Here is a 144179-nt window from a genome sequence, read left to right as displayed (position 1 = left end):
CGAGGCCTGTGAGACCTCAACCAAACATACAACAAGTCCTAAAATATAATACGTACTTAGTCGAGCCCTCAAATCACATCAAATAACATCAAAAATACGAATTGCACTCCAATTCAAGCCTATTGAAACTAAAGAAACTCCAACTTCTACACACAATGTCGAAACCTATCAAATTACGTTTGATTAACCTCAATTTTGCACACAAGTCACATTTGACATTACAAACCTACACCAACTTCCGAAATCTGAATCCGACCCCGATATCAAAAAGTCCACTCCCGGTCAAACTTTCCAAAAATCCTCAAATTTCCAACTTTCGCCAAATAGCACCGAAATAACCTATGGACTTCTAAATCAACATCCGGACGCGCTCCTAAGATCAAAATTACCATACGGAGCTACTGGAACTGACGAAACTCCATTCCGGTTTCGTCTTCATGCAGGCCAAACTACGGTCAACTATTACAACTCAAACTTCACACTTAGGGACTATGTGTCTTATTCCACTCCGAAACTCTCCCGAACCCGACACCAAGCACCTCGACAAGTCGAGTAACCATAAAATGATACAGATGGAGTAGTAAATAGAGGATCGGGGCTAATATTCTCAAAACGACCGTTCGGATCGTTGCATTACCGCATTTGTTTGGACTTATGTTCTCGATAGAAGCAATAAGGGAATTATTTATGGGAAAAGTACGAAAATAGCCTAAATTTGCTCAAACTTACCAAAAATTAGCCGGCAAGCATTGATTACCAAAAATAGCACAAAAATTGCAAAATTTAAATAGCTTCCTGTAATCTCTCGATTGTTAAAAGTCTTATTGTCAATCCTGAACTTCCTTCAAGGTTCTCTTTTTTATGTCATTCTTTCTTGTTTGTTTAACCATGAAGAACTTCAAAAACTAAAATTGCCCATACTTTGATTATTAACAAAGATAACGTAGAAATTGCACGTTCCTCTCTTTCCTTAGCATTGCAAAAGGTGGTTAACAAGGTCGTTTTTCCCTTCGCTTTCTTAATCATCTAGCCTGCATCACAAATTTAAACTTTATGGGATATTATTGTTCGAGTTCAAGTACTTCCATGCACTAATAGTGAAAGTCACCTAAAAATAGTAAAAATAATTAATTTTCAATGGGTATGATTGAAATTCGTTAAAAACACATAGCTGAGGTAATATATAAAATTTGAGGAAGATTGAAGGTGATTTAGACTAGTTCGGAGTCAAATTTGTAGTTAAAATCGAGTTTAAAAGTTTCTTTGCGACACATATATCTAGCATGTATTTCACACACATATATATATGGATGCACATGAGATACATATGGGATACATAAATGATACATATGGATACACAAGAGGATACAAATCTCATCTTCTTCCATGTTCAAACTACCTCAAATCTCTTGCAAATTGTCCAAAAATCAAAATTCGAACTCCTTGAGATGTATCCAATTTATTCCAACAACATCCACTTGAAACATCAGAATTACGCTAGCAGTTTACTACTAAAAACTAACTAAGTATAAACATAAAGGAATTGGAATAATACGCTAGCAAATGACTACTAACACCTAACACAATTATAAACACAACAAAATGAAAAAATACGCTAGCAGTTGAATATCAAAAATTTCATAACTTAAATAAGCTAGGCCACACAATGGAGTTAGGCTTTTCCTTCATTGGGCTGTACTCAATTCTTCCTCTTAGAATTCCTCACTCCAACGTTCTATCTAATTAACTTTAAAAAGTGACACATTTAAATTTTTGGTTTTAATATTTATCACAAAAGAAAGATGATGTCATCTATGATTTTATTTTGTCCAACTGAAATTGATATTTAAGAGTTAACCATCAACTTGGTTAGCTTTTATTATTATTAAGATCGACTAGAATGAAACAGGACGAATAAGAGCTTAAATGTAATATAAAACAAAACAAAACAAAACAAAAAACAAAAAATTAATGAAAAGAAACGATTACAGAGTATAGGATTAACATAATCAATATACAAAAAGGGAAGACTTACAGTCACTGAAATGCTAAGAATCAATTGACTAATATTAGTAGCATTTGGCTATTATTAATAATATTTTATCAATTGGCTAATATTGGTAGCATTGTTGTTCTAAAAGGACAAACTTGGTAGTTTCCCATTATTTGTACCATAATTTAATGCGTAATATGGTTATCGTGTTATAATATATTTAAGGTGTAATACTAGTACTTGGATTAATAATCCCTGAGTAGATACATGAAAGACTCAAATAAATTGATTATATTCTTCCTTTTTCGTTGTGGTAAAAATATAATTAAAAAGTATTAGGTGATGAGAATTACAAATAATATTCATTAACCTTGAATATTTTCTAAAATATTACATATTTTTTATGTGGATGATAGAGATGCATTCAAAATAACTCAAATAGTACCGTTACAAAAAAGTTCACATAAAAACATATCGAAATCTTGTTTTATAAATCCCAACTATTAGTTTGGATTTTAGCTTGCCCATTTAAGTGATATTTTTGTTTTTATTAATTTTCTTGATCTTACACATCTAACCCCGTGGGATTACATTGGGTTTGTTGATGATGTAGTAGTCTGACTTCTAAGAATTTGTGCCTTGCTCCTTCTAAATTCATAAGGAAAGCTGTGTAGTTTCCTTTAGTAAAGAGGAAATGACAATTTGGCTATTTTTTGTGCTGTGTTTTATTGGTGTTAGAAGTCTCACCGCATCATTCATTTCGACATCAAGATTGACTTCCAATTCATTGTCAGATAGTACCTAAATTATTCACACAAAATTACACATAAAATAAATAAAAAATATTTAGAAAAAGATACAATTTAAAATCCAATTTTCAAGCAAGTGATGTCACATATCAAAAACAAATTTCAGAAATAAAATTCTCTCAATAAAGTACTATCAATCAATCAATTGAAATTAAAGATTCATACACGTACACTCATTGGGACCGTTCTTCTTTTCTTTCTTTCTTTCTTTCTTTCTTTTACCTTCAAGATTTGATATTCTTCTTCCAATGCTTGAATAATTTGAATACATGCCCTTTTATAGATATACCTTTTAACCGTTATGCTCCCTATTTACTTAAACTTCAAATGCCTAAAATCACAAATTCCAAAGTGTTTTTTCTTCTATTTCTTCTTAAGTGAACTTAGTAAACTTCAAATAATGTAAATTGAAAGTAGTGCTTATTTTTTGGATTTTTCCATAGTATAGCCACTTTTCAAAAATAATAATTGACAAATGTATATTATTTGTACATTAATTTGTAATATGCATATGTTTATGCATTATCTATAAAAGTTATTCCAATTTTAGTTAATTCTTTCAGCTAGAGGTGTACATGGACTGGGTTGGTTCGGTTTTTACCATAACCGAACCAAACCAACTATTTTGGTTTGCATTGGTTCGATTTTGTCGGATTTTTTAGATTTTTTTGTTACATGAATATTATTTCAATCTTAGTTTGTTAAATTTTTGACAAGTAAATATATGTTTAGTCAATATTGAAAAATTGACAAACATATGATCAATTAACATATTCTTATGGGAGAATTTTTTTAGTAACATATGATAGTTATTTTTTTACCCGTCTGACAATAATTTTTCATTGATGTACACTTTCATATTTAACTGAATTTAATAATTAAATGTAAAATCAATATGATACCTATATAATGATATGTTCTATTTAATTTTAAATTATAAAAATACCACTTCAAATTAGAAAAACATATAAGAATTTAATAGATCTTGACATATGAATATGGAAGAACATAGAAATTGACGCATTTCACTAACACTTGATAAGAAAGTGATCATGCAACCCATTATTTAAAGTTAATAAAAATAGAGCACTTCATATTGAACTAAATATTACATCCCATAAGAGAATCACAAATACTTTTAGATATTTTTTTACAGAAAATTTTATGAAAAGTCTTAAAAGTATATATAAAAATTATATGATTATATGTCGGTTTGGTTCGATTTTTTTATTCAATACCAAAACAAATCAAAACAAATCTGATCGGATTTTTAATCGGTTTGATTTGACTTTTCGGTTTGGTAAGATTTTCCGGTTAGGTTTGAACACCCCTACTTTCAGCTAATTTAGCTTCAAATTTTATACCGGAATAACTGAATAACCTTTTAATCTTCCAACGACCCCTAAATCTATTCTTTTATAGCCAAAAATCGAAAAATTGTTAGATTTAAAAGAAAAGGATGGAAATTGACTTGGTTTCGTCGGAAATTCACATTAAACAAAACCTAGTTTAATTTAATTATTTTAGGAGAGCACTGTTTGTTTGGTTTTCAAGACCAAATATTTAAAACTCACTTTAAACAAATTAATTCAAGTTCTATTCCTAATTCCTAATAATATGCTGAGATACATATATTATAATTTATACTAATGGCTATAAACGGTTTTCTTCGTCATGTCAAAACCTAATTAGCCCTCATCTGTCTATCTATTTATAGTGGTGGACCCTGAATTTTGTACAAGCGAATTCAGTCAAAATCAATTGCATGAGTGTACCGGTAAACAGAATTTGCGCACGACTCTTTTTTGTTCATCACATAACCTAAAAGTATTTTTTTAAGTTGGGGAAAATTAAAAGTAACAAAAAGTAAATTTACTTTTGTAAAAAAGAAATTGTCTACATAAATTAGCAAATTCAACAAGTTTAGCAATTTACCAAAAATATTAACCAACTTAAAATCTTACGGTAACTCTAAGAAATTTGACGGACAAAGTTGCTACAAACGAAACACAAAAAAAAAAAAAAAAAAAGGAGTTATAGACTAAACTAGTTAATACAAATAATTAAAGAAAAAGAATTATACGGCAAGCTTAAATTTTCGGTATAATACAAATTAACAATTTCAACATGAACTAAAGTAAACTAAATGAAATTAAAAGTTTACAAGTAACTTTGATAAAGCACTCTCATGTTTTATCTAAAATTTTGAAAGAGAAAACTAAAATTCACTTTGTAGAAAGATTTTTAAAAAATTAAAGTAAAATTGAGTTTAACAAAAGTAGCTTTTATTGGATTTAAGCAAAAGAAAATAAATCATAAAGAGAAGTAGGAAAACAAAGACAAAATAGAAAATAATTTGAGTTTGATGATTTTGCAAAAGTTCAAACTTGTGACCCAACGTATATTTTGAAACCGCTTGACCGTTGCTCTACACCTTCTGTTTTTATCAAGTGGGTTCAGATTCTTTCATATATATGTATTTTATGTTTTTATGATAAAATTAGCATGTAAAAATGTAACTTTTTTTATGAAGCGGGGTCAACTGAATCCCCTCTTATAAGGTAGGTCCACCCTATGATCTATATTTCTATTGTAACGATCTGGTCGGTCGTTTTAAGAATTAACACCATGATCCTCTATTAACTGCTTTCCTCGTGTTTGTTTCTGCTATTTTGATTCGCCGGGATGATTGGTTTCGAGTTTCGGAGTGTTTTGGGACACTTAGTCCCTAAATGAGGGCTTAAGCTTAAGAATTTTGACCGTAGTCGGAGCAGTGTAAAGACGGTCTCGTAATGGAATTTCGTTGGTTCTGTTAGCTCCGTTGGGTGATTTCGAGCTTAGGGGCATGTTCGGATTGTGTTTTGGAGGTCTGTAGCTAATTTAGGCTTGAAATGCAGAAAGTTAAATTTTTTAAAGTTTCCGGTTCGGTAGTGAGATTTTGATCTAAAGGTCGGAATGAAAATCCGGAGGTTGGAGTAGCTCCGTAGTGTTGAATGTGATGTGCTTGCAAAATTTCAGGTCATTCGAACGAGGTTTTATAGATTTTTTTATCGAAAGCGTAATTTGAGAGTTTTTGGAGCTCTTAGGCTTGAATCCGATGTTAAATTGATGTTTTGATGTTGTTTTGAGCATTTGGAAGATTGGAACAAGTTTGAATGATGTTTTTGGATTGGTTGACATGTTTGGTTGAGGTCCCGGGGGCCTTGGGTGTGTTTCGGATGCTCAACGGGTCATTTTGGAACTTAGAGAAATTGCAGAAAATTGCAGCAACCAGTTCTGGTTTCCTTCTTCGCATTCGCGAGTGGGGTCTTGCGTTCGCGAAGAGGAGCTGAGGCTGGGGGAGGTTTAATGCTTCGTGTTCGCAAAGGTGCTCATGCGTTCGTGAAGCTGGGAGGTCTTATACCTACGAGTTCGCAAGGGTAGTTCCGCGTTCGTATAGAATGAGGAAATTGTGCATCACGTTCGCGACCAGGACATCACGTTCGTGAAAGGAATCTGGACCTAAGCGAAGTTGTGCTTCGCGAACGCGAGGGTCCTTCCGCGTTCGCGAAGAAGGAAATACCTGGGCAGAATGTTTAAGTTCAAAATCGAGGGTTTAGCCATTTTTGTGAAAACTAGAGCTTGGGAGCTCGGATTTGAGCGAGTTTTTGAGGGATTTTCAGAGATATCGATTGGGTAACGATTTTTAACTCCTTTTTGCTTGTAACTCATTAATCTAAACAAGAATTCATCATTTAATTTCGGAATTTGTATGAAAATTGGGAGAAAGTTCTTAGACCAAAAATTCGAGTTTTGATTGTGGAATTGACATTGGATTTGGATAATTTTGGTATGGTTAGACTCGTGAGAGTATGAGGATTCTGATAATGTAAATTTTACCCCATTCCGAGACGTGGGCCTGAGGGGCGTTTTGGTCATTTTACCTAATTTCTCGTATTAGCTTAGAATTTATTTGTAGAATCAGTTACTGAAGTGTTATTTACATTATGCAATTGACTTAAATAGATTTGGGACATGTGGAGTAGAGTACTCGTGGCAAGAACGTGGTTTCGGGTTGATTTTGAGCCGGTTCGAGGTAAGTGGCTTGCCTAACCTTGTGTGGGGGAAACTCCCCTTAGGATTTGGTATTATTGATAATTGAAATGCCTTGTACGTGAGGTGACGAGTGCATACTTGTGCTAATTGTTGAAAAATACGGTTTTCATTAAGTAATTACAATTATGTTTATTTTCCCATTTATACTACTTACAATTTATGCATATTGTTAGCTTAGGGAAGCATGTCTAATTGACCTAATTGCTTTACTTGCTCAAATTGCCTTATTTGGATTACGTGCAACATGCTAGGCTAGAAATTCATGTTTACTTCGGTATGGAATTTGAATTGAACTGTGTATTTTTCTTGTTGTTGTTGTGTGTTCACTTTGGGACTACGAGACGGTATCCCAGGAGATCCCCCTGTATGTTTACTTTGGGACTACGAAATGGTATTCCGGGAGATCCCCCTGCACATTTACATTGGAACTACAGGACGGCACCCGGTAGATTCCCCCAGTACTGAGTATTTACAATTGGGACTACGGATCGTATTTTCGGAGATCCCTCGCATTATGAGTTGGACTACGGAACGATATCTCGGGAGATCCACTGGATATTTATATTTGGGACTACAAGACGGTATCTTGGGAGATCCTCGATTGTTATCTTTGAGTTAAGTTGTATTTCTTTCTGTGTTTACTTTGCCTCTATAGTAATTGTTGTTGTTCTTTCTATCCTGTGTTACTTTTACTGTGGTACTTATTTATATTTTTTGTTCTACACTGTTAAGCCTTATATTTTATTTAACCTCAGTAGGGCCCTGACTTTCCTCGTCACTACCCGACCGAGGTTAGACTTGACACTTACTGAGTACCGCTGTGGTGTATTCATGCCCTTTCTGCGCATGTTTTTCATGTGCAGATCAAGGTACTTCGACTCAATCCTATCACCCTTGAGGCGAGGCGGCCTTATTAGAGACTTCAAGGTATATCTGCCGCGTCCGCATACCGAGGAGTCCCTTTCTATTCTCTCTTTAAGTATTAGCCCTTCCGTACTTATTTTTGTTAGACATTCTGGAGCTAGATACTTGTAGACATTCAAAGGCTTGTGGTTTCATGAGATTCCGGGTTTTGGGAAATGTTGTTAGTTTCGAGAGTTATATTGTATATGCCGAGCGACATCTTAAACACTATTTTATTTTACTATTTTGGTTTTAATTATTTCTTCCGCAATTTTGTTTATTTTTTGCATTGTTAGGCTTACCTAGTCGTAGAGACTAGGTGCCGTCACGATAGTTCACGGAGGGCGAACCATGGTCGTGACAAGTTGGTATCAGAGCTCTAGGTTCATAGGAGTCATGAATCACAAGCCGGTTTATTAGAGTCTCGCGGATCGGTGCGGAGACGTATGTACTTATCTGCGAGAGGCTATATAACTGTTAGGAAAATTCCACTTCATTTGATTTCCTTGTCGTGCGAGATTTTTATGTCACAACTCTAAACTTCTGTCTTCTATTCTCTCACAGATGGTGAGGACACGTGTTACCCGAGATGATCAGGCACCCGCGCCCCCTACTGCAGTTGTCAGAGGCCGGGGCCGGGGTAGAGGCCGAGGACGCGCACGTGGTGCGGCTAGGGCATCCACGCGAGCTGCCACCGAGGTACCCCCAGCAAATCTAGCCAGAGTCCAGGCACCTGATACACTTACTGCTACTACTACTCCAGCTCTTCAGGAGACTCTTGCGCAGTTCATGAGCATGTACACCACTCTGGCTCAGGCAGGGTTGCTTTCCATTGTTGCAGCCACATCTCAGGCCGGGGGAGGAGCATAGACTCCCGCCGCCCGCACTCCTGAGCAGCAAGTGCATGTTGATCAGGTCCTATAGATTATTCCTGTACAACATGTAGTCCCAGGTCAGCCCGAGGACAGGGCAGCGGCTTTAGAGGATAAGCAGCGGAGACTTGAGAGGTTCAAGAAGTATGATCCTCCTGTATTCAGTGGGTTAGCATCAGATGATGCCTTGGGATTTCTGGAGGAGTGTCACCGTATCCTCCGCACTATGGGTATATCAGGATCGAGTGGGGTTTCTTTCACTGCCTTCCAGCTTCAGGGAGCCGCCTATGAGTGGTGGCATACCTATGAGTTAGACAGTCCGGATGAGGTAGCTTCACTGACTTGGACTCGATTTTCAGATATGTTCCTAAGGGAGTTTATTCCTTAGAGCCTCAGGGACGCATGGCATGCAGAGTTTGAGCATTTGCGCTAGGGTACTATGACTGTCTCGGAGTATGCTGTCCATTACACTAGCTTGGCTAGACATGCCCCAGCCTTGGTTTTTACTGTTCGCGAGAGGGTTCGCTGGTTTATTGAGGGGTTTATTCCCAGCATCAGGTCTAGCATGGCTCGTAAGTTGGAGATGGATATATCTTATCAGCAGGTGGTGAGCATTGCTAGGAGAATTGAGGGTATGCATGCTAGGGAGAGAGAGGAGAGGGAGGCCAAGAGGTCTCGAGAGTCGGGCCATTATTCTGGTGCCCGTGCCCCAACTGTAGGTCGTCATGGTAGGTATTATATGAGTCGCCCCCTTCATTCAGTTCTTCCAACAGCCAGTGGTATTCCAGCTCCTCCTAGGCCTTAGGAGCCTTATTATGCACCTCCAGTATCTAGTGCGCCTCTTGCACGGTGTGCTTTCAGTGGTCAGTCCAACAGACCTGGCCCGATCCAGTCAAAGCTGCCACATCCTCCCAGAGCTTGTTTTGAGTGTGGTGACACACGCCATATGGTGAGGGATTGGCCCAGACTTAAGAGGGATGCACCTCCACAGACTTCTCAGCCACAGCGTGCCTTGCTGAGTTCTCAAGCTATGGTTACAGCTCCAGTTGCTACCCTACCTGCTCAGCCAGCTAGAGGTGGAGGTCGAGGAGGTAGAGGTCGCCCTAGAGGGGGAGGTCAGGCCAGATACTATGCCCTTCCTTCCCATACCGAGACTGTTGCCTCCGATTCTATCATCATAGGTATTATACTAGTTTGTCACAGAGATGCATCGGTTCTATTCGATCCAGGCTCCACTTATTCTTATGTGTCTTCTTATTTTGCTCTGCATTTGGGTGTACCTCGGGATTCTTTGAGTTCCCCTGTTTATGTTTCTACTCATGTGGAAGATTCTCTTGTTGTGGACCGCGTTTATCGATCGTGTTTGGTTACTCTTAGTGGTTTTGAGACCAGAGCCGATTTATTGTTGCTCATCATGGTAGATTTTGATATTATCTTGGGCATGGACTGGTTTTTCACCCCATTATGCTATTCTTAATTATCACGCCAAAACTGTGATGCTGGCTATGCCAGGTGTACCGCGTGTTGAGTGGAGGGGTGCTTTAGATCACACTCCCAGTAGAGTTATTTCTTTCCTTAAGACTCATCGTATGGTTGAGAGGGGGTGTGATATGTATCTAGCTTATGTGAGAGATGTCAGTATTGATACCCCTTCAGTTGATTCAGTCCCAGTAGTACGGGATTTTCCTGATGTGTTTCCAGCTGATCTTCCGGGCATGCCGCCTGATAGAGATATTGATTTTGGCATTGATCTGTTGTCGGGAACTCAGCCCATTTCTATTCCTCCATATCATATGACTCCTCTTGAGTTGAAGGAGTTAAAGGATCAGTTACAGGAATTGCTTGATAAAGGTTTTATTAAGCCTAGTGTATCACCTTGGGGTGTTCTAATAACGAGGGATTTTGACGTGTTTCATGCTCCTTCTTGCTTACGCTTTGATTATAAATTCTTACAAAATAGTCCCAAAAGGCTCATAAGTTGTGATTGATTGCAGGTTTGATCGACAAAGTGACGAAATGTCAAATATCGGCTCAAAAGGAGTGAAACCTGCTCAAGTACCAAATACAAGGCAAACTAAGGACAAACAGGCCTAGTGCGGCCTCACTACACTTTGTGCGGTCCGCACTAGGGGATTCAGAGAACTGGAAAATCAAGCTTTAAGGCAGTGCGGCCACAATCGATCTTACGAGGTCCGCACTGAAGGCTCCACGGCCGCACTACCAATTTGTGCGGTCTACGAAGGAAAAGATCAGAGAGATGTCCAGTGCCAACTTCAAACCCATGCGGTCCACGATCATGTTTGTGCGGACCGCGCTAGTTGCCTCCACAGCCGCGGTCCATTCTGCACGGTCCGCGGAGCCCGAGTTCAGAGAGCCAAGACTTCAAGTCCTAGAGCCTAGTGCGGCCGCGGTCCATTCTGTGTGGCCCGCACTGACCCCGCTGGGGCATTTTTGTCCAGCTTAGTATAAATAGAACCTTTTTTCCATTTTTAGGGTATCAGCTATTTCTGAACAGAGCTGCGCTCGTGAGAAGACCATCTGTAGCCATTTTGGGCATTTTTATTTAGTTTTTATCATTGAATCTTTGTATCTACATTAGCAATTAATTAATATGTCTTTATTTTCATCTATTTCTCTATTTTCTTCTTCAAGCATGAGTAGTTAAACCCATTAGCTAGGGTTGTGGCACAATTCTAGTGTGGATAGTTGATGGGTATTGCCATCTAGGGTTAGATTGACTATGAGTGTTTGCTATTTGGGTCAATTTTATGGTTTAATCTATGAATCGGTGGTTGCAAACACTGGTTTGTGCTAAGTTGACTTGGATCTTCTTGAGAAAGAGAGCCTAAGTCTCCAAAGTTGACCCAACAAGGAATTGAGATGGACTCAAGAGAATTGATAGTCCCAATTAAAGGGTTAAATCTCGAGAGAGCAATTATCTAACTTGAACCCTAGTTGCTTGAGCAAAATTGCCTACCCATTTGGTCTTGAGAGAGTCAATTGGGCAAAATCACTCTCTACCGAGAGGTGTGAGAGTGGGAAAAATTGTGCAACGGTTATAGCATATTTCCCCAATCATGTCAATCAAACCTTAGAAGCATTTACCCATCAATTAGCCACCTAGGTGAAAGTCACTACCCTAGTGTCTTTCTACCCATTAGATACAACTCTAGCAATTTTCTCATTAGCATAATTTAGTTCTAATTAGTAGTTGATAATATTAGTTCATTAAAGGAAAATCAAAAGATGTTTGGAAGTGACAGTTTGAACAATTACACGACTCTAGTCTAGACAGATACTCAACTCCCTTCCTAGCTCCCTGAGGAATTCGATCCCGACCCTCATATCGGGTAAAAGCTATTGGGACCCTCTTTCCTACTTTGTAGTAGTGCGGAGTTGGCAGCGATCAACTTTTTAGTGCCGTTGCCGGGGAGCTAACGGTTTTGGCTATCTATTTAGTTAGTTTTGGGTATTGTTCTACTTTCCTTCTTTGTTACTTACTTGTTTGTGTCATTACTCATGTACCAACATGGCTTTAAACAACGCTAATGACCCTTTTGGAAACGTGATAGCGGGGGAGGAGGTAGATGATCTTGAGCAAGATAAGGTGCCTCTTGCACCTCAAGGTCAACGGAGAGGACAAAATGCCAATTCTAACCCAAATGACAATATTCCAGACCCTTCCTCGGTTCCTCCAAGAGTGGCTCCCAGAGTTTTACCGAATCAGGGCTACGCAAGTGCTATTGTACCACCTCGAATTCGGGCGGACAATTTTCAGATAACTAATGTGATGTTGACCTTACTTGAGCAGCGTGGGTACTTCACGCACGCTACAAATCAAAATACCTACAAACATCTCAAGGGGTTCGTAGATACATGTTGGGGGAGCAAGCAGACGAATGTATCCGAGGATGCGCTGAGATTGAGACTTTTCCCATTCTCACTTCGGGGGAAGGCATTAGACTAGCTCGAGAGACTCCCCAACCATTCTATCACAACTTGGGATGAGATGGCAGATAAGTTTATTTCCAAATTCTACTCTCATAGTAATATGGCGGCACTTTGAGATGAAATATTAGCCTTCAAGCAAGAGACAACAGAACCTTTGCATGAGATTTGGGAGTGGTATAGAACGATGGTGAAGGAGTGCCCAAATAATGATATGAACCAAGGCCATGGTCCAACAAACCTTCTACCGGGGCATAAATACTACAAATCAATGTATTGTGAACCAACTAGCTGAGGGCATTTTTATGAAGCTTTCTTATGAGGAGGCATGTAATGTACTTGATGAAATGGCGGACACTTCTTCAGCATGGCAGAATAGAGCAAATGTGTCTCAAGGTGACCCTACGGTTATCCATTTGCACAAGGAATTACATGATCACGAGCAAGCGATAGCTGAGCTTACTACTACGATGAATCAATTGGCTAAGGCATAGTTGCAACAAGTTCAGAATCCTCGCCAAATGAATGTCATGGAGGGTGTTAGTATGCTTGTCAACAAGAGAAGGCAAAGGAGACAACAAAATCAAGGAAATTCTGAGCAATTTGTTGATGAATATGATGGGTGTCAAAATGATGGTTATGATGACCAAAGTGAAGAGGTACAATATGTCAACAACTATCAAGGCAATAGAGGCAAATCTTCAAACCAACAATGGTAACCCCAAGGAAATTGGGGCAATCAACAACAAAGTGGTGGCAATTGGAACAACAATAACCAAAACAACAATTGGGGTAATCAAAACAACAACCAAGGCAATTGAAATGGAAATAACAACAACTGGGGGAACAACAACAATCAAGGAAGGTGGAACAACAATGGAAATCAAGGCAACCAGGGGCAAGGCTTTGAAAGGGCCCCAATGTACCAACAACCGAACAATCCACCCCCTTTCCCTTCTCAAGGTCCTAGTTCTTTTGTTAATGATATGAGCAAAATTGAAATGATGTTCGAGTAGATGATGAATAGGAATGCGGATTCAGATGCACAGTTTGCTTCTCACAACACCTCTATCCGAAACTTGGAGGTGCAATTAGGCCAAATCTCTCGGTCATTGAATACTCGCCCGAAAGGGTGCTCTACCAAGTGATACAGTAGTGAACCCAAAGGGTGGGAACAGTCATGTTATGGCAGTCACAACAAGAAGTGGGAGAGGCGGTGATGTGAATGCCTCCATGCAAAAGCAAGTCATAGATGATGATGTTGAGTTGCAAGATGATGAAGCCTCTTTGGTAGTTTAAGATGTGGTTGATGAAAATGTGAACAATGAAGTGAGGATTGATATTGAAGAAGTCAAGGTGGAAACCCAAAATGATGTGAACCCTTCTAGGGAACACATAATTAACATGCCGGAGCCGGTTGTGCCAAAAGCCAAGGCTCATTTGCCAAGACCACCTCCACCTTATCCTCAAAGGCTCGCGAAGCAGAAGAATGATAATCAGTTTAAAAAGTTCATTGACATGATGAAGAGTTTATCTATTAATGTACCTTTGGTGGAGGCACTTGAACAAATGTCGGGTTATGCAAAATTCATGAAAGACTTGGTTACAAAGAAGCGTTCTATGGATTGTGAAACTATAAAGATGACTCACCAAGTTAGTGCTATAGTACATTCAATGGCCCCGAAACTTGAAGATCCTGGTGCTTTCACCATTCCTTGCACCATTGGGAGTGTGGATTTTACCAAGGCTTTATGTGACTTAGGAGTTAGTATCAATTTAATGTCCTACTCGGTTTTTAAAACTTTGGGTATCGGGCAACCTAGGCCAACCTCAATGAGACTTCAAATGGTGGATCGATCGATGAAGCGACCATTGGGCATTATTGATGATGTGCTTGTCCGGGTGGACAAATTCATTTTGTCGACCAACTTTGTCATTTTGGATTATGAAATGGACTATAAGGTTCCTATTATCTTGGGCAGACCTTTTCTTGCAACGGGGAAGGCATTGGTTGATGTTGAAGCAGGTGAGCTCACTTTCCAAGTGGGTGGTGAAAAGGTTATTTTCCATGTTTGCAAATCCATGAAGCAACCCAATAGCACCGAGGTGTGCTCATTTGTAGACCTTGTCACAACTGTGATTGTGGATGATACAAGTGCTATGATCAATGTGGAGGATCCTCTTGATGTCGTGCTATTAAATCTTGATGTCAATGAGGATGCAAGTAGAGTGGAGTGCGTGAATGCATTACATGGGATGGGCTCTTATTCTTATGAGCCTAAGAAATTATCTTTGGATCTTGAAAACCGGAAAACTCCACCAACAAATCCATCAATTAAGGAGCCACCGGTGTTGGAGTTGAAACCACTTCCTCCATACCTCAGGTATGAATTCTTGGGCTCAAATTCTACTTTACCAGTTATTCTTTCTTCTTGCCTTACTAACATGCAGGTTGAGGCCACTTTGGCGGTTCTTCAAAAGCGGAAAAGGGCAATTAGATGGACTCTAGCTGACATTCGAGGAATAAGTCCCGCATTCTGTATGCACAAAATTATCTTGGAGGATGATGAAAAGCCTTCCTTGGAGCACCAAAGAAGATTAAATGAGGCAATGCAAGAAGTGGTTAAAAAATAGGTTATCAAGTGTTGGACGCCGGGGTGGTCTACCCTATTTCTGACAGCTCTTGGATTCCGAAAAAGGGTGGCATGACCGTGGTGATGAATACCCAAAATTAATTGATTCCGACAAGAACAGTCACAGGTTGGCGGGTTTGCATGGACTACACAAAATTGAACAAAGTGACCCGCAAGGATCACTTCCCTTTGCCATTCCTTGATCAGATATTGGACCGATTTGCTGGGTGTGATTTTTATTGCTTCCTGGATGGGTACTCAGGCTATAACCAAATATTGATTGCTCCGGAAGACCAAGAAAAGACCACATTCACTTGTCCGTATGACACCTTTGCTTTCTCTCGCATGCCCTTTGGGTTGTGCAATGCACCGGCTATATTTCAGCGATGTATGATGGCTATTTTCACCGACATGGTGGAAGATATCTTAGAGGTGTTCATGTATTATTTTAGTGTCGTGGGGGGATTCTTTTGATGCATGCTTGCAAAACCTTGATAGGGTGTTGGCCCGATGTGAAGAAATGAATATTGTTCTCAATTGGGAGAAATGCCACTTTATGGTGGAAGAAGGAATTGTACTTGGGCATAAAATTTCAAAGCATGGGATTGAGGTTGGTAAAGTTAAGATATATGTGATTTCAAGGCTCCCTCCCCTACCACCGTCAAGGGAGTCCAAAGTTTTCTTGGGCACGCGGGGTTCTACCGGAGGTTCATTAAAGATTTTTCTAAAGTAGTTAACCCCCTGTACAAGTTGCTAGAGAAAGATGCTAAGTTTGTTTTTGATGAAAAGTGCATCGAAGCTTTTGAACTTCTCAAGCATAAGTTGACCATTACTCCTATCATTACCGCGCCTAATTGGAGCTTGCATTTTGAGCTCATGTGTGATGCTAGCGATGTTGTGGTTGGAGCTGTGTTAGGTGAACGTGTGAACAAAATATTTCATCTGGTGTACTACGCAAGCAAGACCATGAATGAGGCTCAAATAAACTATACAGTCGCCGAGAAAGAGTTGTTGGCTATAGTGTTTGCAATGGAAAAGTTTTGACCATATCTTATGGGGGCCAAAGTTATAATGCACACCGATCATACCGCTCTTAGGTATTTGATGACAAAGAAAGACTCCAAGGCAATATTGATGAGATGGGTGTTACTACTTCAAGAGTTTGATCTAGAAATTGTGGACCAGAAAGGTAGTGAGAATCAAGTGGCGAACCACTTGTCCCATTTGGAGATCAATGATTCATTTCCCGACGAACAACTCCTTGCTGTGTCAATGAATGATATGCCATGGTTTACTGATGTTTCCAATTACCTTGTGACTGGAGTAATCCCATGTGAGCTCTCTTCTAACTAAAGGAAGAAGCTCAAGCGGGATAGTTTGGATTCTATTGGGATGAGTCATACTTGTTCAAGATTTGCACGGATGGTGTGATTCGTAGATGTGTCCCGAAGGAAGAACAATTAAGTATCTTGGAGGCTTATCATTCCTCTCCCTATGGTGTCCATCACGGTGGGGTGAGGACCACCTCGAAAGTTCTTAGCTGTGGATTCTATTGGCCAACCTTGTTCAAAGATGCGGGTGATTTTGTGAAGAGGTGGGATGAATGCCAAAGAGCGGGTGGAATTTCAAAAAGGGATGAGATGCCTCTCAATACCATTCTTGAAGTGGATATCTTTGATGTTTGGGGCATCGATTTCATGGGTCCATTTGTTAGCTCTTGTGGTAATACTTACATTCTTGTGGCAGTTGACTATGTCTCAAAATGGGTTGAAGTCGTGGCTCTTCCTAACAATGAAGCCCGTAGTGTTGTTGCATTTCTTAAGAACAGCATTTTCACAAGGTTTGACACTCCTCGTGCGATTATCAGTGATGGGGGGGTCTCACTTTTGCAATAAAGCTTTCGATAAGTTGCTTTCCAAGTACGGTGTCAATCATAAGGTTTCAACCCCTTATCATCCTCAAGCTTGTGGTCAAGTGGAAGTCTCCAATAGGGAAATAAAGAGTATCTTGTCGAAGATGGTCAATACTAATAGGACCGATTGGTCAAAAAAGTTGGATGATGCTCTATGGGCTTATCGAACCGCTTACAAGACTCTGATTGGTATGTCTCCATATCGGTTGGTGTTTGGGAAAGCTTGCTATCTTCCGGTCGAGTTAGAGCACAAGGCCATGTGCACTTTGAGGAAGTTGAATTTGTAATGGGATGTTGCGGCCAATCTTCGTGTTGAACAACTCAATGAGCTTGATGAGTTTAGATTCCATGCCTACTCCAGCTCGTCCTTGTATAAGGACAAGATGAAGTACCTTCATGACAAATATGCTCGTGGAAAGGAGTTCAAAGTTGGTGATTTGGTTCTCTTGTTCAATTCCCGGTTACGTCTGTTTTCGGGAAAGCTCAAATCCAAATGGAGTGGACCATTCGAAGTTGTATTTGTGAGCCCTTTTGGTGCTCTTGATTTGAAAAACAAAAATGGTGAAGTCTTTAGAGTTAATGGGCACCGGGTCAAGCATTATCTTAGAAAGTTTGATGACAGCCACATGGTGGCGCTTCTTCATCTCCAGTGATATGATAACATGCGTCGTGTCGCGACGTTAAATCAGGCGCTTCTTGGGAGGCAACCCATGTCTTTTTCTTCTTGTTTTCTTTTATTTTCTTTGTAGTGTAGGATTAATCTTTGTACTAATTGGGTGTGAGATATTGCAGGGCTATGTTGATGCTGTGTAAGACAAGATGGAAAAATTGAACAAGTCTCTGAAGTTGCCAGTGCGGCCGCACTACACTTTGTGCGGTTCGCACTGATGTGAGCCAATATGAGGAGTCTTTGAAGTTTTCCACTGCGGCCGCATTAGATTTTATGCAGACCGCGGTGGACATTTGCGGCTGCGGTCTATTTTGTGCGGACCGCAGAGGTTGCCTTCTCAAACTTCTTCTAAAAAAACCAGCGGGGACCGCGGTCCATTTTGTGCGGCCGCGCTGGTAGGTGAGAATGGGTCCCAGCGGTTGTTCTATAAATAAGACCTCAGGGACCCCTATTTACACTTTTCGCAAACCACTGTTCATACTTCTTCCTTGCTCGTAATTACTCGTGTGCTTTGTGTTAATTCTTTCCTGCTCAATATCTGGTAACATTTCACCTAACTCTTTTTAGTTTAATTGTTTAATTTCATTTTAGTTTTACTTCTATTAGCTGGTAGCTTTTCTCCTCCCGTATTTCTTCAGTTTTTAGGTTAGTTAGTTCAAATGTCAATGTCTGGGTGCTTGATGGGTACAATGCATTCGGTAATTGAGTAGGGACTTTAATTAGGTGAAATTTGAACTGAAAAATCAAAAATTAGGACCCCTAACTCAGGGCCATATTTGGGTACCCTCTGCGGACCGCGATCGTGTTTGTGCGTTCCGCAATACCACTTTGTGTGGACCGCGGTGATGAACTTATGCAAGGTGACCTTAAGCCCAGTGCGGCCGCACCACATTTTGTGCGGTCCGTATTGGCCCACCACTGTCACGGTACCAGTTTGTGCGGTCCGCGGTGGTCAGATTCAAAGGGAGGTAATCTGAGTCCTACCCCTGTGCGGACCGCGGTCATTTCTGTGCGGTCTGCGGTGACCCCAGTGCGGCCGCACGCCTTTTTGTGCGGTTCGCGCTGGCCTGTTTCTGCAACTGTGTCTGCAACTGTCTGTTTCTATTCTACAATTCTTATTGCACTAAATTCTCACTGTCTCTGCTAATACTAACAATGTTAGATGCTTGTGCTTGCAGACAATGGTTAAACAATGAGGTAAAGGCTCAAAACAACCCGACCAAGGTGATTCCTCCCGGGGAGGGAAGTAAAGGTTGGTAAATCTCACTCCCCAGGCTAGAAAAAGCATAAAGAACATGAGGAAAGCAATCAAGGTAGCTGACAGAACTTGTGATCAATCGGGGAGTTAATACATGCCTTCCCAAGACATCTCCTCCGACTCAGTTCCAACTCACTTCGTCTCCAACTTCGGATTGACTGTTGTTTCTACTCCACCATCACCCCCTGCCTAAGCAGCAGATCATATTCCCACTAAGTCGTCTAAGGGCTCAACAACCGGCAGCGGTGATTACTCCACCTCCCCCACAGCTTCATTATTGGGGAGAGTGTAGATGGAGGTGATGAGGAGGTCCAGGGGGATGAAGAGGTACCTGAAGGGGGTGAGCCTCAGGTTGGGGGGATTGCCCGTACTAGGAAACCCGAAGTGTGGGAAGACAGATTCGTGAGCCAGGTGGCGTAGCACAAATTTAGGGAGTGGTGGCCAGTGAGAAAATTGATACCAGAGCGGAGTTTCATTGATAGAGATCTTTTACCCCACAACCCTAATGTGCATAGACAGTTCAGAACGAGAGTGGGTTGGGAACACTTTTTATATGACTGTGTGGATGCCAATAAACACTTAGTCAAAGAGTTCTACTGTAATGTATCCCACATCGTAAAGGGTTCCAGAGTGACTAAGGTTCGGAACCTCAAGGTGTTGTTTGATGGGAAGTCGCTAAACGAATACCTAGGTTTCAATGAGGAAGATGAGTCTCTCTATATGGCAAAGATGGAGATGGGTGAGGAGGTCCGTACATGATTAGCTCAGTACTTGGCAATCCCAGGTACCATTCCGAAGTGGTTGACTGTTAGGGTCAAAATACTACGGAGGATACTAAACTTTGAGGCGAGGGGCTGGGAGACATTTCTGTGCAGCCGGTTAGACCCTACTACCCATGACCAGACACTTCCTCTCCACCGGGCTGTTTTTGTTGCTTCCATTATGGCGGGGTACCCCATCAACGTAGGGAATGTGATGTCCTAGATCAATTCTATAGTGAGTGCCGAGAGCGACTGGAACTATCCCTTCCCCAACACCCTTACTATGTACTTCCGGGACTTGCAGGTGGACAAGAGGCCATATGACATCAAGGTCAAAACGACAACCCCGTTCTCCTGGTATAGCTTGAAGGGGAATGACAACCCCAAGGATAAGAACTACAAAGCCCCTACTTCTACCTCAATTGGCCAGTCTGAAGAGCCAGTTGTGGTAGAAGCCCTCATTGAGCCTACCTCTACCTTTACTGAGATGCCCCCAGGACCCTCTACTTCTGATATTCCTCCAGGCCCTTCCACATCAGCAGGCCTAGAGATTCTTATCACTGCCCATCGGCTGAGCCAGACGCTTCTGAGTATAAAAAATTGTATGCAGACTGCCTCATCCAAGTTGTCCACATTTACTACCACAGTAGAGACTTAGTCGGCTCCTCCATCCCCACAGATGCCCCAGTCGATAGAGGATGTTTTGAAAGAGATACTTGAAAACTAGAAGAAAATCCTCGCTACTTAGGAGATATTGACCAAGGTAGTCGATTCACACAGCAAAGCTCTCAAGGAGCTTGCTCGGGAGCATAAAAAGCTTAGTAAGACACAGGCTTCCAAGGAGTCTGTGAAGGTGCTGAGGGCAAATGTAGATAGACTTAAGGCCGACCAGTTGCCTTTGGACTTGTTGCTCGATGACCTAGTCTCATCAGCTCATCCACAACCGGAGCAGCCCCAGAGGCCTCCGAAGAGGAGGAAGATCCCTAGAGCAGATGATGCCATCATCCAGTTGGCGGACCCACCAGAGGCTTCCTCCAGTCATCCACATGGTGTACCAAATCCAGAGCCTATCCAGGTTCAGGCCCAGGTCCCAGCAGCTGAGCAGTAGGACCCCGGGAACCAGTCTGAGGTTCCCGAGCACATAGAGGACCCAAAGACCATCCATGATCCTATGCAGACCGGCAGGGCTTAGGGAGTCTTCATATCCTTTTTCTATTCTTTTTTATGCTTATTTGGACTAGTTGGCATTGGGGACAGTGCCAGCTTTTATTTGAGGGGGTGCGCCCTACATTTTTGGATGACTGTATATATTGATTCATTTTATGCTTCCTTGATTTTCATATTTGGTCTGTATATAATTTGATAATTAGTTACTTTTATCGCATTTTTCATCTTTCCTTGGGTCTGTATATAAAGTTACATCATTGTATATATTCATTCCTGTTGTATATTCAATTCCCCTATTGTATATATTCTTTCTATTTTCGCAAAATTTTTCGTTTTTAGATCATAATTATATTTGTAGCTTTTTAGTTCATTTTTTATGCTTTCAATAAGTCTTTGGTTTTCTTAATGTCACGGTTATTTCCAAAGGTGGAGTATTGTGTGAACTGGGTGGCTCTTCCAAATAATGGATGGTATGACAACCTTCATAAGGGTTTGAGCCCGTTTTTGTTTTTGGTAGTTTATAGTTAAGGGTATCTCAAGCAAAGCTTCACTTGGGCATAGTACATTTGCCTTTGATCCCATGGTCAAAGACAAAATGTTGTGTTTAGGATGGTAAAAGGCGTGACCTTGAGACTCTTGTGTTGACCAACAATCATCAAGTGGTCTTTCGGGACCATTGTGTGCTCAAATCATATCTAAGGTTGTTTTGGGCCCCCAACTCTATGTCTTTAGCAATCCTTTAGCTTGTGTGGTGAGAAATCAAATTGCGAGTCCAAGTCCCGAGCCATTGGTCTAGAACTTTCCCTAAATGTTTGTTGAGGCGAAATCTTAAGTGAAATTTGACTTGAGAAGTGATTATAGGCTCTCCTTGATCCAAATGATAGTTGAACAACTTCATAGCCTACCAATGATATGATCCCTAGTTAACCTTTTTGAGCCTTAGACCTTTTTCTTTCAAGAACCATGATAGAAGCCCATACTCATTCTAAAAGATACCCTCTCTTGGCGCCCAATCTTTCCTTGAGCATATGGCAAAAGTATAAGTTTGGAGAGAGACGAGGAAGGGAACAAAGTGGTAAAAGGTACAAAAGTGAAGAAAAGGAAAGGCAATGAAAAAAAAACTCAATGTGAAAAAGAATAAAAAGGGATTCAAGAGAAGCAAAAGAAAGAAATGTGTGGAAAGTTTAAAAAGGAGAAACGTTTTGAATTGCATAAGAAAGAGCGACAATGTGTCTCTCTAACCCCTTATAAAGAAGTGAGAAGACTCAACGAGTCAAGAAAACTGTGTCAAATCAATTAAAAGAAGTTCTTAAGGGAAGATGAAACCCACTTGAACAAAACATTTCCTACCCCGAACCAAAAGCCTTCACAATGACTCCACAAAAGCCCTATATGATCTTGAATTAATTGAAGCTTACATTAGTGGATACTTACATAAAGGGTAAACATATGGTACTTAACGCCAGACTTGAGACCTTTCTTGAGAGAGATGAGTGAATTCCCATTAACCTCGGTTTGTGTACCAATACTCTAAAAGGTGAGGTTTGCTTAGAGAGAGTTGAAGATGTGTGAGTTTGGGTTCCACAATGACCAAAGTAATTGAGAGAGCTCTTTGATGTAATGAGTCAACTCTTGATGCTCTTGTATCACACTTGATCCATGGTTTTTTAAAGGTTAAATGTTGTTAACGATCCATTTGTATTGAGGGCAATTGTTAGTCCCAATTGATGCTTGTTGAGGCTAATTTAGGATAGCTGAAAATACTTGGATTTTCCCTTAAGGGGTGGGTCTTATTTTTTTTGCTTGTGGACAAGCAAAAGCTTAACTTTGGGGGAGTTGATAACGAGGGATTTTGACGTGTTTCATGCTCCTTCTTGCTTACGCTTTGATTATAAACTCTTACAAAATAGTCCCAAAAGGCTCATAAGTTATGCTTGATTGCAGGTTTGATCGATAAAGTGACAAAATGTCAAAGATCGGCTCAAAAGGAGTGAAACCTGCTCAAGTACCAAAGACAAGGAAAACTAAGGACAAACAGTCCTAGTGCGACCACACTACACTTTGTGCGGTCTGCACTAGGGGATTCAGAGAACTGGCAAATCAAGCTTCAAGGCAGTGCGGCCGCAATCAATCTTACGTGGTCCGCACTGAAGGATCTGTGGCCACACTACCATTTTGTGTGGTCTGCGGAGGAAAAGATCAGAGAGATGTCCAGTGCCAACTTCAAACCCATGTGGTTCGCGGTCATGTTTGTGCGGACCGCGCTAGTTGCCTTCGCGGCCGCGGTCCATTCTGCGCGGTCTGTGGAGCCCGAGTTCAGAGAGCCAAGACTTCAAGTCCTAGAGCCTAGTGCGGCCACAGTCCATTCTGTGTGGCCCGCACTAACCCCGTAGGGGCATTTTTGTCCAGCTTTTCCAGCTTAGTATAAATTGAACCTTTTTCCATTTTTAAGGTATCAGCTATTTTCTGAACAGAGTTGTGCTCATGAGAAGACCATCTGTAGCCATTTTAGGCATTTTTACTTAGCTTTTATCATTGAATCTTTGTATCTACATTAGCAATTAATTAATATGTCTTTATCTTCATCTATTTCTCTATTTTCTTCTTCAAGCATGAGTAGCTAAACCCATTAGCTAGGGTTGTGGCTCAACCCTAGTGTGGGTAGTTGATGGGTGTTGCCATCTAGGGTTAGATTGACTATGGGTGTTTGCTATTTGGGTCAATTTTATGGTTTAATCTATGAATCGGTGGTTGCAAACACTGGTTTGTGCTAAGTTGACTTGGCTCTTCTTGAGAAAGAGAGCCTAAGTCTCCAAAGTTGACCCAACAAAGAATTGGGATGGACTCAAGAGAATTGATAGTCCCAATTAAAGGGTTAAATCTCGAGAGATTAATTACCTGACTTGAACCCTAGTTGCTTGAGCAAAATTGCCTACCCATTTGGTCTTGAGAGAGTCAATTGGGCAAAATCACTCTCTCTACCGAGAGGTGTGAGAGTGGGTAAAATCGTGCAACGGTTATAGCATATTTCCCCAATCATATCAATCGAACCTTAGAAGCATTTACCCGTCAATTAGCCACCTACGTGAAAGTCACTACCTTAGTGCCTTTCTACCCATTAGATACAACTCTAGCAATTTTCTCATTAGCATAATTTAGTTCTAATTAGTAGTTGATAATATTAAGAACTCATACTTTTAATAGAGAACCTGCTAAACGCCTAGAAACATCATTAGTTTGGAATTTTTTTACTCAAGTAAGAGAACAAAATAAGGCTAAGTGTAAAACTTGTGGGAAATTAATGGTGCATAAATATACTGGAGACCGTAGCGGCACGGGTAGTTTGACTAGGCACATAAAAACACACCCTAGAGATAAGGCTAGATTTTTTCAAATGAAAGCGCAACTAGAGGGGACAAGTGTAGATTCTGCGGTTAACCCTAGTACAGGTTCAAATCTAGTTCAACCAGGAATTAACACTGTCACCGGAGGTATTTTATATTACGATCCAAATAGAGATCGTGAAGAATTAGCAAAGATGATTACTGTTATGTGCTTACCTTATACTTTTGCATCTAATCCTAATTGGGTTCATTATATTAGAAGAGTTTTTAATCCTACTTATAAAGGTTGGCCTCGCGCAACAGTTAAGAGTGATATTTATAAATTCAAACATGAATATGAACAATATTTGCGGTATTTATTTACTCATATACCTAATCGGATTTCTATTACTACTGATATTGGTAGAAGTGGTAATGATTGTGATTATCTAACTGTTACAAGTCATTGGATAGATGAGGAATGGATAATGCAAAAACGCATAATTGCATATAGAATAATTAATTCGCGTCACACAGGTAAGTTTATAGCTAACACTGTTGCAGATATTTGTAGATATTTTTGCTTTAGCGATAAAATAATGGCAATTTCAATGGATAATGCTTCTAGTAACACCAGTGCTATAGGCATGCTTACAACAACACTAAATCCTGCATTTACTAATATTTTCCATGTTAGATGTATTTGTCATATTTATCATTTAATTGTCGGTGATGGTATGCGAATATTAAACATAGAAATTGAAAAGGTTAGAATGGCTCTTAATTGGCTTTTTTATTCAAACCGTAGAAGTAGACTTAGAGAGTATTTTAAAAAATGTGATGAATATGGCCTTAGAGAAAGAAAGGTTCCTAAACCTTGCCCGACTAGATGGAATTGTATGTACGAAAGTTTAGTAGTAGCATATGAATATAGAAACCCAATTAATGCAACGTTTAATTCTCGGGTAGGTGGTGAGGATGATGATGAAATGCTTACCACTCAAGATTGGACTAATGTTAAAATTCTTTTAGATTTTTTAGAACATTTTCAAATTGCTACAAATGCATTTTCTGGGCAATATTATCCTACTATTTCAAACTGTTTAGTTTATATTGCAGCACTATCTGATTTGTTTGTTGAATTTAGTGAGGGTGGGGATATTTATGAACTTGCTATAAATGAAATGAAACAAAAGTTTAAAAAATATTTTTTTCCTATCCCTCCTATTTATGGTCTTGCTGCAATGCTAAATCCTACAATGAAATTGGGAGGTCCTCATTTTTGGTATTCAAATATTTATAAGGCTTTAGATCTTTCAAATGAGGAAATTGCGACACTTGCAGATGCAAAAGCTTCAATTAAGATTAACGCTCAAACAGTTTATAATGCTTATCAACTTGCCTTAGAGCATGCTAGGCCAACTATTCCAACCCCTACTTCGTCTAGCTCACAATCCTCTAAAAGAGTTGCGGGCTTAAAAGCTCTTAAATCTTGGACGGAGTTCAGGGGGTCTCAAGGTGAAAATTATGATGAAACTTCACATCTAAATGAGCTTCAAGTTTATTTGTCTCAGGGACTTGAAAAGGAGAATCCAGACGGCTCTTTTGATCTTTTGGAATGGTGGAAGGCAAGGGAAAAACATTTTCCTGTTCTTGCAAGGATGGCTCGGGATATTTTATCAATTCAAGCTTCAACTGTTGCATCAGAGAGCGCTTTCAGTCAAGCAAGACTGCAAATAGGTGATCATAGAGCGTCTATGAGGGATAGCTTGGAAAAATCAGTATTGTTTAGAGATTGGATCCGCTCGGAAAGAAGAAACTTTGGAATTGCAGAAGCACAACCGGCGATAGATGAAGCTTATGAAGAAATGATAGCGGAACTTGCGGAGGATTCGGCTTCGCCCGGAAGTGGTGATGAACAAGCTTCTTTTCCACCACCACCAACGCAACCTCCTCCGAACCTTGAAGGATTTATGAGATTTGTTAGAGATAATACATAGAATAATATGTAACTTGTATTTTGGCACATCTTCCTTAGTTTTTTTTCCTTCTAATGGTGGTATTAGTACCTTGTTGTGCTCATTCCATTGGGGGAAGGATGACTAAGAAAGATATGCCATTTTTGGTAATAAAATTTATTGCTTCTACCCATGAGCTTCTTTTCGCAATATTTCTTTGTCTATACTTAGAATTATATATAAGCTACAATATATACATAATATACAATATATATACTACAAGAAAATATATTATGCGAACATATATACATAAGATACAATATATACATAAGATACAATATATTATGCGAATATATATACATAAGATACAATATATATACTACAAGAAAATATATAAGAGAATATATATACATAAGATACAATATAATATACTACAAGAAAATATATTATGCGAAAATATATACATAATATACAATATATATACTACAAGAAAATATATTATGCGAACATATATACATAAGATACAATATATATACATAAGATACAATATATTATGCGAAAAATATATACATAATATACAATATATATACTACAAGAAAATATATTATGCGAACATATATACATAAGATACAATATATACATAAGATACAATATATTATGCGAATATATATACATAAGATACAATATATATACTACAAGAAAATATATAAGAGAATATATATACATAAGATATAATATAATATACTACAAGAAAATATATTATGCATGACAATTTAGTGTTTTACTATTGTTTTGTTATTTTCTTTTTCGTCAATCACTTTAATAATTAGATATACATATATACTACATATATATTTTTAATATAGCCATGATACTACAAGAAATTGCCTTTAAAAAAAAAAAAAACCCCGCTAGGCCCGCGAAGCCCACGAGCCCGGCCCGTTAAGCACATGACCATGTGGGCTTAGGCCCGTCACGGGCCGGTTCCACCCATTGAGCCCACGAAGCCCGGGACCGCCAGAGCCCAGGACCACGAAGCCCGGGACCGCGAGGCCCGACCCGTTAGGCCCACTAAGGCCCGGGCCAGAATACAGCATTAATTAGCCCTTCCGTATTTATTTTTGTTAGACATTCTGGAGTTAGATACTTGTAGACAATCAAAGGCTTGTGATTTTATGAGATTCCGAGTTTTGGAAAATGTTGTTAGTTTCGAGAGTTATATTATATATGTCGAGCGGTATCTTAAACACTATTTTATTTTACTATTTCGGTTTTTAATTATTTCTTCTGTAATTTTATTTATTTTCTGCATTGTTAGGCTTACCTAGTCGTAGAGACTAGGTGCTATCACGATGGTTCACGGAGGGCGAACCGGGGTCGTGACATCTATACTATAATACAATTATAAAGCCTCTTAGCAAAATATCGTTCGTCTTTTGTCCTTTAAAAATTAACTTTATATTAGATAAAATAGTCATTTAATTATTTTTTTAATATTTAAAGCTTTGAATTGATTAAAATTTGGTTATTAAATCTTTCTTTATTTAAAATAGGTAAGACGTTCTAAATTTTAGGAGTTCAAGATTAATTGTGATTTTGCCTTATAAAATTCTTTCCTTATTTGAATCAGTGTTGTTAAACGACAACACTAATGTGGCCCGACTATGGCCACACTAGTAAAATTACATCAACGACCGCATTCCTATTTGGCCCTACAATGTTTTCTCCAAAACAGAATATTAAAATATGGAGAGCTTCTCCCTATTCCCAAAAATTGAGCAATGTAAAATCATCCATATTCACATACGAAACTCTTCATGTTCACATACGGAGGAAGCTAAAAAGTCTTTATATTCATTGTATTTTATGTGTATAGAAAATTATTGTATTTAAAAGAATACGGTATACGATCACATTATCGACCATAATCCTTCCCTTTTTTCTTCCTTAATCTAAAAATAAATTCAAACCAAGAAAATTTTGCGGTGCAAAAAAATATAAATCCAAATGAACATAAGACAAATACAACAACTATGAATATGAACCAAGATAATATGTTTGATCGAGTTAGGGACGAGTTGTACAGCTCTTTAGAGATGACATCAGACTACAGTTTGATGAATGAATACAAATGGTTCGATGTTGATTCTCACTACAATTTCAACAATGGTGTGTACTTAGATGATGATGATGATGAAGAACCCAATGGAGAATATTATGGAAAAGCTGATAATGATGAGGATCAGTTTTTAGGAAATGAGTTAGAGTTCTATGATATTAATCGAGAAGTGGAGAATGATTTCACTGAAGAGGATGTGGTTGTAGGTCCAATATACGGAATGTGATATAGAGATAAAGATTCTTTGTTTGCATTTTACAAAGAACATGCACGATTGACAGGATTCTACGACGTCAAAAGAAGTTCCAGCAAGAAGGGTGGTGACACTGTTAGGTACGTAACTTACTGTTGTGATGGGTTAGAATTCGCATAACTAAGTTTTCCACCAAGAGTAACAATTGTAAAGCTAAGATCACTTGTGTTTTGGATGATTCTGGTTGTTGGTGCGTCTGTAAGGTCGTTCACAATCACAATAATGATTTACTCCCTTCCATATCGCATCTGATGGTTGGACATAGGTTCGTTTGTAATTTGAAGAGAGTACCTGTAGGTCACGATCGATCTGTCATTAGACCCTCCAAAAATATTAGACTTGCTGAGGTTCAACGTGGTAGACCGTAAAATTTGGGTTGCACTCCAAAATATTGTAGAAATTTTATTTTAAAGAGTAGGAATTTTGAAATGCAAGAAGGGTACGCATAGTCATTGCTCAACTTTGTTCGTGAAATGCGGGCAAAGGATATAGAGTTTTTCTATTCAATAAACGTTGATAATATTGGTAGGCAGCGAAATGTGGTATGGGTGCATTCACACTGTAAGGTGACATATGAGCAATTTCATGATGCGATATGCTTTGATACGACGTACTTCTTTTGTTTAGCTGAGCACGTGAAACCATCGTTTTTACTTTTTTGAGTAATCTTAGAGCTTGTTTAACAATTAATTTTAGGTTCTTATCTTGTAATTACATTTTATGGCTTCTATTTCATCTCAATTTATGATTTCTTCTTCAATTAAAAGTAGCTAAACCCATTAGCTAGGGTTGTGGCTCAACCCTAGTGTGGGTATTTAATGAGTCTTCAATTTTAGGGCTTAAACGTTTATGGGCAATTGATATTTGACCTGATTTATGCTTTAAATGTTAAATTGGTAGTTGCAAACACTGATTTGTGCCTTTTTGACTTAGACTATTTTTGAGAAAGAGAGACTAAGTCTAGGAAATTCATGTCAACAAGGAATTGGGGTGCATTCAAGAGAATGATAGCCTCAATTAAAGGGTTAAACCTAGAGATAGTAATACCTGACTTGAGCCAACTTTGCTTGCACAATTTGAACACCCAATTGGGCTTGAGAAAGCCAATTAGGGCAAAGTAACTCAAACAACTGAGAGGTATAGAGTGAGTAGCTACGTGCATTGGCTATATCATGATCCTAACTATAATAATATTGCCCTAAGTTTTAGATCCTGTTAGATACTCACCTAGGAGTAAGTCACTTCCCTAGTGCCTTTTTACCAATTTAGAAAACCCTACAAAATATCTACTTAGCTTAATTTTGTGCATCATTAGTATTAAATTAGAAATAGCAAACAAACAAAGAATAATTGGAAATGCAATCAAGAGCACTACATATTGCTAGATTAGATAGGAATCCAACTCCAAATATATCTTAGCTCCCTCTGGATTCGATCCCGACCTTCTCAGGTAAAAGTTGTATCGACCGCTCTTACCACTCTATAGTGGCGTAGGGTTGGCTCTGATCACTTTTTAGCGTCGTTGTCGGGGAGCTAAACGGTTTTGGCTATCTATCTGACTGGTTTTGTGTTTTGTTTTTCTTTCCTTCTGTGTTACTAACTTGTGTGTATCATCAATTCAGGTACAAAATGGCGAAAAACGATAATCTTGGAAATGTTATTCCGGGGGGGGGGGAGGTAGATGATAATGTTGAAGATGAGATACCACTAGTACCTCAAGCTCAAAGGAGAGTCCGCCATGCCAATGATAATGTTCCAGACCCTCCCCCGCCTCCTCCAAGAGTCGCTCCTTGGGTGCTTCCAAACGAAGGATATGCAAGTGCAATTGTCCCACCCCGGTTTTGGGCAGGCAATTTTCAAATTACAAATGTGATGTTGACTTTGTTGGAGCAGCGACTGTACTTCACAGGTGCTCCCCATCAGAAAGCATATAAACATCTCAAGGGCTTTGTGGATACCTGTTGGGGAAGCAAACAAACAAATGTGTCGGAGGATGCATTGAGATTGACATTATTCCGTTTCTCACTTAGAGGGAAAGCTTTGGACTGGCTCAAGAGACTTCCCAACCATTCTATCACTACATGGGATGAGTTGGCCGATAAGTTCATAGCCAAGTTTTTCTCACCGGGACATATGGCAACATTGAGGGATGAAATCTTAGCATTCAAACAGGAACCAAATGAGCTCCTTCATGAAATCTGGGATCGATATAGAACTATGGTCAAGGAATGCCCCAACAATGATATGACTGAAGCAATGATTCAACAGACATTTTATTGGGGTATAAACACTACCAATCAATGTGTGGTGAACCAGTTAGTAGGGGGTAATTTCATGAAGCTGCCTTATGTTGAGACCTATGATATTCTTGATGAGATGGCTGATACTTTCTCGGGTTGGCAAAGTCGAGCTAATGTGCCACAGGGTAACCCCACTGTCATTCACTTGCACAAAGAGATCCATGACCATGGCCAGGCAATAGTAGAGTTGACCATAACAATGAACCAGTTGGCTAAAGCTCAATTGCAACAAGTTCAAGCGCTGAGACAAGTAAATGTTATGGAAGGTGTAAACATGTTGGTCAACAAGAGGTGACAAAGAGGGAAACAAAGTCAAGGAAATCTGGATCAATATGAGCAAGGCAATAGTGGTTTCAATCAATATGATGGGTATGATGAGCAAAGTGAAGAAGTCCAGTACATGAACAATTATCAAGGACAAAGGGGCAATGCTCCTAACCAACAATAACAGTGAAGATCCCAAGGCAATTGGTGGAATCAAAACCAACAAGGAAATAGCAATTGGGGAACAACAATCAGAATTGGGGAAATACCAGGGCAACTGGAGTGGCAACAACAACAATTGGGGAGAAAATTAACAACCAAGGGGGTTGGAATAATGGTAATCAAGGAAATTGGAGGCAAGGCTTTCAAAGACCTCTGATGTATCAACAACCAAACAACTCGCCTCCATTTCTGCCCCAAGGTCCTAGCTCTTCAAATAATGAGATGGTAATGATCGAGATGATGTTTGAACAAATGATGAAAATGAATGCCGACTCTGATGCTCAGTTGGTATCCCATAATACTTCAATCTGAAACTTGGAGGTTTAACTTGGCCAGATTTCACAATCTTTGAATACTCACTCTAATGGGACTCTACCTAGTGATACATTAGTAAATCGAAAGGGTGGGAACAATATCGGGCATGCAATGGCGGTGATTACTAGAAGCGGTCGAGGTGGTAAAGTAAACACTTCCAAGCAAAAGGAAGTTGTAAATGATGAGGTTGAAGTACAAGATGATGATGTTCCTATAGTTGATGAGCAAGTGAGTGAAGAGAATTTGAATGTCAAAGTGAGGATTGATATTCATGATAATGAGGTGGAGACTCAAAATGACGTGAACCCGTCTAGGGAACATGTGATAGACATGCCGGAAACGGTAGTGCCCAAGGCTAAGGCTCCCTTTCCAAGTCCTCCTCCCCCTTACCCTTAAAGGTTTGCAAAGCAAAAGAATGAAAACCAATGTAAGAAGTTTGTTGAGAAGCTTGTCAATCAATGTTCCATTGGTGGAAGCTCTTAAGCAAATCACGGGTTACGCCAAGTTTATGAAAGACTTGATGACTAAAAAGAGATCCATGGATTGTGAGACCATCAAAATGACTCACCAAGTAAGTGAAATTGTGCACTCGATGGTTCTAAAGCTTGAAGATCTCGGCGCTTTCACCATTTCATGTATCATTGGGAGTGCGGATTTTGCAAAGGCATTGTGTGACTTGGGAGCGAGCATCAATTTGATGTCTTACTCCGTGTTCAAAACACTAGGTATTGGTCAACCGTGACCTACTTTAATGAGGTTGCAAATGATGGATAGAACAATGAAGAGACTGCTTGGTATTATTGATGATGTTCTTGTTCGGGTGGACAAGTTTATTTTACCAGCTGATTTTGTGATTCTTGACTGCGAAGTCGACTATGAGGTGCCTATAATATTGGGAAGTCCTTTTCTAGCAATTGGGAAGGCATTTGTTGATATGGAAGCAGGGTAACTTACCTTCCAAGTGGGTGACAAAAAAGTTGTCTTTCATGTGTGCAAATCAATGAAACAGTTGAACAATACTGAAGTTTTCTCTTTTGTGGATCTTGTCACGGAGGTGATAGTTGATGATACTAGCGCCATGATCAATGTGGAGGATCCTTTAGAGCGGTATTGTTAAACCTTGATGTCTATGAGGATGAAGGTCGGGTGGAGTGTGTCAATGCTTTACATGGAATGGACTCCTACTCTTATGAGCCTCGAAAGCTCTCTTTGGATCTTGAGAATAGAAAAACTCCCCCAACAAAGCCCTCAATTGAGGAACCTCCCGTTTTGGAGTTGAAGCCTTTGCCTTCACACCTCAAGTATGAATTCTTAGGCCTTAGTTCAATTTTACCTGTTATTCTTTCCTTTTGTCTTACTAACGTGCAGGTACATGCCACATTGGAGGTACTCCAAAGAAGAAAGAAGGCGATTGGATGGACTCTAGTTGATATTTGGGAAATAAGCCCCGCATTTTGCATGCACAAGATTATACTTGAGGATGATGCCAAGCCCTCCGTGAAACATCAAAGTAGGTTGAACAAGGCTATGCAAGAGGTTGTCAAAAAGGAGGTGATCAAGTGGCTAGATATAGGGGTTGTGTACCCTATCTCAGATAGTTCTTGGACTTCGCCGGTGTAATGTCTGCCGAAGAAGGGTGGTATGACTATGGTTACCAATGAGAAAATGAGTTGATTCCTACCAGGATCGTCACCGGATGGAGGGTGTGCATGGACTACTGCAAGCTAAATAAAGTGACCCGCAAGGATCACTTTCCATTACTCTTTCTTGACCAGATGCTAGATAGACTTGTTGGGCATGCCTTCTACTATTTCTTGGATGGGTACTCAGGTTACAATCATATTTTTGTTGCTCTGAAAGATCAGGATAAAACAACTTTCACGTGTCCGAATGGCACCTTCACATTTTGTAGGATGCCATTTGGTTTTTGTAATGCACCGGCTACCTTTCAGCGGTGTATGACGGCTATTTTTACCGACATGGTGGAAGACATTTTGGAAGTATTTATGGATGAATTCAGTGTTGTGGGTGACTCTTTTGATGAGTGTTTGAAGAATCTTGACAAAGTGTTGACCCGGTGTGAGGAGATAAATCTAGTGCTTAACTGGGAAAAATGTCACTTTATTATCGAGAAGGGCATTGTCCTCGGCTAAAAGATTTCAAAGAATGGTATTGAGGTGTACAAGGCGAAAATTGAAGTGATTTCAAAGCTTCCTCCCTCTACTTCAGTCAAGGGGGTTAGAAGTTTTCTTCGGCATGCGGGGTTCTACCGAAGATTCATCAAAGATTTTTCTAAGGTAGTGAATCCTTTGTTCATGCTATTGAAAAAGGATGTCAAGTTCGTGTTTAATGATGAATGCATGAAGGCTTTTGAACTTCTCAAGTACAAATTGACAACCACTCCCATTATTACCGCACCCAATTGGAGCTTACCTTTTGAGCTCATATGTGATACAAGTGATGTTGCAGTAGGAGCGGTTTTGGGTCAAAGAGTCAACAAGATGTTTCACCCGGTGTATTATGCAATCAAGATAATAAATGATGCTCAAGTTAATTACACGGTGACAGAAAAACAGTTGCTAGCAATTGTGTTTGCAATGGAAAAATTTAGGCCTTATCTTATGGGGGCCGAGGTGATAGTTCATACTAACCATGCAGCAATCCGCTACTTGATGACAAAGAACGATTCCAAGGCTAGGTTTATGAGATGGGTTCTATTGCTTCAAGAGTTTGACCTTGAGATTGTTGATTGGAAAGGGAGTGAAAACCAAGTGGCGGACACTTGTCCCGCTTGGAGGAGGAGGGGAGGCCTTGTGATGGCCTCGAAATTAATTATTCATTTCCTGATGAGCAAATCCTCTCCGTATCTGTGAATAGCATGCCTTTGTTTGCGGATGTTGCCAACTTTCTTGTGACCGGTATTGTTCCGTGTGAGCGTTCTTCTAACCAAAGGAAGAAGCTCAAACGGGATAGCTTGGACTACTACTGGGATGAGCCTTATTTGTTCAAAATTTGTAATGATGGTGTGATCCATAGATGTGTTCCGGAAGAGGAGCAAATGAGTATTCTTTATGCTTGTCATTCCTCTCCCTACGGTGGTCACCATGGTGGGGCGAGGACAGCTTCAAAGGTGCTTACCTGTGGATTTTATTAGCCTACATTGTACAAGGATGTGGGTGATCTTGTGAAGAGATGTGATGAGTGCCAGAGAGCTGGTGGAATTTCAAAGAAGGATGAACTACCTCTCACCACTATTTTTGAGGTTGACATATTTGATATGTGAGGCATCAACTTCATGGGACCTTTGTGAGTTCATGTGGCAACACGTACATTCTAGTGTCGGTTGATTATGTTTCAAAATGGATTGAGGCCGTGGCTTTACCCAACAACGAGGCCCAGAGTGTGGTGTCTTTTCTCAAGAAGAATATCTTTACTCGGTTTGGCACTCTTAGAGAAATCATCAGTGATGGAGGTTCTCATTTCTGAATTAAGGCATTTGATACTTTGCTTTCAAGGTATGGTGTCAATTAAAGGTTTCAACCCCTTACCATCCTCAGGCTAGTGGGTAAGTTAAGGTCTCCAATGGGGAGATTAAGAGCATATTGTCAACGATCGTCAATACAAATAGTACCTACTGGTCAAAGAAATTGGATGATGCTTTGTGGGCTTACAGGATTGCTTACAAGACTTCGATTGATATTTCTCCCTGGGAAAGTGTGACGACCCAAAGGGTCATCACCTGTTTTCTTATCCATTCCGAGCTTCTGAGCCCTTGAAAACCTCATTTACAGTTGCCTCAATTTGCGTGAACATTCCGGGCACGTAGTCGGAAGCTCAAATATGAAATTCTGTGAAAACTTTGCTAAGTTTTGATATTAAAATGAATAAATTTGACTTCGGTCAATATTTTAGGTAAACGGACCCGGACCCGTAATTTGACGGTTCTGGGAGGTCCGTAGGAAAATATGGGACTTGGGCGTATGCTTGCAATCAAATTCCAAGGTCCCAGGCCCGAGAAATGAATTTTTGAGTAAAATTGTTTTCTGAAAATATTTAAGGAAAATGGAAATGAAATTTGATTAGAAAGTGATGGTATCGGGCCCGGTACAGGTCTTATATATGGTTTAAGCACTTTCTGTAAAGTTTGGTTGAAAACGGACGTTGTTTGACGTGTTTCGGACTCAAAATGGAAAATTTGATGTTTTATGAAATTTGAAAGAATTCTTAGATTTTAAAGCTTAATTCGTGGTATATGACGTTATTTTGGCGATTTGATTGCACGGTTAAGTTCGTAGGATGTGTTGAGTTAGTGTATGTGTTTGGTTAGGAGCCCCGAGGGCTCGGGAGTGTTTCGTAGGTGTCTCGGAGTAATTTCGGACGTAGGAAAATTGCAGAAAATTGCAGAAACAGTACCCATGAATAGTATCCGGTGAACAGTACCCATGAAAAGTACTTTGTGTACAATATATATGAACAGTACCCCGTATACAGTACCCACTAACAGTAACGTGAACAGTTCCCGTGAACAGTAACCTCGGAAATTCTGGACAGAATGTTAAGTTTTGAAAATGGGACGAACCCATTTTCCATTTTTACCAATTTGGAGATCTGAGAGAGGCGATTTTCGGGAGATTTTAAGAAAAAAAAACAATGGGGTAAGTGTTCTTAACTCAATTTTGGTTAGATTACCCGAATCTATTACTAGTTTTGGCATTTAATTGGTGATTTTAGTTGGAAAAATCTTGAAAACTCTCTTAGTTTAATTTGAAGATTTGAGGGTTGAGTTGATGTCGGATTTTGGTAAAATTGGTATGGTTGGACTCGTGGTTGGATGAGGTTTCATATCCCGTAATTTTTGTCGGATTCCGAGATATGGGCCCCATGGGCTAATTTTTAGTGCAATTTCGAATTTTTAATGGAAAATGTAGAATTTCATATGGAATTAATTCCTATAATTTTTATTGACTGAATCGAATTGTTTATGACTAGATTTGAAGCTTCGGACGAATTCGCGAGGCGAAGGCTTGTTGAAATTTTGAATTGGTAGCAAAGCGAAGTAAGTGTTTGGTCTAACCTTAGCTTGAGGGAATAGGAGTTGAGTCTTAATTGCTACTTGCTATTTGTCGAGTACGACGTATAGGCATAGTGACGAGTATCTATACGTTGGTGTCTAGCATGACCGTGAGTCCTTATATCGCGAATATTCGAATTTTGTTATATCTTCCATGATTAAATGATGACTTCTATATGTTGTGAAGGGCATGTGAAAGAAATGGTGATATTTAATATTTGAGGAGCGTTGGCTCAAGTTATAAAATGAATTACTAAGTAAGAAATGAAAGAAAGAGAAAGAATTATTGAATTATTCCCTTGCCGAGATAATTGTGAAATTGTTGATATATTCCTTGCCAGGAGTTTTATTGTTAATTGTTGTGCCCTTATTGGAATCCCGATTATTATCCAGTTTACTTCCTTGCCCCTTATCTGTGATTGTTGTTTGGGTGAGGAAGAGTGATAAAGCACGAATGGTGATGCCGTGTATTGTTTGATATGGTGAGGAAAGAGTGTAAAACACGAAGGGTGATGTCGTGTCGTACGATGTGTCATTCCGTACTGATATCTATTGATTATATTGTGAGGAAAGAGAGTAAAAGCACGAAGGGTGATGCCGTGTACAGTTTTATTTTATATATTGCTTGGGTGAGGAAGAGAGTAAAAGCACGAAGGGTGATGCCGTGCAGTTTATATTGATTCTTATGGTGATGAAGAGAGTAAAAGCACAAAGGGTGATGCCGTGCACTTGTACTTGATTTTTCCTGATTCTAATTGAGTTATGTTGTCATGTACGTTTATTTACTAATTTTTTGTTATTACTTGATTTTATTTCGATTTTATAGATTCCCTTACCCTATTTGCCTTGTGTTTGTTGTTTGGGTGAGGAAGAGTGTAAAGCACGAAGGGTGATGCCGTGTATTATTTTGGTGAGAGAGTGTTAAAGCACGAAGGGTGATGTCGTGTATTGTTTTGGTGAGAGAGTGTTAAAGAACGAAGGGTGATGTCGTGCACTTTCTGTTTGCTGTGCTTACTTGTTATTAACAGTTCAAGTGTATTAACTGTTTAGATCCTTTTACTGTTGTGATCCTTTGTGTTGGAATCCATAGTGTTTACAATACCTCGCCTTATTTTTTTTAATATGTTCAATACTTCAAATTTGAAGAATTGTTACATTTTTAACTCAATTGATTTCTCAAATAAAGTTTCCTTAAACTGTTTGAGATTGTACTTTACTCAAAAAGGAATTTCTACTATGTTTTGATTTATTAATTTCTCGTATTAAAGGTAATGATTCCTTCGATATTGTACTTTAATTGAAAATGGTATTTTCTTTATCAAATGATTTCTAAAAATAACTTCATCTTTTCTTGTTGATTTCCTAATTGAGTTGGAAGTTGTACTCTACTTTATGTTAAGTGAATGAGGCTCATTGAACATTCTTAATTATATTGGGTTATGGAACCTATGAGCTGAGTAACATGAAAATATTGGTGTGCAATGTGAGACAGAAATATGTGGGCACAAGGTGCCGGGGAAAATATTATGGTTTTATTTAATGGCACGTGAGTTGTCCGTGCGATTGTGACATAAATATGGGCACGAGGTGCTAAGAAAATATGAAAATAGGCCGAGACCTATATTATTTATGATTATGAAATGAGGTGTCACAAGGTGACCTTTACTCGAAAGAAGTATATTCGAAAGATGCTTATCTGAAAGATATTTATTTGAAGGAAATATATTCAAAATATATTTATTGAAAAGAATACTATCTTAGAGATGATTACTTGAAGGAATTATAGGCGAAAGATTTATATTTGAAGGACTTGATTAATTGATTGCACTTGTAATTATTATTTGTTGAGAAACATTTATGGTGTTCTTGTTGCCTGCTATTTATATCACTGGTTGATTATTGTTTCCATCATTGTTATTTGCTTCCTATTATTTTTTGTACATTATATTGCACAGGATTATTTGGTAGTCTGGTCCTAGCCTCGTCACTACTTCGCCGAGGTTAGGCTAGGCACTTACCAGCACATGGGGTCGGTTGTGCTGATACTACACTCTGCACTCTTTTGTGCAAATCCCAGTGCGGTAGACTTTGGACCGCAGTGAGATTGTTGTTTCTTGTTCATCAGGCGATCCGAGGTAGTCCTGCAGGCGTCCGCAGGCCTTGGCGTCTCCTTATATCTACTATTACTGTTTCTTTCATGTATTTCTAGAGACAGTGTTGTATTTATTTCTTTCAGACCTTTATTTGTAGTACTCCTAGACAGTCTGTGAAGTTGTGACACCAGTCTTGGGTAGATTTGTTATGGATTGGTATTAGCAGTATTATTAAATCTTTACAATGCAGTCTTCTGCTTATTCAATTCTGTTGTTATCTAATTGTTGGCTCTTAACCGTTATCGGATTAAAAATTGAAATAAGGTATATAGTTCAATTGGTTGGCTTACCTAGCTTTCACTAGTAGGCGCCATTACGGCTTCCGAGGGTGAAAAATCCGGGTCGTGACAGAAAGCTTGCCATCTACCGATTGAGTTAGAGCACAAGGCCATGTGGGCTTTGAGGAAGTTAAATCTTGAATGGGATGTTGCAGCAAATCTTCAGGCGGAGCAACTTAATGAGCTTGATGAGTTCCGGTTTCATGCTTATTCCAGCTCGTCCTTGTATAAGGACAAGATGAAGTACTTACATGACAAGTATGCCCGCAGCAAGGAATTCAAGAAAGGTGATTTGGTTTTTTTGTTCAACTCCCGGTTACAACTATTTCCGAGAAAGCTCAAGTTAAAATGAAGTGGACCTTTTGAGGTGGTGCTTGTGACTCTGTTTTGTGCTCTTGATTTGAAAAACAAAAATGGTGAAATTTTCAAAGTTAATGGGCACAGAGTGAAGCATTACCTTGGCAAGTTTGATGATAGCCATGTGGTGGCAATGATCCATCTTAAGTGATTGATGGTAACCTGCGTCGTGTCGCGACGTTAAATCAGGCGCTTCTTGGGAGGCAACCCATGTGTTTTTATTCTTTTTTTATTTTCTTTGTAGTTAGGATTTGTTGGTTAACTAACTGGTTGTGAGATGTGTGTAGGTATGTTTGATACAATGCAGGTCAAGCTGGAAATATTTCACTCTCTGAAGATTGGACTGCGGCCGCGCTCCATTTTTCACGGTCAGCGGTGATAAAAATTCCAAAATGGGGGTTCTCTGAAGTTTCAACTGTTGCCGCAGTGCATTTTTCGCAATCAGGAGGCTTACTGCTATCGCGGAGCATTTTCCGCTCTTAGCGGTGGTCTCCGAATTGCAACCCTTCAGTTCTACACCAACGCGGATCACGGTGATTTACCGCGGCCACGCTAAATAAGTTTAGTGGGCCCCTGGGTATTTTCTATGAATAGGCGGTCATAAGGCTTTTTACACTTTTCGCTCATTTCACAATCAAACAAAAATCACATTGTTCATCCACGTCGTAGTCTGCACAAACACAAGAATTAGACTCCATTTTCATCACACATTACACATCGGGTAATTTTCCTCCTTAATTATTCTTTAATTGTGCATTTGTTTTTCTTTTAGATGTTAGTTTTTACTTCTTCTTCCCCTTTTCTTTTAATTTTGACATAGGGCTATTTAATGTTAATTAGGTTAGGTTTAAAATAGTTAAGAGTTGGTAATGAATACCTAGTGGGCTTTAAAAATATAGAGAATATTTCTAAATGCATGAATATCTGAAACCCTAGGTCCGCTGACTTCTGCGGTCGCGGTTGATTTTCCACGGTCCGCGGTGCTCTAGTTCAGAGAGGTATAAGTAAGGTTCCGCGGCCACGATCGATTTTTCGCGGATAGCGGTGCAACTACCACGGCCGTACTCAACCTATTGCACTTAGCGGTGCAATATAATTAGAGGGTGGGTAGTCTGATCCCCACACCTCCACGGCCGCGATGCCTTTTTCCATGGTCCGCGGTGCAGCCTCCGCAGCCGCGCTCCTTTTTTTGCGGTCCGCTGTCTGCTATTTTGTTCAAACACTGTCAATTGTTCTACTGCTTTTCAAAATTTAGTTTAGGTTTAATGTCTCTATTTTACATAGTTTTGATTCTTTTACTTTATTTTATCACAAAAAAATAAAAATTACAAAAATATTTTTTATCTTTAGTTTAAAGTCAATTAGTATATTTATATTTATAGTATTTTAATTTCACCATGACTTTAGCTTTTTCTTCCTACTTTTTACTTTATTATAACATTTGAAAATACAAAAAAATTAGTTTCACTTTTAGTATTTAGTTTTATATTAGTTTATTTTAATTAAGAGTGATTTTTACACTTTATAGATACATTGTATTATTTGGTCTTCTTGGCCTAAATTCAAACCCAAGAAAACATGCTTCAACCCAATTTCCTAAGTCCAAGCCCATTTACCCATTCCCCTCTTATATCCTAATTACAAAAAACCCTAGACAAAAACAAAAAAGGGAACCCATCATTCTTCTTCAGATTTCACTCTGAAGACCCCAACCTTAAGCCCCTCTTCTTCATCGCCAGACCCAAGAATCCAGCAGCCATCGGCAATGACCCCCCCCCCCCCCTCATCGTTGTTCTTCTTCTTAACCATCTGAACTTACACACACCCTAAGCATCATCTTCTTCAACCCTAGACCAAAAGAACACCCCTGATCTAATCCTCTACAGACCCAAAACCAAAAGCTTCATCCTAACGCCACTCCCTTCTTCTCCAACCAAACCGACGTCGTCCATATCTCCCTCACCATGTCAAACACCACCTGAAGCCACAACGAAACAGCTCCAAAACACCAAAAACCCGCCACCCACCTCCACCAGCTGCTAGAACAGCACCGCCGAACATACCAGCCAACGACCCCTGCTTCTGAACAACCCAAAACGAGCTAAAATTTCAGTTTCTTCTCTTGATTTTGGTCTCAAAGATGGAGTTTGTTCGAAGCTGATTTAATTTGCCGCCAGAGGTCCGAGTTCGTCGTTCCAGTTGGAGTACGTCTCGTATTGATGTTTTGGATTGGCTCACTACTGGAATTTGCATATCCAGATTCGTTTGTACCTTTTCTAATCATTTCAAACATCAATTGGAAGCTCATTTTAAGGTTCCCTCCTGATTCCCTTTCTTCCTAATGTTAGTGTTGGTTGAAATATCACGAGAATTGAAGCTTAATTGGTTGTTTGATGCTGGTTTAATATTAGAGGAAAGTATTGGTTCTTGAGATCAACAAATGGAAGTTGAACCGATTTTGTGACTGTTAACAGAAGTGCGGTCGTAATGTGATTATTGGCAATTTTCATGAATATTTCTGCTTGGTTTGGCTGAGTTTACATGTGAATTAAGTTTTGAAATTTTCCGTTCTGCAATTTTATACGAATTTATCTAGTTTCTTGTTCTGTTTTCCTCTCTGTTGACTTATAATCACATCTGAGAACTTTCTTCCCTTGACTTAAATTTGTCGGCATCTTTATTCGAGGTTCTAATTGCGTTATGTTTTCTGAATTGATGTCGAGAGGCTTGTAGAGGGTCGATATTGGCGTTTTAGTTTTATGTGGAATATTAGTTGCTTAGATATGACTTCCCCGTGTTTGAATGATTAATTCTCAAATCTAAAAATATGTTAGTGTTTCCTGTGTGAATTCAAGGCTAAAATGAAAGTTCGATGAAGTGTAACAAATGGTTTGCGATTTGAATTGAGTCTTCAACATAGTAATCTTCATGGTTGTTGGTCTTTTAGTTATTTTTAAAAGGTCATTTTGTCATTCGAGTTCCTTTGTTAATTAAGTTTGGTGCAAATCGCATTGTCGTGTTACTTTATTCGTATTGGTCATGATTGATTGAAATTGGAACTTATGGTTAAGTGTGTTCAAGTTAATGAGTTTGAGTCTTCTGTTGAGTATTCCCCATTCCACTGTCTTAAAGAATGAGATTAATAGCTATTTCCTTTTAGAATTGGTACCATGTTCTATTAAGATAGTTAAATGATGGGTTGTTTGTGTTTTAGTTTGATTCATTTCATTCCCTAACTAAATTATGGCTCCAGTGATACATGAAATTATCATACAGTTTGATCTGACTCAAGTTTTGGGTTTGTTTTTCTCTGGTTTGCACTATATTAGTGGGGAGTGACATGAGCTTTCACTCGAAGCATGAGTTATTACTACTATTTGGTGTATTCAAGTAGTTATGGAAATTTAATTCAAAGTAGGATATTGGATCAAGAGATTAAGTGTTTAAAAGAAGAGTGAGGTCATTGAAGCAATAGCAGGTCATATCATATCTGAAATCCACCTCACGTTATGTTGTTGCCTGTTGTTATTTGTATTATTTTTCCTATTAGTTTGGTTGTTAGTTTCATGTGCTTAGATATTTATCCGTTAAATCCTTTCCTGTTTGTGTGCTTTGTATGCCCTGTTTTATTTAGCTTGCATGAATTGTCGATATTGGGCCATGGGGGTTGAACTAAAAAGACTAAAGGCCATGTCATGAGTTATTTTATTTAGCTTTCTTTTATTCATGTCATTTCTATGACCGCTATTAGCATGCCAGACTGTCAACACGTAGGTGGGCAAACTTTTCGGTGCATAAATGAATCATCATGACTATGAGTACGGTTCCCGTGGCATAGTCATGATACGTAATTCCAAATTCGGGTGTGCATTTCATGTGACCCGACCATAACTTTGAATATTAATAAAATAAACATATTGTAGATCGTGGGTACGGTTACCGTGACGCGATTCGCAATGTGTACAAAAACAAACAAGTGTACGATGATCTTGATTTATTCTAAATATTAAAAGCGGTTAAAAGTTAAAAATGCACGTAGTTTTAAAATGTGTAATTAATAATAGTTGAGCGACCATGCTAAAATCATGAAATTCGGGAATGCCTAACACATTCTCCTGGGTTAACAGAATTCTTTACCCGGATTTCTATGTTCGCAGACTGTAAATAAAAGTCAACTTCCTCGATTTGGGATTTTAAACCGGTGACTTGGGACACCATAAATTATCCCAAGTGGCGACTCTGAATAAACAAAATAATCTTGTTTTGGTTATTGTCACTTTAATTGGAACAACTCCCCTTATACCCTTTCGGGTAGAAAAAGGAGGTGTGACAACCACTTACCATTGGAGCTACTATTACATGACCAGCCTCCAGTGGCTCAGACAGATCAGGATATTGAGAGAGAGCCCAAGAGTAGGAGAGTGATGCCCAGGGTTGATGATATAGAGATTGAGCTAGAGGAGCCGGAGGGAGGTGCATCTAGCTAGCTACAGGCCCTAGAGCAGACAGAGGATCCGGGGACCCAGCCACAGGACCCCATACAGACGGAGGACCCATATGGAGTTTTATTTACTCTCTACCTTTCTTTTTGAGCTTATTTTTGGTTAGTTAGCATTGAAGACAATGCTAGTTTTCATTTGAAAGAGTGGTCCTACTTTGATGATTTGATAGTTGATTTGTAATGGTGATACTATTTTTTCTTTATGCTTATTTTTTACTTTTGGTATGTATATAACTTTACCGTTTATTTTACCTTTCGTTATTTTTTCGATCTTGGTATGTATATAAATTTACTCTCTCATGTATATATTCTTTCTCTCTTATGTATATTCGTCTAAATCACCTATTGTACATATTTAGTTTACTTTCCGCATTTTACTTCACAACTTCTTTTGCAACTTTCCTTAATAGTATAGCTTCTTATTTCATTTAGTAGCTTTTTTTTGCGGTTAATAGCTTCTTGTTTTACAAGTTTTTTATGATCAATAAGCCTTTAGTTTTCTTAATGCCACGGTTCTTTACAAAGGTGGAGTTTGTGTGAACCGGGTGGTTCTTCCCGATGATGGATGGCATGACAACCTTCTTAAGGGTTTGAATATGTTTTTCTTTTAGTTTTTGTGTAAATAGTAGTTAGTGAGCAATGGTACCTCAGACAAATCTTCACTTGGGCCTAACACATTTACCTTTGACCTTATGGTTAAAAGCAAATTGTTGTATATAGGATGGTGATAGTTATGACCTTGAGACTCTTGTGTTGACTAAATAATCATCGAGTGGTTCCTTGGAACCATATGTGTGCTCAAATCTTAGCTAAGATTGTTGTGGTCCCTCAACTCTGTCTCTTTATCAATCCTATAGCTTGTGTGGTGAGTTTTTGATTTGAAAGTCCAAGTCTCATGCCAATAAGTCTAGAACTTGCCCTGAATGTTTGTCTAGGTGAAATTCTAAGTGTAGCTCGACTTGAGAAGTGATTATAGGCTCTCCTTGATACAAATTGAGACTTGAAAACATCCATATCCCACCAAGAATGATATCCATGGTCAGCCCCGTTGATCCATAGACCTTATTTTTTCAATAACCATGATACAAACCTTTATCCGTTCTAAAATGATCCTCTTTTGGCACCCGATCTTTCCTTAGTACAAGGCAAAAGCATAAGTTTGGGGGGAGATGAGGAATGAAAAAGTGATAAAAGGTACAAAATGAAAAAAAAAATGAAAGGCAAAAAGAAAAAGAAAGAAAAAGCCAAAAAAATCAAAAAGAAAGTGAACAATGTAGAAGAAATGAAGGGATTCAATAAAAGCAAAAGATGAAAGGCTTGGACATATTAAAAAGAAGAAAAAGGATTGAAATGAACAAGAAAGAATGATAGTGTGTCTCTCTAACCCCTAAGGAAGAAGTAAATGACTCAAAGAGTCAAGAAAATATTAGCCAAAATGAAGAAAATGAAGTGATTAAGAAAAGATGAAACCTTCATAGACCAATATATCCTACCTTGAACCAAAAGCCTTCATTACAGTCTCACAAAAGCCCTATATGATCTTGATTTGAGTGAGCTTACATTAGTGGTGACTCACATAAGGGGCAAGCTTATGGTACTTAGAGCCAGACCTGTGACTTTCTTTTTAGAGAGATGAGTGTGTTTTCCACAATCCTCGTTCTGAGTGCTACAATCTAAAAGTGAGGTTTACTTATAGAGAGTTGAGGAGTATGAATTTGGGTTCCACAACAACCAATGTAACAGAAAGAGTTTCCTTGATGAGTTGAGTCAACTCTTAATGCTTTTGTGTCGCACTATAGCCATGGTGCTAAAGGTTGTGTATTGTTGATAATGCATTTGAGTTGAGGGTAATTGTTAGTCTCAATTGATTCTTGATGAGGTTACTTTCGGACAGCTGAATTTTCCTTTCTTTTATCTTGAGGAGATGGGAATTACTTTATTTGCTTGAGGACAAGCAAAAGCTTAAGTTTGGGGGAGTTGATAACTAGGGGCTCTAGTCTATTTTATGCTCCTTTTTGCTTAAGTTTTGGATTAAAAGTGTGTACAAGTATTCCCAAAAGCTAACTTATTGTGATTGTTTGTAGTGTTTGGTCAAAAAGAGACAAGAAAGTCAAAACCAACTAAAAAAGGGAGTGAAACCAACACAAGTCAAAGCTGAGTCAAGCGCTGACAGTGAAAAATCAACCACGGACACGGAGGGTCCACCGCTAAGGCGGTCTTGATCTCGCGGTCCGTAGTGGCAAGGTTCAGAGACTGCATTTTTGGGATTGTAAGTTACCACTGCTGGCAGTGTTTTTGTGCGGCAGCGGTGTCTCTACCACGGCAGCGGTCCTTTTATCGCGGTCAGCGGAGGAGAGATTCAAAGAACTTATTCTGGAGCTAAAAGTTGAAGACCGCGGTCCGCGCTTGATTTTACGCAGTCGCAGCAAGTCCAATCGCTGCAGTGGTCCATTTTTCGCTGTTAGCGATACCTCCGTAGGGGCATTTTTGTCCGAAAAATTTAACTATGTATAAATACTTCTTTTTCAAATTTTTAGGTCATCTTTTGTTTAGCTGAGCACGTGAAACCGCTGTTTTTACTTTTTTGAGTAATCTTGGAGCTTGTTTAATAATTAATCTTAATTTCTTATCTTGTAATTACATTTCTCAATTTATGATTTCTTCTTCAATTAAAAGTAGCTAAACCTATTAGCTAGGGTTGTGGCTCAACCCTAGTGTGGGTATTTAATGGGTCTTCTATCTTAGGGCTTAAATATTTATGGGTGATTGATAGTTGGCCTGATTTATGCTTTAAATGTTAAATTGGTGTTTGCAAACACTGATTTGTGTCTTTTTGACTTAGACTCTTCTTAAGAAAGAGAGACTAAGTCTAGGAAATTCAGGCCAACGAGGAATTGGGGTGTATTCAAGAGATTGATAGCCCCAATTAAAGGGTTAAATCTAGAGATAGTAATACCCGACTTGAGCCAACTTTGCTTGCTCAATTTAAACACCCAATTGGGCTTGAGAAATCCAATTAGGGCAAAGTCACTCAAACTACCGAGAGGTATAGAGTGAGTAGTTACGTGCATTGGTTATATCATGATTCTAACTATAACAATATTGCCCTAAGTTTTAGATTCCGTTAGATACTCGCCTAGGAGTAAGTCACTTCCCTAGTGTCTTTTTACCAATTTAGGGATATAGTCTAATACAACGTCTAAGGAATAAGAACTGAAAATACAAATGATGATAATGAAGGAGAGTCAAGGTCTGCGAAAGACCACTATAGGTCCCACAGTACCAACATATAGCCTAAACATGATCTCTAGCATTATTGACAGCTTAATTACTTTATCACGTGATGAAAACACGGATATCAACAAGATAAATCCACTATACAGTGCTATGGGATCGACCAGGTCATAATTCTCACGGTGCACGCCCGCACGCCCGTCACTTGGCATGTGTGTCACCTCAACACCAATCATATAACACATAATTCAGGGTTTCGAACCCTCAGAGCCAAGTTTAGAAGTGTTACTTACCTCAATCCGAGCAAAATCTCTACCCCAACACACCTTTTCCTCGCAAATCGGCCTCCAAATGACTCGACCACAAACAATTCGATACAATCAGCACAAGCTAAAGGAATCAATTTCATAAGAAAATACTAAGCTTTAAGTCAAAAGTCAAAAGTCAACTAAAAAGTTGGGTCCATGTCTTGGAATGTAAAATTCACAAAATCCGAACACTCATTCAACCACGAGTCTACCCATACCAACATTACTCAAATCCGATATCAAAATCCCAATCAAAACCTCAAAAATCTAGCCTAAGAACTTTTCTTCATTTTCCCCAATTTCCACCCCAAATCACAAATTTAATGATGGAATCAAAGGCATAATCATGGAAATTAGCCAAAACTAAATAGGAATCACTTACCCCAAACACCCACATGAAAATCTCTCCAAAAATCTCCTCCTACCAAGCTCCCAAATCAAATTTTTGTTATGAACTCAAAACCCTCGTTTTTGAAACTTATAATTTGCCCAGTTAAGCCTTCATCTTAAACGCAACCCTTCTCACGCATTCGCATAGAAGAACCAGACTTCCCCTCAAACTTGCCTTACGTGAACACAGAAACATCCACGCGAATGTGTACCTTAGCCTTATCCAACCTACATGATCGTGTCTAACCTCATGTGATTGTGAAGCACAAACGCGTGACACCCAGTCCCCTCCTCATCTCTTCATGAAAGCAGCATTGCCCACGCATTCACAGCTCACAGCCTAGCCATACCTATGCAATCAGGGACCCTCACTAACAAACTCATAGGCAAAAATCATCAGTGCCCAAACCAAGCCTACGCGATCGCGGACCTTCTCATGCGATAGCATACAAGGAAACCAGTAACAGAAACCAGCAGTCTTCAGCTAAAATGCCAAGTCCAAAATTGATCTAATAACCATCTGAAATTCATCTGAGACCCCCGGAACCTCAACTAAACAAACCATCAAGTCCCAAAACACCATACGAACTTATTCGAGCCCTCAAATCACATCAAACAACATCAAAAACACTAATCGAACATAGATTCAAGCCTAATGAACTAAGGAGTTTCCAACTTCTACAAACGATGTTGAACCCTATCAAATCACGTCCAATTGACCTCAAATTTTGCACACAAGTCACAAATGATACCACGGACCTACTCCAACTTCCGTAACTCTAATCCGATCCTGATATCAAAAGGTCCACTTCCAGTTAAACTTTCCAAAAATTCAACTTTTTCCATTTCAAGCCTAATTCAGCTACGGACCCCCAAACCACAATTCGGACACGCACCTAAGTCCAAAATTACCCAACGAAGCTAACGAAATAATCAAAACTCCATTTCGAAGTCGTTTACATATAAGTCAACATCCGGTCAACCTTTACAACCTAAGCTTCCCAACTTTTAGACTAAGTGTTTCACTTCATTCCAAAATCCCTCGGGACCTGAACCGACTAACCCGGTAAGTTTCATAACAGCTATAAAGAACAAAAGGAGCAGTAAATGGGGGAACAAGGCTACAACTCTCAAAATGACCGGCCGGGTCATTACACCATCCCCCTCCTAAACAAACGTTCATCCTCGAATTGGTCTAGAACCATACATGGAGTCTCAAATAGGTGTGGATATCTGTTCTGCATCTCCCACTCAGTCTCCCAATTAGCCTCCTCAACTGGATGACCTCTCCATTGCACCTTTACTGAAAGTATGTCCTTTGACCTCAACTTTCGAACCTGCCGATCCAAAATAGCCACCGACTACACATCATAAGTCATATCACTATCTAACTAAACTGTGCTGAAATCCAAAACATGAGATCAATCACTGACATACTTCTGGAGCATAGAAATATGAAATACCGAATGCATACTCGACAAACTAGGTGGCAAGGAAAGTTTGTAAGCCACCTCTCTAATCCTCTGAAGCACCTCAAACGACCCAATATATCGAGGGCTCAACTTGCCCTTCTTCCTGAATCTCATAGCACCCTTCATGGGCGATACCTTGAGCAGAAACTTCTCCCCAACTACCTAAGCAACATTACGAACCTTCCGATCGGCGTAATTCTTCTATCTAGACTGTGACGTTTGAAGCCGATCCTAAATCAATTTAACCTTGTCCAATGCATCCTGAACCAAGTCAGTACCCAATAGCCTAGCCTTACCCGGCTCAAACCAACCCACCGTAGATCTACACTGTCTCTTATACAAAGTCTCATATGGAGCCATATGAATGCTCGACTAGTAGTTATTATTGTACGCAAACTCTGCAAGCGGCAGAAATCGATCCCATAAACCCCCGAAATTACTGACACAAGTATGTAGCATGTCTTCTAGTATCTAAATAGTGCACTCAGACTGTCCATCCATCTGAGGGTGAATATTGTGCTCAACTCAACTTGGGTGCTCAACTCTCGCTACACGGCTCTCCAAAACTACAATGTAAACTGCGTGCCTTAATCTGAAATGATGGACACTGGCACACCATGTAGGCAAACAATTCATCGGATGTAAATCTTAGCTGACCGCTCGGAAGAATAAGTAGTACCAACTGGAATGAAGTATACAGACTTGGTCAGTCGATCCACAATTACCCAAATAGCATCGAACTTCCTCAAAGTCCATGGGAGCCTAACTACAAAATCCATGGTGATCCGCTCCCATTTTCACTCTGGAATCTCTATCCTCTGAAGCAATCCACCCTATCTTTGATGCTCATACTTCACCTGCTGACAGTTAAGGCACCGAGCTACAAACCCCGATATATCCTTCTTCATTATCCTCCACCAATAGTGCTACCTCAAGTCCTGGTACATCTTCGCAGCACCCGGATGAATAGAATACCATGAATTGTGGGCCTCCTCAAGAATCAACTCATGTAGCCCATCCACATTAGGCACACAAATCTGACATTGCATCCTCAACACCCCATCATCTCCAATAGCAATATATTTGGTATCACCATGAAAAACCTTGTCCTTGAGGTCAAGCAAATGAGGATCATCATATTGACGCTCTCTAATGCGATCAAATAAGGAAGACCTAGAAACCACACAAGCTAGAACCCGATTGGGCTCCGAAACATCTAATCTCACAAACTGGTTGGCTAATGACTGAACATCAACTGCAAGCGGACTCTCACCAACATGAATGAATGCAAGGCTACCCATACTCACAGCCTTTCTACTCAAGGCATCGGCCATCACATTGGCCTTTCTGAGATGATATAGAATAGTAATATCATAGTCCTTTAGTAGCTCCAACCATATCCGCTGCCTCAAATTTAGATCCGTCTATTTGAACAAGTTCTGCAGACTCCGATGATCTGTAAGTACCTCACAAGACACACCATAGAGATAGTGTCTCCAAATCTTCAATGCATGAACAATGGCAGCTAACTCCAAATCATGAACAGGGTAGTTCTTCTCATGAGACTTCAATTGGCGCGAAGCATAAGAAATCACTCTACCCTCCTGCATCAAAACATACCCAATACCAATCCGAGAAGTATCACAATACATTATATAAGAGCCTGAAGATGAACGTAAAACTAGAACTAGAGTTGTGGTCAAGGTAGTCTTGAGCTTCTGAAAGCTCTCCTCATACTCCCCTGACCACCTAAAAGGAACACCCTTTTGGATCAATTTGGTCAATGGAGATGCAATAGATGAGAAACCCTGCACGAAGCGACGATAATATCCGGCCAACCCAAGAAAGCTCTAAATCTCCGTAGCTGAGGAGGGTCTGGGCCAACTCTGAGCCGCCTCTATCTTATTTGAATCCACCTTAATCCCCTCACTAGACACCACGTGACCCAAGAACGCCACTAAACTAAGCCAAAACTCACATTTGGAGAACTTAGAATAAAGCTTCTTCTCCCTCAACCGCAGCAACACAATCCTCAAATGTTGGGCATGCTCCTCCTGGCTACGAGAGTACACCAGTATATCTTTAATGAATACTATGACAAACGAGTCATAATAAGGCTGAACGATGCTGGGCTTTGGTCAGCCCAAAAGACATCACAAGGAACTCATAATGACCATAATGGGTCCTGAAGGCTGTCTTTAGAATATCTGAGTCCCGTATCCTCAACTGGTGATACCCAGACCTCAAATCAATCTTGGAGAACACTCTCGCTCCCTGAAGCTGGTCAAATAGATCATCAATGTGCGGTAAAGGATACTTGTTCTTGATTGTAACTTTGTTTAACTGCCTGTAACCGATCCGCATACACATGGTACCATCCTTCTTCTTTACAAATAGAACCGGGGCACCCCAAGGCGGAACACTAGGCCTAATAAATCCCTTATCAAGAAGTTCTTGAAACTGCTCTTTCAACTCCTTCAACTCAACCGGTGCCATACAGTACGGAGGAATAGAAATTGGTTGAGTGTCCGGCACCAAGTCAATACCAAAGTCAATATCCATGTCGGGCTGCATGCCCGGCAAGTCTGCGGGAAACACATCCAAAAAATCTCGCACTACTAGAACAAAATCAATAATAAGGGTATCAGCACCAACATCCCTCACAAAGACAAATAAGATAAACAACCCTTCCCAACCATCCGTTGGGCCTTCAAATATGAAATCACTCTACTAAGAACATAGTCTAGAGAACCTCTCCACTCGATCCTTGGCAACCCCGGTATCGCCAATGTCACAGTCTTAGCGTGATAATCCAAAATAGAATGACATGGAGACAACCAATCCATACCTAAGATCACATTAAAATCGACCATACTAAGCAACAAGAGATCAACTCTAGTCTCCAATCCCCCAATAGTCACTACACACGACCGGTATACACGGTCCACAATAATAGTAGTGTCCACTGCCGCAGACACATGAACATACAAAACTAAGGACTCATAGGGCATATCCAAATAATGAGCAAAATATGATAATACATATGAATAAGTGGAACCATGGTCAAATAATACAGAGGCATCCCTGTGGCATATTGAGACAATACCACTGATCATTGTATCTGAAGTAATGGCATCTGGTCTGAAAGGAAGATCATAGAATCGGGCCTGGCCTCCACCTGATCGGCCTCCCCTCTAGGGTGACCCCTAGCCACCTGAGCCCCACCCCGAGTTAGGTAGGTGGGTGGTGAAGTACCTGGTACTGAAGTCGTAATCTGACTCCTCTATTGAGCTGGACCTCCCAAGAGGCAGGGACAATGCCTCTTGATGTGAACCAAATCTCCACACTAAAAACAACCTCTCCCTGTGAATGGCGATGAGTACTAAGATGGACCGCGAGAACTAGAATAACTATTAGAAGGATCCAGTACAGATAAACTCTGAGATGATGGTGTGCGGGACGAACTGTGAGCTGGAAGGGCACTAAGAGATGAATGACCATGATGAGAATTGTATAAGCAATGGCCGGATGATGCCCCACGGCGAACTGGACGAGCTGTCTGGGTGTGCCTATATGAACGTCTCCTATCGTGGTAGAGCTAACCCCTAGAAGGAGCACCAGCAAAACCACCCGATCCACGAGGCCTCTTGGCCTCCCTCTCACCCCGCTCCTAGCTGTGGACCATCTCTATCTGCCGAGCAATATCAACAACCTCATCGAAAGTAGAACAGACACCCTCTCCCTAGTCATAAGCAATCGTAGCTAATATGTGAGGCCATCGATGAACCTCCTAATCCTCTCCCTATCAATGGGAACTAATAAAACTGCATGACGGGCCAACTCAAAAAACCTCATCTCGTACTGTGTCACAGAAATGCCATCCTCATGTAGCTGCTCAAACTATCTGCGCAGCTCCTCTTTATGAGACTGCGGCATGAACTTCTCTATGAAGAGAATAGAGAACTCCTGCCAGGAAATGGTGTTGCACCGACTGGCCTACGCCTCTCATAAGCCTCCCACCATCTGAAGGTAGCCCCAAAAAACTAAAAAGTAGTGAACGAACCCTACTGGTCTCAAGAATACCTGTTATACGGAGAATCTATTGACACTTGTCCAAGAAACCCTGGGCATCCTCTGACTCTGTCCCACTGAAAGATGGAGGCTGGAGCCTCCCAAATCTCTCGAGCCTCCTCTGCTCATCATCAGTTAGAACAGGAACCACATGGGCCTGAGCAGCTACAACCGGTTGGGCTGGTAGTACTCCCGGTATCTGAAGTCCCTACATCACCTGCTCTAGTGTACGAGCGACGGGGTATGAGTACCTCCTCCGACTTGAGAAGTGGTTGTTGTGGCCGAAACAGAGACCGCCTGAGTAAAGCTGGAGCACACAGTCAGAATCTAATCCAAAACCTCCTGAAGGCCTGGAATCACAATGGGCATAGCTCGTGCTTAAGCTGGCCCCACTGGCTCAACTCTATCTAGTACTTGTTCCTGAGTTGGAGCGACTGGTGGGTCTGCAGGTTCTGCCCTAACTGTTGTACGAGCTGTACCTCTGCCTTCCCGTGACCTCGGCCTCTCGCGGCCCTAACTGGTGGTACTGGTGGCTGTCCATCCTGTCCGATAATATGTGTCATCACTATCTATGAGAGAATAGAATAACATAAGTTTAGTTACTGATATCAACTTGTCACGACCCAAAACCAAATCATCGTAATGGTGCCTATCATAGAACTAGGCAAGCCAACTACTCAATCATTTCAACACAATAAAAGCTTTGGAAAAAAATACGGAAGTAGTTAATATTTAAGGAAAACCTTTTAAAAGCAAAAAAAAAATCGCAATTCAATACAAAATCTCTCCCAAAAACTGGGGTGTCACCGAGTACATGAACATCTATATAGGGATATAGTCAAATATAACCATCTAGGGAATAAGAACTGAAATATTAATGATGATAATGAAGGAGATTCAAGGTCTGCGAACGCCATATAGATACCTCGATAATCTCCGAACATCTTGACTCCACAACTCAACAGCCGCCGTGACCGGAAGCACCTGGATCTGCACACGAGGTAAAGGGTGTAGCGTGAGTACAACCAACTCAGTAAGTAACAAATCTAACCTTTAGACTGAAAGTAGTGACGGACTCAACCGGTACAGCTTAATATAGAAATAACAATGCAAAAATATAGGCATGCTTTCAAGTTCAACGGTTAAACTCAATACAATAGGATAGACCAGTTCTAAATACTATGAAGAACATTTCTCTACTTCTATATACCAATGCATATGTTGTATGTGATGCACCATGCTGAAAGCCTCGTATGCTCACACTCTCAAAATTGCTCCATCACTCAACACTGTATATGGCCAATCCAGCCTAGGGAAGATCCATCTTGGAATATATACATCAATTAACCATAAGCCGCTCAGTACTGGGTAGGGCCAATCCAGCCCGTGGAAAAGATCCATCCCCATGTATAAATGTTTCGGACAAGATCTATGTCTAGGGAAGATCTATCCCTCAATATAATCAACCGCGCTCACTAGGGTTGTGTGCAGACTTCGGAGGGGCTCTTTCAGCCCAAGCGCTATCATAAATCAATCAAACCCGTTGCGGCGTGAAGCCCGATTCCATAAATGTCACTCATAACAGGCTCTCGGCCTCACCCGGTCATCAATCTCTCCAGACTCTCTCTCATGGGCTCACAATGTCATGAACTAGCCCGAAAATGATTATGATGTATCAATAAATACCAATAGAGACTAAGATATGATATGTAATGAATGAATATGATTGAGTACGAAATTTCAATGAAATCAATAAGTCATCAGCAAGAAACGACCACTATAGGCCCCAACAGTACCAGCATACAACCTAAACATGATCTCTAGCATGATTAACAGCTTAATTACTTTATCACATGATGAAAACATGGATATCAACAAGATAAATCCACTATACAGTGTCATGGGATCGACCAGGTCATAATTCTCACGGTGCACGCCCGCACGCCCGTCACTTGGCATGTGCGTCACCTCAACACCAATCATATAACACATAATTCAGGGTTTCGAACCCTTAGAGCCAAGTTTAGAAGTGTTACTTACCTCAATCTGAGCAAAAGATCTACTCCAACATACCTTTGCCTCGAAAATCGGCATGCCTCGAATCTAGCCACAAACAATTCGATACAATCAGCACGAGCTAAAGGAATCAATTTCATAAGAAAATACTAAGCTTTAAGTCAAAAGTCAACTCAAAAGTCGACCCCCAAGCCTACGTCTCGGAAGTCACAAAATACGAATACCCATTCGACCACGAGTCTACCCATACCAACATTACTCAAATCCGATATCAAAATCCCAATCAAAACCTCAAAAATCTAGTTTAAGAATTTTTTTCATTTTTATCAATTTTTCACCCCAAATCACAAATTTAATGATGGAATCAAAGGTATAATCATGAAAATTAACCAAAACTAGATAGGAATCATTTAACCCAAACACCTACGTGAAAATCTCTCCAAAAATCGTCTTCTACCGAGCTCCCAAATCAAATTTGTATTATGAACTCAAAACCCTTGTTTTTGAAACTTATAATCTACCCAGTTAAGCCTTTATCGCGAACGCAACCCTTCTCACACGTTCGCATAGAATAAACCAGGTTGTCCCTCAAACTTGCCTTACGTGAATGCGTAAACATCCACGTGAACACGTACCTCATCCTTATCCAACCTACGCGATCGCGAAGCACAAACGCGTGACACCTAGTGCCCTCCTCATCTCTTCGCGAATGCGGAATTGCCTACGTTCGCGACTCACAGCCTAGACACACCTACGTGATCGCGGACCCTCACTCGCGAACGCATAGGCAAAAATTATCACTGCCCAAACCAAGCCTATGCGATCATGGTCCTTCTCGGGCGATCGCGTACAAGGCAACCAGTAACAGAAACTAGTAGTCTTCAGCTGAAATGCTAAGTCCAAAATTGATCTGATAACCATCCGAAACTCACCCGAGACCCCCGAGACCTCAACTAAACATACCATCAAGTCCCAAAACACCATACGAATTTAGTCAAGTCCTCAAATCACTTCAAAGAACATCAAAAATACGAATCGCACATAGATTCAAGCCTAATGAACTAAGGAGTTTTTAACTTCTACAAACAATGCCGAACCCTATCAAATTATGTCTGATGGACCCCAAATTTTGCACACAAGTGAAAAATGACACCACGGACCTTCTCCAGCTTCAGAAACTTCAATCCAACCCCGATATCAAAAAGTCCACTTTCAGTGAAACTTTCCAAAAATCCAACTTTCGCCATTTCAAGCCTAATTCAGCTACGGACTCCCAAATCACAATCCGGACACGCTCCTAAGTCCAAAATCACTCAACAGAGCTAACGAGACCATCAGAACTCCATTCTGGAGTCGTTTACACATAAGTCAATATCCAGTCAACCTTTACAACTTAAGTTTCCCAACTTTGAGAGTAAGTGTCTTAATTCATTCCGAAATCCCTCCGGACGCGAACCGACTAATCCAGTAAGTCACGTAACAGCTATAAAGTACAAAAGAAGCAGTACATAGGGGAGCGAAGCTATAACTCTCAAAAGGATCGGCCGGATCATTACACCTAGTTGCTCCTCTTCTTAATTCCTTCACTTTTTTCTTCTTTTTTGTATTTCCTCTCTCTTTTCCCAAGCTGGTGTATTTCTCCTTGTGGTCCAATCGTTCATCTTCTTAATTCCTTCTTTTTTCTTGTGTTATTGTATTTCCTCTCTCTTTGCACATACTTATTTTTATTATTTATTGAGAATTATATATTTATTTTCTTTTTCTCATTCTAGATCTTTTTTATTATGATTTTAACCATTTATTTATCCATCTAATGTCAAATTTTCCTTGATTTTCAATTTTTTTAAAGTGGCAGCATCAATAAATATAATATTAATCTAGCTATATATAAATTGAATAGGTGTATTTGCTAAATTAAATTTTAATTTTATTTTATATGTTATATTCATATTCAATAGAATTTAGATTGAGGGAATTGGATTGAATTGGAAAAAAATTGTTATGTTTGGTGATTACGTATGTATTTATGTACCAGAAATCTAGTAAATTGGATTGAGTTATTTCAAAATGGATCGGACCGAACTGAATTAATTCAAAATGAGTTGATCGGACAAAAGGTACACCCTAATTCAATCTCCTTCGCAAGTGGTAAGTTTGCATTAAAAATAGTGGCACCTGCAGTCATCAAATCCTAGATCCGGCTCTGCTCAAAACCTATACATAAATACACATATAAAGTGCATCTATATGCATATATATGTGAGGAGATTGAGAAACAAATAGAAGCAGAGTGAATAACAGAGAGAATGTGAGGGTTTATGGCGGGGTTTGTTCTATCCTTCAAAATATCATCTCAGTGTGAAATTTATATATTTGTTTGACTTATTTTCTTTTTCCCTTTTTCTTTTTTTTATTTTGTTTTTGTTTTTATTTCTCATTCAGTATGTATATGCTTATTTTATCAGAATCTTTTTTATTTGAGGGCTCGAAATCGAAAACTCTAACCAAGGGTAGAAGAATCCTATCAACTTTACCATAATTCTCGATTGTGAATTGTGATAAACAAGACTTTTATACTTTTGTATGTAGCCAATGTGATAAGGAATTTGAGTTTCTTATCAAAGCTTTTAAAGTTTGATTTTCCTTTTGAATCAATTTGTAATTTTTTTCCTAGATAGAAAAACCATAAATGCCAAGATTTTTCTATTTCTAGAAAAGTGCTTTTGGCTCCCAAAAACTTGAAACAAACACGATATTCGAAAATAGAAAGAGGTTACAAAATTTGCAACTTTGGGGAACTGGCAGAAAAAGGGGCAGTACCAGTAACAGTTTGTTTGGATGTATGGCATTTTATTATATTATATTATATTATACTGTATTATTTGATAAATATAATATTTGCATAAATTATATTATTTACGATTATTTTATGATATATGCACCATCAATATGAAGAATAAACTTGTAATATTATTAAAAAAATTATGATATGGGATAAATTTATTATATAAAAGGTAGGATAAATAATAAAATAAAATTAATTAACAATAATGAAGGGTGAGATGATAGAAAACGACAAATAACAATGCAATTACACTAAATCGATCGTTATATAAAGTGATATATTTTGTCTTTACGTAACAATAAATTTAACAATACGATAGAGTAAAATATAAATAATAACCAAAACAAATAGCAGTATATATTTAAAGTAACAATACACTGGTTAATAACCTTCAAAACAAACTGCAAGCGAATCGTCCCAATTCCCAACCCCAAAAGTTGCTATAACCAACTCGTCATCTCTATACTTCCCTTTCATTTCCATAATAATTGTTTCAATAGTTCTTCTTCGTAAAGCGCCCAAACAAAAGCAACTGCAAATTTCTCTTCTTTCTGTGTAAGAATTCATTACTAATCTTTAGTTTTTAATTGTTTATTTTTTCGTCGCTTTTACATGATGGATTTTCTGTTTTTTTTTTCCTTCCATTTGAAACGATGTGCTTTTGCAACTCTGGGTTTTGCTTCTCTTTAGAAGGTTTTAATGGGTGAATCTTGAACTACGTGGATTGATGAGGCTGTTGTACTCTTTTATGAAATTTTTCTATGGATGTATGCCTCTTGGGCTTTGATTCAATGTTGTGCTAGACACATCACTCATGCCATCAGGGGCGGAGCTAGAGGCCAAAGTTACTGGGTTCGAATTCTGGTCTAAATTGTGTATTTGTCTCCAGAAATTCATTTACTATGTACTCTCTCCGTTCCAATTTAGATGAACCTGTTTGATTGGGCACAGAGTTTAGGAAAAAATAAATACTTTTGGAATTTGTGGTCCTAAACAAGCTAAAAGGGGTTCAGATTATTTGTGTGGTTATAAAAGCTTCTCATTAACTGTACAACTGAAAGTTTAACCTAAATTGTTTCTAAATATAGAAAGGGATCATTCTTTTTGGAACGGACTAAAAAAGGAAATAGGTTCACATAAACTAGAACGGAGGAAGTATAAATTATTAATTTAGAATGCAGTAACTTAAAATGGCTACACTCCTAAACCCATAAGTATCGAATCCTGGTTCTGCCTCTGCATGTCATGAGTTTGAATCATGTAGGTAAACTAAGGTCCCATTTTGGAGTTAATTGAGGTCTTAATCTGGATGGTTCAGACTTCAGACCATTAAGTTCATTTTTTTTTTGAAAAATAGTAGAAATTCTTTATGTTGAATGTGTTTCTCTTTGAGTGAGAATTATAGCTTGAATCTACATACTTCATGGTGGACTTCATTAAGAAGCTTCGATAAGATAAAGATATAGTAAGAAAATAGAGAGCCGGGAAAATCTGCTAGGCTAGAATTATTTGCAATCCTATTGAGCGCATCGGAGAAGTTTTATCAGGTTTCATCCTAAGTTGGCCAAATCTAGAAATGAATTGATTTTAATTTTCTTTCAGTTCTTATGCATACGTTGTAGGAACAAGTATCTTGTTACACTTACTAATACCTGAAAATTAGAAAGGAAAACGAGAGCAATAAGAGGAAATAAAGCACAATCAATTATTGTGTTCTCTTTCCTTTTTAATTTGGAGGGATATTTGCTAAGAGATGTAATGCTTTATGATTGATATCATGTCAGCTGCTTTTCTTTTTGTTTTTAATTTTGTCCTTTCTTATAATTGTAAAAGCTGAAGTAGATGAAGTTGATCTCTCAAGGTGTAGTTTGATGTTGCTCAAATGTCATATATGTCTCAACTTCTAAATTTTTCAGTCTCATTGTCACAAAAGTTTCCAGCCTTCTCATAAAACTGTTGGAGGCAAGAAAATTTTAAATTAAATGAATACAAAAAAAGTATATAAATACTTTTCTTATCAAAACAAAGTATGTAACTACTTCGTATTATCATATATTAGTGGAGATCTGGACTTTCTTGAATTTTTTCCAAGTCAGCGTTCTCAAGAATTTAAAACTAAGAAGGGATCGGGCAGAAAAAATCATTATTGGCCATTTTATATGTTGGTGATACATGAAACCAATGGCAGCATTTTTTTTTTATTTTAGTTAGCTTGTAAGGTCTAAAAGACCTAGAATCTGGTAATAGTTACACTGAAGACTTAGGAATTCCAAAAGATCCCTTGAGGTAGAAACTGAATTTTCTGCTTGACTCGCTAGCTAAGTTATCCAGGCTGCTGCTGCTCAATTTGCTTAGCTCCAACCATGCTGTATTTTGCATTCCCAATCTCTTAGAGCAGACTCCCACTGTCTTCAAGTAAGCTCCTGTTTGAAGCCTCTCTTGAGCATGCTGGTTGGATGAATGGTGTCTCGATCATGCAAGATTCTTATTCCACAGTTAGATTAGTTCCTCTATCTTATTTGCAATTTACAGTTCTATATCTCGTTGTGAATGGTAGATGGTCTTAAGGCTGCTCCTTCTACTATCCACACGCTAAATAATCATATCAAATTGACTTGTTTCCTCTATAGTTGTTTTGGATAAATTTTACTTATCTATGATGCGACTCAGTTTGCTCTAGGCGGCATTATCTCTTCTGCATGCCTCTGGCCATTCACATGATTTTACAATATGATTCTGTTCCGTGCGCCCACAAAATATTTACAGCAGAATAAAAAGGGAAAATTGCAAGAGGATGTGGCTGATTTATTTTTGCTTTGTTTCTGTCCTAGTTATCTTATTTCGTGTTTGAAATGTAGGGACTCAATGCTGTGCGACCTTGAAATTCTCTTCTATGTGGTAGTTCCTATGAAAGATATAAAAGAAAGTGGACAAGTCCCGGGAAGTATTGTCATCAAGCATCTTTTGGACCACCTTGCTTGTGTGAGGATTACAGAAGATTGCGGATACTTTCTCAGAATAACAAAAGTGAAAAGCATAGGCAATGGAAAGATGTACCAAGAGAAATACCAAAAGATAACAACGTCCTCATTGAAGTTCTTCCGATATCATGCCATCAAGGGGACAATGTGACTGCTTCAGCAGAAAACAAAGCTTCGAGTGACATTGCATGTAGCAAAGCAAATGATGGGCTGAACTCCACGGACTCATTGTCTAGACTTAAAACCAGCATTGGTGAGGAAAACAATACCTGTCATTCATCTGAACGCGACACAGTTTATGGCACGCCTAACAAAAATCAGTCTCTTCATAGTCTGTGGATAACTAGATTCTCAAACAGGACTCCCGGGACTACTGTTCTGAGTGCAGATAATCCCAAGCCAACTGCACATGAAACACTAACAGTTTCCACGGAATGCAGAAGGCCTAATCCTCAAGCTCAAACGAGTATCAAGTTGTGATTGAACACCAAAATCTCAGGCGCAAGGGAGACTTCGTCTGAAAACAATGATGTTGCAGCTAGCTCACATCCTATTATACCTTCTGCCAAGTTCAAGATATCCGAGGTGCTGGTCTCTCTATTTTCCAGGAGATTAGATGCCCTTAAACACATAGTACCTTCTTCAACTAGAGGTGAGTACACAAGAACAACTTGTTTCTTCTGCGGCAGAAGTGGCCACGACTTACGCAACTGTTCAGAGGTGACAGTGTCTGAGTTAGAAGTTCTTATTAGAAACATCAGGCCTATAATGGGGCTGAGGAATCTACTTGTCTGTGCATTAGATGTTTTCAAATTGATCATTGGGCTATTTCCTGCCCAACTTCATCTCCAAACCGGAACAGGAATGATAATTTGCAGCTCTTCACAGGCAATGAATATTCATCTAGCCTTGTGGAAATAAAGCAAAGTCAGCGGATTGAACTTGCTAATCATGCTTATCACAGTATAAATCAGCTTGGATTTGCAAGAACTTCTGGTTCCAATCAAATTCAGAAAAAGAGAACTTCTGATCCTTTGGAGAACAGTTTTAAAGAAAGTAAAATTTCTTCCAATCTTGTTAGTAAGGAGATAACAGATGTCACGAAAGGAATTTTTTATGTCATCAGGGGTCTCCGATTGTCTTGTGTGGATATTCTCAATTAAGCAAAGCATGTTATGCAAATTAGTATATTAATGTCAAGTTTTTTATTTCTTTAGATGTAGATTTAGGTAAAGCTTCCACAAAATAGATAGGCTAGAGTTAAATGCGATGGCATACATAAGATTCTGCATGAGCATTATCGATCTATTATCACAACTCGGCTAATATATGATTTTTAGTTTGGGGCAATAGAGGTTCTAAAGCTTTACTTCATGTCCCAATTTAATTTATTTGGCATTATTTACTGCTAGTGTCGCTCTGTTACATATATACCTATTGATTTTTTTCAGTCTAATTACGTTTTGAATTTTGGTTTCCTCAGATGGATGAACTCCAACACCTCACTATCACATTTGGATGGGCTTTTCCTGCGTTTACGATTAGGGAAGGGGGAAGCAGCGCGAGGAGGTACAGGATACTATGTTGCATGCATAACTGGTAAGCTTTCATTATAGTTTTCGTTACAAACTTTTTCCCTGCCTTTCAATACCGAACGGATTGTTATCTTTGTTTTTTTACACTTGTCAATATTTTCCTTTTCTGGAATCCATAGGTATAAAAGGAGAAAAATCTGAGAGAGATTCTAGGAACTGCATATCTAGTTCTGTCTGCGGCTATCTTCTCCTATTGATTAAGCTCTTCAAAGGAATTTTTTCTATTTCTTCTTTCTAAAGGCAAGGCTAAGCCATCCGCCCTTACCATGTTATTAACCGATCGAAACTTTAATACAACCTTTTCTGATCCTGCTGGAGGGGGAGACCTTATATTATACCAGCATCTCTTTTGGTTCTTCGGTCATCCAGAGGTGTATATTCCCATTCTGCCTGGATTCGGTATCATAAGTCATATCGAATCAGTAAATGTCTGTGGAGTCAAATGTTTTTCCAATATGTCTCCAACCAAGAGTTTTTGGAGGTCATATACTTTATAGTTACGCGTTATACATAGTTTTATATGGAGCTGTCGACGATAGTTTTTGTTTTCTGGGCAATCAAATGATGGTTCCTAATTCAACTAGACATAGGAAAAGCTAAGGTTATTATCATGCTTAGTTAACATTTCTGTTCTATCGTTTTATTTGGAAAGGTGTACCCTGCATCAAACCGCCTCTTTCAGAAATGCAGGGTAAGACTACGTATAATAGACCCTTGTGAGGCTATTATCATGTTAAGTACTTCGTTTTTCTTCTTCTAATTACGAAATTAATCACTTTGACGTGTAAGCATTAGATAACATGTTAAAGGAAACAGCATATTCATTTGCTTACTCGGCTGCATGATTATGCTAATTTGATGTTGCATCTAATTGTCCTGGTGTTGTTTTCACTTGACTCTTGTATCTGCGCTAATAAATTGCAGACACTAGACACTTTGAATTCACTGACTCTAAATATGAAATTCGCTTCTAATTCTTTACAGGATGAACTAACTACTTGGTGGCGCAAAACGTTGGAGAGTGGTGGGAAGGTTCCTGCAGAAGAAGATTTGAGACAAAAACTCGAGGAACGCATGAAACTAGGGTTCTAAGAACTTGTCACAGCAACACATTAGTACCGAGTTTGGTTCGTCCAAAAGACCAAGTGTCAAACCAGACCAAGAAATGAGCTATTCCACCATCTTGTAAATAAGATTTTGGGTGCTATTTCACAAAATTCTTTGTTCTTTTCATTTGGTATTCTAGACATATGAGATTGAGAATTCTTTTTTGGTGTTCATCTTTTGTATATAGATGAATTTGTTTGTGATCATAAGGCAATGAAATGTTAAATAACATGAGACAAAAAAGTTTTTGCTGGCAAATAAAGAATATTTTCCATTAGGAGCATCATCTTCTTGTGTTTCTGATTAGGGCCTGTGGCAATTTGCTGGAATCATTCTTGGTCTTTTGGATTCAGATATTTCTGTGAGAATATACCAAGTAACTTGAAGGGGAGCCCTAGCATTATTGGTAAAGTTGTTGCCATGTTATCATGTGACCAGGAGGTCACTTGGTAAAGTTGTTGCTATGTGATCATGTGACCAAGAGGTCACGGGTTTGAGTCGTAAAAACAGTTTCTTGCAAAAATGTAGAGTAAGGCTGCGTACAATAGACCCTTGTGGACAGGTCCTCCGCCAAACCAAGCTTAGTACACACCGGAATGCCCTTTTTATACCAAGTAACGAAAAGTGTAAAAAAAATTGTCTTTCTTTGTCCTTTTCTGGCGTTAGATTTTTGGTGTGGGATGACAATATTATGCTAATCTTCTTTATATCGCTAGTATTGAGTATGTCGTGGTATATTAATTAGATATTTTTGTCATACTTCAATTTTTCCTTTCCCATGATTAAGTTGTTCATATTTCATCTCTTCTTATCTTTCTGCTATAATGGGCCGGCATCATGGAGTATTTCGTGAAAGATTACTTATTTTCACAAGCCTTTTTATTTTCCACGAATAATTTGGATCCATTTGGTTTGCGGTCTAGTTAATGTAGGGATTATTTACGCGATAAATGATAATGTAGGAATTGTTACGGCGTTAATGATATTAGAATGAATGGCATGTAGTTTTATACTTTAAGGGGTCATTGGGGTCGTTTGGTTACCGCATTTGCTTGGATATATGTTATCGATATAAGCAATATGAGGATTAATTTATACCATGATTTAAGGCGTAATATGGTTATCGTGTTACGGTGAATTTAAGGTGTAATACTAGTATTAGGATTAATAATCCCTGAGTAGTTACATGAAAGACCCAAATATATTGATTATATTCTTCCTTTTTCATTATGGTAAAAATTAAAAAATCAGAATTTTAAATAACATTCATTAACCTTGAATATTTTCTAAAATATTACATATTTTTTATGTGAATGGTAGAGATGCATTCAAAATGACTTGAATACTACCGTTATAAATAAGTTCACATAAAAACATATCGAAATCTTGTTTTATAAATCCAAACCATTAGTTTGGATTTTAGCTTGCCCGTTTAACTGTTATTTTTGTTTGTATTATTTTTCTAGTAATGAAAGACTACTTATATTAAAACAAATAGTAGTAATTCTTTTTGGATTTTGTATTGTACATCAATCAATATAAAATTATTATTTTTATCGGATGCAATTTATTATAGATAATTTTTTGATGTCAAGATGTCAAAAAGAAAGAAAATATATTATCCTATGAAAAAGTTAATTTATAAGGGGAAAAAATATTGATCAAAGAAAAGTACTCCAAAAGTATTCTTGATCAAAGAAAAGTCCAACCTATTAAATCTTCAATAAAGTGGTGCTCACAAATCTAAAACAAAATTCAGAAATTAAGAACTTGAAATATTGACCATGTCGACCAGAGCATAAAAATTCAACCCTATCACTTTTTTGAAATCAAAGATTCACTTATCGGAAGAGACTCCTAATAAAATACTCTCAAGAAAGAAACATTAGAAAGATAGAAAACTTGTGTTTTGAAATTAAAATCACATCTCATTGTGATTATTTTTTTTTTCTTTTCCTTCAAGATTTGTGATTGTTCTTCCAATGCTTGAACAATGAATTTGAATAAAGGCCCTTCTCTAAATACTCATTGTGAGCACGTAATTTTTGCCTCACAAATAATACTCCTATAAATCCACAAAAATAGATTTTTTTTATTGTTTTAATTTTTCATAGAATTTCTAGGAATTTCTTGTTAATTATTGTTTGCATTTAGTTGCATATTTAATATCTTACAATCATAAGAAAATACCAAAAAATATCCAAAAATTTTCATTGCGTAGCGTTTTAGGTTTTATTTGCATTTTAGGATTTAATCACATATTAATTGCATTATCAAAAGAAAATCACAAAAATACAATGGTCATTTTACATTTTAGCTTCTAATTTTAAATTAATAATTTCTTTTTATTAGTCTTAAGTTTAAATTAATTAGTTAAGTATTAGAAAATAGGTAAATAGATTAATTTGACAAATTAGATTTGAGTTAGGATTTAATTTGTTATGCTAATTATTTTATTTATAATTTAAAAAAAAAAAGAGAAAGAAAGAGGTCTTGTCCTAGTCCGATTTTGGGCCAAGCATTTTCAGTGGCCCAAATTTCCCAAAAACCTCACAATGCCCAGCCAAAACCAAGCCAAAACCAGTCCATCTCCACCGTAAATAAAAGGAATTTTTTCTTATCTATACCATATATGAAACCTTATTACCAAAAATGTTCATAATTTGTTAATTATCCGCCCAGTCCACACTTTTACTACAATTTATATACCAATCCATAATTAGGCAGATTCTGCCATTTAAAACGCGCTAAAAAGAAGGCACGAAATCTGCGTTTGATTCTTTCCACATTAAATTCGAATTTTGAAACGGAAAGAGATCTCATTGCTGCGTAATTCTCTCATTCATTACAATTCTAAAACAACGCAAGCTTCAGAAGCTCCAGTACTCAAATTGCTTTTACAAATTCTACAACGCAATACAAATTGTAGAATTCAAAATTGTTCTTCATCGACCTTAGTGCTCAAATTATCGAACCTATATTTGTTCTTCATCTTTTTTCTCTCAACTACACGAAATCATGTCAAAAATCCCAATAATGCTAAAATTGAATGGAAATTGGGATCACTATGGCAGATTTAGAGATTTTGAAGTTGATGCCATTGTGGTAGATGAGAATGCAAGCTACGGAATTCTGATTTCTATTGCAGAACAACTATCGATTGATACATCGGATAAAATTGTAGAAATCAAATACATTGTGAACGACAATTGTCCTCCAATGGAGATTAGGAATGATATGGGGGTTCGTATGTATATGGAGACCAAAAAGGAGAATAAGAACTTAGGTTCGTATCCTTTATGTATAAGCGTAAGAGATTTCAATATGGAATTGGCAATCACCAACGATAGCACAAGTGCAGGTATGTTTAATTCGACATTGCAGAGAGTTATTGTGTTAGTCTGTTATCTACAATATTACAACATTTATCTACTAATTAACTACAAAAAACAATGTATTGAAGCTCATAAAGCAATGTTGTTTTCAAAATTATCTACATAGTTACTACATTTATCTCTATGTTGTTGCAGGTTCGTCTGGATCCCTAAACTTACTTAAAATTCCATCCTCACCAGCTATAGAGGAATATCAAAGTGAAATAATAACTGAATCTACGCAAACATATATTGAAGAAGGACAAGTTTAGGAGGACAAGCAAACTGTAGCTGCTGCAATGAAGAATTTATCTGTGATGCACAAATTCCAGTTCAGAGTAAAAAGATCTAGTCATAGAAGGTATGGATTTATTTGTGGAGAATATATCAGTAAAAGCAGTGTTTTAGTGAAGATATGTGGTTTTTATAAATTGTAGTTTAATTGTAGTTAAACTGTAGTTAATTGTAGTTTTTAACGAATTTGTGTTAAAACAGTCCTTTTTGTTGCTTCTACATCTATAGCATGTATTAAATATTGTATTTTTTTGTAGCTACTGGCTTATATGCGTTGCTGAAAACTGTAAATGGTACTTCAAGGTAACGTCAATTAATGATTCGACAATGTTCAAGATAAGGAGTTTCAGCCGACAACACACATGCTCCTTATTGGACGACACATTCATACAACGCAAACGTACTGCAGTTGTAGTTGGTAGCATGGTCATTCCAAAGTATTGTGATCCTAAGACTGTTTACACACCAAAGGACATACAAACTGACATGTTATCCGAACATGGACTGAACCTAAGCTACATGCAAGCATGGAGAGCCAAGGAAAAAGCTTTACAGTTTTTGAGAGGGAATCCGTCTGACTCCTACAACAAATTACCCAAATATTTTATATTCTTGAGGAGACTTATCCTGGTTCTGTTGTTAAATTGAAGAAGGCAGCAGATGATTGCTTCTTATACGCATTTGTTGCTCTTTGTACATCAATAAGTGCTTGGCAACATTGTAGGCCAGTAGTAATGGTTGATGGGACATTCTTAAAGTCAGCCTATAGGGGGATTATGCTTACAGCAAGCACCATGGATGTAGCAGATAAATAATGTAATAATTTTGTAGTTATTTTGTAGGCATTCTATAAAATGTAGTTAAATTGTAGTTATTTTGTAGCTAAAGGAAAAAAGTGTAGATAAATTGTCTATATTCTGAATATATATTGTAGTTGTTATTTAATTATATTTTTATATACCTTTTCAGGGCTGCCAATTAATATTTTATGAATTAAAAATGTAGGTACTATATTTCCCTTGGCATATGTTGTGGTTGATTCTGAAAACGACGCGTCTTGGAAGTGGTTCTTTGAGTAATTCAAGGAGGCATATGGTGAAAGACCTTCAATGTGTGTTGTTTCAGATAGGAATGAGAGTATACTGAAGGCAACATCAATTGTCTATCCGGGCATGCCACACTACTCTTGCATGTGGCATATTTGGACAAATATAAGGTCCAAATTCAAGAAGGGACATTTACAATTACATGAATTGTACTTTGCTACAGTACGGTCATACACTCTGGATGAATTTAATGAAAGGATGTTGAAGATTGAAGAGGTAGACCCGCGTGTGAAACCTCACCTATATGATATTGGCTATCATAGATGGTCAAGAATACATGCAACGGTGAATATAACTTTTACTATAACATCAAACATTGCCGAGTCGTTGAATCTTGTAACAAAAGAGGCAAGAGAGCTGCCAATATTTGATCTATTAGAGTATATGAGGACGCTTCTTGAACGTTGGACGAAAGAGAAGTTATTGAAGGCAAAGGGTACTTTCACATACCTTGAGTACAAATTCAACAAAGAATTGGATGACAACAATACATTATCTCAAAAACTAAGGGTAAGATCTGTTTGTTTGGTGCAAAAAAATAAATTGCTTAATATGCATTGTTTCCGGATTGTAGATAAACTGTAGTCAAATTGTGGGTAATTATAGATTGTAGATAAGTTGTAATGTATTTGTAGCTGATTTGTAGGTAAGTTGTGGATAATCCTTTTTAATGATTGATATATTATTATTTCTGTTTGTTCTTCAATTGTAGGTGAGGGCTTCAACAGATCATATACATACTGTGTTAGATGGTGTGAAGCGGTACATTGTATGTCTAGAAAACAAGAAATGTAGCTGCGGACAATTCCAACTTGATGAACTTCCATGTGCGCATGTTTTGGCAGCATTAAGGGACAGGAAGGAAACATACGAAAATTATTGCTCTCCGTATTACACAAGGAAGAGCCTTCTGCTAACCTATGAAATGCCAGTAAATCCTCTTCCTGATGAAAGCAAATAGGATGTGCCACAACATATTTTGGATGAGGTAGTAAAGCCACCGGCGGGAGATAAAAGGCAGTCAGGGAGACCTCACAAGGAAAGATATAAAACATTTGATGAAATAAAGTCAAAGAAGTACAAGGTGTCATGTGGAAATTGTGGAGGTGAAGGGCATAACAAAAGAACTTGCAAGAATGCGCCCAAAAAGAAATGAATATCATGTAGTTAGAATGGTTATTCAAAATAAATGTTAGTGAGTTCAAATTATCTGATTTTTTTGTGTAATCGTTCAAGTTTTTGAAGATGATTATGAAGTATACTACAATTTGTGTATTTGCGTTTAACATGATTTTATGTATTCTGTCAGGCATCTCAATTTGTCTTTTTTTATAGCTTAGTTAAACTTTAATATTTACTATATACAAAACAACTAATATTAATGAAGAATTCATTCAATGTAAACTGTTTCCAGATTGTAGTTAAAATGTACTTTAAATGTAGTCTAATTGTAGTCCTGTTAATAATTTGTAGATAATTTGTAGTTAAAATGTAGTTTAAATGTAGTTTAAATGTATTTAAATTGTTGTCTTGTTAATAATTTGTAGATGATTTGTAGATTAATTGTGGATAATTTATTTATTTGATTCTTGTATTTATTTCATATTTTGGTTGTGTACCTTAATTACAAATGACAGTTATATATAGAAATTACCTAGAACTTGAAGGTATTTCATAAAAATTACTTGAAGATTAAAGGCAAATTGTATTCTAGCAAATCGGAGTACTCAAGTTTAATGTAATGAAGATAAAGTGTTGTAAACAACCAAAATGACATATTTCCTACAGTGTATTCCACTTCAACTACAAAATGACATCAAACTAAACTAGGAATACAAGACTCTATTTCTTCTTTCTTTGTACTCTAGTCCTCTCATTTTTAGCAGGAGCACCCTTCCTCCTTACTAGTCTGCCTGTAACCTCACTTTCACTGATTGACCCATCTTCTTGCTTCTTTGTAGCATAGTCCCATAGTAGAGCTCCATAGCGTCTACGGTGTTGGTCGATATCAGAAAGATCTTCTTTTGGGATTGCCGAATCTCCAAGGCTAACAAACTCCGCAAAAGCCGCCACAAATACACCACAATCGCTGCATAAGATCAATTTTTTTTATTATATAACAATTGATTAAAATAAAATAATTAAACATATAGAAAGGGAGAATAGTTTTTTTACAGTGATCCTTCCTTTTGTTGTGGAATCTCCGCAACCATCCACTGTATGTTGAGAGGGTCTGTAACTGGTTTCTCAATGTATGCCTTTGTGGTCTTGAAGTCAATGTTATTACGTTTCCCGTAGCAACCAGTGCAAGACAAATACATGGGGATAATGATTGAAAACTTATCAACCAATTATCAGTATTATGACGGTTTGAAGACACCATGGAATCATAAACATAAAGTTGCATGTCCGCTATGTCGAAAACGAGCAACAACCAATGGAAATTCTCTACAATGGTCACAAGCATGATGACATAGTCAACTACATCCCAGGCAACATTAGCAAGAAGTCTATACCCAAGGATATATTCTGCAACATCATCATCTGATTTAACAACCGAATACTTAAGTTCTGGTGGAGAACTTTTGAACTTGTCATAGATTCGTTCAATCTTGGTCCTGAACAAGCAATCGGTTGTTGTGAACCTAGCATCGATGTTGGGGCCATACTTGCCTCTTTTTCTCAAATAATACATAATAACATCAATGTGCTGCAAAATAAAATAAAGTCTACTATAAGATACAAAGTAACCACAATTATCTACATAACAACTACAACTTAAACTACAATTTGAACTAATCAAATAATCTAACAGATTACTACACTTTAGCTACTATACAGAGGAACAAATTCAACAGCTGAAGACAAAATATAGTAACCTATATATCTTGTCTACGATATAACTACAATTACACTGCACAGCTGAAGACAAAACTACAATATAACTACAATTACACTACACAGCTGAAGATAAAACACATATTGTGAAGGATTCTGTTCTTTATACTTACCGTGTTATTGATGACTTGCCCTGAGTGAGCAAGGGCATAAAACCAGTCCTTCTTATCCACTTTTTCACAACCAAAGTCTAACCAAGGCTTGATTTGGTTATCCTTTTTGGAAAAGTATTCTTTCCTCCTGTAATAACAAAAAAATATCAAATAAAAAAAATGACAGAATGAATTACATATTTAAAGTTTAAAATGGTGAAATGAAAGTGTAAAATTAAGTATTCATATCTCTTAGATACTTTGTCACTACGAAGGTATAACCAGTTGGTGAACTTTTCTATCAAATCAGCATCTACATTTTCACCTATAGCAATTGTGAAGGGGTGCTTGAGGGAAAAAATTAGGTCCAACAGAGGTGCTGCCTCCAGAACTATACAAAGGTGTGAAAGGTGATCGTGCATGTTTCCCCGGTTGCCTGGTTCTACCCGGATGAATAGGGGTTGCTTCATCTGGTATGGTCTCGCCATACATGACCAATTGTGTTAAGTTGTCTGGCAACTCAAAGTCATCCAATGTCGGACCTTTCTTGTCAATGCCTGAACCTTTAGGAACAACTTCATTCACAGTCACACCGTGAATTGGCGACTGTGGAACGTTATCTTCAATATCTGTTACATATAAAATAACACAATTAACAACATTGTATAATTGTATAAGCAAAAATTTACTACTTCAAAAGTATATTATGATACTATACCTGCTTTTTCTACCTCAGCTCCTTCCTGAAATCCTGGTTCTTCCTCAACCATTGTTGGCACACCCCCAGGAGAAACTTCAGCTTCTGAAGATAAATGTAGATGTATGTAGTTATGCATAATATTGTTGATATAAAGTGAATATAATGAGCTTCTGATATTATACCTGCTTGTTGTGCCTCAACTACTCCTTCAAATTCTGGTTCTTCCTCAACATGTGCTTGGAGATGTTCTGTTGAAACTTTAGCTTGAATGAATAAATTAAAAAATGAGAATTGTAGATATATGTGGGAATTTGTAGTTAAAGTGTGAATTATAAATTTTTTTCATTGTAACCTTATTGTAATGAAAGTATGATAGTATACCTGCTTTATATGCCCCAGCTGCTTCTTGAAAATCAGGATATAAGTCAACATGTGCTTGAACATGTTCCGGAGAAATAGCAGCTGTAAAACATAGTGAAAAAGGGGTTATAATAATTAGATAATGTTGTCTTGAAGTTTGTAGATATGTCTGAAGGAATTCTATAAATACATGTATTGTTTGTGCTTGCATGCACTTGATCACCAATATTGAACTGAAATTGCTGGTTGTTCTCTCCTTGTTGTTGGTCATTATTTTGGGTTGAACTACCAGCAAACTACAATTTTTGAGTATGTTTGAGTATATTTGATTCATATGTCATAATTAGTTTTACTACAAAAATATATGTCAATTCTTACCTTTGACTCGTCCACATCGTACCTCCTGTTTATCACCTTCATAACACTCTTCACAGAAACATCTATGAACTCTCGAAGGCTTGAGAGTTCCTCAAAAACAGCCTTCCTAAATTCAGCTAACTTTCCATCAACCTAAAAATTAAATATATAATTAGTTGGTAATCTTATTCAAAGTGCTACAGTTCCACTACAATGTAACAAAGATTTGTGCAATACCAACAGGGCTCAATATAGAATTATACCACAAATTAACTACAATGTATAACATACAATAATTGTTATGGAATGAAGTTAGCAAAAAATGTCTTTATATTGTAGTTATTTATATTACCTGCTCAATCCCCTTTTCCAACTTCATGAGCTTGCTAGTCACAGATCCAGTATCCTCTTGACAATCTGTATCTTTGTGTTCAAATGTTGGAGAAGCAACAATTGGAACCTGTGATGATTGAGCACCATGTGCATCTTCATACTGAATCTTGTCTGGCAGATTAAGCACTCCAATCTCTTCTCCAGATTCAGTGATGCTTGTGAACTGAATGATGGAAATAACAGTTAGTTCAAGTAAATAAAAAAATGTAGATTAATTGTAGTTATTATGAAGGTAAATGTAGCATCATACAAAAGTGAAAAAATATACCTTGAGCCACTCAGGCTTGATCATCTTCTCTTCAATTGCAATTAACCAAATCTGGCCCTTTATAGTTGACCATCTTAAAATGCGAGGTATAGATTCAGAACACCTCGTAGCAAGCTCCGTACTGACGGACGAGCAACACTCATATAGCCACACTTGCCAGGCTAATGAGCATCCCCGTATCAGATAAGAATGTACATGGGGATTAAGACGATGTCGGACAGATTCAATAACCTGCTTAAAGGATTTGATACCCCATGGGTATGACTCAAAATTACCAGACTCTATCAGAAAGAACATAAACTTGTCTATGAAAGACAAATGGTCTTTATCATAAGGACAAACAAAAAATTCCAACAGATAAAGAATGCACAACCTCACTGTATCCTCATCGTTTGCCCAAGCTTTATTTGTGACTACATTTTTCAAATGCCACTTTTCAACTCTTTGTTTGTTCGAAAAATAGGTAGTCATTAAATGGCTAACATAAGTGGAAGTGTAACCATAGTCTGAAAACTTATTCACACAATTTAGACCAGTAATCAACCCAAATTCTCTCAAGGAAAAATTCAATTTTTCACCCTTCAATAGTACTGAAAAATATGAGTCAGTAGACTTTGACAATTCATACTTCATCAGAAGATGAATCGCTTGGTTTTGCATACTGATTGTGGGGAGACCAAATAAGTAACCAAAACAAGTTTTTTGGAAAAGCTGTAAAGCATTTGGAGAGAGTAAAGCTTTTATCTGACTAGGTATACTCGGATCACACAAAATGTGGAATCTAAGCACACCATAATCAACATTTTATGGTGCAAAGTAATGGCCATTCTGCAGAAAATGAAAAATTATTGAACATTAGTAGTTAGCATAAAAAAGAAGCAGTAATCTACATATAACTACATGATAACTACAAAATATAACTAAAAGAAGAACAACCTACCCACACCTATAACTACAAAACAATACAAGACATCTACACATGTAAACATTATCTCAAAACAATAAGGAAGAAAATGGTAACCACAGCTCTATAACTACAAAAATATAACAGTTAGTTCAAGTAACTCACAAAATGTAGATTAATTGTAGTTAGTATGAAGGTAAATGTAGCAGCATACAAAAGTGAAAAATATACCTTATCTACAATTTATCCAGCAGACTACAAAACAACTACAAAATGACTACATTTATGCACTGTCTAAAAATTACAATTACAATTAACCTACAAAATTGAGACAAACAATCTACAAAATTTGGACAATTCCACATTTTACCAAAAAACACTTGAACAACAGATTTTTACAACCAAAATCACACTAAAAAACAGTAAAGAAAAATAATTAGTGTTTACCTTTACCAAAATCTTTTTGTGAACCAATTTTGGTACTTTTTTGGAGGGTTTCTTCTTTTTCGGTTTTGATGAAGAATGAGAGACCTTGGGTTTTTTCACAGATGGAATTTTAGGAGAATGTTCAACAAAATCATCATCTACACACAACTCTTTGCCCTTTCGTTTGAGTTGTTTCTCGATTGGTTTATCACCTCCACCAGCATCAACATCGTGCAAATACTTGATTCTCACCTCCGCACGGATTTGCCTAGGAGATGAAATACTAGTAGTAGGTTCACTTGCATGTGTCGATTTTGCGTTTTTGGGTGGTGATTTTGGTGTTAAAACACCCAAATCAAAGGATGGGATATCAGCTAATGTAGCTTTTGAAGCCTTTTTTTGGAGTGCTGATTTTTTTCATGATTTGGGACTTGAAAAAACAGATGCAACTTCAAAATAGGATTTTGTGAAATTAACTGGAAAAGAAAATTGTAGAATCGTGGGTAACTGATGGTAAACGTGAGTGAGAGGCGAGTATACGAAAATGGGAATTAACTGAAGGTAAAACATGGGGGTGGGGGAGTGGGAGGAGAGAGAGGCGGGTAAACGAAAATGAGAGAATATACGCTCCTAAATTAACGCCTAATATAAATAAAGCATTAATTATACCCTTAATTTGAATTATGGTATATAAATGATAATTTGGTATGCTGAAATGTAATTAACACAATCTTTAAACATTGAGGGTAATAAGGTTTGGTATAGGGTAAAAATTCCTAAATAAAAATGTCCCCAACCCCGTAAAAATGTCTGAAATCCCCCCTCCCCCAACCCCCAATCCCCAATCAAACCCTAAGGCTATTTCATTTCTTCTTCATCTCCAACATCTCCAAAATCTAGCCGCCCCCAACCCACCTCTGACCTCACTGGCGACTCACCACCAAACTACCCCAAATCCTTACCCTGTAATTCCCACTTCCTCCTTATCCTATATTCCTTTTTTATTTCTTCAAAAACCACCTAGATCTCCATTAATTCCAGATCTAACAACCCCCAGAAACCCTAGGTTCCTTCCGTTTTGATTTTTTCAAGCTTCAGGTTTCGATTCAAGCTGAAAATGACATTAATCGATTGTTCTCGTTGACATTAATTTCATTTCGTGTCGAAGATACCGGATTTCGGCCAACCAGTCCGAGTTCCAAGCTGCCATTCTCTTCAGGGTAATCATCCCCGTTTTCGTTAGTCTTAATAGCTACTGGTCTTGCATTTAGTATTAGATACTGTTTCAGTGGTTTATTGTTTAGTTTTTTAGTTAATTGCATGATTAAATTAGCATTTCAAATACATACCTTCCATGTGAGTTTGTGATTGTTTAGTTGTTGATTTTTGTTTGAAGCGGGTTAAATCAAGCATGCTTAGGTTAATAATTAAAATTATTTTGATTTTCTCTAAGTAACCGTTTGTCTTAGTTCAATCTGAAGTCTTTTTGATAATCGTTTTGTTGGTTCAAATTGTCCATTGGCCTAATTAACACGTTAATTAGTTATTAACTCTATTTAGTTTGTATTTTTTAGCCTATTGCTAGTTTAGCTTAGTCAATTATAGTTTAATTCTGCTAAGAGAGTGGCTGTAATTTTGGCTAGAAGAGGATAAGTTTTGAGGAGTCCGAAACTTTTTTGATGGTTTTTTGGACAAAAAGCACGTTTCTAATGCTAAAAAAAAGCTACATAACTAGGTAAAACTCATTACTATATTGCGTTTTACTTTAACGGAAAGTTAGCCATTAAAGTAAAACGCAGTAAAGTACTGCGTTTCACTTGTCCAAGGAAGAAGGGGCTTTATTTTATTAAAGCAATTCGCAGTACTATACTGCGTTTTAGTTATTCGCAGTACTATACTGCTTTTTAGTTAAACGCAGTATAGTACTGCGAATTGCTTTAATAAAATATAGATGGGCTCAAATTAATAAGTGAAACGCAGTACTGTATTGCGTTTAAGTAAAACGCAGTATAGTACTGCGAATTAGTTTTAAAAAAATAATTTTTAAATAAAACGCAGTATAGTACTGTGTTTTACCTAGTAACTTTTTTTTAGCATTAGAAACGTGTTTTTTGTCCAAAAAAGCATCAAAAAAGTTTCGGACTCAAGTTTTTAGGTAAAAGATAGAGTGAAAAATAGAATTTTAAGGGGGGTTAATTAGAAAGCAAAGATAGGGATTCTTAGGTGGCTATTTGAAAATTTCTAGAAGAGGGAAAGCTGTACAAATTGATTTAGGAAAAGATGCCAATTCCCTGATTTTTAGGAAAGCTGGCGGAGGACTCTCACACACCTCCCTACACTTTATAAAGCACACTGATTCTCTGTAGAAAGGACACCTTCTTTCCCTCATTCTGATACTGATCTCTCACATAGAAAATATTCTAGAAAAAGTTCAAATTTAGACCTAAAAAAACAAAAAACAAAAAAAAAAGTGGAATTCTGTAAAAAGAAAAAAAAACAAATCAAAGTTGTAGTTTATTTGCTGATTGATTTTGAGGGGATTTCCATCATTTCTCTAGGTACCAAGCTGTTATTCGTCTAATTCCGGGGCTGTTTTTGTTGATTTATCACTACTGAACTTCATTTGGATTTTTTAATTACTGCTTTCTGCTTTTCAGGTACGGTCAAGCTCACTTGTATCACTCTATTGCCTCTATGAATGGAAACTTGTATTGTCTGGTGTTGTGTTTGTGTTTAATTTCCTTACTAGGTTCAACTGCAATTGCTTCCATGTAAATTTCTGGTTTTGATTGTTTGTTTGACTAAATATTGTGGTTGAAGTTATCTTCTGACTAGTTTACACAACTACTCAATGTCATTGTGTAGGTTTAATATCACAGATTCATCATTATTTTGGTTTACAAGTTTTTATATGTTAAAATCATCTCATAATTAGTTTATTGTATAGTGTATGATGGTTTATTCTCTGAAAATGAAAATTAGATCATACTCAAAAATGATATCTATAGTAATAGATTAATCAGACATGCTGCCTAGCCATTTAGTTGTTGTGCATGACAGCCGATTCATAAGGGTAGCCCCGTGGCTATTTTTCTTATAAATCAAAGATCTGTCCGAAGAAACGAGAGGCGTGTGATTCGAGGATAGCTATGATCATGCAAGATAGTGTGATGGAATCATAGAATGCATTGAATTAGCTTTAGATTGGTGAAATTTGTAATTTGAATCATAAGTTCAGTTACACTACATGATTGCTAAATTCTTAGCCCTGTGTTTTCATGAAATGCACATAGTCGTCGATAATGATTGTACTTGTTTTCTTGAATTTTTTTTTTTTTTATTATTGACAAAATCAGTGTATAGATCCATACGTCTTCGAGTCCATATAATTGGGTTTCGATTTACTGGAGAAATCAATTAGCTGAATTTATGCTCTCTTACTCAGTTCATTCAGGAGGAAATTACACTAACTACCCACTAAACCTAAAATAATAACCCGGTTTTACCCATTTCAATAATAATTACTATACCTACCTAACCCAACCAAAATAATTACCCGTCTACCCATTTCTCAATTGCCTTACTAACCTCTCTCCTCCTTAAAGCTTCCCTTTCCCTTCTTCCCGTTTCTTCTTCCAGCAACAAAATACTATCTCCGTCTTACATATCTCATGTTTTCTCGTAGTGTTTGTCTTTGTTCGAGTCATTGCCCAATTTTTATTGTGATTTTGATGAGTGAGATTTGATATGGTTTAATGATAAGCTAAATAACTAATATCTTTTGAGAAGTTCATAGTGATTTATTGTAAGAAAAATTAGATCAACCACTGAAAGACCTTGAAACTTGAAAATCATAAATTGCATTTGTCGAGTTTGTAATTGTTTGATTAGATTTTGAGTGGCGTGTGATTAAAATATCGATTGGCAACTGTAACTAAATGTTGAGTCAATTTGGTCGAGATTTGGAGTAATTTTTTGAATTTTGAGTCGAAATTGAGTTGACGTAGCAAAAAAGACAATTTATATATTGTTACTAAATTTTTAGTCAATTTGCTAGATTTTTAAAGTTTGGGTTGTTATTGAGTTGATGTGTAGATTATACTTTTGATGCTGGTTTTTGGAGATTTATTGTACAAAAATTTAAATCCATCACTGAATATCCTTGAAGCTTGAAACTCATAACTTGGTTTGTTTGAGTTTTTAATTGTTTTGATCCGATCTTGTACGAGTTTGTTTGGAAAGTTGATTGGAGCTAGGTTGTAGCTAAAGTTTTAGTCAATTTGGTGGAGATTTTATCGTAGATTTTAGAAATTTGGGTTGAAATATAGTTGAACCAGAGAAGCAGACAAATTTGTATTGTATATCCGTATAGAATACAAATATACCATTTTGGTATACAATTCATTCCAACTATATACCCTATTAGTATAGCTGTATATTATATTGGTATCATATGATAGTTGAATTATTTTTTGGTTGTATTAGTTGTATTTAATTGGTACAATATTTGATTTTCTTTTAATAATAGTAATATAGTACAATATCTTGAAATACTTTATTATATTAATATGTGGTACACGATTTTTTTATTTTTCTCTTTATACATGTGTGTTATGTAATAGTAGTACAATCACATAGTTGCCGGAAATTAACCAGTAAAACTGTATATCGTGTTGGTATAGTTATATGTCATATTGGTATCATATGGTAGTTTGAACATTGTTTTGGTTGTTTTAGTTGCATTTTAAGTGAATTCTATTATGAAATTATTTATATGAACATGATTTGCAGTGCTGGAATTTTTGTGTGCCAATGAACATAAATTATGTGTATTATGTAATAGTTTTTATAGTTATAGGCAATTATTGGAACGACCCCTTACTATACCCTGTTAGTATACAGAATGAGCAAGTTATTTTGCGAATATTTAGCTTGCAATACGATCATGTAATTTTCTCATACTTTTATTGTGTCCTTTAATGTTTTGGTACAGTAGTATAGTCGCAGATAGTTATAACAATATTCTAGAGCAATCATACGATCTGTTGGTATACATGTATACCGTATTTGTATCACATGGTACTAGAAGTCTTTTTTGCTACTTATACTTTTATTGAATTTTTTAATATTTTATTATCATTTTTATTCTAACTAGTATGGAGATTTGGTTGACGTAGATTATGTTTTCTTGCTCTATAACTGGTTGTATTACCGTTAATGACAGAGTGTGTACTGATATTTGTAGGGAAGGAGATCAAGGTTTGCATGGCAATCACGTGTTGATTCTTAGAATTTGATTACGTAATTTATGATGCTCAGCAGCAGTCAGTATGATATTCAGTTAATTAGATCAAGTGACAACTGATATTATTTTAATTTAATAATTGAATTTAAAAAAATGAGAAAAAAACAAAAACAAAAGGTATATTGTACTAGTTATATTAAAAAAAGGTGAACAAATATTTACTATATTAGTTATTTTTTCTTATTGTATAAAAAATAATTAAAAAAATAGTAAAAACAGTAAATGAAATTAGATTATGAAGAGAAAAAGAAAATAAAAAAAAAGTTAAATGAAATTAGAAAAGAAAAAAAAACAAGAAAAAAGAAAAGGAGAAAAGAAAGAAATAAAGGAAAAAAAGAAAAGAAGCATAAAAATAAAAAAGAATTGTAGATGAAAGAAAAAATTCTCCACAAAAATTATTATGGGTAGGAAATGTATTTAGTTTGATGAGTAGGAAAACAAATGAATAAACAAGGGTAAATAGTTTTGTTTTTTGGGAATTTATGCCATTCTCCCTTAATTTAGAGACCATGGGTTGTATTCATATATGACTAGATTGTGAATTTATGGGAACAAAGGCTAACATCTGAAACGTGTTTGGCCCAAATGATGAAAACTCTCCTTAAACCAATCTTAGTAAATACATGCAGCTGGCTCCAATTCCTTTTTAGCAGAATGCCTAACCATTGTCAAACATTTCCAAACAACTTAGATTCAGTTAATACTACTCATATCCATTAGTAAATTTACACCATTTTCCACCAATCCAATCTGTAACTCATACACCCCACAATGCATCTCAAATATTTGAGTGATTTAATAATCGTAATTTGCTTTAGACTCGTTTACTAAATTATCATGATTATGGGTACGGTTCTCGTGGCATAGACATGATACGTAATCCACAATCCGAGTGTGCGTTTCACGTAACTCAACCATAACTTCAAAAAATAATAATAAAAATAAACAAATTGTAAATCGCGGGTACGTTTCACGTGGCGCGATTCGCAATATGTACAAAAACAAACGAGTGCGTGACGTCGTGACTTGTTTAAATAAATTCCACAAATACTAAAAGCGGTTAAATACATAATTAAAAGCTGTTAGAAGGTAAAAAGCACAATAGATTTAAAACATGTAATAAATCAGAAAATTAAGCCAAATATTAATAGTTGAGCGACCGTGCTAAAATCATGTGATGACCTAAACTTGTTTTGGAAATAAATTCTATGTTCTGAGGCCTTAAAACCTTCCTTTTTGTCTCACCTCGATTCACGTGCACAGTTCGGGTGTATATCCGAAAAGTCATTATGTGGAAATCTGTGAAAAATGATAAATTTTGCTTTTAAGATGAATTTAAGTTGACTTCGATCAATATTTTGGGTAAACGGATCCGGAGCCGTAATTTGACGGTCCCGGAGGGTTCGTAGGAAAATATGGGACTTGGGCATATGCCAGGAATCGAATTTCGAGGTCCCAAGCCCGAGAAATGAATTTTTTAAAAAAATGTTTAGCTGAAATTTTAAGAGTTTTGGAAAGTTAAATATGTTTGAATTTGATGGTATCGGTCCCGTATTTTGGTTCCAGAGCCCGATACATGTCTTATATGGTATTTCAGTTGAGCATGTAAAACTTGGTAAGAAACGGACTTGAAATGACATGAATCGGACCCTCGGTTGTTAGAAATGGAACTTAAGAGTTCATGAGATTTTCTTTGATTTTAATGCTAAATCTGTTGTTAAAGGTGTTAATGTGGCGATTTGGTCGCACGAGTAAGTTCATATGATGTTTTTGAGTTAGTATGCACGTTTGATTTGGAGCCCCGAGGGCTCGGTTGAGTTTCGAATAGGTTTCGGGATGTTTTTACACTTAGGAAAAAGTTGCAGGTTCAGAGGAGTTGCAGGTCTCTGAAGCTAGGTCTCGCGGTCCGCGGTGGAACCTTCGCGACCGCGGTGGGGTCTTCGCGACCTCGGTGGGATTTGTGCGGTCCACGGTGAGCAAGGTCAAGTCTTCGCGGCCGCGCTCGATTTCTTGCGGTCTGCAGTGGAGCTCCGCGGTCGCGGTCCATTTTTATATGGTCCGCGGAGAGGGTATGAGAGGAGTATAATTAAACGGGACTTTTCAGTTATTTCTCATTTTTCAAAACCCTAAAACATAAGAGACGATTTTGTAAGGCATTTTTTCTTCTCCAAAACACTACTAAGTGATTTTAAACTCATTTCTTTCACTCTTTAACTTCTCTTTACAAGATTTCATCCTAAAATCTAGGGTTTTCATTGTGGAATTGGAAATTTTGGATAAAATCTAAGAATATTGAAATTTGGGGATTTAGACCTCAAATTGAGGTCGGATTCCAAAACCAATTATATATCCGGGCTCAGGGGTGAATGGGTAATCGGGTTTTGGTTCGAATTTTGGGTTTGGACCAAGCGGGCCCAGGGTCGATTTTTGACTTTTTGGGGAAAACTTTATAAAACCTATTTTCATACATTAGAATTGATTCATTTAGCATTTATTGATATCGTTAAGTAAATTGTGGCTAGATACAAGCGAGTTGGTGATGGAAACAAGAGGTAAAGCGGTAGTTGAAGCTTGGATTGTGTTCGTGGCATCGAGGTAAGTGTTTGGTCTAAGCTTAGCTTGGGGGATTAGGAATCGTGTCTTATTTGTTATGTGTTAATTATTGAGTACGACATATAGGCATGGTGACGAGTATCTATACGTTGGTGTCAAGCATGCCCGTGAGTCTTATAATATGATTAATGTGACTTTGTTTCATATTATTCATGCTTTATATAATGATTTCCATTGATGAACAAGACTTGTGAAAGTATTATTGATAATTGAACATCGAAGAGCGTTAGCTCAAGTTGTAAAATGATTTGTAGAAGTATTATTACCAATTGAACATTTTAGAGCATTGACTCAAGTTGTGAAGTAAATGTGGAAAAGAGAAGAGATTTATGATATTATCTCGCTTGCCGGGACGTTATTATTCATGATATTGTGTTCCCTTGCCGGGATATTGTTATTATGTTGTTGTTCCCTTGCCGGAATTTTATTTAAATATTATTGGTTCTCTTGCCCAAATTATTTGTGATTGTTGCTTGGGTGAGGATGAGTGTAAAGCACGAAGGGTGATGTCGTGCATGATATTTTGTGAAAGAGTATAAAGCACGAAGGGTAATGCCATGTATGATTTTGAGAGTGTTAATGCACGAAGGGTGATGTCGTGCCAATATTGTGAGGTAAAAGCACGAAGGGTGATACCGTGTCGCACGACGTACAATTCTGTGCCGATTATACTGATTTCATGGTGAGGACGAGAGTAAAAGCACGAAGGGTGATGTCATGCAGATTTTTATTGATTATTATGGTGAGGACGAGAGTAAAGGCACGAAAGGTGATGCCGTGTACTTGCCTTTTATTTCTGATTTCTTGTTGGTAATTGAACCTTGGTGATCCTTATATTTATCTGTTATTTTTCTGCAATTATTTGATGTTCCCCGTAGTATGTTTTCCCCTCCCATCCTTAACTGTACATTTTTTCTTTTATTTTCCGTTGTATATGATTTAACTGCACAGGTTTATTTGGTAGTCTGGTCCTAGCCTCGTCACTACTTTGTCGAGGTTAGGTTAGACACTTACCAACACATGGGGTCGGTTGTGCTGATACTACATTCCGCACTGTGTGCAGATCCCGGTACAGGAGCTTACGGACCTTAGCTTTAGGTTGTTGCCTTCAGTCCATTCGGAGATCTGAGGTAGTCCTGCAGGCGTCCGCAGGCCTTGGCGTCCCCTTCTATCCTTTCATCATGTTTCATTTATGCATTTCAGAGACAACGTTGTATTTATTTTTTGGACCCTTATTTGTAGCATTTCTAGACCGTCTGTGAAATTGTGACACCAATTCTGGGTAGTTTATGTTTAAGGATTTGTATTAGTAATATTTAAGTGGTTATATTATGTTCTGCCGTTTATTAAATTCTACTGTTTACATAATGTTGGTTCTTAATTGTTAAGAGATTAAAATGGGAAAAAGGTAAATAATGCAAATGGTTGCCTTGCCTAGCTTTCACTAGTATGCGCCATCACGACTCCCGAGGGTGGGAAATCCAGGTCGTGACAAGTTGGTATCAGAGCTTTAGGTTGTTTAGGTCTCACAATTCACAGACAAGCTTAGTAGAGTCTGAGGGATCGGTACGGAGACGTTTGTATTTACCCCTCAGGGGCTACAGAGTTAGGAAAAACTTCATATCTATTCTTTCCTGTCGTGCAGTTTGGTTTCCTAATGCTGATTGAATTTTTACTTTATTCTTTCGCAAATAGCGAGAACACGCGCTTCCTCATCCACCGATCAACAGCCTGAGCGCCTAGCAGCAGCTCTCACGAGGGGCAAAGGGCGAGGCTGAGGCTGTGCTAGAGGCTGAGGCAGGGGCAGAGCTCAACCTAGAGCAGCAGCGCCAACGACGAAGCCTTAGGTTGAGTTTGATGATGAGGTTCCGACCCAGGCAGTTCCGGTGGGCCCAGCTTAGGTCCCAGAGGGGTTCATTGCTACCCAGTATTCCAGGATGTTCTAGTCCGTCTAGTGGGCCTTATGGAGAGTGTCACCCGGGCAGACTTACTTTCAGTAGCACCAGTCGTCTCTCAGGTCGGGAGAGGAGCACAAACTCCTTCTACCCGCACTCCAGAGTAGATGGCTCCCTAGTTTCAGACTCCAACAGCTCAGCCAGTTGGAGCAGTTCAGTCGGGTGCGGTAGCTCAGACCGGTGATGGAGCAGCTATGTTTGTTGATACCTTATGGAGATTAGACAGGTTTATCAAGCTCTTCACTACCACTTTCAGTGGTGCATCTTATGAGGATCCCCAGGATTATTTAGATTGTTGTTATGAGGTTCTCAAGAACATGGGGATAGTGGAGACCAATAGGGTCGACTTTGCTGCTTATCGCTTATCTGGATCCGCCAAGATTTGGTGGAGAGATTATTGTTTGGCTAGACCAGTTGGGTTACCAGCTTTAACTTGGGAGCAGTTTTCTCAGCTATTTCTGGAGAAGTTTCTTCCTATCACTCAAATGGAGGACTATTGGAGGCAGTTTGAGCATCTCTAGTAGGGTTCTATGACTGTTACTCAGTACATAGACTAGATTTATTGACTTGGCCCGTCATGCTCTTCTTATACTTCCCACTGAGAGAGAGATAGAGTTAGGAGGTTCATTGAGGGACTCGTTCAGCCTATTCGACTGTAGATGGACAAAGAGACGGGGAGCGAGATTTCTTTTCAGGAGGCGGCCAATGTGGCTAGGAGAGTTGAGATGGTTCTATCGCAGGGGAGTGGTTAGGGGTCTGACAAGAGGCCTCGTCATTCGGGTAGATTCAGTGGTGCCTCATCTGGAAGCATGGATTCTTTTGGGAGGGGCCATCCTCCCAGGCCGTTTCATTCAGCACTTCAGGCTTCTCACGGTGCTCCGGGTGGTCGTGGTTCGCGTATGTAGTATTCCGATCAGTTGCCGTACAGTGCACTGCCAGCCCCTATCAGTGCACCTTCGCTCCAGAGTTTTCATAGTGGTTATTCAGGATAACAGGGTCAGCAGTCTCAGCCGCCGAGGGTTTGTTGTACATGTGGCGATACGGGGCACATTGTTAGATTTTGCCCTCGAACACCGAGCAGTTCTCAGTATTATGGTTCCTTTGCCATGGTTCAGGCACTAAGTGTTCCACGCCTGCTCATCCAGCTAGAGGTGGAGGTAGAGGTGCTAGAAGTGGAGGTCAGGACGCTAGAGGTGGAGGCCAGACAGTAGGAGGCCGTCCCAGAGATGTAGTTTGGAGTAGTGGGGCCCAGCCCCGATGTTATACTCTTCCAGCCAGGCCTGAGGTTGAGTCTTCTGATGCAGTTATCACAGGTATTGTTCTGGTTTGTAGTAGAGATGCTTCAGTTCTATTTGATCCAGGGTCTACATACTCATATGTGTCATCTTATTTTGCACCGTATCTGGTCATGCCTAATGATTCTTTGAGTGCTCCTGTATACGTGTCTACACCGGCGGGTGATTCTACTGTGGTAGATTGTGTTCATCGTTCATGTATAGTTGTGATTGGGGGTCTTGAAACTCGAGTAGATTTGTTACTTTTTGTTACTTTTGGACATGGTTGATTTTGATGTCATATTGAAGATGGACTGGTTATCACCTTACCATGCTATCTTGGACTGTCATGCCAAGAATGTGACCTTAGCCTTGTCGGATTTACCTTATTTAGAGTGGAGAGGGACTCCTGGTCATTCTACCCGTAGTGTTATCTCATATATGAAGGCTCGACTTATGGTCGAGAAGGGGTGTTTGGCCTATCTGGCCTATGTTCGTGATTTTAGTGCTGAGGTTCCTTCCATGGATTCTGTGCCTGTAGTTCGTGAGTTTCCCGAGGTGTTTCCTTCAGACCTGCCTAGTATGCCACCCGATAGGAATATTGACTTCTGCATTGATTTGGCTCCGGGCACTCAGCCCATTTCTATTCCGCCATATCGTATGGTCCCGCCAGAGTTAAAAGAATTGAAGGAGCAACTGCAAGACTTGCTTGATAAAGGTTTCATTAGACCTAGTTTCTTGCCTTGAGGTGCGCCAGTATTGTTTGTGAAAAAAAGGACGGATCGATGAAGATGTGTATAGATTACCGGGAGTTGAACAAGGTTACGATCAAGAATAAGTATCCATTGCCAAGGATTGATAATTTGTTTGATCAGCTTCAGGGTGCCAAGGTATTTTCGAAGATTGACTTAAGATTTGGCTACCATTAGTTGAGGATTATGGCATCCGATATCCCTAAGATAGCTTTCCGTACTCGGTACAGGTATTATGAGTTCCTGGTGATGTCATTTGGGTTGACCAATGCCTTAGTAGCTTTTTATGAATTTGATGAACCGAGTGTTCAAGCCTTACTTCGATTCGTTCGTGATAGTCTTCATTGATGATATTTTGATCTATTCACGTAGCCGGGAGGAACATGAGCAGTATCTGAGAGTTGTTCTTCACACTCTAAGAGATAGTCAGTTGTATGCTAAGTTTTCGAAGTGCGAGTTCTGGGTGAGTTCAGTTGCATTCTTGGGTCACGTTGTTTCAACATAGGGTATTCATATAGATCCAAAGAAGATAGAGGCAGTCAAGAACTGGCCTAGACCCGCATCAGCTATAGAGATCCAGAGTTTCTTGGGTTTGGCAGGCTATTACCGTCGGTTTGTGGAGGGGTTTTCATATATTGCTGCCCCGATGACCAGGTTGACCCAGAAGGGTGCCACGTTCAGGTGGTCGGACGAGTGTGAGCCGAGCTTTCAGAAGCTCAAGATAACTTTGACTACGACGCTGGTGTTGGTTTTGCCCACAGGTTCAGAGCCATATACAGTTTATTGCGATGCATCTCGTATTGGACTTGGTGCGTGTTGATGTAGGATGGCAAGCTCATTGCTTATGCTTCACGACAGTTGAAGATTCATGAGAAGAACTATCCAGTTCATGATATAGAGTTAGCATCCATTGTTCACGCATTGAAGATTTGGAGGCACTACCTGTATGGCGTGTCATGTGAGGTGTTCACGGATCACAAGAGCCTGCCGTATTTGTTCAAGCAAAATAAGCTAAATTTGAGGCAGAGAAGGTGGTTGGAGCTATTGAAAGACTATGATATCACCATCTTATATCATCCGGGGAAGGTCAATGTGGTGGCCGATGCTTTGAGTAGGAAGTCAGCCAGTATGAGAAGTCTTGCGTATATTCCGGTCGGTGAGAGACCGCTTGCTTTGGATGTTCAGACTTTGGCCAATCAGTTCGTGAGGTTGGATGTTTCTGAGCCTAGCCGGGTGTTAGCTTGCATAGCCGCTCGTTCTTCTTTATTGGAGCGTATCCGAGACCGGCAGTATGATGATCCTCATTTGTGTGTCCTTAGGGACATGGTGCAGCACGGAGGTGCCAAGAACATTACATTAGGAGATGATGGAATTTTGATGCTGCAGGGTCGAGTTTGTGTGCCTAATGTGGATGAACTGCGAGAGTTGATTTTAGAAGAGGCCCATAGTTCCCGGTACTGTATTCATCCGGGCGCCGCTAAGATGTATCAGGATTTGCAGCAACATTATTGGTGGAGGAGGATGAAGAAGGATATTGTTGCATATGTGGCTCGATGTTTGAATTGTCAGCAGATTAAGTACGAGCATCAGAGACCTGATGATTTGTTTCAGAAGATTGAGATTCCTGAGTAGAAGTGGGAGTGTATCACGATGAACTTTATTGTTGGACTCCCACAGCCTCAGAGGAAGTTCGATATAGTGTGGGTTATTGTTGATAGGATGACCAAGTCAGCACATTTCATTCATGTGGCAGTCTCATATTCTTCCGAGAGGTTAGCTGAGATCTATATCGGGAAGGTTGTTCGTCTTTATGGTGTGCCCGTGTCTATCATTCCGGACTGAGGTACGCAGTTTACCTCACATTTCTGGAGAGCAGTTCAGCGTGAGTTGGGCATGGGGGGGGGGGGTCGAGTTGAGCACAACATTTCATCCTCAGACGGACGAGGCAGTCCGAGTGTACTATTCAAATTTTGGAGGATATGCTCCGAGCTTGTGTTATTGACTTTGGAGGCTCGTGAGATCAGTTCTTGCCCTTAGCAGAGTTTGCCTACAACAACAGCTACCAGTCGAGTATCCAGATGGCTCCTTATGAGGCTTTATATGGTAGGCGGTGTCGGTCGCCGGTTGGGTGGTTTGAGCCGGAAGAGGCTCGGTTGTTGGGTGCGGATCTAGTACAAGATGCCTTGGAAAAGATCAGGATCATTCAGGATAGGCTTCGTACAGCTCAGCCCAGGCAAAAGAGTTATGCCGACCGTAAGGTTCGTTATGTGGCATTCATGGTCGACGAGCGGGTGTTGCTTCGAGTATCGCCTATGAAGGGCGTGATGAGATTTGGGAAAAGGGGCAAGCTTAGCCCTAGATTCATTAGTCCGCGGTGGGATTTGTGCATTTTGCGGTGAGCAAGGCCAAGTCTTCGCGGTCGCGCTCGATTTCTTGCGGTCCGCGGTGGAGCTTCGCGGTCGCGGTCCCTTTTTATGCGGTCCGCGGAGAGGGTCTGAGAGGAGTATATTTAAATGGGACTTTTTAGTTATTTCTCATTTTTCAAACCCTAAAACATAAGTGACGATTTTACAAGGTACTCTTTCTTCTCCAAAACACTAGTAAGTGATTTTAAACTCATTTCTTTCACTCCTTAACTTTTTTTTGCAATATTTCATCCTAGAATATAGGGTTTTCATGGTGGAATTGAGAATTTTGGGTAAAACCTAAGAATATTGAAATTTGGGGATTTAGGCCTCAAATTGAGGTCAAATTCCAAAATCAATTATATATCCGGGCTCGGGGGTGAATGGGTAATCGGGTTTGGTCCGAATTTCGAATTTGGACCAAGCGGGCTCGGGGTCAATTTTTGACTTTTTGGGAAAAACTTTATAATACCTATTTTCATACATTTGAATTGATTCATTTAGCATTTCCCATCTCCACCAACCGCGACCACCCCACCACCACCCTTACCCCCAGGCCGTACCCACCCCCATCCCCATCTCCCTCCCCTCCTACTCTCATCCATGCACCACCCAAACCCTACCCCTGATCCTTGACCCCCACCATAAATATATGAAAATATTAATTAGAGTACTCTCTGTTCATGATGTAGAAAAAATATTTTCTTTCATTTAAACAAATATAAGTATTTTCTTTTTATAATGTCAAATGATTTATTTAACCAATTGTTATAGACAAAAATAATCATCATGCATGAAAAAAATCTAAAAATAATCAGAAACACATTATCACAACAGAAAAATAACAAATAATTTCGCTACTTTTTATTATTTTGATCTTTGTTATTGACCTTTCAATCAAACGCATCTTATTGACACTTCGTATAATGAAACAAGTACTATAATTAATTAAAGAAAGAACCACCAGAGTAGATCAAACTCTTAAACATGATTAATATTTATTATTTTGGAAGTTGTAATATTTTTAATTTTACTATTATAGTGCAAACACATCTTTTGAATCATATTTATGTTATTTATAAAAGTTATTCTTATTAATATGGGGAAAACGAGCAAAGCGGGTACACTAAGTAGGGCTATGCACGGATCAGATCGGATCGAATTTAGCGCATTTCGAATTTGAATTTCGAATTCTAGAAAATGCAATCCGAATCTGATCCGAATTATATCGGATTGGATCGAATTTTAATGTTTGGATTGGATCGGATTTCGGATCGTATTATTATGCCTCAAAGTTGCAAACCGATATATATATTTTCTTTGTAAAAGAGGCAATACATAAAAAAAATCATGTTTAGCAATTATGAGAGTATTATGATGCCAATATAGCTAAATACAACAATTGTAAAGGTAATAACTTGGAGGAAGATGTAAAGAAAGTATTGACTATCCGAAATCAAAGTGTAGTATTTATACAGTGCGTAATAATTTCGGATTTCGGATCAGATTAAAATATACCAATCTGAATCCGATCCGAAACCCGAAATTTTAATAAACACAATCCGAAATCCTAAATCCGAAGTTGAATGGATCGGATCGGATTTCGGATATCCGATCCGAATGAACAACCCTATCACTAAGTAGACGTTTGGACATAATTTATATATATATACATTTAAAAAAAATAGTATTTGGGTTAAGCTGAAAAATAATATTTGAAATTTGAAATTATGTTTGGACATGCATTTCACTTGATAAAAATATTACAGTTTTGTGAGTGAAATTTTTTTTTATGGACAAGCATATTTTTGAATTTCTTTTTTGATTTTTTTTAATGGCAAATGGGGCCTAAGACTAGTATATTTAATTAACAGAAACGTAAATTAAGTCCTTTTTTTTAATAAAGATTCAAACCTCATCAAAATCCAAAAACAATAATTCAAATTATTTAACCTCCAATTCCTTTCCAAAAACACACCAAAACCCCTACTTCTCTTTCGTGGGATACAAAGTAAAAAAACAAAAAACATAATCTTTCGATCCGCGCGACAGACCTCAGAACTCATATCAGCCGTTGATTAATTTAATAATCCACCGCTCATAGTAAAGATTTCCTCATTTTTATATCGATCCGCGTCACTCTCTTTTAAACCAATAAGATCTCTCCATTTTCCTTTATATTGCATTCGAAGTTTTCAGCAAAATTCATCATTCTCTCATAGCAATTAGCACATAGCATTCAGTGATCTTCAATTAAGCTTTTTGTTTTGTTCTACAATGGCGTCTACAGCTGCAAAGAAAACTTCTGCTCCTAAGAAATCCAGATCTCACCCTCCTTATGCTGAGGTAATTTTATAACCGATTTTTTATTTTATTTTTATATATAGGAGAATTATAATTAAACAGATAATTAATTCTATTTTTTAATTTGCAGATGATATCAGAAGCAATTGTGGCGTTAAAGGAGAGAACTGGTTCAAGTCAATTTGCGATAGCGAAATTCATTGAGGAAAAGCAAAAGGATTTGCCTTCAAATTTCAGGAAATTACTTTTAGTTCAGTTGAAGAAGCTTGTTGCTTCTGGAAAGCTCTCTAAAATCAAGGGCTCTTTCAAGCTTGCTCCAGCCGCCGCTAAACCCGCCGCCGCAAAGCCCGCTGCTCCAGCGAAGCCGAAGAAGGCCGCTGCCGGTGCTGCGAAGACTAAAGCTGTGGCTCCGAAGAAGAAGGTTGTGGTGAAGAAGGCTAAAGCAGCAACGCCGGCGAAGAAAGCGAAGAAGCCAGTTGCTGCGAAAGTTAAGAAAACTCCGGTGAAGAAGCCGGCGGTTGCTAAAGTGAAGAAAACCCCGGCGAAGAAGGTTGTGAAGAAGCCGAAGAGTATTAAGTCACCGGCGAAGAAAGCCAAGAAATGAAGAGGTGTTAGGGGTATTTTAGTAATTGTAGGTTAAAGGGGTGTTGAATCGCTGTACATTTTTTTTTTTTAATCTAGTGTTATCAATTTCAATTTGTTTTTTTTTTTGGGCACTTTTGGTGTTGCTTGTTAGGATTGCTATTTAGTGTTAGGGTTTGTTTTAGGAGTATGACTTGTGCTCATTGTCATATATCAGTTTGAATAGTAACATATATGTTTTTTTAGCAATAGAAAACTCTCTATCTGTGTCAATGTTATTGCTTCAACTGTTGTCACACATCACTTAATGAAAGCATATCTTGTTTCAATGATTACTGATAAAAAATCTTGTATAATTTCACATTTGGGGTTTTGGGAAATAAATGAATATCGCAATAATCGCATGAATTTTGTTGAAATGATTACTGACAATCTAAAAAACTCAATATTAACATTTCAAATACGTGCAAAATTCAGTTGAGGAAAATGAAAGCATATCTTGCCATTTGCGGTGTTGTTTTTCATTTTTTTTAATCAGCCAGAAACTTTCAGTTTTTTTTTTTAGCAAAAAGAAAATCCTAAACTACGTATATAGATTCTTTACAAAATTGAAAAATTGCTCCTATGGTATATGGTTAAAAAAGAGATTTGGAAAATCTGTAAAGGCTCTTTGTAAATCAGTTGGGTGTCAAGTAGCAATCTTTGAAGAATTAACGTTGTCCAATCACCTGAGCTAAAAATAGTAATTTCTAAAATTTTAATTATTACTTGACCTTATATTGGTATTAAGAAATTCATTAAATGTACAACTATTTTTATCTTTGAAGTCAGAAGTAAAATCAATTGTTGGTTATGTGGCAAGGGAGGAACCAATTTAAACTATGATCCTAAATATTGTTGTTGTTTTTTTTTTACTCAAATTACGTTAATAGGTGTTAAAAAAAAATACATATCTATATGTAGCGTGCAATTACAAAACGCTATACCTTAACGGTAACTTTTGCGAGTCCGGAACCTAAATATTATTTTTTTGACTCAAATTACGTTAATAAGTGTTAAAAAAAATACATATCTATATATAACGTGCAATTACAAAACGCTATACCTTAACGACAAAAGTATAGCGTTAAGGTATAGCATGTTGTAATTGCACGCAATATCGCCTGACGATTTGGCTTCCATATATAGTGTCTTGTTATTGTACGCTATATAAAGCGTTTTTTTTCATACGCTATGCCCCCATTTAAATACTGCCCTTCGTCTTCTTCCCCGACCAGAACCCTTTCCCCCATTTTTTTAAAAACCCCCTGCTTTTGGTCCCCTCCACTGCTTGATCTTAAAAATAAATAAATTGTGGGCCCCCCTCGCACAAAAAGTTAAGAACGTAGGTCTCACATCGTAGTAGAACATTGTATTATTGTGGTTTAACTCCTTCGTCTTCAAATTTTCACACAAAACACTCACTACATCGAGTTTTTTCTGTCATGACCGAATCCCCGAACCCGGTTGTGATGGCGCCTTTCGTGAAGACAAGGCCAGCCAGACCAAAACGGAATACCTTTTTTAAATAGTTAATCATCATAACAGTAATAACATATAATATAATACTCATAAATTGCAGAATTTAACGATAATAACAGCAGGAACCATCCCGACACAGCCCAAACAGGGGTGTCACAAGTCATGAGCTACTACAGAATCTACTATAGGTCTACAAAGTACGGAATCCGATACAACAGTTTGAAGAAAACATAAATGATAGAGGATAAGAGAGTCAAGGGGTTGCGGACGTCAACATCTACCTCGTAACTCCGAATCACTGCCTAGCCTGGAAAGAATCAACGCTCAGGTGCGGACTCTGCTATACCTGAATCTGCACACATGGTGCAGGGAGTAATGTGAGTACTCCGACTCAGTGAGTAATAATTACAAATAATGGTTGAAAGTATGAAAACACGTAAAGGCACAAAGCAATTCCATATCAAGCAGTAAAATCACTTAAAGCAGTAAATCAGTGAAGAAATCAAATGATATTCCTTTTTAAAACAAGTAAAACAGGTAATTTAACAGGTAATTAACAAGTAGAAATCTGCCCCTCGGGCACAGTATCAATCGCTCAGCATAGTATCAGCCCCTCGGGCTCACTCTCAGTACAGTATCAGCCCCGCGGGCTACCTCACAATCACTCAGCATAATGGTCAGCCATTGTTACCTGACCAACTTTCATCAAACAGTGTCATTGTTACCACTGTTTCAAATCACATGGGTACCCGCGCTCACTGTGGGTGTGCAGGCTCCGGAGGGGCCCCTTACGGCCCAAGCGCTATATCAAGCCACTTCGTGGCATCATCACTCAGCATATCATCACACCACTCAAGCCACCGCATGACATAAATAGTATCTCAGGCCCTCGACCTCATATCACTCCGCATATCCTCACATATGGCCCTCGGCCTCACTCAGTCCAGAAATCATCATAAGCCCCTTGGGCATTAGTAAAACGGTAGTCCTCAGCCCAAAACATGATGTAGAAATATCATTTTAGTTTCAAAACTGAGTAAAAGTGGTTGAGTTTGTAAAGCAGTAGATAGCAACAGGGCTGAGTTCAAATAATAAGTCAAGTAGTGAGGAAACAGTGATAAAAATCCCCGAAGGGTCCAAATAGTTGGCACGAAGCCCAAATAGGCAATCAACCCAAATCATGATGGTAACAAATGAATTTCAGTCAAATATTCGGTAAAATCATCAATCGAGATGGACCAAGTCACAATCCCCAGTAGTGAAGAACCCACGCTCATCATCCAACGCGTATCTTGCCTCAATATAGCACTACGATGTGCAATCCGGGATTTCAAACCCTCAGAACATCATTTACAACCATTACTCACCTCGAACTGGTTAATTTTCTAGCTCACGACGCCTTTGCCCCTTGAATTGGGCTCCACACACGTCGAATCTATCCAAAATCAGAACGAATACGTCACAACATGCTAAGGGGACAAAGCCCAAGCGAAAACATTCAAAAAATATCAAAAATCTCGAAATTAGCAAAATCCGAGCCCCGGGCCTACATCTCGGAATCGGGTAAAATTTATATTTTCAGAATCCTCATACCCTCACGAGTCTAACCATATCAAAATTATCAAATTCCGATACCATTTGGTCCTTCAAATTATCATTTTACATTTTTGAAAGGTTCCACAATTTTCTTCCCAAATTCCATCTCAAATCACGAATTAAATGATGAATTCAGTGATAGATTCATGTACTCTAACTAAATCTGAGTTAGAATCACTTACCCCGACCAATTTCTTGAAAAACCTTCGAAAAATCGCCAAAATTCGAGCTCTCTAGGTCAAAATATCAAATAAAACCCAAAACCTCGTATTTATAGAGTACCCCTCGGATTCCGACACCGCTAACCAAATTCTCAAGAACTTCCAAATTCCATTTTTGATCAAAAACCCAACCAAACCACGTCCGAATGACCTCAAATTTTGCAGACAAGTCCAAAATGACATAACGAAGCTACAGAAACTCTCGGAATTCCATTCCGACCCTCGGATCAAAATCTCACCTATCAACCGGAATTCGCCAAAATACTAACTTCGCCAATTCAAGCCTAATTCTATACCGTACCTCCAAAACCACTTCCGATCACTCTCCTAAGTCACAAATCACCTCCCGAAGCTAACCGAACCATCAGAACTCACATCCGAACCCTCTAACACATAAGTCAACATCCGGTTGAATTTTCCAACTTAAGCCTTCTTAAAAGAGACTAAGTGTCTCATTTCTTACCAAATCCTCTCTGAACTCGAACTAATTATCTCGATCCCATAAAACACGGATAACGAAGCATAAAGAAGCTGAAATGGAGCGGTAACTCATGAGACGACTGGCCGGGTCGTCACATCCTCCCCAACTTAAATAAACGTTCGTCCTCGAACGAGTCAAGAAACATACCTGAAGCCTCAAACAGATGAGGGTATCTGTTCCGTATCTCCCGCTCGGTCTCCCAGGTAGCCTCCTCCACGGGCCGACCTCTCCACTGCACCTTCACTGAAGCTATATCCTTTGATCTCAACTTCCGAACCTGGCGACCCAAAATAGCTACTAGCTCCACATCAAAGGTCAAATCATCATCCAACTGAACCGTGCTGTAGTCCAAAACATGAGACGGATCCCCACTATACTTTCGGAACACAGAAACATGAAATACCGGATGCATACTCGACAGGCTGGGTGGCAAAGCAAGCTCATAAGCCATCTCTCCAATCCTCCGAAGAACCTCAAAAGGCTCAATGAACTGAGGACTCAACTTGACTTGCTTCCCAAATCTCATAACATCCTTCATGGGCAAAACCTTCTCACCGACCATGTAGGACACATCTCGAACCTTCCGGTCCGCATAACTCTTCTGACGTGACTGCGCTGTATGAAGCCTCTCCTGAATCACCTTCACCTTCTCTAAGGCATCCTGAACCAAATCTGTCCCCAATAGTCTAGCCTCGCCGGGCTCGAACCAACCAACCGGAGATCTACACCGCCTCCCGTACAAAGCCTCATATGGAGCCATCTGAATACTCGACTGGTAGTTGTTGTTGTAAGCAAACTCTGCAAGTGGTATAAACTTATTCGATGAACCTCCAAAGTCAATAACACAAGCACGCAACATGTCCTCCAATATTTGAATAGTACGCTCGGACTGTCCGTCCGTCTGAGGATGAAACACTGTGCTCAACTCTACCTGAGTACCCAACTCTCTCTGCACGGCTCTCCAGAACTGCGAAGTAAACTGAGTACCTCTATCTGAGATGATGGAAAAAGGAACGCCATACAACTGAACAATCTCCCGGATATAAATCCCAGCCAACCGCTCTGAAGAATAGGTAGTACACACAGGAATGAAGTGCGCAGACTTGGTCAGCCGATCCACAATCACCCAAATAGCATCGAACTTCTTCAAAGTCCGAGGAAGTCCAACCACAAAGTCCATCGTGATTCTCTCCCACTTCCACTCGGGAATAACCATCTGCTGAAATAAACCACCCGGTCTCTGATGCTCATACTTCACCTGCTGACAGTTGAGACACCGAGCTACACATCCCACAATATCTTTCTTTATTCTTCTCCACTAATAGTGCTGCCTCAAATCCTGATACATCTTCGCGGCACCCGGATGAATAGAATACCGCGAGCTATGGGCCTCCTCCAGAATCAGCTCTCTAAGCCCATCCATATTGGGCACGCAGATCCGGCCCTGCATCCTCAACACACCATCATCACCGACGGTCACATCTCTGGAATCATCATGCTGAACTCTATCCCTAAGGACAAGCAAATGCGGATTATCATACTGGCGCTCTCTGATGCGATCATATAAAGAAGACCGAGAAACCACACAAGCCAACACCCGACTAGGCTCCGAAATATCCAATCTCACGAACCGATTGGCCAAGGCCTAAACATCAACCGCAAGAGGTCTCTCACCAACTGGAATATATGCCAAACTCCCCATACTCACTGCCTTTCGGCTCAAAGCATCGGCCACCACATTGGTCTTTCCCGGATGGTACAATATAGTGATATCATAATCCTTAAGCAACTCCAACCATCTCCGCTGCCTCAAATTAAGATCCTTTTACTTGAACAAATGCTGAAGACTGCGATGATCAGTGAACACCTCACAAGATACGCCATACAAGTAATGCCTCCAAATCTTCAATGCGTGAACTATGACAGCCAACTCCAAATCATGAATGGGGTAGTTCTTCTCATGGGGCTTCAACTACCGAGAAACATAAGCAATAACTCTACCCTCCTGCATCAACACACAACCAATCCCAACTCTTGAAGCATCACAATACACAGTATATGAACCTGAAGCTGATGGTAAAACCAGCACTGGAGCTGTGGTCAAGGCTGTCTTGAGCTTCTGAAAGCTCTCCTCACACTCGTCCGACCATACGAATGGAACACCCTTCTGAGTCAACTTGGTCAAGGGCGATGCAATGGAGGAAAATCCCTAAACAAACCGGCGATAATAGCCTGCTAACCCAAGAAAGCTATGAATCTCTGCGGCTGAGGACGGTCTGGGCCAACTCTGAACTACCTCTATCTTCTTCGGATCAACCTGTATACCCTCGCTGGACACCACGTGCCCCAAGAAAGCCACTGAACTGATCCAAAACTCACACTTGGAGAATTTTGCATAAAGCTTCTCCTCCCTCAGTCTCTGTAACACAACTTTCAAATGCTCCGCGTGCTCCTCCTGACTACGCGAGTACACCAGGATATCATCAATGAATACAATAACGAACGAATTCAGATAAGGCCGAAATACACTGTTCATCAAATGCATAAATGCTGCTGGGGCATTGGTTAGCCCGAAGGACATAACAAGAAACTCATAATGACCATATCTGGTCCTGAAAGCAATGTTAAGAATATCTGAATCCCTGATCTTCAACTGGTGATAACCCGAACGGAGATCAATCTTGGAGAACACCCTCGCTCCCTGAAGCTGATCAAATAAATCATCAATGCGAGGTAAAGGATACTTGTTCTTAATTGTTACTTTGTTCAATTGCCTATAATCAATGCACATTCTCATCGTGCCATCCTTCTTCTTCACAAACAAAACCGGTGCACCCCAAGGGGACACACTAGGCCGAATGAACCCCTTATCTAGGAGTTCCTGAAGCTGTTCTTTCAATTCCTTCAACTCTGCTGGTGCCATACGATATGGCGGAATAGAAATGGGCTGAGTGCCCGGCACCAGGTCAATACCAAAATCAATATCCCTGTCCGGTGGCATGCCCGACAGGTCTATAGGAAAAACATCGGGAAAATCCCTCACAACTGGGACAGAATCAATACTAGGAGTCTCAGCTCCAACATCCCTCACAAATGCTAGATATGAAAGGCAACCCTTCCCAACCATACGCTGGGCCTTCAAGAATGAGATCACTCTACTAGGGATATAATCAGTCACACCACGCCACTCGATCCGCGGTACACCCGGCATAGCCAAAGTGACTGTCTTAGCATGACAATCTAGAATAGCACGATACGGAGATAGCCAATCCATGCCCAAAATAACATCAAATTCCACCATGCTCAATAGCAATAAATCAACTCGGGTCTCCAGACCCCTAATAATCACAATACATGAACGGTACACACGGTCCACAACAACAGTATCTCATACTGGGGTAGATACATGAATAGGTAAATAAAAAAACTCTCGGGGCGTACCCAAATAATGAGCAAAATATGAGGACACACAAGAATAGGTGGAACCGGGATCGAATAATACCGAGGCATCTCTGTGGCAGACTGGAACAATATAGCTCTTAACCGTGCAATCAACTTAATTAATAGCAAACTCCCCAACTTGGATCAAATCCATATAACAAAACACACTAAATAAATCATAACGCACATACTCTATTGTTGCTATAATACCATAGTGAGATTGAACTCACTCCTTCATACGCTTGTGGAAACACAAATCATCTGGAATTTTTAACTCTTCTGCAATTCTTGTATTCACTCACACAACAATTAAGCTCACTCTCTAGGCATCACAATTTAGATTTCAACGCATATTCTTCACTTGTAAATGAGATCTTCTAATAGACAACATAAGGATCACACCACCTTAGAACACTCCGCAGGAGATAACCCACCTGTTTTGCCTCTAATTAACATTTTGTATACCTTCCACTGCCATACATATTACACAGTCACTTAATCTTCCTGAGTCCAAACTCATACCGTAACATGAAATTTACTTCACTCCAGATAGGAGACATGAAAAGATTATTCACGCACCCATAACTCAGGGCTACACATCCAATTACAATGGAAATCAAACACTTAATGGTTCATCTATCATCCAGCAGACCTTCCTCGCCACATCCGAGTCATATAGATACATCTTGCAGTACTGACATACTCATCACGTAGCTATCCAGCCGTCATTCAAACTAATAGGGGCAATACCGAACATATAAGTTCAAAACACTTGCTCACACAATCAACACCTCGGTGCTCAAGCCATAGGCAAAGATCCGACCTCAAGTCCTCCAGACCGGCCCAACATCAACTCATAGAGATCACATCTCGCCCCTCGATCGGGGAATCACAAGCCGTTGATGAACATCTGATACTGAGTGCTCATACGCGCATATGAACACGTGGAAGGAATTTCAAGAGTTACTTGTCAAGCTGAATCAAGGACGCACGATAAGAGTTTCAAGAATATGAAATTTTTCCTAAAGGTTCTGCAGCCTCTCGAGGATAAATACAGACGTCTCCGTACCGATTCGTGAGACTCTACTAAACCTGCTCATGACTCGTGAGACCTACGTAACCTAGGCTCTGATACCAACTTGTCACGACCCAATCCTCGAACTCGGTCGTGATGACGCCTCTCGTGAAGACAAGGCCAGCCAGACCAAAACGGAATACCTTTTTTAAATAGTTAATCATCATAACAGTAATAACATATAATATAATACTCATAAATTGCAGAATTTAACGATAATAACAGCAGGAACCATCCCGACACAGCCCAAACAGGGGTGTCACAAGTCATGAGCTACTACAGAATCTACTATAGGTCTACAAAGTACGGAATCCGATACAACAGTTTGAAGAAAACATAAATGATAGAGGATAAGAGAGTCAAGGGGTTGCGGACGTCAACAACTACCTCGTAACTCCGAATCACTACCTAGCCTGGAAAGAATCAACGCTCAGGTGCGGACTCTGCTATACGTGAATCTGCACACATGGTGCAGGGAGTAATGTGAGTACTCCGACTCAGTGAGTAATAATTACAAATAATGGTTGAAAGTATGAAAACACGTAAAGGCACAAAGCAATTCCATATCAAGCAGTAAAATCACTTAAAGCAGTAAATCAGTGAAGAAATCAAATGATATTCCTTTTTAAAACAAGTAAAACAGGTAATTTAACAGGTAATTAACAAGTAGAAATCTGCCCCTCGGGCACAGTATCAATCGCTCAGCATAGTATCAGCCCCTCGGGCTCACTCTCAGTACAGTATCAGCCCCGCGGGCTACCTCACAATCACTCAGCATAATGGTCAGCCATTGTTACCTGACCAACTTTCATCAAACAGTGTCATTGTTACCACTGTTTCAAATCACATGGGTACCCGCGCTCACTGTGGGTGTGCAGACTCCGGAGGGGCCCCTTACGGCCTAAGCGCTATATCAAGCCACCTCGTGACATCATCACTCAGCATATCCTCACACCACTCAAGCCACCGCATGACATAAATAGTATCTCACGCCCTCGGCCTCATATCACTCCGCATATCCTCACATATGGCCCTCGGCCTCACTTAGTCCAGAAATCATCATAAGCCCCTTGGGCATTAGTAAAACGGTAGTCCTCAGCCCAAAACATGATATAGAAATATCATTTTAGTTTCAAAACTGAGTAAAAGTGGCTGAGTTTGTAAAGCAGTAGATAGCAACAGGGCTGAGTTCAAATAATAAGTCAAGTCGTGAGGAAACAGTGATAAAAATCCCCGAAGGGTCCAAATAGTTGGCAATCAGCCCAAATATGGCAATCAGCCCAAATCATGATGGTAACAAATGAATTTCAGTCAAATATTCAGTAAAATCATCAATCGGGATGGACCAAGTCACAATCCCCAGTAGTGAAGACCCCACGCTCATCATCCAGCGCGTATCTTGCCTCAATATAGCACTACGATGTGCAATCCGGGGTTTCAAACCCTCAGAACATCATTTACAACCATTACTCACCTCGAACTGGCTAATTCTCTAGCTCACGACGCCTTTGCCCCTTGAATTGGCCTCCACGCGCGTCGAATCTATCCAAAATCAGAACGAATACGTCACAATATGCTAAGGGAACAAAGCCCAAGCGAAAACATTCGAAAAATATCAAAAATCTCGAAATTAGCAAAATTCGAGCCCCGGGCCCACGTCTCAGAATCGGGTAAAATTTACATTTTCAGAATCCTCATACCCTCACGAGTCTAACCATACCAAAATTATCCAATTCCGATACCATTTGGTCCTTCAAATCATCATTTTACATTTTTGAAAGGTTCCACAATTTTCTTCCCAAATTCCATCTCAAATCACGAATTAAATGATGAATTCAGTGATAGATTCATGTACTCTAACCAAATCTGAGTTAGAATCACTTACCCCGACCAATTTCTTGAAAAACCTTCGAAAAATCGCCAAAATCCGAGCTCTCTAGGTCAAAATATCAAATAAAACCCAAAACCTCGTATTTATAGAGTACCCCTCGGATTCCGACACCGCTGACCGCACAAAAATGACCGCGGTCCGCGCAAAAACGACCGCGGCCACGTAGGTCTTGCTCTGCAGGGACAGACTTTAGTATTTTGGCTATAACTTTCGCTATAGATGTCCAAATTGCGATCTCTATACCTTTCTGGAAACTAGACACGAAGGGATACAACTTTCGTTTTTGAATCACCTCAAAATTCCTTGTGGATCAAAAGATATGAGCTTCCAAAGTAGGACCAGCAACCTGCAGTCTTCACGACCGCGGCCGTGGCCACTTTGACGCGGTCAGCACTAGGCCAGCCCGCCCAGCGCGAAAAGGAGCGCGTTCCGCGCCAAAACTGCTGCTCCCTCCATTTTTCTAAGTTTCGGGGTGTTCGTACTCGCTCAAAACTCACCCGAAACACACCCGAGGCCCCCGGGACCTCAACCAAAAGCACCAACGCATCCTAAACATTATTCAACCTCGTTCCAATCATCAAAATACCTTGACTAACACCAAAATCATCAAATCACATCGAATTCAAGCCTATGAATCTCAAGAACTTCCAAATTCCATTTTTGATCAAAAACCCAACCAAACCACGTCCGAATGACCTCAAATTTTGCAGACAAGTCCAAAATGACATAACGAAGCTACAGAAACTCTCGGAATTCCATTCCGACTCTCAGATCAAAATCTCACCTATCAACCGAAATTCGCCAAAATACTAACTTTGCCAATTCAAACCTAATTCTACACTGTACCTCCAAAACCACTTCCGATCACTCTCCTAAGTCACAAATCACCTCCCGAAGCTAACCGAACCATCGGAACTCACATCCGAACCCTCTAACACATAAGTCAACATCCTGTTGACTTTTCCAACTTAAGCCTTCTTAAAAGAGACTAAGTGTCTCATTTCTTACCAAATCCTCTCCGAACTCGAACTAATCATCTCGATCCCATAAAACACGGATAACAAAGCGTAAAGAAGCTGAAATGGGGGAAATGGAGCGGTAACTCATGAGACGACTGACCGGGTTGTCACAATTTCGATTTATTTTATGTCCAAACTTGTATAATAATGTATATCACTGCCTATTGAGTGTGTTTCCATGTCGTTTTGTGTTTTATTTGCGAAACTAGTATGTTATATTTATCCGGACTTAAATATTAGTGTTCTAAAAAAATGTAAAATTGAGATTTAATTTTTTATGTTGATATCCGAATTTAGATATTAGTGTTTCCATGTCGTTTTGTGTTTTTTTACAAAACTAGTATATTATATGTATTTTTGTGAATGTTATGTGATTAAAATATATTTGTTGTTTATATTTAGTTTATTTATTAGCGTAGTAAAATGTAGAAACTTTTAGCGTAGTAAAATGTAGAAACTTTTGGCATAGTAAATTGTATAGTATTTTAGCGTAGAATCCCTGTAGTTTAAGTATTTTTTTGTACTGATAGATGAAAATATATACTTTGTATAATTAAATAATTAAAATATTGAATTTAACACACATAATTATTCGTGATTGTCACACCTCCTTTTTCCGGCACCGCGAGGTGCGTAGGGAGTTTTTTTTCCAATTAAAGGACAGTCGAAACGGGATTGGTTTAATTATTTCAGAGTCGCCACTTGGGAGATTTAAGGTGTCCCAAGTCACCAATTTAATCCCGAATCGAGGAAAAGAATGACTCTATATTACAGTCTGCGTACCAGAAATCCGGATAAGGAATTCTGTTAACCCGGGAGAAGGTGTTAGGCATTCCCGAGTTCCGTGGTTCTAGCACGGTCGCTCAACTGTTATATTCGGCTTATTTATCTGATTTTTAATACAATTATGAACCATGTGCAAATTTTATCTTTTACCGCTTTATTATTATAATTATTATTTTTTAGGAATGTGAACATCGCTTAAAACATATCTTTGGATTGTGTCACATGAAATGCACCCACAATACGAAACATATTTTATTTGATGTTTTAGGATTTAGATTTGGGTCGCATGAAATGCGCATCCGAGTTTAAGAAGGTAAAATTAATTAAATCGCGCCTAAAGAGTCTAACGCGTCGTTATCTTTGGGGAAGGAAGTGAAATTCACTAAAACAATCCATCCCAAATTCTAAGTAATTTTTTTTTAAATAAATAAATGAGATTGGAGAATCCTATACATTTGTATTATTTACATCTATCTATTTTTTAGCGAAATCCTTTAATAATATCCTTTAATGACTACCTTTTTATTATTACTAAATTTTTATAAATATAAAATCAATATCTACATTCTTGAAAATGACATATTAAATAGAAGAGAAAAACAAATATTAGCAGAAAAATAATAAAATTATAATCATAGATACAACATGGAATTATCGAAAAGTAAAAAATAAAAATAAAAAAAAACTAATTATCCCATAGTTGGATTAAAATTCAAATTGTTAGTAAGACTATCTATTTATTTTTATCGAAATCCTTTAAGAATATCCTTTAATGATAACCTTTTTATTATTACTAAGTTTTTTTATAAATATAAAATCAATATCTACATTCTTGAAAATGACATATTAAATAGAAGAGAAAAACAAATATTAACAGAAAGTAATAAAATTATAATCATAAATACAACATGGAATTATCGAAAAGTAAAAAAAATAAAAAAACTAATTATCCCATAGTTGGATTAAAATTCAAATTATTAGTAAGACTTAAGCTTATTGAAACTAATTATTTACAAATACTGAAAATTGAAAGAAATAAAAATAAAAACTTGAGTACTAAATCATATTTCTAAAAATTTAAACAATTTAACATTAACTAACTTTGTTTTAATTCATCATGTCCTAATACTTGTTTGCAAACTAATTCATGTTATAACTGAAATTGACTACATGATTCGGATTAACTTATCGTTGACGAAAAACCTTATGAATAAGGAACTTAGTTAATTTTTGCCAAACTGATTCAATAACGCCATTTTTACGTTATTTCTTCTATTTTTTTTATTTAAACAATTTTAATTAATAATCAGGTTTAAATATATTTCCTAATAATCTGGTAAAGACGTTATTTAATATGTCGCTATAATATGCCTAGTTATGCCGATGACAGTGATTTACGGAATAATAATACATGAATAACCTAAATACAATACAAAAAATTAAATTAAACTAAATTAAAAATTTAACACTCCATTCTTCATTTCAGCTTACAAAATGCCAAAATTACAGTTGTGTACCTGATATTGTCAATATAAGAAGAAGAAAGTCAGCAACGTAATACGTAACACAGCAACAGCAACAATAACCAGCAATAACCAGTCAACGAAAATCCCAGTGACAGCTTTGAAAAATTCAAAATAAAATCCAGGAATGCCGAAAATAATGGACAGAAACCAAGGGAAATTTTCAGATTTTTGAAAGGCTAGTTAATCTTCAACCCTTAATTTCTACACCTGTATACCAGAATATTTATCAGGTGTGTACTACTTTCTCTTCTAATTTTCAATTTTTTTCTTTGTATGTTTTTCTTTTCTTCAGAGTTTCAATTTTTTTTTCGGAATAAATGTTCAGCTTTTTTTCAATCTCTTTTTTTTTTCTGTCTGTATTTCTTCCCCTTCTATCATTTTTCAGACCTCTATATATAATCTCCACCCTTTAATCAATTAAAATCAATCCCTTTCTCTACCAAACCCATTATCTTCCCACTCATCCCCATTACATTAAATAAATATATCACACCACCCCATTATATTTTGTCCCCCATGCTTTATTTAAAATAATGCAAGATTCCCCTTTAATTTAAATCTTGTCCCCCCTTTATATTAAATAATCATATCACAACCCACCCCATTTCATTTTGTCCCCCATGCTTCAAATAAACAATTACAAAATGTACAATTCCTAAACTACCCCTTCCGACCTTACTGAAATTACCAAACTACCCCTGAACGTATTACAAATTTACCAAACTAACCATCAGCTATAACACATTAATTAATCAAACTTAACCAAAATATAGACAATATGATCAATTTCTAACAATGTTCAAACAACAATATGAACATGGATGAACATCATAACAACAATATCACATGAACACGATTTTAACAATATTTCAACAACAAATCACATGAACACGAATTGAACAACAAAGAACAACTAAAATTTGATTGAACAATATTTTAGCAACAAACAATCCTATTTTTGGATTCAACAACAACAACAAACAAAGTATGAAGATTTCTAAATTCAATCATATTGAACTTAAAATCAACTCTAACAACATTACAACAAACAATTCTTATATTAAACTTTAAACAAGATTATGAGAACAATTCAAGCAATAATCATAAATGGTAAACAAGAAATCAAACTATACAAAATTCGGATTCAAGATCATCCAAACAAAGTATGAACATGAATGAATCTATTTTAAGACAACAAACATGACGGATTAAACGATTAAAACAATATATTCCTTTAATACAACTAAATTCTTTAAACAAATAACAAGATCGACGAAGAAACAATTATGAACTTAAACTTGAACTTAACAATATTAACAATTTCTAACAATACATAAACACATGAAACAAATTGAAGAAATAGTTGATTAAATTTCAATTTGAATCTAACAAACATCAAACTAACAAATATTCACTTAAACAACAATACAAACATGAAATAAACATGAAAAATAACTAATTAATCTTTCATTTTGAAATCTGAAAATTAATTTTAATAAAACACATGAACATGAATAAAACCAAAAATCAAATATCCAACCATAGACATGAACAAAACAAACATTTGCCGATTTTAGATTCGAAAAATATCCAAACGAAATACGAACAAAAATAAAACTCAAAAACTACTAACCGGATCGAAACGAATATGTACGGACTGTTTTGACGAGCCTCGACCAAAACTCGACCAAACGACGACGACCAAACCTGAAACAAAGCTCGAACACGAAATATAGCGATACACAGTCGAAAGCAGAAGCCGAAGCAGTAGCAGCTGGATTTGGTTTTGTTTGGACGGAGCTTCTGCTTCAGCAGTAGCGGCAAATGATGGAGAAGGTCGATGCACTGGATGTAGCGAAGAAGAAATAACTGGGGGGTGTGTTTGGTGCTTGCGCGAAGAAGCTTGCAAGCAGGAGCAGCTGGCCATGGTGAGCTCAAGCAGCAACGACGCAGCAGGAGTAGTGCTCGACGAGCAAAACGCAACCAAGGCAGCGGCGAAGCAGTCGGGGAGGTCGACGTGGATGGCGGTGACGTTGGTTGTTCCGAGCTGGACGTAGCGAGCAGCAGAACGCTCATGATAATATGAGGTGAAGAAGAAGAACCAACCATGATCAGTTGGAGCTCAACAAAGACGCAACAATGGGGCTTTCTTCGGAAACCAACCATGGTTGCTCCAATTGTCAAGTTTTCCGGCGATTGGAGGGGTCATTTGGAGACGAGGAAGAAGATGGAGACGTGATGTGAAGAGTTGGTTGTCGATGGGGCTGGTGAAGGGCAGCCATGGACGTTGGGTTGGAGCTTTGGAGGAAGAAGGAAGAAAAATGGGGGGGGGGGGGCGGATGCTTAGGTATTTTTAGGGTTTTTCTTTCTTTTTTTTTTGTTTTGTTTTTTTTTTTGTTTTGTAAAATGTAAGACAAAAAGGGTTTGGGTCTTTTGGGTTATGGACTGGGTCGACCCAGTTCAAAATGGACTGGGTCGTAGGGAAGATTGGGCCATTTTTTGGGCCTATGGCTTGAAGTTGAAGAAGAGGCCTAATTCCGACTTTCTTTATATTTTCGCTCTCTTTTCTTCTTTTATTTTTCTAAAACTAAATTATAAAAATACTTAAACTATTATTAAGAACTAAATTAAGTTATAAAAGCGCAAATTAACTCCCAATAACAATTAACGCACAATTAAGTAATAATTAAGCATAAAATTGTATATTTGGACATTAAATGCTAAAAATGCAAACGATGCCTATTTTTGTAATTTTTATTTTTTTGTAAAACAAATTTAATTACTAACAATTGTAGAATTAAATCCTACATGCGAAAGGCGACATATTTTTGTATTTTTTATTAATTTAGCAAATAAACATGCACAAACAAATACAAATAATTATTCAAAATGTCACAAAATATCACAAAAATGGCACACCAAGAAAAATTATTTTATTTTTGAATTTTTTGGGAGTAATTCTCATATAGGGCAAAAATCACGTGCTTACAGTGATAGTTTGGTGCTATTGAGCCTCAAATATCGAGCCTGGAACCCAATAGTTATATATACTTTGTACAATCAAATATTAAAAATTAATAATTTAAATTATAAAACAAACACACACAAAATAATCAAAAAATTGAATTTGACACGCATAAATATTAATGATAGTTTGGTGCTACTGGCCTCAAATATCGAGTCTGGATCTCAATAGTTATATATACTTTGTACAATCAAATAATTAAAAATTAAGAATTTAAATTATAAAACAAACACACACAAAATTATAAAAAAATTGAATTTGACATGCATAAATATTAATGATAGTTTGGTGCTAATGAGCCTCAAATATCGAGTCTGAAACCCAATAGTTATGTATACTTTGTACAATTAAATAATTAAAAATTAAGAATTTAAATTATAAAACAAACACACACAAAATTATCAAAAAATTGAATTTGACACGCATAAATATTAATGATAGTTTGGTACTACTGAGCCTCAAATATCGAGCTTGGAACCCAATAGTGATATATACTTTGTACAATCAAATAATTAAAAATTAAGAATTTAAATTATAAAACAAACACTACATCGAGGTATTGAGTGAGTGTTTGTGTGAAAATTTGAAAATGAAGGAGTTAAACCACAATAATACAATACTCTACTACGATGTGAGACATACATTCTTAACCTTTTGTGTGGGAAGGGGGGGGGGCACACAATTTTTTTTAAGATCGAGCAGGGGGGCAGAAGCAGGGGGATTTTAAAAAAAATGGGGGAAAGGGTTCTGGTCGGGGAAGAAGACGAAGGGCAATATTTAAATGGGGTATAGCGTATGAAAAGAAAACGCTACATATAGCGTATAATAACAAGACGCTATATATGACAGTCAAATCGTTAGGCGATATAGCGTGCAATTACAACACGCTATACCTTAACGACAAAAGTTACCGTTAAAGTATAGCGTTTTGTAATTGCACGCTATATATAGATATGTATTTTTTTTTAACACCTATTAACGTAATTTGAGTAAAAAAATCCGGACTCGAATAAGTTATATGAGAGTTGGAATTCCATGGTGCACTTTTTAGCTTCACTTTTGTTTTCCCCCCAAAACAACATCGATACTTTCTTTTAAATACAGACCAACCAAATAAAATTTACTAGCTGAAAGTATCACTTATGTCCAAATTAGTTCTGTTTTTTTATCAGGTTATTATTGCATATTAATTGGAGACCGCTAGGAAGTCATAAGGTTCAAATTCTAAATCCTCTTTTGAATTTATGTATAGTACAATCAAACGTCTCTATAATGAAGTTATTTGTCCGAATTTGTTTTGGGTGATGTAGCGAACTGATGTTATAGAGAACATAATAACATGAAAATCAATTCACAAGTAAACTTAACCCTTATAGTGAATGTTGTTTTACATAATAGTTGTTATAAAAAAAGCCTGACTATAGGTATATAATCACGTAAAATCAATATATGGCTAGAAAAAATAAACTGTAAATTCGGCAGACTATTTGTGTAAAGATCCCACAATCTTTCCCCATTGATTTGCTATAGAAATTACACCAGATAGCTACCTAAGGGAGTGCGTCATGAATTTTAATTTTTTAATTTAAAATTTTAAGATAAAATAAGTACTAGATAATATTTAAATAGTATTTCGAAGAATGATTATAGGTGCACTTGCTCCATTGATGTTGGACGAGTGGCTCAGGCCCAGACCCACCAAACAGCCCATTTAGCACAAAACCCATAAACCTAGCTCAAATCCTCTTCATACTCCCACAAAAAACCCTATTCCCCTACCGACCCCATCTCCGCCGCCCGTGAAGGTCGCTGATTTCCATATCTACAACCATGGTAGCCATCTCCGCCGCCACAAAATTTTACTTTTTTCGCTTTTTCAACGTCTATTATGATGTTTTTCTTTTCTTTCCTCTCAATTTTGCTTTGTTTTGTGTTGTGTTGTGTTTCAACAGGCGGACGTTAATGCCGATGTGACGAGTGGACAGCCAAAGAAGAGAACGTTTAAGAAGTTTAGCTACAGAGGAGTGGATCTCGATGCTCTTCTCGATATGTCCACTGATGAGCTCGTTAAGCTCTTCAATGCTCGTCCTCGTAGAAGGTATTTTTTTCCTCATTTTCATCTTCCTTAATTTTCGTTTTATTTATGAATACTACTTATATTATTTGTTTGTGATTTACAGTTCGATTACTATACCTAAGTACTATAAAAATGTTATTTTTGCAATTAATAGCCTTTTAAAATTTTTAGAATATCCTAGTTAAGAACTATCTAAAGATAGAGAGTTTAAGTGTTAAAAACATTTAAGCTAGTAATAATTTTCAGTTTATTATTGATAGTACTTGGCAAAAAAAGGGCAATCTAGATAAAAAGTATTACAAAATGCTTTTCCTTACGATTTGAAGTCTTTCATAAATGTTTGACAAAATCGTGGTTTAAGGAATAATTGTTTGAATCTCGGAATAGTATTGGTGTTATATAAATGGGATAAAGAGACTAAGAGAGTGCATTATCTTTTATGGATTGGAGCTATATTTTATTGTAGTACTTAGCATGTTACGTACACTGAGTTAATTACCTGTAGTTGCATTATACAGTAATTCGTGCTTAGGCATAAGATTATTTTGAGTGTTGATACATCTTAACATTTGTATGTCAATGCTGAGCATAATTCTGTTGGATTTGTGGCAGTTTTTGTTAGAACTTCTGATCTGATTTGCTACATCTTATTTATTGCAGGTTTCAGAGAGGTTTGAAGAGGAAGCCGATGGCACTGATCAAGAAGCTGCGGAAGGCGGTATGCAATTTTGCTGCTTTTACTTTTTTGTGCCCTCGCTATCATTGGTCTTATTTATTTATTTATTTAAAAAAACCCATCAGTTTTGTAGTATGAATGCATCACTCTGTTAAGAATATTCTATTTGCCTTGTGATGCACATTGCTTCTGTAACATTTGCTACATGACTTAATATTTTATGAGGCATCTTTTACAATGCTGAATTCAGTCTATTTGAAGTCATTGTAGTATATTGACAACCATTGACACCTTGCTTATTTAACTTGATCTGTCATAGTAGGTTTGTATATTTTGTGTCACTTGAGTGACACACTGACACTGTATACGAACATCATCTATTGAGAAGATAAGGTTTTTGCCTATATAGTATTAGCTGATTCATGCATATTGCATTGTTTAGTTCTTGTTGCAATCTTGTCCGTTTACATGTTATTTGGCTTTTATCAATTTTGGTATCCATATCAAAAACCCCTGCTGCACCAATTTTGAGCTGTGTAGTTAATGACAGTGAAATTTCTCATTTTGGTATTCTAAGTATATGATGAATGCTTTACTCAGGGTGAATTGATACAATGCTGAATTTACTAAACAAATTAGTTTAGATCTTCATCAGCCTTACTGGTTAAGTGTTAAAATATCTTAAGGTCTATCCCTTGTTTCTAGTTTGAGGATTGAGGCAATGTAGGGGTGTAATAGTAAATTCAATTTGGCTGACTTTATAGTGGAATAGCTAATTTAGCTCTGAACTCTGTTGGCATTGTTGACTGTTAATTGAGTTGAACATTACATGACTAGGATGAAAGGCACCCAACAGATCTTTTTGATTGAAAACCTGACCTGGATTTGTTAGTGTTATGATTGATTGCTTATGTAGACAAAGATTGTCTTGTCTTGGGGAAATATGAGCTTTTATTTCCAGAGTTATTCTGTGTTTTCTGATGATAGCTCATTTATGGCGCGCTTAAGCCTTGAAGCTCCAAAAAACTTTGGGGAGGGCACTTCACCTTGCTTAAGGTGCGCTGCAGTGTAGGCAAGGCACTAAGGCATGCTCACTCATTGCCCATGAGTTCTATCTTAAATTGTGCTTTACGCTTAAAGCTCCAATAGACCTGCAGCGCTTTTTAGAGCTTTTCGCCTTTGGCAACACTTGATCTGGCATGAAATAAAGTTCACATTTTGCTGATCACTCCTGAAATAAGATGTAGTGGTAATCTTGGGGTGGATACTACTGAATGATGGTGTGTATTATTTGGTTTTAGAGGATTCAGAGTCTAATATGCTGCTCCAACTTACTTGAAATGTATAGTTTCTTGGTTTATTGAGCTAACTTTTTTGTTGATATGCCTCTATGTTTCTGTTGGTGTTCGTTTCCTTTCAGCAGATACTCGTATTGCCTTTATTCTTTTTCACCTGCACCTACTCATAGCAGCATCTTTATGCAGAAACGCGAGGCTCCACCAGGTGAAAAGCCAGAGCCTGTCAAGACCCACCTGAGGAACATGATTATCGTTCCTGAAATGATTGGAAGTGTTATTGGAATTTATAATGGAAAGACTTTCAATCAGATTGAAGTCAAGCCTGAGATGATTGGCCACTATTTGGCTGAGTTCTCTATCTCATATAAGCCTGTCAAGCACGGTAGACCTGGTATTGGTGCTACTCACTCGTCAAGGTTTATACCACTCAAGTGATCTGGTCGAGTTCTCTATCTCATATAAGCCTGTCAAGCTCGGTAGACCTGGTATTGGTGCTACTCACTCATCAAGGTTCATACAACTCAAGTGATTTGGGTGCCAATGTCTACTTTTGCTTCTGTTCTAGCCTTGTCTGAACTGTTTCGTACAACAATTTTGATGTGAGACCAAGTGTTATTACTGTTTAGTTTGTAAGACTAGTGTTTTCCTGAAACATCAAAATGGATTTGGCATTTTTTTAATCATGAATATCGTCATATTTGACTTGCAACCTCAACTGCTTGATTTGCGGAGTATGGGCCCATCCTAATGATGTCCCAGAGTTTTCGACAAGTAATATAGTCCAAGTAACTGAAATATGTGCATTGAGTGCTGTAGATATGTGATAATATAGTCGAAGTAACTGAAATATGTGCATCGAGTGCTGTAAATATGTCTATCTTGATGTTGAATCCAAATCTCCTTGCAGCTTATGAGTGACAGAATACTCTATTGTGATGCTCGAGACTCGATTTATCGCTGCTAAAATTTCAGCAGTTTATTTAACCTAGAATGGCTTGACGAGGAAGATCAAACAAAAGAAAGGGGAAGAAAAAAAGGCGATTCTTTCCCAGTTCATTTGCAAAGTTGCACTTGTGGTTGTGGTATTGAATAAATTGCTAGATTGGTCTACTCGACTAATATTAGTAACAAGGCTAATACGACGAGGAATTGGAAATGGTATATTTATTTCACTAGAGTTCTGCATTATATACTTTATCCTTAATGAGAAGCTTTTATAGCTACATCGTTCGTGATCTTTCTTTGTTAAAGTCCATGTAATCAATGAATTGATATAGTGCAATAGAGACAACAGGATTGAAAAGTAAACGAAAAAGGAAGAAGAGACGAAGGTGCTTTTTCCAGATTACAAGATTTTGTATATATATGAACTGGTCAACCTCAGACATCAAAATTTTCTTTCACATCACAAGTTGCATCATTCTGTGGCTGAAGTTAACCAAGTCATTGGCAACTGGTGTGCACGAAAGTTCCTTTCAGTTTCAAATAGAGTATTTTGCACTGCTTTTTCCACCTCTGCTGCTCCGATCTATCAGAAATTGACCATAATTAGCCACATGATTAAATCAATGAAAGAGACAACTTAACCAACATTTAAAAGATATGGAAAAGAAACAAGAGTGGGTGGAACTAGCGCAAGGTAGTAGGAGAGTATCATAAGACACATAGTCATAATGTTGAGTTTATGCGTTCTAAATTCAAGAAAAAGTAGCTTACTGAATTTCATATAATTATTTAAACATATTAAATAGATATCTTAAAACAAATACATATTCTAGACCAAAGCTAGCGAATTCTGCTGATCTCGTAAGTTGAACGGTAACTCCATCCATGAGTATCACAAACTTCCTCTTCTAAAGTTATTTTTTCCTTGTAAATATATGATATCCGAAACTTACTAATCTGACTAAGTTCGAATTCGAATAATGTAGCTCCACAAAAAAGCCTAAGGTTCTCTACTACAAAGTTATTTGCAATAAGATTTGACAAGAATTAAAGGATATACCTCTAATATGTAAGATAAACACTTTTATATTAAGCTATCACTCAAATTAATGGTCACTAACCTTAGTTTCTATTTCTAGAATGGAGGAGAATTCTTGCTGAGAAAAACTTGATTGTATGGCATTTGCTTTGGTTCCACAGTTCTTCAAACACTTGAGAACCTCTAGCATTGAATCTATCCCATAAATGGGATAATTAATTTTTACTTTGATTTTAGCCTTCTCAAATTCCTCCTTTTTACTCTCTGCTAAAATCATCTGAAGTTCATCATTTCTCTTCTTTAAACTTTCCTTGTATTTTTGCAGCTCTTGAATTCTGCTTGCTGCTGTTTGGACTATAGCATTCTTCTCACCCTGCAATCACATGTTCATCATATTTTAAAATGTACTTTTCCATCTTATATGAAAAAAAAGAACCAGTTATAATTTAGTTTATTAATAACTAAAATTCTAATTTTTTGTGTAAAAAAAAAAGAATTAATCCAGCCCAATGTAATTTTGAGAACTTGTCAACTTGATCCTCAAACAAAAATTTGAACAAATTACAACAAAATATGCTTGCATCGAGTTAGACTTCCTACGTCACACTCCCTTGGGTGCGGCCCTTCCCGAATCCTGCGTGAACACGAGATGCTTCGTGTATCGGGCTTTCCTTTTTTATTTTTCAGCAAAAATTACTAATTAGAACTACAACTTCAAGAAGAGAAATACACAGAGGTCTCCGGTTTGAGCACTGGAATTGAGTTAGGGAGCATTAAAACTCTTATGGTAGGCTTCCCAAAATATTAGATGCTTGAATAAAAGGAAGAAATTAAAATATTGGAACCAAGATATATGTAATATATATATTACAAGACCAAAAAATTTTAAAGGACAATTCGGTCCGGGAAAGGGCCGAACCCCAAAGATGTGATGTAAACAGTCTACCCTAATACAAGTATTATGACTGCTTCCACAACTCGAACCCGTGAGCTGTAGGTATGGAAATGTACTAACCTTGGTTCCCATTGGGAGCAATTTATGCAAATCCAAATAACTCTGCTTCTGCTTTTCTCTTCTAATCCTCTCTTTAATCATATGTTTATGCACTTTCTCTCTTTCCATTTTCACTTCTCCAATTTTAGGAATCCCACTCTTTTTCAAAAACTCCATCATCCTCTTGTTCATGTTCCGATGATTCGCCGATACATTTCCATAGCCAGAAACTCCAAATCCTTCAATGGATTGGTTTCTGAAACTCGCAAAAGCACTTTGATTCATCAAAAAAGCTTCATTTTCAAACCATAAAACCTCTCCATTATTGGTTTGTGAAGATTGAATTTGAAAGAACTCTTCCATGGCTTGCTGGGAAATTTAAAAGTTAGTTATTCTAACGGTTATATATTTGACAGAGTTTGAGAGGGTGTAGAGGAATTTTAGCATAATATAAATGAAATTCACATTTAACATATGGTCAAATGTTTTGGTACCTTGGACTTTGACTTGAAGAGTTCCTTCAATTGGTCAAAACTAGTCTTCTAGCTACTTGTATATTTTTATTTATTGGTGGGAAGATTTATTTTATAGCATTTTCTTTGTATTCGAGTTCTATGAGATACTGACACCTCCCACCACCAACACGTACCAGGTAATTCTATATACTAAGGTTTGGATAGATGAGAAAAAATCATCTAATTTTGTTTTTTTGCCCGCAGGTTTAGTTTATAGTACTAATAGTCACATCTTTACAAATAAAATATATACTAGTATTTTCAAGAATGTAGAATTTAAACTCCTACCAAGTTAACTTTTGCATATTACTTTAGTAATATTTAGAGATAATACATATAGTACTTCTCTTTAGCTAAGGGTATATGGGAAACAAACTTTTTAAATTCTAGCGAGTAACATATTTTTCTTATGGTTTAAAATATACAAAAAAATACTTCATGTACTGTTTAGACTTGTCTTTCCCAGTTTATTTTGTTTTAAATACTTTATTTTGTAAATGAAATTAGTTGAAAGTTTTGAATTGTATAACACCAGAACAAAGAATATGTTTTGTTAAGTGTATAAGGTGAAAATTCGTCCACTTTTAGGTTAAAAGTATAGTAAAAAATCGAAGTACGTTTAATGGAGAAGACTTGTCCCTTTAGTAGGTTATTTACTACCGAAGCGAAGAAAAAACCGGATCAATCAAAGGAGGTATTATTGCGAGCCCTCTACCCCACACACCTAAACAGCTTGCGTGGTTCATCAATTTGATCGACTAAATCAAAAGAGTGATTAAATCGATACAAAGGTGCATTAAGAGATTGATGTGTAGTAGACCATTTTACTAGTATAAGTGAGAAAAGTAGTACATTATAACTCAAAATCTAAAGTTAAAAAATCTATTTTGTTCAGAAAAAGGCATCATAACTATGATGGAGGGAATAATTTATATTAAAGTGGGTGGATTATGGTCAATAGTAGTTGTACAAGTTATTTTGGAACTTGTCTACCAAAGTGGACTCTCTTTTATTATTCCCCTTATGTACCTTTGAAGTCTATATTATAAAAAATCTTATCCATAAATTGTGTGAAGGATCTATATTTCTTTATTATGTTAGTAACTTAAATAAAAGGGTCAATTGCTTCCGAGTCACAGCATAAATATGTGAGGAATTTTAAAATAAATACAAAATAAACTTTCGAATTCTTTAACTCTAGCTAGATTTAAAATCGATGATATAAATCTTCCACGAAAATAAGAAGAAAAAAAGAAGAAGAATTATTTATGTTGTTCATTACAACATACAAATTATAACCCTTTAATTTACTTAGAATTAAGGTAATCAGTATTAGTCCTTGGCCACTGTTCCTCTAGTCTTTTCCTCACCATTGATCCACCTGCACACATATTTTAATTAAGTTATATATTTTTTTTCAACTGGCTTAACTGGTAAAGTTATGTGGCCAGGAACTCATAGGTTCAAGCTGTGAAAATAGCCTCTTGCAGAAATGCAGGGCAAGACTGCGTACAATAGACCGTTGTGGCCCTTGTGGTCTGGTCCTTCCCCGAATCCTTTGCAGAGCCCTTCCCATGGTTTTATCATAAGCCTTTCTCATACTGTAATTAATCACAACAAAATAAAGTCAACACGTTAATCAAATTTAAAACGAAAATTAGGTAAAATTGTGTACGAAAGACAGATATCTTAAATTCAAATTTAAAAGAACGCCATCTAAAAGAAAAAAAGTCGAAGTGAATTAAAATCGTTCAATATTTAGTTTTCTTATCTACAAAAAAAAAAAAGAATAAACCGAACTAAATTAACTCAGTAAATCTAATGCATTACCGATAAATTTGAAATAAAATTAGGAAAAGGTAAAAACTCACTCAAAATTGTTTATGAAAGCAGCAACGCTAGTAAACAAGACGCCTGCAACTGATATAACAAAATTACAAAACAAAATATTACCAGTAAGCAGAAGAAAGTTTTTTTAACTAAAAAAAAAAAAGAAAGGAAGAAACTAGCACATACATAGAGGCTTTACCTGCTAATTCTTCAATAATTTTACACATTGCTTCACTTCTATCTTCCTTGAAAATTGAAACAACTATATTCGATTTTAAAAAGAAAAGCCCCCCAAAAAAGATGTCAGAAAAATTATATATTGAAGTTAAAAAAAGAAGAAGATAAAAGCAATATATCTCTTTTTCTTTAAATGTAGATATCAGTGATGAATTAAGAATAATTGTAAAACTAAAAACCTAACCTGATATCGCAAGCTTGATAAATTCCCCAATAAGATAAATCACAATCTTTTTTTACTACGTAGGTACTTTTATAGTATAAATCAATTAATTACTGTAACTTGCGAAAGAAGAAATGTTTTCAGAAATATTATACCTCGCATAAAAGTGTCAAATAGATGAGTTGGGTACTTGGGTCAAGTTTGGACATTGGTAGAGAGCGCCTTTACTCCAAAGTGGGACTTAACACGAATCTAGATTAGTTGAACCTTAACACGGATACAAGATACTGAATGAGAAAAAGATTCAAAAATTTGGGTGAACTGATTTAGATTACACCAATTTAATAGCATAAATGTATCTCACCCAGCGTTTACACCAAATCAATATGCATAAAATATGTTTGCACATGGACTTTCATCACTTAACCACACTTTATTTACAGATATTTTTATCTTATTAAATCACTTAACCATTATAAGTTGATATAGCTTTGTATAAATATTGAATGCAGGGAAGCAATTACCTTGGTTTAATCATTAAATAAAGAGAAATTTTCATAAACCATTATTATTTAGAGCCTAGTAATTATATTTTGTCTAATTACCATTTGTAGCTACTATTTAATTGTTACTAACTTGTATTACTTGTATTCAAACGCGCAACGAATACAGTTGATACAAAGCTATATCAACTTATAATACAATTGACACAGACTGTATTCGTTCAGTTGACGAATACAGTTGACACAAGTTGTATTCGTTTGCGCAATCAATACAACTAGCACCAACTGTATTCTTTTGCGCAATTATATTCATTTGTGCAACTAATACAATATGTATCAATTGTAACTGAGGCAAAATATAAGCGAGTATACAAAGAATTCGTTCGCGCAACCAATACAACGTGTACCAACTGTATTCGTTCGCACTACTGTATTCATTCGTGCAACAATTGTAACTAAGGCAAAATACAAGCGTGTATACAAAAGATACAACTTGTATCGATTGTATTTGATCGCACAATGAAGACAAGGCTAAATACAGAAAAATAAATTTTCTTGTTGAGGGTCGAACTCAAGACCTCCGCTAACTAAGCGAACGCTCTAACCAACTGAGCTCTCTCATTTAAGTTCAAAACAATTAACTTCTTATTTCGTGGATTTGCTATAAAATTCAAATATAGCTACGAATGGTAAATACAATGTGAATGTTTGATGTGTCGCGTAATTTTCCATTAAATAAATATATCATTCGACCAACCCGTCCAAGCGAGTTATAGAATATTCATCTATTATAAAATAGAATGAGAAAATGCATACAATGCTGTATTTCCTTAACAAATATGTACAGAGAAGCTCAATAAAATTGCACCCCCACCCCCGGCCTCTTCTTTCCTTTTGGAGCTAAAAGCCTTAAAATTGCAGCATCATGTAAGGTATCAACAACCAACAAGACCACAGGCAATAAATGGAACCTGCCCAATAATCAAATTCTCAAGTTCAGATTTTTGATTAATTATATTGTGCCTGCTTCCGTGTCGCCCGGTTCTGTATCCTAGCTTCTTCTCCTCGTTTGTACTAACAAACACAGACATGCCTTGCGGATTTTAAAGAACAGTATTACTCAAACAAGCTCCCTTTGTGATTCATTTTGATGAAGGTGTTGGTACTCTGTTTCTGGATGTGGAATATCATCTGAATCATCACTACTATTGACAACATCGTTATCACTGTCATAAACCTCTATGTATGCCTCGTCCCCTTCCTCCTGTTAATGAACCGAGTTAGGTGATTTGACTCTAATAATGAAGAGTTAAAAACAAGAAAAGGGTGCATCTTTATTGTGCACATTGTGAAGCAGGAAGTTGCACTGTCCTGAATGACCACCCTTTTAACTTATCCTTTACCATTAACCATAGCAAATCATAGGCTGATGCAATAAAACAAAGCTAGCAAGGAGATTTTCATGGTGATTTTGCATTGTGTTCGTATGTGGATAAAATCATTTAAAAAAAAAAGGGCAGCCCGGTGCTAATCTCCCGTTATGCGCGGGGTCCAGGGAAGGGCCAGACCACAAGGATTTATTGTACGCAACCTTACCCTGCATTTCTGCAAGAGGCTGTTACTACGGCTCGAACCCGTGACCTCCTGGTCACATGGCAACAACTTTACCAATTACGCCAAGGCTCCCTTTCAGGATAAAATCATCAATGAACGAGAAAATCTGCATGTATTCATCTACATATATGCTTGGACATGAAGAGAGCGGGACGGATAGAGGGGATCCATACAACCTACCGGCCCTACCCTAACTAATTTGGACTTTAGGTGTAATTGATTGATCGATAAAAAGGACACATGCCATTTATCTAATGGGCTCCATTTGCCCCAATAGCGGCAGCATTTATTAATGCTTGATTAAGCCAGGTTGGCATTGATCTAACGCCACGTCTTGGCCTGAGCTAGAATAGTGCTTCAACAGGAAAAATCTAGATTATTCAGGCCTACTTAATTATAATGGCCTAGTAGCCGATTCCAGTTCTAATCTCCTTGACAAAGAGAAACAGAAATGATATTCCATGTGCAATCTAAAAAGAAGAAGAAAGAAACTGAATAATCAAGTGAACATAAAACGCCATATGGAGATACTAACCTCACTAACCTCGTCTTCAGTAGAATAAGCAGAATCTAGCTTATCATATAGTTCATCATCTCCAGAGTCTTTCACACTAGCCAGTTGCTCCTACCATCATAAACATGGGAGAAAAGGTTCAACTCCAATCCAAATGAGACAAGAATTACCGACTAACATAAGGATATATTCACGTTTAAGAAATAAAAGGCTAGAAATAGATGTGCGTATAGCAAAGAGATCATACAATTTCAGCTGTAAGCTGTTGTACTCTTGTTTGAACTGTTGAAATATGCTTTAGAAGAGCCTGTTAAAAAAGCAGTAGCAAAGCCTTGTCATCAGCACAAATCTCCTCAAAAGCTTAAATAACAACTCTTACAGTAGCAGATTCAAGCAAACATAAACCGAATGGGCTGATGATTGCTTTTCAACCATTAGGAAAATGACTGTGTACACGGCACATAAAGGAGGCTACATTTTCAAGACTAAGGAATTAGGCCAAAGAAGGTACCTCACGTCTCTGAAGTTCTATTGAACGTGCCAGTGCCTTTCTTTTGGTTAAAAGATTTTTGGGTCTCAGAGTAGGTGGCCGACTGTAGTCCTTACCACGGAACACAATTATAGCATATCCTTTGGACACTTTGTCCACTGAAACCAAGACGCCCCCACTCTCCGCTTCAAGGGCTAATGCAATTTTTGATACTTGCTCAAAATTCTTGGCCTTCACCATGATTTTGACCAGTTCACGGTACTTCCAGTGCAAGTGCATATTCTCCACCGTACCATCAAAAATTCCACGCCTACCTGGAAAAAAAGAGCTTTCCATGTCATTTTCTCTTTGTTAAGCACAAAAAATTTGCGTCAGAGAAAGAATGTTACCCAAAAGTAAGAAAGCTTTCATCCTTAGCCCAAGCTTCCGAAACATAAATCTCTCCTCATCTGTTAAGCTGTCAGGCTCTGCACGCCTATCCAAAGGATTTAAAGTTTCCTCCACCTTTGACAACACACGCTCAGCTTTCATTAACTTTCTTTCGGCCTGAAAAAGTACATTTCGCTTTATTGTCTCTCACTGGACTCTTGAATCTCCAAGATATTACAGAGTGAGAACTCTTGAATCTCCAGTAAAAATATGCTTTTAACAAAAGTAACCTGGTTTGCAGAACTTACAAATACAAGCTTCTTTTCGAGCTTCCTGACCAAGTCAGCATGCCTTACTATTTCTGCTTCTCTCATCACAGTTTCCTTGTCCTTATCGTCCAGCCTTTTCCCCCATCTAGCATCAGCATCCAAAGTTTCGCCTAGTGTGCCAGCTGTTCTTGAAGAATCGATTGTTGCAACACCTGCTGTGAGTGAGACTGATGCTCCTAGCCTAGCTTGCTCTTCTTCATCTTGCAACATCTTCGCCAAACTCTCTTTCTCCAACAAGGCTTCTGCAACCTCTGGTGACAAAAAATCTTTACCTCTGTAAAATACCAAGAAGTCCTTGTTTCTAGAGAGTAGCATGCCCCCTGTTAATTTCTGAACCAAAACCAAATCATACATAGATATTGTAAAGCTACATTGCTATGTTATAGACAATCAGTTAATACAGAAAGAGTAAATATTTGGCCTGTGACAGAAAATATCTGACTCTTAATTAGATATCCGAAAAATGTTAAACTCAGTATGAACAAAACAATTCACTCCAGTGGCATTTTTTCAATTAAAAAAACCCTATAATCTTCATATCATCTTCCAGGTTTGCTTGTAACAGCCTCATTTTTGGTTGGACAAACACACAATACCATTGCAATATGCGTTTATGAGACAATACCTTTGCAACATGTACTTTTGAGACATTTAGATTTAGGTAAATTGCATAATTCATTCATTCTTATGTGTATTTTAAGTCAGTTTTTTTTTCTTTTTCATTCCTTTGCCTTTCAGTTGTAATGATATTCTGGCTTGTGTTTGAATCAATAACTGTCCGTAAGATCTGTTGGACCAAACAAAGCGCAACTTGAAAGTAAATAACTAGTACATGACGGTAGAATACCAACTAGCAGGCATGGCATTGACACCACTTTTTTGTTGATAGCATTCAGAATTACACCAAAACACTCTTTTATTACCTTAATATCTTCAGCCATTCTCTCACTTGTAGTAAGCTGGACGCCACGTTTTATAGCAATCTTTGCAATTGAACTTCTTTGCCACAACTTAATCATTGCTGACGCCAAACCTTGATGCTGCCTGCTTCTACCTGAATACTTGAATTACATAATATTTAGAGCATATTTCGAGACAGCCAAATGACACTGATAAGTGCAGTGTTGCCTACCTAAAGCAAAATGTGGAGGTAGAATTCTGGCAAGCCTTCTTAAAGCGGTTGCCTCCTTCGTCCCAAGAGTAGATCTCACCCCATAAGGGAGAAGTCTGTACGGAGGTTGATATCCGGGGACTATACCTGGAAGTAAATCTGCATCTACAGGAAGTGGCTCGGCTCCCGGCCAATCTGTATACCTAGGCCCCAGGCCATCTAACAATTTGTCTACTTCATCTTCATAGTTCACTTCTGGTTGTCTAACGATATTTCCGTTCTCTTCAGAAGTATTTGCAGATTCTGGTCGGAGTGAATTCACATAATTGCTAGGACTGCTTTCTGAAGGATTTTGATTACTTTCATCATCAACTATTGGAGAGTTCTTACGACGAATCTCATTTCTCATTATCCTCTTCTTCATTCGCTCAGATGGAGTCTCATAACTGACACCTCTGTAAAGAGCCACAGAAGTGCCAGATCTCCAAATCACCAGTCCACCAGTTTTCCTCTGAATAGCAGGAAAACATGAATCGAAAAATGCTAATAGCTAATGAAGGATAGTATTCATTGTGAATTATACGAAACCATATGCTTCAAAACTAAGCTCTTTGCTCATCAAGAGACCGCTAATATCGTCAATATACAGTCGAGTGGTTTTATCTCAAAGATGCAGCAAATTTCAAGAGATAGCTATCCATATAAAGGCTATATCAAGAATTCTTCTATATATGTCGCACTAAGGAAAATCAATACAAGATAAAAGACTATGACTAAGCAAAGTCGAATAGTCGATACCAGATAACTCAATTAACTAAAGACCACTGTTTAATGTGTTATAATGGTATAGCCTAACTCTATATGTTTGAAATGTACGCCAACAGCTAAAAAAATCACTTGAACTATTTTCTTTCCCCTTTTACTGGAAAACCAAAAAGCAATCGCACCAATTTACTTAACCGCGATGCAGACAAGTATAAAATTTTCAACTCCCATTACCAGGAAAAAACACTGGAACTTTGCGCTCCACTGACATACATGGTTTAAAATTCACCAAGGAAACATGAGCTAAATGCTCAAAAGAACAGACCGGAAAAAAATCACAGACTGAAGAAAATAAACACTAACAAGCAGAGGTATACAAGGAAACATGCAATAAAAAGCTTGGCTAACCTCTAGAATCTCATGCATTCTCTTCATATTTAGTGCAGGAGCACCTTCAACTTTCAACCGGACAACCTCCGATGTGTTCCACTTCTCGCGAATGGTTTCCACAACTTGTTGCGTAACACCAGCACCGCTAATCCTCGTCTTGTTCTTTATCCTGAGAGCCAAATTTGTCAACCTTCTCAGCTCAGAAGCAGGTAGTGTCAGCTCAGCCAAATGAGTCCGACTCCTACTGCTCATCGAATTACCCCCCTCTTCTTCTTTCACCAATGGCTTTTCCCATGGAAATTTAACCACACCATCTTTAACAAACACATTCTCATCCCCGAATGGGGATTCCTCGGAAAACCCACCTCTTACATTTGGCAATATTCCTTCTTCAACAAAAAATATATCCTCAATAGACCCTTTTTCAACATCTCTAATTACCTTTTTATCCTTCTGTTTAGCCTCATCAACATACCCAAATTTCTTCAATTTCTCAACAATTCTATCCATTGTACTACTACCACCACTACTACTTTCTTCACAATCAGAACCAGATGTATCCCCATTATTCCTATAACTAAGCACAATTTGGGGCTTGTTTAGCTTAATTTCATTATGGGTTTCATTCCATTTACCTAACCAAGAACTGCTAAATACACTAGTAGCACTAACTTTGGGCTTTGAATTCCATGTTTTGGCCTTGTTTTTCAGCACAAAATTTGATCTTTTTTGTGGGGTTTGCTTAAAAATGCAATCTTGATTGACAATATTATTATGGGTTGTATGAAAATTTGGTTTCTTGAAAGGAATAATTGAATTGTACCTGAAGAATGATAGCCTTGTGGTTCTGGGGTAGAATTGGTGGCTAGGGACAAGAGCCATACTCAAATTTTATGCATAAAAAAAACATATATAATACATTAATATGTATCTATATGTGAAAAGATTGAGAAACAAAGAAAACCAGAGTGAGAATGTGAGGGTTTTGGGTGGGGTTTGTTCACTCTTTCAAAGAATATCCATCTCAGTGACTGATTTGCAGATGTTGTTTCGACTTATTTTCTTTTTCCCTTTTCTTTTTAACTGGCTGTGATAAATAAGGTTTTTATACTTTTTTTTTTGGGGGGGGGGGGGGGTGTATGGAGTTTTTCTTCGTAAGTAAATTGTATTATTTTTTTTTTTTTAGTAGTAAACTGAAAATTTATATAATACTTACTAGATAAAATCTTACATATTACGTGTCATAATGATATTGAGGCTAGATATCCCCTCTTGCAAACAACTCGTGTCACTTGTAATGTTTTGGTTCCCTAATGATCTAAACATATTACATAGAAAGGTAGGTACTTTTTTTTTGAAGATAAGCTATCCTCGCTCATATTCTTTGTTAGTAGTTGTTGTACAAAAATCAACGGTTCAGGGAGCACCTTAGTCCCTCTTGGGTTAAATTTACTATTTTTTTTTTTGCTTCCTTGGCTAGTGCATCAGCTACTGCATTCCCTTCCCTGAAATTATGGCGTAGTAGAAGGCTCTTCCCCTGGAGCATTAATGACCTGCAGGAAAGAATTAGATTAGTAAGAACTGAATGTCATTGTTTATTGCGTTGATTACTTCAGTTGAGTCTGTTTCCACTTCTAACGGGTAAAGATTGAATTTTGAAGCCATCTGAAGTCCTTCCAGGAGTGCATGTAATTCCATGTGTAGAGGAAATAATGCACTACAGTATTTATGGAAATTTAGAATCCACTTTCCCGTATTATTTCTAAATACTCCCCCTATTTCATCGTATGTTTTGTTGCATGCCCCATCTATGTTGAGCTTAATCCAACCTTTTGGAGGAGCATGTCATTTAACTTGGATTACTCTGGTAGCCTGAGAATGAGAGCTTTTGGTAATGAAGAAGTGAAATTCAATTGCATGAAATCGTCTTTAAGGAGGGTTTTATGTTGTTGTGATTGCGATTAATCCAAATTCCCCATATTAGAAAAGGGAAGGAGGTCTGACCATTCCAGGTGTGGGGATTGGATTTTTGGGGTCTGGTTTTTATTGTGGATGAGCCAGTGATGGTTTAGTTATTGAAGTAGGGTTAATGATACCAAGTTCATCCCATAAGTGATGCACTAGGGGACATTTGATGAAGATGTGCTCTATAGACTCATCTTCATTGTAGCACATCGGGCATTTATTATATATAATTATCCTAATATGCTGAAGATAATTCATGCATGGTAGTCTGTTGTGTAGACATTGACAAAGGAGGTATTTGATTTTATTAGGGCAATTTAGTTTCCATATCCACATGAAGTCATATTGAGGCTTTATGGTAGGTTTAATAATTGTAAGGCGGAATTTGCGGATGAAATAACTATTAGTGTTCATGTTCCATATAGGGGTATCTTTATTATTATTATTATTATCATTTAAGCGGATAGGAATTTGATGAATTTTTTCCATAATATTGGTAGGCAGTTAAAAAGATAATGTAGAGGGATCCCATCGGCCATTTAAAAAGATTTTCTTTACTTTAGTGGATAATTCATGTTTATTGAGCGGACCCTTGATGCATTCTCTTAGTAGTTGGAGATTTGGTATCCAATTAGATAGCCAAAGATTTTGATTAAGATTCTTGCAAGGTTGCCAAGTGATGCCCTTAGTGCAGATTGACCACCCTTTTAGGATGTTTTTCCAGATGAAGGAGGCGGAGATTGGGGTTTTATTTCTTGCATATTTGAATATGAGAACTTTGGACCATAAGGTTGTGGGAGTGGTGATAATTCCCCAGGCTAAGTTGCTGAGAGCTATCAAATTTTTTGTATTAGCATCTTTTGTGTCTAGCCCTCCTTCTTCTTTAATTTTAGTGATGGTATTCCAATTGATATAGTGAACTTTATTGGCATCTTTAGTAGAACCCCAGATGAAGTTACGTTGAATACGGTCAATTTGGTTTAAGGTTTTGGTGGGAAAATGGGTGTATTGCATTACATGCCTAGGGATAGCATTAAGAGTTGATGTTGCTAGGGTGTTACGACCCGCTATGTTCAGAAATTTGACTTTCCAGGAATACAATTTCCTTTGCATATTGTCAATAATAAATTGGTAATCCCTAGGGTTAGGATGATTTTGAAGAATTGGAAATCCTAGGTATTTGCCAAAGGTGTTGCTAACACTCATATTAAAATCTTTAGTAACTTCTTTAGAGATAGTTGTGGGGCAGTTTTTTGAGAAGATTATTTTAGATTTATGTATGTTGATGTTTTGCCCTGACAAGGAGCAGAAGATGGAAATGCTCCTTTTAATATAGCTACAAGATTTCTTGTTTACCTTACCCATAAGGTAAGGTCATCCGCAAAGAATAAATGTGAAATACCCGGATCATTTGAACTAAGGTGCATAGGATCCCAGTTGTGGATATCTTCTTGATGGGAAATTAAGCGTGAAAATATTTTCATGCATAGGATAAAAATATAAGGGGATAAGGGGCATCCTTGCTTGATACCTCTACTAGGACTAAAAAAGGATGTGGTTAATCCATTAATGAGAATGGCAATGTTACTAGTAGTTATGCATTGAATGATTAATTTGGATATAGAGGGTGAAAAATTGAAGAATCTGAGCATACGATAGATGAATGACCATTCAAGACGGTCAAAGACTTTTTCTAAATCGAGCTTAAGCATCATGTTATACTTTTTACCTTTGTTCTTCTTGAATTGGTTCATGATTTCTTGGACAATTATTGCATTGTCACTGGTTTTTCTTCCTTTGATGAAGCTTGATTGAAAGGGATTGATCAGATCATTTAGGAATGGCTTCAGTCTATTAGCAATTATTTTGGTAATAATTTTGTAGATCGTATTGCATAGACCAATATGCCGAATTTTTTTTAAGTTATTAGCATTATCAATATTTGGAATTGGGCAGATATAAGTATTGTTAGAGCCCGATGAAAGAGTGTTGGTGCATTAAACTTGTAGACAAAATTGTATAACTGAAGGTCACACTGTTTTCCAATATTTTTGATAAAAAAAATGGGTGAATTCCATCTGGCCCAGGAGCCTTGAAGGGTTTGAACGAAAATATGGCATTGATTATTTCATAGGGCATTAGAGCATTGTCAAGGAAATTTAGGTTCACCTTGCTAAAGTTAGTCGAACTATTGGCAATGCCAAGCCAGTTGGTGTGTTGGTGGGAGGTTGTGAAAGCATTGAGGAAATATTGATAGTGTGATTTAGGATTTATGTTGGTTCATTAATCCAAACACCTGCCTCATTTTTGAAATGAGTAATTTTATTTCTCCTTCTATTGTTAGTAGCCATGATATGGAAAAATTTAGTGTTGGCATCTCCATCTTGAATCCAAGACATTCTAGCTCTCAGTTTCCAATAATCATCTTCTATTTTCAGGTAGTTGTTATACTCAGATTGCAATTCTCTTTCAAGATTTTGGAGGAAGATACTGCGAGGGAAGTGTTTGGAATTTTGAATTCCTCTAAGTCTAGCCAAAATTCTATTTTTCTTCTTAAATATATCTCCAAAAATTTTGTTTTTCCAATCCTTAACATTATTCAGAAAGGAGTTTGAAGCTTGTTGGTAATTTGTACCTCTCCATAAATTGGTAACTAATTTGTTAAATCAGGGTGCCTGCACCAAAATATTTCAAGTCTAAAAGGCTTTTGAAGGGCTAAGTTAGATTTTGGGATTATTTCAAGTAAGAGAGGATTATGATCAGAATGGATTTTGGGGAGATGGGATACAGAAGCGTTAGGGAACTAATTAATCCATTCACTATTAGCAAATATTTTGTCTAGTCTTTTCATGATTAGGTTATTTTTTTCCTACGGTTGGTCCAAGTATACCTGCACCCCTTATAACCTAGATCTAAGAGACCACATTTATTGATGTAATTCCAAAGATAATTATCCCGGTAATTTCCATCGAATTTTTTATTAGAGCTAAGGACATCATTAAAATCTCCCTTACTAACCACAGACCATTGAAAGAATTATGCATATTAATGAGATTGCCCCATAATTGATCTTTACTATTAATATTAGTACTAGCATAGATAGAAGTAAATAACCAAGATTCATGTATGGGGATTACCTCAATGGTTGCGCTGATTTCTTGATTCCTACGCATGAAACTGTGAACATTAACTAGAGTGTGATCCCATAAGATAACCATACCACCCGATTGACCCTGAGCCAGAATTTCAATCATGTCAGAAAACCCAAAAGGTTTAAGAAGCGGCATATGGTTGTCCATTCTTATTTCCAAGAGTGTTACCATGCAGGGATGATGAGTATTAACCATATCTCTAAAGTTTAACCTAAAGTTATCGTTGTTTCCACCTTTAATGTTCCATATAATGAAATTGATAGGTCTATTCATCATGATATTCCAGTTGTGAAGGTCTCCATTCTCCAGTGCTCTTGGTGCATGTATTGGATTCCTTCTCTAGAAAGGAACCAATATCATTGCATGCTGCCTTATGGTCGGATCTGCCGGTAGCCTTATATCCATTGTACACTTGTAGAGAGCCATTGGACATTTGAGAATCTGCCTCTGCTCTTGCATCTCCTTGAAGATGAACACATTTACCTCATCGAGATTTGAATCCTTGAGTATTGGTTCTGGGATTGAGTAGGGTTCCACTGCTTCCCCCATTATTTCTGTGTGAGGAATGTTTTGTGGCGTGTTTGAGTGAGATTGAGGGTGAGATGGTCCTGGTTGGTGAAACTAGGGTGCATGATGAACATTTGGAGTTTGACCTTAGTTTGCATGTGCATCCCAGGGTGTGAAAACTGGATTGATGTTGGTCATCACTCCCGGAGTGAAGAATGGAAGGTCTATCAGTGGGTTTGCATTTTGTACTGGGATAAAATGTGGAGGAAGACTCCACTGTCCCATCATCATTTGAGTTATGTTGGGTGATATATTTAGGGCTATTGGGTGAAGAATGTTGTTTACCTATACATGGTTCATGAAGTTGTTCATTGCCATCTGGATCCCTTTCGAGATTAGCTGAGCTAGATAGTGGGAGTTTTGTATCACTATTATTGTCTCCCTTCCTTTCAATATTATGTTGAAGGATATGACATAGCCCATTAGACCCAACTCCACCCATGATAGAGGTTGGTGGTTCTCTGGAAGTGGAGGTTGGATGAATATAGAGGGGGTGTTTGTTGTTGGAGTGTTGGTGGGAGGTTTATTTTTCATATTCAGAGGCCTTTGTTGGCGTAGGATTTGGATGAGGCGATAGCGCCTTCTGCTGGGAAAAGGAAGCCTTGGCATTGTTTGTTGGAGGATTAATACTTATAAGCTGTGTTTAGACTGTATTAGATCCTTGAGAATGCAGAGGATCTTTGCCAATGATTGTATGCTCGGTTTGCATGGCGTTTGGAAGGAGTAGCGTACTGGTTTTATCAAGTAAGGAATGAGATTGGGCTTGGTTTACGTGTTTGAAGGTATTGTCCATTTGGAGGAGGGTAGCCTGTTTTTCAGACAGGTATGCAATGTCATTAGTGGAATGCAACACAAGATTATTAGGATTTATTGGTTGATTTGGGTAGGTGGCTAATTTAGTACATATATTATAATTATTATTAGGAGCATTAGTAGTATTGTGTGACACGTGTCGTAATGATGTGTCAATAATGTGATTGGTATTGGTTCTTTGTTTGTTTTTTGATTCATTCTCCGATGGGTGGTTTGTGGTTTGTCCCAAAACCATGTTCTGCTCCATTAGAGCAGTAAAATGATTATTTATTTGGATATTGTTGCTGCTGATGGAGTGAGATTCTTTTATCATAGAATTTCCAGTAGGTTTACTGTGATTAGGGCGGGAATTGTAATTAAAAATTTGGAAAGTGAGGAACTTACCTGTGTTGGCATAAAAAATATTTACATTGATACCTGCAACCTTAGTTGATTCCGTGCCTCTGTTAGTAGCAGTAGAAGTCTTCTTTTTTTGTTGAAAGTAACTGTCTTCCATTCTTCCTTCTCTTTGGGGAGATGTTCTTGCTCCTGACCACTCTGTTCCTTTTCGCCATTGTTCTTAGATGACGAGGTTGCTGGACCTTGTGTCTTGATATTGCACTGTCTAGCTGTATGACCTAGATAGCCATAGTTTTTGCAGAGAAGATTTTCTCCTTCGTAGAGGATCTATTGTTTGTGAATGCCTATCCACACATTGGATTTTACTGGTTTATCTAGAGGTAGCTCTACGTAGAGCCTGGTATAGCGACCCCTTAAAGCCACTGATGTGCAATCATCCACTTTGAGTAGTCTGCCTATTGTGTTCCCTACTTTTTTCAGAATTTCTTCATCATAGAATTTTGTGGGAAGATGTGGTAAGCGAATCCAAATTGCAGTTAAAATTTGTTTGGCAGTAGCGGGAACAAAATTTGTTTCCCAGCATTGTACTGAAAGGAAGTGGCCAAAGACAAACCATGACCCTTTTTGTAATACGTTCTCCAAGTTTTCCTCTTTGTTGAATTTTACTATTTAGTATTATTTACCAATATCAATTAGGGGGAAAGCTTCAGTTGGTTTTCAAAGATCTATTAGTTTACGCTTGAGAACTTGGTGGAAGATTTTTTTACCTAGTAGTTTTATTATAACTGAGAATCTTCAGGGGTAGTAAATACGTAATTTATCTTCCCCACTTATGAGAACTTTAAATTCCCTTTCAGGATTTTCATAAGCCTTTTCATTTTCTTCCTCGTTTGTGTCCATTGCCATTGGAGATAGGTATGTCGGTGGCGATACTATTGAGAAGGGTTCCTTCAGCTCATTGGCTAGTAGTTTGTCTTTAAAAGAGACAGATATAGTATTTATTAATTGTGAGAAATTTATATCTGGTGGCTTTGGAGGTATTCCTCCTTGGCAGTGTTGTTGATCCATTAGAGTTATAGGTGTGTTTGTTTTGAAGAAGTGAATGTAAAGATGAATCCTAGTGAGTTGAGTCAACTAGAAGATGAATAAATTGTATTAAAATTCATTACAATAAACATGAGTTTTTTGAGCGGTTTGATTTTTAATATTAGAAAAGCAGTTTGTGTTTGATTAATTTTTTTACAAAAGGTGTTTCTAAGCGTTACATTACGAAAAAAGCCATGTATAGATTATCTTACAATTAATACTATTATTTTAAAAATGATCTTAGTTATTTACTATTTAGAGATTTGAATTAATTTTTCAATATTTTTTAATTAAAATATGTCATCTTCTATTTGAGATTTGCGTGTATAAAGAGTTGGTGAGATAGTGAAGGAAAACCATGGTAAAAGAAGGGGAAGGAATAACTTTAAAGATTGATTTTCCTTTTGAATCAAAATATTAATATAATGATATTTTTGTCTAAATTGTTTAACTATTTAATTCTACTCTCACGGAGAAGCTATAATTTGTAGTTTATTCTGTACATCACAAAACTACTCATATTACTCCATCTTTTTTATTTCATGTGATTTTATCTGATTGGATACAAAATTTAAGAAAAGAAAATTTCAAATTTATTCTAAAATAAGTCATAAATATTTGTATGATTAAAAATATGAAGTTAAATCGAAGATGACAATTGAATTTATACGCGGTTTTAAGGACATGTGATATAACTTAGTACAGATTAAGAAGAATAAATAAGTACTGAAATTGACGATAAAAGAGTAAATTCAAACCACACGAATTGAATAGCCTTGGCCCTCGAGTTCAGTCGCCCTTGAACCAAAGATATTTCAACTAGCTTATGAACAGAATAACAAGATAATAAAAGCTAGAAAATGACAGTATATTGCTTTGTATTGCGTGAATATGATGGTTTTACAAATGATAAGACCCTCTTTATATAGTAGAGAGTCCTACTTTTGATACAATTCTATATAAGGTAAGAAATCCCATGATTAGCTAATTAATCGGCCTCTTTTTGATACATGCCAGGATTTTCGCCGTGATCCTCGCCCGATTGCAGATATTTCGACTTTCCGTTATTTGGGTCGGTAAGCTTCCCTCGATCTCGCTCGATCTCTATCTTGCTCGACTTTGATCTTGGTCGATCTCTATCCTTATCGATCTCTGGGTCACGAGCTCGACAATCTAATTCTGCACCATGGTTCGATATAATACGAGGTTGAACCTTGCCCTATCACGTTCCGACCTCTATTAGTCATACAAAAGGGCAACCTCGATTTTGATCGTATACAGATAGTCCCCTCATTTCTCGGAGAGAAGATAACGAGAAATGATATGAATTTCCGAGCTCCATCTAGATGAACCATGAGGTAAGCGACGAACGTCATCGATACACTAGATCATGATGTAAGCAACAAACCGAAACGTCCCGTCGATCTAGTTACCAAGGTATTAAATGCTTGTCAGTTTCTGGTCGGCCACCATGAGTTCTGAATCGTCACCAACAATCTATAAGTACTGTAACCTCCCTCTATTTCAGACTTCATGTTCAAAGCTTCTTCCATTCTTGCTTCTCTTCAAAAATCTCTTTGCTCACCCAAATTTCTTGAACTTTTAGCAAACAGCATACCATCCTAATTCCATTTTCTTCTACAATGGAGAAAAGTTCTAAGACTATACCGCAAAAAGAGGCTGCCTCTTCATTACGGCCCGCCAGCGACGGGGCTGCGACGGAGTATCCCCTTGAGGATTTTGTTCGGGGAGGGTGTCCTACCGTTGTTGATTTTAAGATAGAAAAGTCCTCCTAAGTACCGAGTCGATGTGAATCGGTCGTGAGGTATATATGTACAATTACCGATGACCTCCTTGCAAGGTTAAAGAGGATTGCAACTGGGTGGATAAACATATGGTACTACCTTTGCCTGAGGAATCGATCACTACCCATGTGGAGGATTTTCCTAAGTGTTTACACTTACCCCTTTATGTTGGGTCCCTTAGACCCTGTCATTGTCGCCTTCTGTAAGAGGTACGACGTGACCCTCGGACAGATCCATCCTTCCTTTTGGAGAATAGTGATTCTCCTCCAATTCTTCGTAAGCAAAATCGAGAGATGTCCTTTCACCCTTGATCACCTTATGCATTTTTATAGTCCCTGACTTTATCGAGGAGGGCTGATCAAGCTTGCTCGCCGCGCCAGCAAGGCCCCGTTCTCGAGCATAGACGAGGCTCGTGACCGAGGTTGGATGGGCCGATTTGTCTGAATAAGGACTTCGGACCTGATCCCTACTGAAGACATGTCATTTCCTGAGAAATGGAATAGGAATCGTGAGTAGTACTTTGCCTTAAATGTTCAATTTTGTCGTTTTACTTCTGATCTTCTTTCCTAATCTATGTTTTTGGTGTTGCAGATATGGCCCAGGTGCCGGAAGTAGTTCCCAAACTCAAGCAATGGGTTGAGGGCCTGGTGTCGCAGAGACCATACTCTGAGTGTGCTTGGATGGAGTTATCGTAAGGTCGATGGGAGACCCGCAATCATGGTAATTTTCTTTCTTAAAACGGTTATCGTTCGGGATTTTTTTCGAGCTTAATCATCTTCTTTCCTTTGTAGGCCTTGGGAAGGATGTTGAAATGAGTCTCCCATCTAGTGGCGAAGAAGTCCTTCCCCACCCACCTGCTCCGAAGTAGGCTAAAGAGAAGAAAAGGAAAGGGGCTCTGAGTTCCCCGGGCTCGGAAAATAAGAAAATGACGAAGAGGCCACGCAAGACAAGGGGAGACACCGATGCCATGTCCTCGGACTCAATCCTATGATTAAGGGATGAGTCCGAAGAAGAAGAAGAGGAGAATAAATTCAAACTAGTGGCCTGTGTGCGAGCTGGCGTCATCGCACAAGAAGTTCTCGAACCGGCGGGTGCTGACATTGAAATATTCCGACATGAGGAGGTTGGTGAGAGAGCTCTGGCTGAAACTTCCGAGCCAGAAAAGGCCAAGCCTATTCTGCCCCAGCAAGGGGAGTCTATAGAGAGATCTGGGGCGACAGTTCTTGAGCTGCGAAAAATGCCTCGATAAATAAACTGGGAGCGATCAACATCAGCGGATCTCCTCAGATTTCGGACACCATGCTTCGTGAGGACAGTATGTTGAGTCCTCAGGGGGTGACTAATATCCACGGATTCTTGGATGGGGTTAAGGATGCTATTTTGGAAGACGTCACCAGGCTCAGTGACATGCTGGTGCCAAGGAAAGAGCCGTCGTTGATTGCTCCCGGGTTTTCATCGAGCCCAAAACTGGTGGCTTGATTCTTGGCCCCAAGTGTTAATCCTGAACGAAGACGCTCAATAGATTTTTCTATCTCGGAGGACTCCCGAGTTTTCTCTGCCTCTATAGGGGTTGCTAGTTACCTTCGATGCTTGGTGACCAAAGAAGATCAGGCAATAATAGACGAGGTGGAAACCCCCTACCTTTTCAATGAATCTCAACAAGCATTAAATTGGGTAAGTTTGTGTGACTATTCTTTTCATATATTCTAACTTTTAAAGTTGTAAGTAACATCTTCCCTTATGCTTGTAGGCTTTGGTGATGCATCACGAGGCTTTCTTCTAATATCGAGAGGAATTAACTCATCACGAGGCCGAGGTTCGGGACCTTACTGATAAAAGTGATACCTACAATCTTCTCAGCGAGAAGCTTCAGGCCGATTTAGTAATGGCTCGGGATGAACATGCTGAGATAACCGAGCAGGTATTCCGAATGCTTTACAATAGTGAGGACAAACTGGATATAATGACTAACAATCTGATTTTGCAGGTTCGACAGAGGATTGAACAAATTGGGGAGCTTCAAAAACAAGTAGATACTATTCGAGCTAAGGCTGGGGAGTTCAAGAAAAATATGGGCACTTAGCCTCGAAAAGGGAAGTTGCCTAAACACAACTGGAGTCGGCGGAGATCCACCTCCGAGCTGCAAGGGAGAAAGCCTCGGTGCAGGTTATGAAAATTGAGGAGCTTCAGCCCCAATTAGCAAACTTGGCCAATGAGCTCGAAGCGGCCAAATCTGAGGTGGTCATGGCCAACACCAAGGCCGATGCTAAAGTAGCCCAATATAAGGTCGACGTCGAGGCCATCCAGGCACAATCCAATAGCATGGTGGATCATGCAAAGTGGCAAGCTCAAAGGGAAACCCTTGAGGGAGTCCACGCTCAGGGCTTTTATATACTGGCTGAACTCGAGAACGCCAACGCAGAGGAAGCCAGGGCTCGAAAGCCGGCCTTTCCCGAGGAAGACTCAGATAGTTTAAGTGAGTCTAAATGTGGGGAAGATCCCGAGGACGGGGATGTTGACTCCGATGAAGACCATGCCACTTAGGTATTCGTATTTTTTTGCTTTTCTTTTGCATCTTTTTGGGGCCATTTCGGTCGTTGAAAATGTTTTCGAATAAAGCCAATTCTGGCTTTTGTAAAAGACTATTGTGTAAATATATACAAGGCTTTCTTTTCCCTTTTGGGCTTTCGAGTATTCCTTTGCTTTATTACTTGTATTCACAAAGGTTGGAATAAAATAGCTTAGGTTGTGTAAGTTCGAACAATCTTGCATTTACATTATTTTTGCTTTTGAGCCATCTTGGAGGTTCGGGGTTACCAGGAACCTTATCCCAAAGTAAGTAACTCAGATCATAGTTTGCTGAGGGTATTTTTGGTACGGTTCTCGAACATCTCGGAGTCGTGTTAGTGCAGCTGTAGCCTTTTAATTTGGGCGTAGCATAGTGAGATTGATTTCCCGAGTTATCTAGGCTTGTCTAGGATAACAGTCCCCGAATGGGTATGGTCATGACCTTTAAAATTAGTGTCACACCTCCTTTTTACCGCCCCGCGAGGGGTGAAGGGAGTTTTTTCCAATTAAAGGACGATCGAAACGGGATTTATTTATTTATTTCAGAGTCGCCACTTGGGAGATTTAGGGTGTCCCAAGTCACCAATTTTAATCCCAAATCGAGGAAGAGAATGACTCTGTATTACAGTCCGCGAACCAGAAATCCGGATAATACCCACATTATACTGGTGGGCGACCTAGAACATGAAATGAAAAGAGAAATGCATACCCGCATTATACTGGTGGGCGACCTAGAACATGAAATGAAAACATAAATGCATACCCGCATTATACTGGTGGGCGACCTAGAACATGAAATGAAAACATAAAATGTATTCCCGCATTATACTGGTGGGCGCCTAATTGGTAAAGAATAATTTGAATTTGTTTCCTCGATTCTCCGAGAAAATTTCCACTTGTGGCAGAAAATTTTCTGCCCCAATTCTGGCGATCTTTCTTATGGCGTATCTTTAGGCCATCATCAACACTTTATTTTCCTGTTCAAATCAAAGAAAATTTAGTTAGTTTTTTTTTTGAAATATGGCGAGTGGTCATGTCACTCTTGATGGGGATGATTGTTCCCTTTCCCTTATTCCTGTTCGGAGATCGAAGTGTACGTAGATGATGTGATCATCAAATCCAAGCGTCAGGAAGACCACGTAGCAGACCTTAGGAAGTTTTTCCAAAGACTTCGAAGGTACGACATTAAGCTCAACCCAGCCAAATGTGCATTTGGTGTTCCATCTGGAAAGCTGTTAGGATTTATCGTCAGTCGGCGAGGCATTGAGTTGGATCCGTCAAAGATCAAATCCATCCAGGAATTGCCGCCACCGAGGAACAAAACAGAAGTAATGAGTCTGTTGGGAAGGTTGAACTATATCAGCAGATTCATCGCTCAGCTCACAACAACTTGTGAACCCATCTTTCGATTGCTGAGGAAAGATGCCGCGATAGAATGGACGGCAGAATGTCAGGAGGCATTTGACCAGATCAAAGGTTATTTATCCAATCCACCTGTATTGGTTCCACCTGAGTCGGGGAGGCCATTAATCCTTTATCTAACGGTCCTGGATCATTCGTTTGGTTGCGTGTTGGGTCAACACGACATCACAGGAAGAAAAGAGCAAGCCATCTATTATCTCAGCAAGAAGTTTACAGTCTATGAGAATAAGTACACTCAACTTGAGAAGACATGTTGTGCTCTAACTTGGGTAGCACAGAAGTTTAAGCATTATCTGTCGTCACATACTACTTACCTTATTTCACGCCTGGATCCATTAAAGTATATTTTCCAGAAGCCTATGCCCACAGGAAGATTGGAGATCTGATTCATTCTCCACCAACGGAATTGCACTAAATGTCAGCACCATGGCCATTTGTGGCATGGGGCATGGATGTCATTGGGCCTATCGAGCCGGCAGCTTCGAATGGTCACAGGTTCATTCTGGTAGCCATCGATTATTTCACTAAGTGGGTTGAAGCCAAAACTTTCAAGTCTGTAACCAAGAAGGCAGTGGTGGATTTTGTCCATTCCCATATCATTTGTAGATTTGGGATCCCAAAAATAATAATCACGGACAATGGTGCTAATCTTAACAGCAACTTGATGAGAGAAGTATGTGAACAGTTTAAGATTACACACCGTAATTCCACCCCGTATCGGCCCAAGGCGAATGGAGCAGTTGAGGCAGCCAACAAAAATATAAAGAAGATATTGAGGAAAATGATTGAAGGATCCAGACAATGGCATGAAAAGCTACCATTTGCGTTGTTAGGATACCGCACTACTGTTCGTACTTCAATAGGTGCGACTCCTTATTTGTTGGTATACGGAACCGAAGCAGTAATACCAGCAGAAGTTGAAATTCCTTCCCTTCGAATTATCGCTGAGGCCGGGATTGACGATGATGAATGGGTCAAAGCCCGACTAGAGCAGCTGAGTTTAATGGATGAAAAAAGATTGGCAGCAGTATGTCATGTCGATGTGTGTGTGTGTGTTGTCGATGTGTGTGTATGTGTGTTATCGATGGGGAGGCAGCCATGGCTGCTAGGGAGAGGAGCTTGGGGTGGTTTAGTTTTGGAGAAGAAGAAGATGGAGGGGGGCGGGTAGGTTCTTTAGGTTTTTTAGGGTTTTGGCTTCTTTTTTGTTTTGTTTTTGTTTTGTGTTTTTTTGAAAAAAAAATGAAGAAGGGTGTTGGGTATTTGGGTTTATGGACTGGGTCGACCCAGTTCGAAATGGACTGGGTCGTAGGGAAGATTGGGCCATTTTTTGGGCCTATGGCTTGAAATCGAAGAAGAGGCCCAATTCCGACTTTCTTTATATTTTCGCTCTCTTTTCTTCTTTTATTTTTCTAAAACTAAATTATAAAAATACTTAAACTATTATTAAGAACTAAATTAAGTTATAAAAGCGCAAATTAACTCCCAATAACAATTAACGCACAATTAAGTAATAATTAAGCATAAAATTGTATATTTGGACATTAAATGCTAAAAATGCAAACGATGCCTATTTTTGTAATTTTTATTTTTTGTAAAACAAACTTAATTACTAACAATTGTAGAATTAAATCCTACATGCAAAAATGTGACATATTTTTGTATTTTTATTAATTTAACAAATAAACATGCACAGACAAATACAAATAATTATTCAAAAAATATCACAAAATTATCACAAAATTGCCCACCAAGGAAAATCATTTTTTTTGGAGTAATTCTCATATGGGGTAAAAATCACGTGCTTACAATTAGGGGGTTGCCTGATGGGTCTTATGCCCCTGATAATTGATAGTTTGATTTGTTCGAGTTTATTTTTTGGACGACAGTCCCCGAGTGTGGGGTGATTGTCACACCTCCTTTTTCCGCCCCCGCGAGGGGTGAAAGAGTTTTTCCAATTAAAGGACAATTGAAACGGGATTTGTTTATTTACTTCAGAGTCGCCACTTGGGAGATTTAGGGTGTCTCAAGTCACCGGTTTAATCCCGAATCGAGGAAAAGAATGACTCTGTTTAATAGTCCGCGAACCAGAAATCCGGATAAGGAATTCTGTTAACCCGGGAGAAGGTGTTAGGCATTCCCGAGTTCCGTGGTTCTAGCACGGTCGCTCAACTGTCATATTTGGCTTGATTTTCTGATTTAATACATGTTGAACCTATGTGCGAATTTTAACTTTTAACTGTTTTTTGTCATTGTTACGATTTTTATCAAGAATGCAACATCGTGGAAATACATCTCGAACCACGTCACATCCATGCACCTGTGGTTGTTGGCACATTTCAAATCTGTTGAGATTTGGATTTGGGTCACATAAATGTGCACCCGAGTTTAAGAAGATAACATTATTAAATACGCGCCTAAAGCGACTAGCATATCATTATTTTGGGTAGGGCCGTGAATTTTGCTAAACGGCCTATCCCGGAATCTAAGTACTCGTGATAACTATCCGTTGAGGGCCCCGCACTTTGGGTATTCTTGTTTGTCGAGGCTCATCTCATTCGTTATTTATTGTTTGTTATTATTATTGTTATTCTGGGGAATTTGCAACGTTGTGGAAACGCATCTCGAGCCACGTCACAATCAATGTACCGGTGATTAGAGACATATTTCGACTCCGTTGAGATTTGGATTTGGATCACATAAATGCGCACCCGTATTTAATAAGGTAAGATTAATTAAAACGCGTCCTAAAGAAACTACGAATTGTTATTTTAGAAAAAAGGCCGTGAAAAATTCACTAAACGGCCAAATCCAAAGTCTAGTCCATGGTTATGTATTTATTGAGAGCCCCAGCGATGTGTGATTTATTTGGCGAGGCGCGCCTCATTTTATTTTAAAAGGTCGTCCTATAGTGGCTATGTTTTCTATTAAGTTGGTCTCTAATAATGAAAGAAGAAAAATGGTCCGACTTTATTTACATGCTTACAAGTTAGTTATAGTTGGGTTCCGAATATGATTTGTAAAATCCGAAACATGAACGCGTATATGGGTAGTCGTTTGGATATTATGGGCCCAGGCCTTGCGCACACTGTATGGACTGGACCTGGGCCATTCCTTTTTCGATAAGGGCCTGTTAGTTCATTCGGCTCTGGCCCAACATTTATAAGGCTGAAATGGAAACTGGTGTTATTTTATTCTAACGGTATTGTTGCAAGTTATAACGAGGCAGCCTACTAAATGGAGTGATATTAACTAGCAATGGACAGTTTAGCACTTAACATGCATTAGAAGATATGCTAACCACAAACGCAGCTAAAATTCAGGATATTGCTTACTACACTATCACTTCTTTTCTATCTACCAACATACATACATAATGTGATATTAAGTTGTCATACATGATGGCTAGTTCTACATGATGACTACATTCATTATCCTAATAGAAGATATGAACTATTATATATACAACTTAATGTTCAATATACAGACTGAAACAGATTCGGAAAAAAAATAACTTCAGCTCTTCATTTTTGTATTCATGTTTCAACTTTCAGCTTACATTGACAGTGTATCAGTGGTGTACCTGGTATTAGGAGAGCCAAAAGAAGGAAGGGAATGATCAGTTGAGTAGTAGCATTCACAGCAAACAGCAACAACAGAAAAAAAACAATCAGCAGCAACAAAACCCAGCGCAATCAGATCTTTAAAACCCAAGCAAGAACCCAGCTTGCAACCCAACAATACCCAAAACAGATACAGGCAAGGCAGAGAAGGAAACAAATGTAAACAGCAGTAACCTCTGATTGTTATGTTCAAAATCTAGTACACTCTTAACTCTATGTCACTCTGAAAACAGACTGTCCTCTAAAGGTTGAAAGACCAGCCTTCTTTTTGCTTTTTTTTTTCTCTGAAAACTTAAAATGTCCCAGCCCCCTTTTTGTTCTAAAAGAGACTATTTATAAGCAAACCCAGGCCAGCCAAGCTGCTTCAGCCTTTATTCTGCCCATACCCCTTAATTCACCATGCCTAAATGTCTTTTTTTGATGCCTACTATATTGTTCCCCATGCTTGTCTTATTTGTTTTAATCAAGAGTCATGGGAGGGGTTATAATATTCAAATAAACCCATGCCCTCATGTTGTGTACCCCACTGACAATTAAACTAAGTTTAACAAATGACCCCTAGGCAGACTTTAGCTTTACAACCTGTTAACATCCTACTAAACCCCCAAAATTACCCCTTAACCCTTGCATATTACTGTATTACCCTAACTTTAGTAGTCAGTATATAAACCCCTCTGAATTTAGCTAATCACTGAATACTGACTGTATCCACTTAAACTTACCACTGATTTCAGGTTGACCTCTTAGATTTCTACAGCCATATCTAGTTCCTAACTTAAGTTCAACTCAAAATCAGATCACAAAAGGGGTGTCAATCAAACCAAATGAGTTGGTCATATTGGGAGCCAATCCTGACCAACTCAGAACCAGAATGCAAACAGGCAACAACCAACAGGCTAAGATCAAAGCAGTAATGAACAGGCTTCCATAGCAGACTATGAAGATCATGAGGTTACTGAACGAATGAGTAGTCTAGTTCAAAGACAAAACTGAACATATTCAACAGGTCCATTACAAGTTAGCATATAGATGTGGTGCTGGCAAACATACATGGAGGACATTACTGAGCTACTGTCCTGTTTCCTCTAATTTTCAAACAAATTAATTGACGACACTTATTTAAATGACTATACAAGCTATGATATACAGCAAACAATCAATAAAACACACAAAACAAACTAAATATTAACTCAGGATTCACAGACTTGACAGAAAAATAAAAAACAAACCAAACTAAACATGAAAAACAGATAGAATTCATAGGAGAACAAAAAAAGGGAAAAATTACCTTAGGGATTCGAAATCAAAAACTAACCCAGGCTCGAACTTGGACTCGACCATTTTTGGGGTCGAATGGACCTTAATCGAGTGTTCTCAACTGAGAACACTTCGACTAAGGTCGATTAGACCCCGCATCGTCTTTTAATTCGGACAGACCTCAACTTTTGGTCTTTTTAGGGTTCTTTGTGGTCCGATTTGGGATTCGTTCAGCTCTGGTCAAATTCGAACAGAACCAACGGCGTTTAAGGTGTGAGAGAGGTTAGTAGGTATTGTGGTATGAATTTGGGGTCGGTGGGTGTAGATCTGGTTTTTGCTCGAACCTTCGAACGAAGATTCGAGACGTTCGGAGAGGATTTGAAGTAAACTGAGTGTGGATTTGGAGAGAGGGGGTCATGGCGATTCAGGGGTATTAGTTTGGTGGTCATCGGCGTCGTGGTTGCCGGGTTTACGGTGGGGGAATCCTAAGGCGGCTAGGGTTTGTGAGGGGGGTTTCTGGGGACGAGGATGAATAGTGTGTGAGGGGGGGTTTGGTTTGGGGCATGGGGTGATGGATTGGGGGTTCTTATACGGGGTGGGGGGGTTCAATCCTAGACGTTGGATCAAT

General features: G+C 38.1%; 6 protein-coding genes and 2 long non-coding RNA genes across 11 annotated transcripts in view; 4 read left to right on the top strand and 4 right to left on the bottom strand.

The window, feature by feature from the left end:
- The first annotated feature begins 58863 nt into the window (after positions 1–58863).
- On the top strand, positions 58864–64437 carry LOC104228821 (uncharacterized). 3 transcript variants are annotated; one of them, XR_011405969.1, is made up of 4 exons: positions 58864–59026; positions 61330–62104; positions 62936–63051; positions 64032–64437. It is a non-coding gene; the product is annotated as an uncharacterized lncRNA (long non-coding RNA). The 3 variants fall into 3 exon arrangements; XR_011405968.1 differs by having other exon boundaries at positions 61330–62508; XR_011405967.1 differs by having other exon boundaries at positions 61330–63051.
- Positions 64438–70770: 6333 nt separating this feature from the next.
- LOC138891178 (uncharacterized) lies at positions 70771–74656 on the bottom strand. Its single transcript, XM_070174244.1, has 12 exons — positions 73997–74656; positions 73688–73891; positions 73357–73488; positions 73169–73274; positions 73000–73080; positions 72801–72881; positions 72637–72720; positions 72244–72547; positions 71940–72066; positions 71309–71638; positions 71104–71267; positions 70771–71017 (listed from the first exon to the last, which is right to left on the bottom strand). Exons 1-12 carry the CDS (start codon positions 74654–74656, stop codon positions 70771–70773), a joined length of 2520 nt encoding a protein of 839 aa, XP_070030345.1.
- Positions 74657–76158: 1502 nt separating this feature from the next.
- LOC104228820 (uncharacterized) lies at positions 76159–78202 on the top strand. Its single transcript, XR_711427.2, has 2 exons — positions 76159–76546; positions 77984–78202. It is a non-coding gene; the product is annotated as an uncharacterized lncRNA (long non-coding RNA).
- A 13619-nt stretch (positions 78203–91821) lies between these two features.
- Positions 91822–92772, top strand: LOC104228819 (histone H1-like). The gene is made up of 2 exons (XM_009781365.2): positions 91822–91976; positions 92065–92772. The coding sequence occupies exons 1-2, from the start codon at positions 91908–91910 to the stop codon at positions 92536–92538; spliced, it is 543 nt and encodes a 180-aa protein (XP_009779667.1). The 5' UTR covers positions 91822–91907; the 3' UTR covers positions 92539–92772.
- A 17954-nt stretch (positions 92773–110726) lies between these two features.
- Positions 110727–113858, top strand: LOC104218724 (small ribosomal subunit protein uS19). Its single transcript, XM_009769290.2, has 4 exons — positions 110727–110931; positions 111051–111196; positions 111836–111893; positions 113336–113858. Exons 1-4 carry the CDS (start codon positions 110929–110931, stop codon positions 113582–113584), a joined length of 456 nt encoding a protein of 151 aa, XP_009767592.1. The 5' UTR covers positions 110727–110928; the 3' UTR covers positions 113585–113858.
- An 89-nt stretch (positions 113859–113947) lies between these two features.
- On the bottom strand, positions 113948–116490 carry LOC104218718 (transcription factor bHLH92). The gene is made up of 3 exons (XM_009769282.2): positions 116149–116490; positions 115216–115506; positions 113948–114677 (listed from the first exon to the last, which is right to left on the bottom strand). The coding sequence occupies exons 1-3, from the start codon at positions 116488–116490 to the stop codon at positions 114567–114569; spliced, it is 744 nt and encodes a 247-aa protein (XP_009767584.1). The 3' UTR covers positions 113948–114566.
- A 3586-nt stretch (positions 116491–120076) lies between these two features.
- Positions 120077–126009, bottom strand: LOC104218701 (CRM-domain containing factor CFM3A, chloroplastic/mitochondrial). 2 transcript variants are annotated; one of them, XM_009769261.2, is made up of 9 exons: positions 124976–126009; positions 123824–124313; positions 123615–123745; positions 122671–123021; positions 122383–122539; positions 122015–122307; positions 121751–121810; positions 121525–121614; positions 120077–120639 (listed from the first exon to the last, which is right to left on the bottom strand). In XM_009769261.2, the coding sequence occupies exons 1-9, from the start codon at positions 125837–125839 to the stop codon at positions 120496–120498; spliced, it is 2580 nt and encodes an 859-aa protein (XP_009767563.1). In that variant the 5' UTR covers positions 125840–126009; the 3' UTR covers positions 120077–120495. The 2 variants fall into 2 exon arrangements, with proteins under 2 accessions (XP_009767563.1, XP_009767572.1); XM_009769270.2 differs by having other exon boundaries at positions 121534–121614.
- A 16217-nt stretch (positions 126010–142226) lies between these two features.
- The window catches only part of LOC138891176 (uncharacterized), a 7311-nt gene continuing 5358 nt past the window's right edge, over positions 142227–144179 (bottom strand). The window contains exon 2 of the mRNA XM_070174242.1: positions 142227–142397. Coding sequence (XP_070030343.1) covers positions 142227–142397 — 171 coding nt within the window. The remainder of the gene's footprint in view (positions 142398–144179) is intronic.

The sequence above is a fragment of the Nicotiana sylvestris genome, chromosome 1 (genome assembly GCF_000393655.2).
Source record: "Nicotiana sylvestris chromosome 1, ASM39365v2, whole genome shotgun sequence".
NCBI lineage: Eukaryota > Viridiplantae > Streptophyta > Magnoliopsida > Solanales > Solanaceae > Nicotiana > Nicotiana sylvestris.
This window is presented reverse-complemented; position numbering and strand designations above follow the sequence as displayed.

Coding starts and splice junctions, on each gene's coding strand:
- LOC138891178 (XM_070174244.1), bottom strand. CDS start 74,656: ATGCAAAACCAAGCGATTCATCTTCTGATGAAGTATGAATTGTCAAAG. Junction 72,882..72,999: donor AGCTGGGGCATATAAAGCAG/GTATACTATCAT, acceptor TATTCATTCAAG/CTAAAGTTTCAACAGAACAT. Junction 72,067..72,243: donor CCCCTTCACAATTGCTATAG/GTGAAAATGTAG, acceptor TTGTTATTACAG/GAGGAAAGAATACTTTTCCA.
- LOC104228819 (XM_009781365.2), top strand. CDS start 91,908: ATGGCGTCTACAGCTGCAAAGAAAACTTCTGCTCCTAAGAAATCCAGA. Junction 91,977..92,064: donor CTCACCCTCCTTATGCTGAG/GTAATTTTATAA, acceptor TTTAATTTGCAG/ATGATATCAGAAGCAATTGT.
- LOC104218724 (XM_009769290.2), top strand. Junction 111,197..111,835: donor AATGCTCGTCCTCGTAGAAG/GTATTTTTTTCC, acceptor TATTTATTGCAG/GTTTCAGAGAGGTTTGAAGA. Junction 111,894..113,335: donor TCAAGAAGCTGCGGAAGGCG/GTATGCAATTTT, acceptor ATCTTTATGCAG/AAACGCGAGGCTCCACCAGG.
- LOC104218718 (XM_009769282.2), bottom strand. CDS start 116,490: ATGGAAGAGTTCTTTCAAATTCAATCTTCACAAACCAATAATGGAGAG. Junction 115,507..116,148: donor TGCTCCCAATGGGAACCAAG/GTTAGTACATTT, acceptor ATGTGATTGCAG/GGTGAGAAGAATGCTATAGT. Junction 114,678..115,215: donor TTCTAGAAATAGAAACTAAG/GTTAGTGACCAT, acceptor AATTTCTGATAG/ATCGGAGCAGCAGAGGTGGA.
- LOC104218701 (XM_009769261.2), bottom strand. CDS start 125,839: ATGGCTCTTGTCCCTAGCCACCAATTCTACCCCAGAACCACAAGGCTA. Junction 123,022..123,614: donor GAATGGCTGAAGATATTAAG/GTAATAAAAGAG, acceptor GTTTTGGTTCAG/AAATTAACAGGGGGCATGCT. Junction 122,308..122,382: donor GAAAGCTTTCTTACTTTTGG/GTAACATTCTTT, acceptor CTTTTTTTCCAG/GTAGGCGTGGAATTTTTGAT.